Source organism: Macaca fascicularis, chromosome 11 (assembly GCF_037993035.2).
Source record: "Macaca fascicularis isolate 582-1 chromosome 11, T2T-MFA8v1.1".
Taxonomy (NCBI): Eukaryota; Metazoa; Chordata; class Mammalia; order Primates; family Cercopithecidae; genus Macaca; species Macaca fascicularis.
The window spans coordinates 112,942,967-113,078,635 of record NC_088385.1 but is presented as its reverse complement, the minus strand read 5'-3'; the positions used below and the strand labels follow the sequence as shown (position 1 = coordinate 113,078,635).

General features: G+C 44.4%; 1 protein-coding gene and 1 long non-coding RNA gene across 4 annotated transcripts; both read left to right on the top strand.

Moving 5' to 3' along the window:
- Positions 1–20,788: 20,788 nt before the first annotated feature.
- Positions 20,789–97,608, top strand: NUAK1 (NUAK family kinase 1). Of its 3 annotated transcripts, XM_015431474.3 has the most exons (7): positions 20,789–21,350; positions 53,334–53,454; positions 73,364–73,515; positions 76,336–76,401; positions 87,702–87,821; positions 89,981–90,113; positions 92,971–97,608. In XM_015431474.3, the coding sequence occupies exons 1-7, from the start codon at positions 21,093–21,095 to the stop codon at positions 94,122–94,124; spliced, it is 2,004 nt and encodes a 667-aa protein (XP_015286960.1). In that variant the 5' UTR covers positions 20,789–21,092; the 3' UTR covers positions 94,125–97,608. The 3 variants fall into 3 exon arrangements, with proteins under 3 accessions (XP_015286960.1, XP_073863773.1, XP_073863774.1); XM_074007672.1 differs by lacking the exon at positions 53,334–53,454; XM_074007673.1 differs by lacking the exons at positions 53,334–53,454; positions 89,981–90,113.
- Positions 97,609–102,525: 4,917 nt separating this feature from the next.
- Positions 102,526–126,602, top strand: LOC135966320 (uncharacterized). The gene is made up of 2 exons (XR_010579563.1): positions 102,526–102,861; positions 125,534–126,602. It is a non-coding gene; the product is annotated as an uncharacterized lncRNA (long non-coding RNA).
- The last annotated feature ends 9,067 nt before the right edge of the window (positions 126,603–135,669 follow it).

The following is a 135,669-nucleotide window of genomic DNA, read 5'->3' as shown; positions in this document are numbered from 1 at the left end:
CTGTGCCCCCTCTAGTCTCAGCTATTTGGGAGGCTGAGATGGAAAGATTGCTTGAGGCAGGAGTTCGAGGCTACAGTGAGCTATAATGATGCCCTGGCCTCCAGCATGTGTGACAGAGCTAGACCCTATCTCTTAAAAAAAAACAAACAAAAAAAAAAACAATGAAGTCTCAGAGCCAAAAGGAGAAGACAGACTCGTAAACAGATTACTCTGTAACAGTCGTCAGTGCTGTGATAGGAGTTTGTATGGTGCTTTGCAGACACCAATAAGAGAAGGACTCCACTCATCCAGCCTGGGAGACAGTGTGCAGGGGAGCTAGAGGCAGTAAAGCATAGTGTTCGGGGCCTGGTTTCCTACCATGTTGCCCACGTTGGAATCTGGCTCTGATACTAATTATGTGACCTGGGTCAAGTCCCTTGACTTCTCTGTGCCTCAGTTCATTCATCTTTGATTTGTGGATCTTAAAAATAGTAGTGTCTACCTTATAGTGTTTACATGAATTTAATTAATTAATTATTACTATTATGATTGAGACATGGTCTCACTCTGTTGTCCAGGCTGGAGTGCAGTGGCACAATCATAGCTCACTGTAGCCTCAAACTCCTGGGCTCAAGGGATCTTCCCTCCTCAGCCTCCTGAGTAGCTGGGACTACAGGCATGTGCCACTATGCCTGGCTAATTTTTTTTTTAGAGGTCTTGCTATGTTGGCCAGGCTGATCTTGAACTCCTGACTTCAAGCAGTTCTCCTGCCTCAGCCTCCCGAAGCACTGAGATTACAGACATAAGCCACCATGCCCAGGCTGCATGAGTTTTAAATTGATAAATATTTGAAAAACACTTATGACAGTGACTAACACATAGTAAGCATTACACGAGTGTTAGTTATTATTATTATTTTTTAATTACTATTGTTCAGGAATGAGTAGATGTTAGCCAGATAGAGCCTGACAGAGGTTAGTGCGTTCTAAGTATCGGGGGTTTGGTGAAACGTTAGTCAGTTCTCTTCTCCTTCATACTGTAACCCCTGAGAAATGGACACAGGAGTCAGATAGAGGTGAAAAGATCAGTTTTATGCTGGTAAAGGTGGATCTCAGCTTGGGTCTCTCTGAAGTTGGTATGGTCTTCCTGCTCCTTTGCCCTATTAATAGACTGACTTACCTTTTGTTGGGGGCTAAATCCTGCACTGGTGAACTTATCACAGGACACAAGGAAAGGAGAAAATAGGCAGGCAGGTTTCTAGGGAGAGACCTTATTTGGGACAGTTCCCTCTTCCATCTTCCCACTTGGATAGTGAGAGATTGTTGAGAGAGGAAGCAATCTCTTAATATTGTTCTCTCCTGAATGGTGATCCCGTGAAAACAGAAGTGCAGTAGATTGTGTTATTGCATTTCAGATATTCATTGTCCTTCCCACTTTGCAGTGTAAGGAGTACACACTCTTGCCTCATTGGCCTTTGGCCCCCTAATGTGACTTGCCCTTGGCAATGCAATGGAACAGAGCTGACATACACCAGATCTGGTCAGAAACTTGACATGTGCTCTTGTGGCTGGCTTGACCTCTTGAGCATCTGCCTCCATCATGAGATCAACGTGCCCCAGAGAGTGGCTTCTCTTCCAGTCCGGGTCCTCCAATTTGTAGACAAAAAGCTCACACTTGAACTGGAGCTAAACCCAGCTACACCCAGCAGAGCCACAGAAGACTGGTGAACCCACATTTGAGAAATAATTTCTTATCATAAACCCCTGAGATTTCGGACGTTGGTTGTTGCCACAGGAAAAGATAACTTCTAATGGCAAAGATTATTTTTAATGGCAAAAACTGCATTACTTTTGCACCAGCCTAATACTAAAGGTGAGTAATTGGCATGTTCCTTGATCGTTAAATGAGAAAAGGGCATGAACGAAGTCAGAGAGGCAAGGAGAGAAGGTGCAGGCTGTCAGGGCTGCTGGAGCATCACCATGGACTCGAAGATAGATGGAGAGTAGGCAGGGGACAGGCTAAGAAGGATGGGTCCCGCGGTCAAGGCCTGTGAACTTTAACACCAAAGAAATGGAAGACATTGAAGAGTTTTAAGCATGGAGGTGACTTGAATAAGATGTGAACTTTAACTCATCCAGGAGTTGTTGCAGTGCAATGCATTACTCACATATCTGTGGTGATGCTGGTGTAAACAAAGCACTGTGCTGCCAGTCATATAGCAGTCCGGCACATACAAGGATGCACAGTAGATAATGCTTAATAATGATAATAAATGACGATGTTATGGGTGCACGCATTTAGTATACTGTGCTTTTTGTTGTTATTTTAGAGTACATTCCTTCTACTTATAAAAAGAAGAAGTTAACTGTAAAACAGCTCCAGGGAGGTCATTCCAGAAGAAGGCACTGTTATCATAAGAGATGACTGCCCCATGTGTGTTATTACCACTGAAGTCCTTCCAGTGGGGCAAGATGTGGAGGTGGAAGGTGGTGATACTGATTATCCTGACTATGTAGGACTAGATCAATGTGTGTGTTTGCATAGTTTTTAGCAAAAAAAGTTTAAAAAATAAAAATAAAAAATTAAAAAAATGGAAAAGCTTATAGAATAAGGGTATAAAGAAAGAAAATATTTATATACAGTTGCACAATGTTTGTATTTTAAGCTAAGTGTTATTACATGAGTCATAAAGTTGAAAACGTTAAAAAGTCTATAAAGTAAAAAGGTTACAGTAAGCTTTATTATCAAGGTTCATTGATTGAAGAAAGAAAAACATTTTAAAAATAAATTTAGTGTAGCTTAAGTGTACAGTATTTCTAAAGTCTACAGTCATATCCAGTACTGTTCTCAACCTTCACCTTCACTCGCCACTCACTCAAAGTAACTTCCAGTTACATAGAACTTAGTTACATGTATAAGAGAACGTAATTACATATAAGGAAGGCTGGGAAATATAGTCTCTATTCTGGATGGCCATAATCTCTGTTAAAAATTGGGAGTTCTGCTACTACCAAAGAAAGGGAGAAGCAGATTAAATGGTGTGGCTAAGTGACTCACCCAAAGCAACTTCCAGTCCTGCTCCACTCATGGGAAGTGCCCAGTACAGGGGTACCATTTTCTAATCTTATATACTATATTTTTACTATATCTTCTTTATGTTTAGATATATTTAGATACAAGAATACTTCCCATTGTGTTACAATTGCCTACAGTATTCAGTACAGTTACGTGCTATACAGGTTTGTAATCTAGGAGCAATAGACTCTACACAAGCTTGTCAACTCATGGCCCACGGGCTGCATGTGGCCCAGGATGGCTTTGAACACCACCCAACAGAAATGTGTAAACTTTCTTAAAACATTATGAGATTTTGTTTTGCAATTTTTTTTTTTTTTTTTTGTAGCTCATCAGCTATCGTTAGTGTTAGTGTATTGTATTTTATGTGTGGCCAAAGACAATTTTTCCTCCAATGTGGCCTAGAGAAGCTGAAAGATTGAACACCCCTGCTCTACCATATAGCCTCGGTTTGGAGTAGCCAACACCATCTAGGTTTATGTAAGCATACTCTGATGTTCACACAAGGAAATTACCAAATGATGAATTTCCCAGAGTGTACCCCATCATTAGTTGATGCATGACTATAATTATAAAAGTTCCAGAGATACATTTGGGCTTTCTGAAAAGAAGTGAGATGGCGGAGACTCAACTCCTATTTCAAGTATTAGGTGGAACTTAGGGGACCTAGCCCAGACTGGAATTTAAGAGCTTGGTTTCCTAAATCCTGTCTTTCCCAGATGTGTCCATTGAAAAAGAAAAGAGAGGTGAGACCAGCTTTCCCCATTAAGCTGTGAAGTATGTCTACTGAGGGGAGAGCCGTGGACACAGAATGACAGAAGCTGAGCCTGTGGCTTGGTCCTGCCACTTGCTTGGCTTTACTGAGTCTCATGATATTATTTGCAACTCTGCTTGCAAGTGTAACAAACACCTATTTGAGCTAGGGAAGCTCAAAGTGGGGGGTTTACTGTAAAAATATAGAGATGGTTTGCAGAATTTAAGGAAAGAGATGCAGCTGAACCTTTGGCTAAGACTGGGATCAGCGTTGTAAAAGCCATCGGGGACCATACAGCTTCTCTCTGCTCACCTGCTTCAATCTCTGTTTATAGACTGACTTTTTCTGCTTCTTGGTCCACAGCTCTGGAGCTTACATCACCTCTACTCAAGTCATCAGCTCAGACCAAACTAGAATCACTTAATCCTCATTGCAAATAGATGTAGAAAAAGGCCTCTGACCCATTTTGGGTTAATTGTTCACTCTGGTGGCCATCAGGTCAAGGTCGGGGGCACATATTTAATTAGGGGAGCTCATACTTACTGGTGAAGTGGGAGGGCAAGGGCACTGCTGTAGCCTGGGTAGTTATCCCAAATTTTATCTGTAAGGAATCTTAGAACACAAGTTCACTGGTTTAACAGAGACTTCAAATACAGTGGTTTAAATAGGAAGTATATTCCTCTTGTAACAGTCCAGTGATAAGAAATGTAGGATTGAGAGATTAAAGCCACAATGCCAGCACACTGGGTTGTACTGATGGTGGAGTCTTACTTTGATGTCTACCATCCCTAGGCTTTCACCCTCATCTCTGATGTTCATTATGGTCCTCCATGGTTCTCCATCAGATTCACCTTCCAGGTAGCAACATAGGGGAAGGGGAAAAGAGAGGGAAGGCCATTCTCTTTAAGGGCATGACTCAGAAATTGGCCAGATCTTTTTGTTTATAATAGAACTTAGTTACATGTATAAGAGAACTTAGTTACATATAAGGAAGGTCTCTATTCTGGGTGGCCATAATCTCTGTTAAAAATTGGGAGTTCTGCTACTACCGAAGAAAGGGAGAAGCAGATTAAATGGTGTGGCTAAATGCTGCGGGCCAACTGAAAATCCTCCTGCAGTATAATATTTCCTACAAATTGTTCTGAGGATCAAATGACCTGGTTGGTGCAGGCGAAAATGGAAAGCACAATATAACTGTTCACCTCAGCCTCCCTCAGTTTTATGAGCCATAAAACCTTCTTATGAATAGTTTTCAGTCTAGTTTTAGAATTAAAAGCCTTATATTGGAGTTGGCAGGGCTTTGCCATTTGTTATTTGTGTGCCCTGGGGAGAGTAATTTCACCTTTCTGGTGTCAGTTTCCTCAATGATAAAATGGGGCTAACAATAGTGGCTACCTCAAGGGTGTTGGGAAGATTAAGACAACATACGCTGAGGACTTACTACTAATCTGGCGTATAGTTAGTGTTGAACATGTTATCATGATTTATGGTCCCACCTTGAGGTTAGAGCTCAGATTGCAACTGACTTTTGGCTTTTATCAGAAACCAAATCTCTGAGAACCCTTCTTGGTTGCCTCCCAGCAGCCGTCCTCCATCTTCCTTCTCTCCCTGCCTTTCGCTTCAGAGACTGAATGTGCCAGGTACTCAGCCTGCTTTGCAGCTAAGGGTAGCTAGGTGATGGGGTGTTTAGGGAGGCATTTCCATCTGTCATAAAAGGAGAGAAAGACACATGAAGGGAGCTACTCTTTTCTCCTGGCTGAGCCTCCACTTCATTCCTTCTTACTTCCTTCAAAAATAATAGTATGAGAGTCTGATATCTGGAACAAAAGCACCCATCTGTGATTATTGGGTCACAACCCAGTGGATTTTAGAAAGCTAAATGGTAGAGAAGAATAGAAAGAGCCTGGATCTTTGATGACTTTGTCAAGCTACTGAGCCAACCTTGGAACCATTAACCCCAGTCGTCTTGTGTGAGATAATAACATTTTCACTGTTTTTTTTTTTTTTTTTTTGTGACACAGTTTCACTCTGTCACCCAGGCTGGAGTGCAATGGCGTGATCTCAGCTCACTGCAACCTCTGCATCCTGGGTTCAAGCGATTCTCTTGCCTCAGCCTCCCGAGCAGCTGGGATTACAGGCGTGTGCCACCATGCCCAGCTACTTTTTGTATTTTTAGTAGAGATGGGGTTTCACCATGTTGACCAGGCTGGCCTTGAACTTCTGACCTCAGGAGATGCACCTCAGCCTCCCAAAGTGCTTGGATTACAGGCGTGAGCCACCGCGCCTGGCACATTTTCATTGTTTAAGGCACTTTTACTTAGCTGTTTTGTTTCTTGCCGCTAAAAGGATTCTCATATAAATCCTCCCATTAGGAGAGGAAAATGCACTCTCACTAAAGCTGTTCAAAAGAATGTGTCACCCACTAAAAAGGCTGTTTCCCCAACAGGGTACAGCAAGTGCACCCCTTCTTAAGGTGACTTCCCTGAAATGGACACCATTCATTTTGTATGTATGCATTCTGATATATTTATTTTTTAAAAAAACAGTCTCATTCCTTCATAGTTACAATTCTGGGCTTCCGCTCAGCTAAGTTCAATATTTACTTATCACCAGCAATATGAGGAACAGTAATAGTGCCAATGATGCACAATAAAAAGAGACCCCAACACTGCCTTCAAAGAGCTTGTAGTCTAGAGGGGAGAGCAAATAGATAAATAGAGGATCCCAATACACAATGGAAAGAGCCATGATGCTATGGAAGGACAAAGAAGAGGAACTCAGCCATAAGGCAGGGGGGAAAGTGGGGAGCAAAACAAACCAGGAAAGGGAATATTTATTGAACACCTACTATGGGTGTGTTAAGTGTATGAGTATGTGATTTTTAACTAGAAGTCTCACTTCTGGCACTAATATATCAGCACAAGAGGTCTGTCTCCCAGCAAGGACCATCATCAGCATTTTAAGGTAGCCTAATTTACACATCCATACAAAATAGAATGATAGGTGGGGGGGAAATAGAGTCAGCAGGCACTAATTAACATATCTAGGATCAACATATTTGGCCTTGCTTATTCACATATAGCCAATCAGAGCAAGAGGGTGAACAGCAACACCGCAAAGAAACCAATCACAAAAGGGAGTTCCTCAGGACAAAGCCCAAGGACACTGAGGGCAGATGGCTAGATGGCAGGGACTGTGCTGTGCTTCCTCATTCCATTTTCCCACTTCCTAAGTAACTTGTGGAGCTCTTTGTCTAGAGGCTCTGGGTCATGCTCTGATAAGAACTCTTCTCCTAGATCCAACCTGTGGTGAAGGCTGAGATGAAGGCTGAGGTGACACAGCATTCATTCCTACAGGTGAGTGATTCCTACGGGTACCTCCTTGGACATTCTGGCTTCCTAGTAATACCCAGGAGAATCATGATATCACATTCTTTGTGTCCAATTTACGGATGAACAATGTGAGTCCCAGCAGCCTATATTATCAATAGAAATTTGGAATTTGAGCCAAGAGATAAGGCCTTTTATCACAAAACAATCTATGTGTGTGCATTAATGGGAAGGTTTAGTCGAGACAGTTTAGATAATTTTATATTAGATGATTCTTTTATTATTAAATACTCCTAATTTTGTGTGTGTGTGTGTGTGTGTGTGTAATTTGAAAAGGCCTCCTCTGATGGGTTTCTACCTATGACAGAGCCAGTGGAGTGCACGAAGCATAGCTCACTGTAACCTTAGATCCCTGAAAGTTTGGTGGGTGCTCATAAATGGGAACTATGCCAGATGCTTCTGCTGAAGGAACAAGGATGGATTTGTGGAGTATGTCAGTGTCTTCTGCAGCTCTGTTGCCTGCAGGTTTCACTCAGGGGCCAGAGCCACAGTCGAGGCTGGACTCTACAAATTCAGGATAACACCTTCAGAGGACAAGGTCACTGACTCCTGGCCACACCGCCATATACCACTTATTTGCAAAGGTGATGGGAAGTTCCCATTTCATCTGCATTGACACTTGTCAAGCTCATGTGACTATGCCTCAAATTCCATAATTAGAATTTCATCCTTTCGGCTAAAGCCAAATAGGGAATCTGTGTCTTATTAAAGGACATTTCTACCTGGAGAGTGAGGTTTTATGCTTAATAGCCACAAATGTGATGTTCTCACATCCCCTCCTCTCCTTGGATGCCCTTGACAGCTCAGTAATATAGGTTTGACGATTTTACCTGTTTACCTGATGAGCAAACAGAGGCCCAAACGGAAACCAAAATGTAAACCCTTGACTCGAATTCCAGATTTCTATGGATAATGTAGGCTGTTGGGACTCACATTGTTCATTTGTAAATTGGACACAAGAATGTGACATCATGGTTCTCCTGGGCGTTATCAGGAAGCCAGAATGAGGCACCCTGCTCTTCTGCTTGTCAGTTCCTCTGTTCATTCACTCATTCACATGCAGCAAGTGGTTCTTTGCAGTCTTTGTAGACAAACAGCTACCAAGATGCCTAAGCAGAACTTGCTGCCCCAACTCCCCTTTAACTGAGCCCTTATTATTTTCCAGATACCAGGCATATTTTAATACAATCTTCCCCAAATAACTATATTTGTTAGGCATTCTTTCCATCTTGTGGATGCAGAAACTGAGACCCAGAGAAGTTAAGCAAGTTACCTAAAGTCACACAGCTAGAAATGGTGGGAGCTGGAGTTTGACCCAGATCAGACTACAATAGCTTTCATTCTCCATATTACACAGCCTCTCTCACATTGGAATTTCTCTGTGCTTTATTCCCTTCAACTTTGGCTGGACTTACTTTAGATGGATGTAGCTGGATACTAAGGGGCTACACTGGATACTAAAATCTGAGCCAGCAGGTAGGCCGATGATCCAAGTATTTTGGTGAGAGCTACTGGGACTTTTAGGTAAAGGTGTTTATTTAAATTTTCTCTGGAAAATTGCTGTATCTGTGCTGTGGCCAGGTGTGGACCGAGTGGGTTGCTCACCGGCTCCTGCCTCAGCAGTAGGTCTTTGCTTCTTTTCTAGAACTGCCCTAGGGACTACTCATCCACTCTTCTTTTTTAAATTTATTTTTATTATTTTTTAAATTTTTTTTGAGAGGGAGTCTCGGCTGTGTCTCTCAGGCTAGGCTGGAGTACAATGGCGCAATCTCAGCTCACTGCAACTTACACCTCCTGGGTTCAAGTGATTCTCATGACTCAGCCTCCCAAGTAGCTGGGATTACAGGCACAAGCCACCACGCCTGGCTAATGTTTTATATTTTTGGCAGAGATGGTGTTTCACCAAATTGGCCAGGCTGCTCTCGAACTCCTAACCTCAAGTGATCCACCAGCCTCGGCCTCCCACAAGTGCTGGGATTACAGGAGTGAGTCACCCCGCCTGGCCTCTCATTCACTCTGTCAGTACAGAGATTGGTCCCTATGGCCAGAGTCCACTCATCACCTGCTGTCTGTCTGCTATGAGTGGCTGGTACCACCTCTGAAGAGATCGCCAGCTGGTAACATGAGAAGCCAGGGGTGAGAGTGAAGTGCAAGGCTGGAGGGGACTGCTGGATAGCAATCCCCCAAGGACACATTAATTTCCCTAAATGCCCTTCCAGCATAATGAAGGTGCAGAGAATCCAATCAGTTGCCCTTTTGAAAGAACAGTGAGGCAGCTGCTCTTTTTGAAAAAGCAGGACTCCAAGCTGAAGCCACGCTGGATTTCTTTGTCCTGTCCTTTCTCTGGCTCACAAATATTCTACCTTGGAGGCTGAAAACTCATGGCATTCAGTTTCATTTTAAAAAGGAGATCGGGACCCTGAAACGAAGTATCTACAAATTATTTCAGAAGTGGCTTTCACAAACATGCTCTTTTTTTTTTTTTTCATTTTGATGATGTCTCTACGTAGGAGGGTATCATTATCTCCATTTTCTAGATGGGGAAACTAAGGCCAGGAGAGGTTGTGTGATGTGATGGGAAATGTTGGGAAATTGAGACTATAAGCTGGCTCCAGTCTGATAAATAACAATAGACACAACATGTAGAGCCCTTTGCAGCTGACAGAGTATTTGCATGTTTAAACTTTTTAATCCATCCATCCAACAAACCCAGGAGGACATGTGATTGTTATCCCTGGTCTTACAGGTCAGTCAGTGACAGGCCTGGCCTTCTAACTCCTTCCCATTCTTCTGATCTCTTTCCATTGTATCACTTCTTCTTGGGTTCCTTGACTTCTTTGAGCCTTTATTCTAGGAGCTGGTATCTTTTTCTGTAGACAGCCAGATAGTAAATATTTTAGGCTTTGATGGCCATATGATCTCTGTTGAAACTACTCAATTCTGCCCTTCTAGTTCAAAAGCAGCCATAGATGTACATAAAGAAATGGACGTTACTGTGTTCAAATAAATCTCATTTATGGCCCTGAAATCTGAATTTCATATAATTTTCATGAATCATGAAATATTATTCTTATTTGATTTTCAAAAGCAACTCAAAAGTGTGAAAACCATTCTTAGATTACGTCTGGCATAAAAACAGGCAGGGGGCCATAGCATGCTGGCCCTTGCCCTATCTTCGTCTGTAACATTGGGAAGTAGTAATACCTCCGCCTTAGACTCACATGGATTAAATAAGATCACAACAGTAACGTGTTTTGCACAGGATCCACCATTGCCCTTCTACCAGATGATGAGAGCATGAACGTCTCTGGGTTTCAGTTCTCTTATCTATTAGGAGGGAAGTGTTGGCTACTTCTAGCTCTGAGTCTATACATTTTTGCCAAATTACCTTTTGCTAAAGAGCTTCAACCGCCTTCCTTCTCCCTGCCCTGAGGACATCCATGCCTCCTGGTTTCCGTCTCTTCAGAATTTCTCCACCCCATTTTCATTTGGCCAACTTCTCTTTCTTGGCCCTAGTCGTTATTTTGTACCTTGGCTTGCACCGAAGCGAGTGAACTAGATTTCTTCTCCATTTCTTGGAGAAGTTTTCAGTGGGCAGACCCAGCCACTTGGTGGAGCTGTGGGAAGATGTTTTCCCTTATAAAGGTACCTGATGCTTCCCCTGGAGAACTTCAGGTTTAAAGATGGGGATGCTGGAAATGGTGCTTCTGGGGAAAAGAGGTGTTGTTCATACCTGTGTGCATGTTTCCAGCATCTGTCCACATCCAGTTCATTTGGGCAGTCAGGGTTTTGAGTTCAGATGTTTCAAGAGTCCCGAGTCGGGCATCTGTATGGGAGAGGCCAGGGACAGATAGATCCTAGATCTGGCGAGGTGCTCAATCCAAATTCTTGGAAGTTTCCCAGTTGTCCCTGGTTCTGTCATAGAGGAAATCAGTCTCCCGCCTCACCATGCAAAACATGCAATTTCTTTTTGGAGCCATTAGATATACAATCAAATAGACTTTATCTCTCAAGGAGCTTTTTGTGACTTTTATATAACAACTGTTGGTGAGATGTGATTTCTTCCCCCTTTCTTGGAGAAGTTTTTGTTGCTTAGATATTAGCTACTGTGTAGCCAAATTACCTGAGTTTGTAAGTTGTGAGACCACAGGGTAGTCTCTCGATCTCTTAGCATATCCCATGAAAAATGGGGGAAATAAAAATATCTAATCCTAAGTAAAGTATCATTTTGAGAATTAAAAAAGACCACTTGTGGGAAAGTGTTTTGTAAACTGTAAAGCATCATGCTGATGGGAGGTATTAGAAACTCCTTGAGGGCAGAGGACTAGTAATAAATGTATTACTCTTTGTCTGCAGAATGACTGCACCATCATAGATGCTCAATTAACATCTGTTGAATGAATGAGTGAACAGGTGAATTAAGACCATCATGAAGGGGTTGGCAGACTGGAAATGTGCCTATTAAATTAAGGGTTTCAAAGGATGAGACTGGGAGGAGCAGGAGAAGCAGGCCCTTGAGAGGAATCTAGGGCACGTGGCTTGTCTGCCAGGAAGGCAGCTAATGCATCACTTGCCAGTTAGCCAGCTGCTGGGCAGGCTGGCTCCACTGGGCAAGCTGCCAGGCCCCAGGCCATCTAAGGCTTGTGTGAGTGTCCCAGAGCAGGTAGGCCGGGAGCTTCTGTCGTCACGGGCGGGCTGGTGACCCGCCTGGAATGCCTTCCCTCTCGTGCCTGCTTTTAGAACCTTAGTCCCTGGTGACAGTAAACAGAACGGACGTAGGGCCTGACACTGAGCCACCCTGGGTCTTGGCAGGGTGGGTCTGATAGACCTGTTTCTCAGACTTAAAAGAATACACAGAAACACAGCACAGATAAATGTAGGCAGTTATATAGGAAATATTGGTCCCATGGCTATTTTTTCCTGACCTAGTTTTTTTATTTGTTTGTTTAAGACATAATTACTTGAGAAATGGTAATTGTTTTACATGCTTGCTATAGACCTGATAGAATAAATCTAATAATAATATTATTTAAACAACAATAATAGCAGCTACTATTTTGTCTGTGTTTACCACATGCCTATGTAGTACTATGTTAAACACTTCGCAGACATTTTCGTAGTTCTACAAGGTAAGCATTAACTCTGTAGGATTGTATCCTGTCAATCCTATGAACTAAGTATTATGACTCTACCTATTTTACGTATGGAGGGATTGAGGTTCAGTTACTTCCTGGGGTCACAGAGCTGAATGGTGGAAGAGCTGCTAGAACTCAAACCATTCATCCACCCATTCATTCATTACATAATGATGGAGCACCTACTAGATAGCAGGTACTAGGGATTCATGTGTGAATAATACCAATGAAAACTCCTGCTATGTGGGGACAAACACAACAAATAAGGAAATGTTATAATGTGTTACATGGTGGTAAATGCAATGGTGAAGAATAAAGCATCCAGGGAAGGAAAGCAGTGCCAGTAGCGGAATGGGAGGTGGAGAAGGTGGCCTGCAAAGGTAGACAGGATGGTCAGGAAAGGCCCCATGGAGAGGGTGACATCTGAGCAGAGTCGAAGGTACTGGGTTGCTGAACTGTGTGGATCGGAAAGTAGAATTTTGGTTTGTATGAACTTTGTCCAATGTGGCAAACAGGCAAATTGGAGTCCAAGGAAGATTTCTGTGAATTCACTTTTTTTCTTAAGTTCATTCTCACTTTCTTTTCTGGGTTATGCATTTCCCGAATAGGAAATTGAATGGCAAACTAGGGAGAAAGTAAAGGTATCAAATCAATTCATCCATCCATCCATCCATCCATCTACCCACCCACCCATCCATCCATAAATCTGTTCAACATTTCTAAGGCACCCACTACAAGCCAGATCTATGCTTCTGTTAGAAGAGTAAGATCTAGATCTATACTATTGGATATATAAAATATATATAAAATAAACATATATGTATAAAATAAAGATAAAAAACATATATAATAAATTTTATATAATTTTATATAATCAACTGTAAATATATTTTACACTGCTTCAGATTTTTTCAATTTAAATTTTCAAATGAAAGTTTTATGGAATACAACTATTGTTTTGCTAGAGTTGCATTTCAGTTTAATCATTGAAAATTTATCTCTGAATTGAGAATTACTCTAAGTATGAAATGCATAATGAATTTTGAAGATTGAGTGCAGAAAAAGGTAAAATATTTTATCAGTGAGTTGTTTATATTAATTACATATTGAAATGATACTATTCCAAATATTTTATTATTGCTATTTATTTTATAGTAATATAGTAATATATTTATTATTACTATTCCAAATATTATTAAAGTTAATTTCTCTTGCTTTTGACTGGTTTTTAACATGGCTGCCAGAAAAGCTAAAATTATTTATGTGGCTTGCATTATATTTGTATTGGATAGCGCCGTTCTAGACCTTGCCATTCCAGAGCTTCCAGGCAACTGCAGGGAGCTGGGCACACAATTGAGTAATTGTAATACCATGTGGTAAGTGCTATAATAGACCCAGGAACCGAGTGCTCTGGGGACACAGAACTGAGCCTTCAGTTCTGCCCAGCCCAGGATCAGGGGAGAGGTGACGTCCTCAGTCAGGTCTCTGAGATGGTAGAAGTTTGTCATCTGGAGGCCAGGAAATGAGGTGTCCCAGGAATTGGGTATAGTGTGTGCGAAGGCCAGGAGACATGAAACCCTGAGAATCACGAAGGGAAAGGAATGTGTGCATTATTCAGCAAGAGAAAGGACCCCAACCTGCCCAGAACCCTATTTAACCTCAGTGAAACCCTAAGCCTCTTCCATTGTAGCCAATTAGAGTTTTTCTGCCACCTGACCCCAGCACGTTCCTGCACGTTCCTGACATTTTTACTCTCGCGACTTTCTGGCAGCCACTCTTTCCAGGGTGGCAGGGTGTTGTTTCTGCTCTGGAGTCCTGCCAGTGCCTTCTCTGTTGATGGGGATTTATCACCGTTCAGTTTCTTTTTTTGATAACAGAAACTTCCAGCAAATCCCTGCTGTTTTATTCCCCAGGAAGAAGCTATCTTATTTTTCAGTACAGGGTTTAGAACAGAGAAAACAAGGCAAATGGGACTGCTGCCAGCTGTCCACGTGCTCCATCCTATTCACAAGTGCAGGAGGAAGGGAAGAAGGAATGTGCAAGGAACGTAAGCCTGACATCTCCAAAAGGAATCAAGAATGTCAGTGTGGGAGAGTGTCATCGGTCATCTCCTGCTCCATTGGTTACCCACTGAGGTGGCTCCCCAAACTGACACTCTTCCCAACAGGCTCAACGGGCCCTCTCAACCATCAAATGCATGAGATAAATTAAAACTAAAACTCCTTCTGGGCTATTTCTGTTGACCCTTGTAAATATCCACTGATTCTATTTATACTTCTGTTTCCTGATATCACTCGTCAACCCCCATGGAAAGGCCTTCTCTTATATCCTTTTACACACAGAATGGAATATCAGTGGGCAAGTTGCAAAAAAACAAAACAAAACAAAACAAACAAAACAGCCTACATTTATTGGGTGCGGCTACTTGTATCTTGCTGATCTTGTGCTTTCTTTAATTTTTTTTAAATTAACTCATCCAATCCTTAACAACAACAACAACAAAACCCTTTTGAGACAGGTATTACTAATGCCCCCATCTTAAAGCTGAGAAAACTGAGAAACAAAGAGGAAGTTGACCAAGATAACACAACTAGAAAGTGGGAGAGTCAGCATTTGTACTCCGGTTTTTCTGATTCTGGAGTCTCTGCCCTTAGTCATCATTCTTATTGTTTTTCTAGCCATTTGGCAGGGGGAAGAAACATAGCTTTCTGTTGGATTTGTAAGCTTTAGTTTTATTGTAGTTATCTAGTCCACATTCAAGTAGCCTGACTTCTCCCAAGAAGTCTGATGGCTGGAAGTCAGTTGAATGCTATCAACTGTACTTAATACTCGTAGACTGCAAGCCACATGGAGATGAGATCAGACCTGTCTTGTCCCAGCACATTCTCAGACCCAGGTGCCTGGCATGTACGGGAAAATACTGTAGAATGAATAAATTTGTTTCTTCCTGTTTTATGACTTTGAATACTCCTCTTTTTTAATCTCTGACACAAACAATGCAGGAAAAATAAAAGAAAAACTCAAGACCCCAAATAATCTGCTATCTCCTTGAATAAACAGATAGAGAGAAAATAAAAAAGGCATTTTGGGTTCCAACTATTCAGGTACTTGTTATAATCTTACATTTTGCTTTTTCTGTGTAAATACAGATTTGGTGTAAACTGTATATTAGTTAGGGTAGTACTAGCTGTCATGACATATAAACCATCAAATTGCAGGGGCTTAACACAATCAGTTAAGTTTATTATTCACTGATGCAGCAGTCCAATGTCCTGGTCAGACAGTGACTTTATTTCTCAAGGTGAAGTAGGGGCCCAGGTTTCTTTTATCTTGTGGCTTCACCATTCACTTAGGGCCTCCAAGTCCTCTGCTTCCAGCTAGGCAATGTGGAGAAGGCACACCCACTTTTTAAACACCCTGGATTGGAAGAAAAAAACATCACTTTTGCTTCTGTTCCATTAGAGAGACCTTGTCTCACGGCCGCACTTGGATGTATGGAGACTGGGCAACGTGTCCCTGGCTGAGCAGCCGTCTGTCAGCTCTATGGATGAAGAAGCATGAATTTTTGGTTGCAATTATCTTCCTTCCTCTACAGTGAAGACTAAGCGCTTATTGAGCTTGCTATTTAATGTAAATTGTCCACCAGACCACATATTTTAAGTTAGAAACGTCACAGTCTTAGGTAACTTTTCAAAACTTCATCTAGCAAAGTGGAAGAACAGTTATCAACCAAAGCACAGGCATTAATTGACATGAGCTCGGGATAGAGCTTGGAGCAAAGCCTTAGAGTCAGAAGCTCTAAATCCCAAATGCAGTTACTATTTGATCACAGGCAAATTAGCCTCTTTGAGACTCCGATTTCCCAGTAGTGAAATGGGCAATGTAACAGCCACCTTGCAGATGATTAGCAGAGCGATATGTATATGTAGGGGTCCTAGCAGGCAGGAGGTAGCAAATAAACAATGACTGCTATTACGATGTTTTCTGAACAAATGTTTCTTTTTTTCTTTTTATTTTTAATTGACACATCATGGTACATATTTACAGGGCACAGTGTGATATTTTGATACATGCATACGACATGTAATGATCAAATCAGTGTTATTCGCATAGCAAACATATTTCATTTTGTTGTGTTGGGAACATTCAAAATCTGCTCTTCTATCTATCTGAATATATATAATAAATTATTAATTTATACAATATTCTACTGTATGTTTTAAAATATACAATATAAATTATTAATTTATTGTATCCTTCCATCCTCCCAATTATTAATTATAGTCACCCTGCAGTGCTATCAAACATGAGCACTTATTTGTCTTACCTAGCTGTAATTTTGTACTTGTTAACCAACCTCTGGCTATCCCCATCCCCTCCCCCAACCTCTAGTAACCACAGTTCTACTCTCTATTTCAACGAGATTAACTTTTTCAGCTTCCACATATGAGTGAGAACATGTGGTATTTGTCTTGCTGGGCCTGGCTTATTTCTCTCAACACAATGCTCCTCCAAACTCATCTATGCTGCCTGAATGACAGGATTCCTGAATGATTTCTTGAGAAAGCGAACATACCTTCTTTCTTTTAAATTGCTTTGAAAATAGAAAGTGCAGTGAAGGCCCAGTAATGAGCTTTATGTAAATAAAAGATGTAGGAGAATGTGGATGTCACACTTTCAAATGCCACCGTTACTACATCTGTCCTGTATCCAGAACAAAACCAGAAATCAGAGTCTAACCAAGCAGTATGATTAAAGTGCTTAAAATTGTCCCAGGCCAGGCACGGTAGCTCATGCCTGTAATCTCAGCACTTTGGGAGGCCTAGGCGGGTGGGTCACCTGTGGTCAGGAGTTTGAGACCAGCCTGACCGACATGGTGAAACCTCGTCTCTACTAAAAATACAAAAAAATTAGCTGGGCGTGGTGGCACATGCCTGTAATTCCAGCTACTTGGGAGGCTGAGGCAGGGGAATCGCTTCAACCAGGGAGGCGGAGGTTGCAGGGAACCAAGATCGTGCCATGCACTCCAGCCTGCGTGACAAGAGTGAAATTCCATCTCAAAAAAAAAAAAAAAAAAAAAAAGACAAATTCTAGTAGGATCCATGGAAGATGAAAAGCATCATATTAATATCCACGATTTATTGAGTGTATATATTCTAGCCCTTAATCTTCATACCAACCCTGTGGGATGTATTACTGGTATAACTGCTAATACCACACACATTGTTACCATCACCACTTTGCAGATTAGAGAACTGAGGCATAGAGGGGGAAAGCAATTATCCAAGATGATCATAAGTGGTGGAACAGGGATTTGAACCCAGTCACTCTACCTCTAGATCTCAAGCTCTTCATCAAGGAGCCTGGGCTCTTGTTGGAGAAAATCCTTTAGCGATGTGAAAACATTCACACACAGTGCCTGATGGCATTGTGCTGAAGTGTGGTTCCAATTATAAATGTGGTAGGAATTCAGTCTGGAGAGGAACTCCCAGTGCCTGGGCATGACTGTGTGCTACGCATTGTACCGGGTGTTTTTCATCCTTCCCATTTAAGGAGATGGAGCATGGCATATATGGAAGGAGAAGAGGGGGAGCTTTGGAACTGGACAGGTAGGGTTTAAATCCTGGTGCTGCCATTTACAAACTGTGTAACCTCTGGGAAATTACTTAACCATTCTGATACGGTTTCTTCAATTGAAAACAGGGATTGTAAACAGCTACTTTACAGAGGAGGGTTCACTGTCATAAAACAGTACCAGCCTATGGTAGAGCAGATGCTGTTGATTCAATAGATACTGATGAAGTCCCACATATCTGGGAGTAACACTATCAGCCAGAATAAGCCAGGTTATGCTGCTTTAACAAATCCCACTGGCTTAACATAAATAAAGTTTAATATTTGCTGACGCTACTTTTCCAAAGCAGATTGGCTGGGATTTTCTGCCATCTTTACACAGAGACTCAGCTGGCTTGGGGAGGCTCCAACTTTGTACCACCATGATTGTCAAGACAGGAAAAAGAAGACATGGGGATTTGGTCACTGGCTCCTAAAGTTTCCATGTGAAAGCAACACAATCACTTCTGCTCTCATTCCATTGGCCTAAGCAAGTCCTATGGTCACATCTAACTTCAAGAGAATGGGGTAGTGGATTTCTACCACATCCCAGGGGAGAGGAAAAAGTAGAAAACATTTTAAAATACTACTGCAGACACAATGTGTTTCTCTCTACAATAGATCTGCTAATCCGTATCTTAAGAGGAAACCCAAGCTCTGAGAGGTTAAGTCATTTGACCAAGGTCACACAGCCAATCCTCTGTGAAAACAGGACTCAACACATGCCACTCACCCTGACTGTAGGATCTATAGGGACAACATCCACAAACTTTGTATAGAAAGCAGAACAGTTTCAGGATGGGGGGCAGGGAGGCCCTGCAGAATAGGAATTGAATAGGCATGATGGTGGACAGAATAGGAACTGAATAGGCATGATGGTGGACAGAATAGGAACTGAATAGGCATGATGGTGGACAGAATAGGAACTGAATAGGCATGATGGTGGACAGAATAGGAACTGAATAGGCATGATGGTGGACAGAATAGGAACTGAATAGGCATGATGGTGGACAGAATAGGAATTGAATAGGCATGATGGTGGACAGAATAGGAATTGAATAGGCATGATGGTGGACAGAATAGGAATTGAATAGGCATGATGGTGGACAGAATAGGAATTGAATAGGCATGATGGTGGACAGAATAGGAACTGAATAGGCATGATGCACCTTTGTGTTTGTGTTCTGTGATTGATCCTGGGAAAGGGAAGAAGGGGCAGGGGAGTTTGTGTCAAACTTCAGTAGAAGAAAAGTTTGGACAGGTAAGAATATCACGCGTCGGAGTACAGCAGAGACACATGTGTGGAGGATGAGGGCAGTGTTTCAGGCCATTACTCTGGCAGCAGTGAGGAGGCTCCCGGGGAGGGCGGGCTGTTGCAGGAGTCCGGGGTAAGGTGAGGAGGGGCAGACAGGAATGAAGGCGGCGGGAATGCAGAGGAAGGGCTGGACCTGAGAGCTGCAGAGGAGGCTCCAGTGAGGTCCACTGGTGGAAAAGAATCGCCATGCGATTTGCAGAACACCAGATATTCTTCAGCCTTCACTCTTCCCACCCCAGTCTGGTATATTGCACCATTTGTTTAAAAAAAAAAAAAATTCCCCAAGACCTTTTTCTCTAGCTTTCTTCCTTATTTTTCATGGTCTCTTCTTAGAAGGGGGGCAGTCACACCGCGGTGGGAGGCCCTTCCTGCCTGACCCTTACCGTGCGGGGTACCGTTCCTGTCACCATCGCCAGGATCAGGCTGGCCCTTACAGTGAAAGGAAATCTTCCAAGGCCTAAGGAGGCAAGAGGCCTTCAAGTCGCCTCCTGCTCAGCAAAGGGGTTGCTCAGCAGGCCGGGGTTCCTGGTCCACCCCAGGTCCCTGGTTTGCCCACCTCCGATGGCGGCCTTCGCTGGCAGTGTGGGCGCCTCTGGGGAGCCAGCTCCATCTCAGCGCCTTTAGAACCTCATCTCTTCCACGTCCCCGGCCTTCCTCCCCTTCCAGGCTGCTGTCCCTGCCGGGGTCCAGATAGTGTCCGAGGGCCGGCGGTTCGACGGCGGGCCCGGGGTTCAGCCTCCCGGCCTCCCTCGTCCCCGACTCTCCTTTCTTCCGAGAGGGCGCGGGGTCCGGGGCCAAAGCGCCGCTCTTGGGATTCTCCTGGACTCGGAGGTGCCCCAGGCGGGCGCAGCTCTGCCCCGCGGGGTGCCAGCCTCGGCGGGCAAGGTCCGTGAGTCACCGCCTGTAACCCAACACCAGGCCTCCCTGCCCCCTCCCCCAGCTCCGGCCGCCAGGCCGCGGCGACACCTACAAGAAAATGAAGGGGCGCCTGGGCCCGCGGCGCCCCCGGCCGGATGGCGAGCAGGTCCCGGCGGCCCCCGGCTCGCGGCGCTCTAGCTTCCCTGGCCCCGGGGCTCGGTCAGCCGCAACCGCCGTCCCGGCGCGAGCAGGAATCCAGGCCGAGCGGCCGGAGCCGGAGCCCCGAGGCGGCGGAGGGCCCGCGATAGCTGCGACTGGCGAGCCCTAGAGCGCCCGGGGAGGGGGCGCCCAGCTTGGAATTTCCCGGTCCCCTCCGGCCCAGCGAGGACCAAGCCCCCCTGGCCGCCGCCGCCGCCGCCGTGGCCTACGCCGCGCCGCACAAAGAGCGAGTCGCGACACGCTCCCATCCCCCTCCCAGCTCACGGCGGCCCCGGCCCGGGGTGGCTGCAGGGAGGTGGGGGAAGCCCTAGCTGCACCGCCCCTCGCTCCCCCTCCCCCGGGGCAGCGCGAGCGCCGTCCCCGCCCCCGCCCCCGCCCCGTCTGCGCGTCCTCCAGGGGAGGGGTTGGGGGGCGCGGCGCCCCACATAACACTCCCCCTCCTGCGCTCCGAGCCACCCTCTCCCCTCCTTCCTGCAAACACCACCGCCTCCCCTGCCACCGCCGCCACCTCGCCCGAAGCTCCACAGTTCGCCGCGGCCGGGGGGCGGTGCGCGGACCGTGCGCGCCGCGGGCGCCAGATGTGCAGTCCCCGCCGCCGCCAGTGACCGAGCCGCAGCCCGAGCAGTATCGGGCCGCCTCCCTGATGCTGCGGGGGCGACCTTGAGCGTACCGCGGCTTCCCTTAGTGGGGACCACGACAACCCAGCGCTGTGCCCGGTGTTGCCCTCTGCAGCCCGGCTCGCCCCGCGCTTGGACATGGAAGGGGCCGCCGCGCCCGTGGCGGGGGACCGCCCCGACTTGGGGCTGGGGGCGCCGGGCTCTCCTCGAGAGGCGGTGGCGGGGGCAACTGCTGCCCCCGCGGCGGCGGCCGCCCCGGAGCCCAGGAAGCCTCACGGGGTGAAGCGGCATCACCACAAGCACAACTTGAAGCACCGCTACGAGCTGCAGGAGACCCTGGGCAAAGGCACCTACGGCAAAGTCAAGAGGGCCACCGAGAGGTTTTCGGGCCGAGTGGTGAGTGGGTCAATCCTGGAGGGTGCGGGGGAAGCTGGCTGGACGGGCTGGGGACCGATGGCGTGGGAGGCGGGGATCTGTGCGCCCTAGGGCTCTCTTGACAGAGAGGGGGCTCATTGGGAAGCCCCGAGACAGACTCCTCACTCTTTCCCTAGCACCCCGTGACTCAGGCGTGTCTCTGTCCTGAAACACTTGTTACATCCTGTCTGCACATATTTTATTTTATTTTTTGGTTTGTTTTAAAAAATTTAATCCCAGCAGCAAAGGAATGTTTTAGATTTGCAAACATTTTGCAGCGTTGGGACGGCCGGGGTCTCCCTCGCAGGCACACATTCAGACCATGCCCCGAAATGCCTTATTTCCACAACTCTCCAAATAACCACATTCCCAGCTAGGAGCTAGCCCCTCAAGTCCCGTGTTTTTAGCCCCTCAAGTCCCGTGTTTTGTAGGTGTCCCTACCCCCTTGCACCCATCTGCCCGCAGCCCCTTGCTCTGCATCCTCCCACTCAGACTCTGCATTGCCCTGATGATGCTGTGGCTGCAAGGGAGGGCGACTCCTGCCTGTTTTTGAGACAAGGTTAGGGAGCAAAAATAAAGACTACTGCAAGTCTGAGGATTCTAACAGTTTGCATTGTGGCTTTGGGAGGAGTGAAATGTCCAAGGCATGTGTAGCTACACAGATAGCTGTGCTTAGTTGCAGCCGGCTCAATTGCGTTTCAGCTCCTGGTTGCAGGGCTACCAAACTGCTGAAGGGGTCTGGCCCCGCTGCTCTTGTGACAGCTGACACCCTGCCAGGGTCCTGGCACCATTTGCACAGCTACAAGAAGTGCTTTGAGTGCCTTGGGGTCTGTCTGCCTTGTCCCAGCCTTGGTTTGTTGTTATTTTCACTTCTGCAGAACAGGCCCTTGAAATCCACACTGCTTGTGGCTAGAGAGTTGGGTTCAAAGTGACTGACTGTTGCAGAAAGATTTTGTGTGGTGTGTGGCAGAAAATTAACATGGTTCTTTGATTTGAAACAGATCAGATGTATTTTAATCGATTTAGGGCCAAAGTCAGAAACTAGTTATGGGGCTTCTTGTGTGCACTTTTGGGAGTGTTTTGGGGGCTCAGGGTTGCTTATAAACAACAAATGACTGCAGGAAAAAAGGAAAATGAGCTGTCAAATAGCAGCTTAATATTGACATGTTTCTTTTGCATTTGGGCAGGGACAGTTCTGTGAAAAAAATGGGGGTGCCAAGTCAGCAAAGTTCAGTCCCCAAATTCTCAAATATCTGGATATCTGGATAATGTCCTCCCAACCCATTTCTCAGATTCGGTGTTTGAGTCTATATAACTTCATCCCATAACGTTATTTAAAAAAAAAAATCTGTTATCAATTAATTGGAAATTTGAGATGTACATTTCTTTTTAAAGCTAGCTCTGTAATAAATTCTACAGCAAGCAAGTAGTTGAGAATTCACTCTGGGCAGGTGCCATTTTTGTAGGATGAAATTGTTACAGGGGCGGGTTGTAGGGGTGGCCTCTGATGAAGGCATTTTCAGGTTTGTGGAAGAAGAGGCTGGGACATGTGCGCTTCATTCATGCTTTTCTTCTGAGGTGATATTCCCCAGGCTGGATGTTGAATAAGCAAAAACTAAGCTTAGCTCCCTGCTCATGTTGTCTTAATAGCTGCTGAAGAATCGCACTGGGAAGGTGGGAAGCAGAATAATGAAAAACAGACGCAGTTCGAGTTGCAGGTTGAGAATGTGAGACTATGAGGGGTTGTTGAAGTGGTAAGGGTGTGCCTGGGGTCTGTGAAGGGACCCCAAAGTCTAAATGCTGGGGCACTGCCTCAGACCCTTCTAAAGAACGAACCCTTGTCTTATGGCAGATGCCTTTCTGAGCGTCAGTGGGACTTCCTGTCAGGCGTTCTTCGAACTGCCTGATCCACAGACTAGGTTAGAGTGAAAGGCATTTGCATCAGTAGGCAGCAGTCCGCCTTTCTCTTTGGGGGATGTCTTTCTCTTATTTGCAGAAACTGAACATTCCGTCAGGATTTAGTCAAGAGGCCGCGAGGGGGCGCCCTGAGAACGAGAGAGGCTTCTTTACCAGCCACAGGTCTGAAGTCCCGCTGTGTTATTGTTCAACCCTAGTTCAGTTTCCCATTGTGCTATTAATTTCAGCTAAATCACTAGTTTTACCCCAAAATTATATAAAGATTTTAAATCTGGCATCAGACCCACGCCCAGAAACTGGCAGTCTCTAAAATGCTTCATTTATTCACGGGGCTGCTTTCTCCTTGATAGCTAAGCTTATAGAATGTTAGCCAGATCCCTGGGTGAAAACCTTGCATAAAACAGATGGGAAAACTGAGGTTTGGGGAAGGGAAGTCCTCCTTGGCCCCCCTGTCCTCCCCCTGCCGAGCACACTGCTCACGGATGGTGTTAAGAACTTAAGTGAGAAACAGGAATTGTCAAGTGGAGAATTTCCTGTGACTGGCTGAACAGAAAATAACACCAAACACACAAGAAATTGGTCAACGAGTTGTTCTTGCCCATACAGTGCCTGGTGACTCAGAACCTGTTAAGAGCAGCAAGAAATTTTCATCTAAAATATGAACTTGGAGTTTTCTTCTGGTACCGATGATGTGCTAAACATTCATAACTTGCTTTGAAGGTGCAGTTGAGGAGAACTGAAAGGGCGCTATCTTAATTTAGCCTTATGATCTTTGGGTAGAATTTTGAAGTGATGCTTTATTTTCATTTGCACCAGTGCCTTTTACAGCGTCTCTCAAGAGGAGCAGTGGTTCTAACGTATTTTACTAATGTGCGTGGCCCAAGACAGGTGCCGGGTACGGGGCTCTATGAAATGCTGTGAAATCAACATCCCTGTTGAAAGCAGGGGCTCTTTTCAGAGAGGAGAGAAGTTTCAAAAAAATGAGGATGTGGTGGTTTTTAATTGCATACCTGGAAGGACCTTCCGAATAAAACACAACACAACACAGCATCATTTTCTATGTGCCGCTAAAGGCAGTTCTGAAGAAAAGTGCAGAATGAGATGCTTGGAGTCAGCTGGTGCGACCGTGTGCGCCATCCAGGCATCCTCCTGCAGTCTTGCGGCCTCTGCTAAAGCATGTCCGTGAGACCAGGACTCAGAGTGGCTTGTTCCAGAGATGAACAAGCTCAAAAATGAGGCACTCTTGCAGAAAGGCTAAGAGCCCTGGCTTACATTCAAATCCTTGATCTATCCCCTACTAGCTTTGTGTCTTTTGGCAAGCTATGCGACTTTTTGAAACCTCAGCTTCTTCATCGGTAAAACGAGCTACTAAGAGTACCAACTTCATGGACTTGTGAGAACTGAATATAGTGATCTATATAAAACCTCAAAAGGGGACATTAATCAATTTAGTTCCTCCTTTGAGCAGATTTTTTTTTCTCATCTCATTTTAGGATTTCATTAGCTTTTAAGACCATGAGAGAGACACAATGCATTGTATCATGCAGAGAGAGATAGAAGAAATAATCAACTTTTCAGAGTAATAAAATAAATATCAAATTAATTAGGGAGGTGTGTCCATAGGAAGGTGAGATAATTAGCCAGATTCAGATAGGATCTGAATGCATTTCTCAAGTCTTGAATTTGGGCCTTGTTTATTGCACAACTTTTGTTTTGATACAGTTTTGGGCAGGCCTGTCGGGTGAGCCTCTGTGTCATAATTCAGCATGCATTTTCTTTGAGCTAAGCTCCCTGGACCTGCGGGCCACACAAAGCATTGCAAAAAAAAAAAACAAAAAAAAAAAAAACAAAAAAAACAAAACCACACAATTTTATGTCCTGTGATCACCTCTGTATCAAGGGGCCAAGTTCGACTTCCTCCCTGTACCAGGTTGTCTCTAGTGAGCAGTAGGTGGTATGGTGTGAGCTGGAGGCAGGGTCCCTGGCAGGGAGTATGGGATGGGAGTGGCAGGACTGGTGGTCAGTGTGTGCCCCTCCCCCACAGTCTGCCCTGCTGCCCCCGGCCACTAGAGCATTAGCTTGGGTGATGGGGCATCCTCACCTAGCAAGCCAAGTGTTTTGACCAAAAATGGGTGTTTTAAGCACTGGCCCAAAGCTATTCATAGCCCCCTGCTGGAAAACTGCAAATCAGGGAGGTAAATTAGCAAGCTGGCCTGCCAAGCCAGAGGGTGTGTTGACGTCACATGCATGGTGGCAGAAGTGCCATGTTGCAGCTAAGGCCCAAATCCAGTTTTAGAATGTAAGGGACCATGGCAAACATGTGGTTCAAACTTCTCATCTTCGAGGCGGGACCAATAAGGAGCAGAAGTGTTAAGTGACTTTGTCGAGGTTGCACAGCTGTTGAATGACTGAGCTTGATCTTAGAAACCTGATTCTTGGTTTGGTATTTTTCCATCACTCATTTAATAAATCTTTACTGGAGAAAGATATGGGCCTCACTCTTAAAGAACTTATAATCTAGTAGCAAAGATGAAATGTACTTACAAACATTGAACTAATTCTGTTCAGTTCAACGAAGATTTATTACCATCTGCCATATGCTACTCACCATGTTAAATGCTGAGACATAGAAATGAGTAAGATCCAGGGAGCTTCCAGCCTGGTGAAAGAGAAGGCGGAAGTAGTTACTAGGCATGAGTAACTCTTCCATAGAGGATTCGATTGTTTCAGGTGATTTTCAAGTTGGATGACAGCTCATTGAAGCTTAGCTCATCAAACTGAGTTTGATCCTGGACAGAATCATATTTCTGCTGCTACCATTATTTACTACCAGTTGATATTTTGAGAGCTTGTGGTACCTCGCACTGTGCTAAGTGCTTTAGAGACATTTTCCCTCACTTAACCTTCACAGCAACCCTGTGAGGTGTAAAGTAGTGAGACCCATTTTACAGATGGGGAAAATGACACATAGGGAGGTGAGGTAACTTGCCAAGGGTCAGACAGCTGGATGGTGTCTGACCAGTTTCCAAACGAGTTTGTTTGGAAACCCGTTGCTGCTAGAGGAATTGAGAACCTTCCTTAATGTTGCACAGCTGGTGACCTCTGGATTTGGGTGCGGTTCTTTGCTAATGGTGCCAGAAGAGCAGCCATGGAGTGATCCCCCACCCTTCCGGAAGGGGATCTAGAGGAGGGGCCAGGGCATACTGTGGGATTAGAAAGTGTTCTCCAGCTAATGGGAGGACAAGTGCTATTGAAAATAACCCTTGATTTGGGTTTCAGATGATTGAAATGTGAGGCTTTCCAAGGCATTCATTCACTTGTGTTTGGGGGAAGGTGAATATTCCAGGTGACTTGGAATGCAAGGTTTGTGCTGGGACACAATGGGAGGGCAGGATTAGTAAGGTAGGATGGGGGTAATAATAATAATTGATGCTAATGCAAATAATAGCAACTAATACTTCTTGAGTGCTTATAACATGCTAGGTGCATGTTAACTGATTTAATCCTCATAACAATTCTGCTATCATCCCATTTTCCAGATGAAGAACCTGAAGTCCCAGAGATGTTAACTAGCTTGCTCAAGGTCACAGGCAGCAGCAGAGCCAGGCCTGGACCCGGGCAATGTGAATGCAGAGACCTTGACCTTAACTCTCCCTCTAGAGGTGTCTGAGCTGGGTTCTGATCACAGTGGGCCTTGAGCCCATCAGTTTGGTGTGCTGGCTTGGAGCAGGGAGTTTTTGCAAGAGTTGAGTTGGGAAGATAAGAATCAGAGCCAAGTTAGGGAGATGAGATTTGCCTGCTTCTGGTGAGCCGTCTGTTTTTTGGTCTGTTTGTTGGACCTGGAGGAGCTTGTTTTAATGAATCAGGTCAGGGAGCTCTTCACCTGGACACACACAGAGTTCTTTGTTTCCCAAGCAGCCTCAGACCCTGGAGTCCCTAGGGGGCTTTGAGGGGTAAGCGGGTTCACTTCCCTGCCTGTAGACAAAAATGCCCCCACACCATGCCAGTATGTGTTGATCTTGCTTCCTCCTGGGAAGCAGCAGGAGATAAGGGTTTGAGTCAAGGTATCTTGTGTGTCGCTGTGTCCCGTGTGTCTTGAATCCATCCTGCATAGCTACTTATTGTCAATGCCTCGCGTGGTGCCAAGCACATAGTAGGTCCTCAACAGAGGGTTGTAGGATGGAACTGAAGTGAATACATTGAGTGAGAGAATATCTTGGGAGATGTAGAAGTTGTACGTTATCTTTCCAGACCTCAAGGAACTTCAGATTTGTAGGTAAGGAAAGACAATGGTTGGAAATGAATGGCAGGTTACAGAGTAAAGTCTGAAAAGACAGGCAGACCCTTCTCTGCACGAATTCCCCTTCTGTTACGTTTGCACATGCATTTGTTAGGGAGAGATGTATATCCAGGGTTTGTCAGGTTTCTGGCTGTGGCTTCCTGTCCTCAGTGGCTCCAGAGTCAGACAGCAGAAGTCTCATTTGTCTTTCCCACATGAAAGTCCTGGAGCATCTGTAAGTTATGATTTGTGAAGTATCTGCTTTAAAGCAGAATGCATTTATCATCGTACTGGCCCAGACGACATTGTAGAGTACAGGAATGAGAGGATCCCAGGCCTCAGAGTAGGAGGGGCCGGGCCAGATGACCCACCGTGAATGGAGTCTGGCTGAATTGATAAAATTCCCTGGAAACAGCCCAGGAGCAGCCAGATGTTGGCTTTACAGTGAAACTCTTCGGTAAACTTTTAACTGCATGTGAAAACCAGGGCTGGGCAGTTCCACTTCTAGGTTTACCCAGGAGAAATGCAAACATATGTCCACACAGAAACTTATACACAAACGTCCATAGAGCATTATTATTAATAAAAGCCCCAAAGTGGAAGGAACTGATGAATGGATAAATAAAATGTGGCACGTCCATTTCATTTGTGCAATATTATTTATGATCTATTCCATAATTTTATTTATGGAATATTTTTGGACTGTTATTCAGCAGTAAAAAGAAATGAAGTACTTAATACATGCGACAGCGTGGATGAGCCTTGAAAACATTATGCACAGTGAAGGAAGCCAGACACAAAAGGCCACAGATTCCATTTGTATGTAATGTCCACAAGAGACAGATCCATACAGACAGAGTGTAGATGAGTGGGCCTGGGGGTGGGGCTGGGAGTAAATGGGGAGTAGCTGCTAATGGGTATGGAGTTTTTTGGGGGATGCTGAAAATGTTCTAAAATTGTGATGATGGTTGCACCACTCTGAATGTACTAAAAAACCCTGAATTGTGCACTTTAAATGGGTGAATTATATAATATGTGAATTACATTTCAATAAAGCTGGTAATAACTTTAAAAAGGAGGGCACAGGATGGAGAGTGGGAAAGGGGTGGAAGCCTGTATCTCTCAGGCCTCTAAGATTGCAACCTCTGGTTCCACAGAAATCTCACACTCATTTTGTGAAAGAAGCGAAGACAATATCCTGCCAACCATGGTCAACATACAGAGCCCCAGGGCCAGGCTGCCTGTGTCCATATGCCAGCCCACCCCTTGATAGCTGTGTGACCTTGGGCTAGTTACTAATTTTTAACCTCTGGATTCTTTGCTGTGGCTCACGATAGTTCTTCTTTTATGGATTGTTGAGAGGAAGCGCCAAAGTGACATAGCTAAGCCTTTTGCCTGGTGCCTGGCATGCAGTAGGTGCACAATAGATGCAGCCAGGGCCATTGCTACTCTACAAGGCACCTTGACGCTAATTTTAAAAAGGCCTCCTCTAGGTGGATACATACGAAAAGGCTTCTGTCCTGGCCAGAAGCAGCCCCTCTCTGACTAGTGGCTCTGTGAGAACGACGTGGGCTGGGGCCCATTCACCTGTGCATTGGCTGGTGCCTTGTACGTGTGTGATCTGCACATCCCTGCTTGGCAGCCCTGGTGGTAGCTTGCTTTCTTCTTCTTCTTAGCTACCACTTGTCAATACTCTGTGGCTGAAGCTTCCCCATAAAAAAGATATAACATCCCCATATTGGGGCTCAACACACCTGCTCTTCTTTTCAATCTAGCAATAAACCAGATAGATGTATTTAATATGTGCTTATTTAATATGTCCAGCACCATAGGGACTTTCAGAGGAGGATATTACAAGTCCTGCCACTGAGATACCTCGAATTTAGTTGGGGCTATTAGATTCAGACATCTGGAATAATCTGAGAACAATGCAATAATCTGAGTATAGAAACGAGGTGTCGAGGCCGGGTGCGTTGGTTCACGCCTGCAATCCCCGGACTTGGGGAGGCCGAGGCGGGTGGATCACTGGAGGTCAGGAGTTTGAGACCAACCTGGCCAACATGGTGAAACCCCATCTCTACTAAAAGTATAAAAATGCGCCAGACATGGTGGCGCATGCCTGTAATCCCAGCTACGCGGGAGGCTGAGGCAGGAGAATCGCTTGCACCTGTGAGGCAGAGGTTACAGTGAGTCAAGATTGTGCCACTGCACTCCAGTCTGGGTGACAGAGGCAGACTCCATCTCAAAAAAAAAAAAAAAAAAAAAGAAAAAGAAAAAAGGAATGAGGTGTGGAAGAAGAAATCCCTGCTGTCAAATCAGACAGACTTGGGTTCAAATTCTGTCCTGCTAGCCAGGAGCTAGATGGTCCCAGGTAAGCTGCTCATTTTCTCTGGCTTCTGTTTACTCATCTGGAAAATGCAGCTATGAAATATCCTACCAAGTGTGAAATATCCTACCGAGTGAGATTGCCATCAGAAATAGGATTTGGAAGCTTCCAGCACAGAGCCTGGTGCATAGTAGGTTCTTGAAAACTAGAGCTAATATTACTGTTTCAGGGAGAAGTGCTAGGGTGGAGTACCCAGTGACCTTCTTATCTTGGCTCATGGCTCTTCATGCTTAAAATCCTCCCATGGGTTGCATGGGAACCAAAGTCTGAATTTACCATGTCCTTCGAGGCTCCTGCTTGGGTCTTCAGACCACCACTTCCTTACTCCTTTGTTTCAGCCCCGTGTCTTGTGTCCTTCTGAGCACATGGAGAGTGTGTGTTGGACTATGTGTAGGCTCCATTCTTCCTTGTCTATTAGAAAGGCAGCAGGGCTGCTGTCTGTCTCACTCGTCACTGCAGCCCAGCCTGTAGCCCAGTGCTAGGCATCTAGTGGGTGCTCAGTAAGAATGAATGAATGATCGAATGAACAATTGCGGGAAGAAGCACCAGCAATCCTGAGAAGGGAGAGTTCTGTGAAGGCAGGAGTCATCAGGGAAGGCCCTGGGGCTCCATCCTCCTCCTTGTCTGGATCACGCCTCCCCTTAGCATTGTGTGCACAGCATTGCCCGGTGCTTCTCAGTGACAGCTCTGCACCGCAGCTGGAGAGGCGGCTCAAGCCCATCCCAAACCCATTCCCCACCCTTGGAGGCTGCTCCAGGTGGGTAGTTTTTCAGCTCTCAGTAGCCTCCTTGGGCTACTCCCATACTGGCCTGGCTTCCTTCGGAGAGTCCAGCCCTCCATCTGAGAAGCCCGGGTAATCAGCTCTGCAGAGCCTGCAAGGTTTAGATGCAAAATGCGTCTGCAAGGTTTTCAAAACATTTCTTTCTGGATTGTAAATCAAGTACTTTAAGAATGGTAAACCGGCTGGGGTGCGGAGTTAATGTATGTCTTGAAAAAACACCATCATGATTTGCCTTTTAAATTTGAGAAAAGAATTCCACTTCGCTTAGTTTCATTAGAGATATTGAGATTTCCAGGGGGAAGTGCTAAGAGGAGGCTGTGGTAGGTGTTAGCTCCTTCCTTGGAAGGGCGGGGAATGGTGAATGGCTTAGGGCTCAACTTTCATCTATTTGGCTGAAGGGCAATTTCCGTGTTTAAAAAAGGTAGCCGCTGCTTCTCTTAGTATCTCCAGTGGGACCCCATTCACTTCTGCCTGTGTCAGGCTCCCATTATTCATGTGGCTCAAGGGCCACAAAGATGCTCGATTGCAGCAGGTTCAGACGAAGCCTTGCTGGGTGCTGCCATTTCACCATGAACTAGGCTCAGCTCATGTGCGGTTCACCTCAACTGCCAAAGGTCACTCCTATCCCAGTCTTCTACAGGATCATGGAAGGGAAGTGGACTGTCCAATCTACACATTGAAAAGGGAAGCGGGCGTGGTGGCTCATTCCTGTAATCCCAGCACTTTGAGAGGCCGAGGTGGGTGGATTACTTGAGGTCAGGAGTTTGAGACTAGCCTGACCAACATGGCGAAACCCCGTCTCTACTAAAAATACGAAATTAGCCAGGCACGGTGGCGCACACCAGTACTACTGGTGGCGCAACTACTCAGTAGGCTGAGGCAGGAGAATCACTTGAACCTGGGAGGCGGAGGTTGCAGTGAGCCGAGATCACACCACTGCACTCCAGCCTAGGCAACAGAATGAGTCTCTGCATAAAAAAAAAAAAAAAAAAAGAAAGAAGCAGAAGAAAAGAGAGAATCTGGAGAAGAAAAAGAAAAGAGATAATCTAGAGCTAGGCTTCCTGGATTTGAAAGAACGTGAACCTCCTGTGTAACCTTGAGATAGTCAGCTGTGACTCGATTTCTTCATCTGTGAAATGGGAGTTGCAGGGTTAACAAATTGTATGTCGAGTTCTTAGAAAAGTGTGTTGCCAACAGTGAATGGTCTGTAAATCTAAGTTTTGGAAGGAGGACTCTTTGGAAAGGCAGGATGGGGTCTCTGCCATGTCTGTCCCTGCAGCAGCCTGGGCACGGGGCATTGCACACAGTAGGTGCCGCTTTGTCGAGCACGCTTGCTTCACTTGTAAATTGAGGGGCTGAGACAAAAATGTCCTTAAGGGTTCCTTCCAGCCCATAGGAAGAGATCCTAGGATTCCCTGACAGCCTTCATTTCCTGTTGCTTGTTTTTTGGCAGAAGGACTCCTTGCTGGGGAAAGCGGAAGTATCTTCCATTCTCATACCCACTTTGCAAGTGTACGGAGACTCTCCCTATGTAGATTGTCAGTCTACGTTTAGGGAGGTCTGCTCACCTTCCCTGCTCTCTGGTTCTGTGGGATGTGAATGCATTCTGTTCAGCTCCAGGCAGCCAGGGCTTTCTTAAACACGTGTATGAGGTGGCTTCTGAACTAGACTCTATGTGAGACAGAAAATGTTCACCCATGCTGGGTGTGGTTGCTCCTGCCTGTAATCCCACACTTTGGGAGGCCAAGGCAGGGGGATCGCTTGAGGCCAGGAGCTCTAGACCAGCCTGGTCAACACAGTGAGACTCCTCTGTCTCTATGAAAAAATTAAAAAGTTAGCCGGGCATGGTGGCCTGCCCCTGTAGTCCTGGCTACTTGGGGGGCCAAGATGGGAGGATTGCTTGAGCCCAGGAGTTGGAGGCCACAGTAATCTATGATCATACCACCGCACTCCAGCCTGAGCGAGAAGTTGTCTCAAATAAAAGAAAAGAAAAGGAAAAAAAAAAAAAAGAAAGTGCTCATCCTCAAAGAACCTCTCCGTTTTGTCATCTGTAAAATGGGCTGGTAATAGAACTGAACTCCTAGGTCGTCACAAGGACTCATGGGCCACACACATGCTGAGAACAGTGCCTGACATGAAGCCAGTTGTCAAGCAGTGTTATTTGTTGTTATTTGTGATTCAGAGGAGGGTAAGCTCATGTTCTGCTGGGCTGCTCAGAAGAATCTTTGCTCATTCCTTAAATGTTTAGACTTTAAAGGGACTTTGCTTTTGGTCCCAGTGAGGCCAGAGGCTCGTGGCTGCCTCTGCTCTCAGGATCTCTCTGGGGACACCACTTAGTCTTCCCAAGGCTGTAGCAGTGATTGGGCACATTGAGCACGCGGGAGAGCTTGGCTTCTTGATCCTGGGTGACAGGTAGGCTAGAGGCAAGATTCCAGGGATGAGGAAAAGACTTAAGAGAGCCCTGTCCCCAGGGGAAGGGATGTTTTTGCAGTCTCACTTAAAGGGAAGACTTGACTCATATGTTTGCTACTCTTTCATCCTTGATGATGAACAAATAAAGCTAACCTTTACTGAGCACTTTATTTGCCAGGCCCTGTGCTGAGTGCATTGCCCGTGTCATCTCGCCGAACTCTTAGAACCATTCTATGAGATAGATGCTGTCACCTGACTTTGCCCAGAGGTAACTGAGGCCCAGGGCCCCACTGTTTGTAATTTGGGGATGATGGCAGGAAGGCAACCCATGTCTGTCTGAGCTTGAAATTATGAGCCTAGACTGCTTCCCAGGAAAGAGTAGAAATAACTGTTAATTTTTCTTGTGGCAGGTGTTCCCTTCTGCCTCTCTCAGGTAGCTGGTTTAAAAATATTTATTCGAATAGCACTGTGCTAGGCACAGGGGGAGGCAACAGAGAGTAAGATATTGCCCCAATGAGTTCACCCACCTCTTGCTTCTAGAGTGTACATCTAACCCTGGCATTTGAAGATCCTCAGTCTTTGTGGTCCACATTTATCCCTCCTTGCTGGTCCTTTTAAGGAGACTGATTTCTTGTTGTATTTTTTTTTTCTTCTTTAATCTCTCAGAATGTTATTACTTTCTATCAAACACATCCGTTAGGCAGCCTGGGCTTTCTCAGTATCAATTAAGACAGATACCAGCAAACCTTAGAAGCTCTCAGTGGTCCTTGAGGCAAGATAATTACCTTGTGTGATTCTTAGTAGATTTGGAAGTGAACGCTTTCTTTTATTAGCAGAAGCCATGCAGGGAGGAGGCTAATGGTCTGTTTCTCTGGTGAGCTCAAAGCCCAGCCGTGAACGTGTTTGCCTGGAGAGACAGGGCAGTGATATGCTTGCTGCCCTGAGGAGAACCTCATTTTGCATCTTCCTCATGGTTTGTGGGTATCTGTTTTTCAGGCAGGACCAAATGGAATACTGAGGGAGGAAGCGAATGAGTGTGTGGGCGTGAAGCAGGTGGTAGAGATCCTAGAGAGGAGAAAAATGAAGTGGAAGTCTCCACTTATTTGGTTGTGCAGGAAGGTCCAGGGCAGAGGGAGCATCCTTCCCCTAACAACCCTAATAGCAGGAATCATTGAGTGATCAGTGTGCACCAGGCACTATTCTAACTATTTCCCGCTTTTTCACCTTCAAACCTGTATTATTATCACATTCATTTTGTAGATGAGGAAGCAGAGGCTTAGAGGAAGTCCAACCGCTTGCCCAAAGTCTCAGAGCCGGGATCACAGGATGTAGGGCTGGACCATCTGACTTCAGCGTTCGCGATTACAGCCACTGTTGGAGCCGGACTTAAAGCACAGAGAAGTTGCCTCCGTGCTTGGGAAAATAGCAGTATGAAGAACTTAATTTCATGATCCCAGTCGCTCTATGTCTTACTCATTTATTTCCTCCCAGCGCCTAGTTCAGTGCCTGGCACGCAGTCAGAATGCAATAAATATTTGTCGAATGGCTGTGGACTGTTATGAGTCTGGGTATGTTGGGCGACTTGACTGCTGGTTCCATCACTGCCACAACTTAAGCTGTGTGACCTTGGGCAAGACATGTCCCTCCATGGCTTCAGCTAACTTATCTGTAAGATGAGCGCTCTGGGCCAGATTTTTGTTTTAGAATTTGTTATCCATTCAACAGATATTTATTTATTTATTTATTTATTGAGATGGAGTCTGGCTCTGTCGCCCAGGTGGGAGTGCAGTGGTGTGATCTTGGCTCATTGCAACCTCCACCTCCCGGGTTCAAGCAATTCTCCTGCCTCAGCCTCCCGAGTAGCTGGGACTACAGGTGTGCACCACCACACCTAGCTGACTTTTGTATTTTTTAGTAGAGACGGGGCACAGGCTGGTCTCGAACTCCTAACCTCAGGTGATCCACCTGCCTCAGCCTCCTAATGTGCTGGGGTTATGGTCACGAACCACCACACCTGGCCATTTAACAGATATTTATTGATTACGTTCTTTGTGTGAGATACCACTCTAGATGGTAGGGAGACAGCCATCGTGAGACAGATGACGTTTCTGCTCCCTTCCTTGCAGCTTACATTCAAGCCCCTTCTAGAAACTGCATTTTATGAATCTTCATGCCTTGCGCCAAAATTGTTTCAAAGTGGCAGTTGCTGGATTCTCTTCTGTTTGTCTTCCTCTACTAAAAGGCAAGCTCCACCAGGCCAGGGGTTTCCATCAGTTTTGCCTACTGATGTACCCCAAGTGCCTAGAACAGTGCTTGGCAAGTAAATATTGCTGATACGCATGCATGAATGATTGCAGTATCTCCTCTGCTAATGAGATCTCAGGATATAAAAATTCTAGGGCTGAAGCCTAAGAAAAAAATTAAGGAGCAAAAATCCAATTTTCCGGGAAAAAAAATCCCATTTTCCAGGAAAAACACTGCCTTTATAAAGGCAAGAACAGTTAAGATTGGGATGGTTTGTTATTATTCCTGCTAGTTGAGGGATCGGGGAGTCAGGCAGGATTCCTTACTTTTTCATCTGGTGATGCTTTTTGCAAACCGCAGAGAAAACAAAACAAAAACAAAAACTCTTCCTTTCCCCCAACCCCTCTGCTTCAAGCAGAAAAAGCACTTGCTTCTTCAAACAGCTCATGAAGGAAAAAATTATAATGAATATTTTGTATTTCTCTGGTGGCGGCACAGTCTGAATTCCATTCAGCCCCACAGTGAGTTCTAATTTTATGAAATGTTTGGATTAGCCACCAATTTTCCGGTGGAATTTAGGAGGCTTGTAATCGTGCTTACGCTTAAAGCGAAGAAATCTCATAAAATCCTTGCAGTGTCTCGGGCCCAGTGGGACGTTGTAGCCAAGGACAAAATGACCATCAGCAGAATGACGGGAGGAAAGAGATCCCTTTGGCAGCTGTGGCCTGGCTTTGCAGATGATGGTGTGATCCTGAGCTGCAGTCTCTGGGGCTTGGCTGGGCTGCATACCATTTTCAACTGCTCATGGGCTGTAAAAATTCCAGCCCAAGCACAATGCCTCGTACCTGACCTTGTTCTTTCAATTCCCAGAGCCAGAGAACATTAGGGCATCTGGTAATTGGGTGAGAGGCATTTGATATAGCACATGGTGCTCTGTCTTCCCCTCCTTATAGCTCATATTACCTTGTGTTGTAATTTCCAGCTCACATATCTGCCTCTTTGCCTCTTGACCTACACTGTCTGATAGGGTCACATATGGCTATTAAAGTTAAAATTAATTATAATTAAATTAAATAAAACATTCAGTTCCTCGGTGGCACCAGGCACATTTTAAGTGCCCAGTAGCCCCATGTGGCTAGTGGCTATCATGGGATGTTGCAGAATAGATCATTTCCGTTATCATAGAAAGTTCTGCTGGGCAGGACTAGTGCTGCTGTAGACACTGGGTTGAATGAGGATGTGGCACACACTTGGCCCCTTACCTTGCTTTATTAGCTCCACAGCACGCATTATGATCTATAAAGTATTATATTTCTGAGCAACCTCGTTCATCACATTTGTTGTATCTCCAGTGTCTAGAACAGTTTCTGGTATGCACTAAGCACCCAGTAACGATTTTTAGAATGAATGAAATTGCCTGAATCAGCATTGCTTTGCATGAGCCTAACACATAATGGGCCTGCAAACAAATGGAACACATACTTCTAGAGTTGAAACCATGGAGTGGATTCATCTGATATTTGTCAAGCATGGACTACAGGCTGGGTGCTATGCGAGGCTCCGGGTATATAGTGATGAGCAAACAGACATAGATGCTTTAGGTAAGGAGCTTATTCAATCCAGTGGCTCTTAAATTTTCAGGGATATGGGAGTCTCCTAGGTGCACCTGTTAAAATATGCCATCCTTGTCGCTGACCTCAGAGAGTCTGATTCTGATTCAACAGGGTTGGGGTGGGACTTAGGGACACCTGAGTATCTTCTGCATTTTAACGAAGCAACTCAAGTGAATGTGATGGGGGAAGTCCATATGTTATTTTGAGAACACAGCTCTGGACAACGGGAAGCTAGCTGCTATATTCATTTGGGGATACACCACACCATTTTCTGTAGTCTCTACCTTCTCTTGTGATAAATGGAGGGCTCCTATTTGGACCTGAAACTTGAGGTCTCTTTCTTGTTATCCAATCATGGAGTAATAATAGTGGCAAACAATTACATAGCAGCAATTACTTGCCAGGCAGTAGTCTAAGCATGTCAGTCACTGACCTGAATTCATCCCCATGGTAACCCTAAGAGGTGAACACCATTATCATCCCCATTTTTCAGATGGATAAACAGGCACAGAAAATTAAGTCACTTGCCCATGTTTATACTCCTTGTAAGATCTGAAAATCCTGAACTGCTGTGATACTGCTGCTCGTGGCCACTGGACTTGGGGCAGCTGCCTCCTGAATGCCCAGTGTGCCTTTTTATCCTTTTCTGCTAGTTGCTTGGAATCAAAGTTCTGGTATACTTATGAAATGCCTGTTTAGGGGATTACCACGTGTGGATGTTATGAGCACTGTTGGTCTACAGATGTCTACCTCTGCCCCCAAGGAGCTTAACTATTCAATGGCCATTCTCTTGGGCCTACTGTGCAGCAGCCCTGTGTCGTACACCCAGGCATAAGACTTCACCTGGTCTGATGGAGGAGGCAGAAGCACAGGCAAAGAGTTTCTGAGAAAGTGTCACACACAAGATAGATTTTCTTCTAGACGGGAAAAGCAAAGCAAATCTTTAAGATTGGATTTTCCTCTCTTTTGCTGCTTGTGACTCAGGTTTTACATAGTTTTGCTGTTTCACCCAATAGGGGTGTGTGTGTGTGTGTGTGTGTAGGGATCCACCACCCCATTCTGTCAGCAGTGTCGTTCATACCTGCTTTTCAGGAAGGATGTACCTCCCTCCCCACCCCCACTTTTTTTCCCCAAGACAGGGTCTCACTCTGTACCCCAGGCTGGAATGCAGTGGAAAATCTGGGCTCACTATAACCTCTGCCTCCCAGGTTCAAGTGATTCCAGTGCCTCAGCCACTCAAGTAGCTGGGATTACAGGCACCTGCCACCACGCCTGGCTAATATTTGTATTTTTAGTAGAGATGGGGTTTTACCATGTTGGCCAGGCTGGTCTTGAATGCCTGACCTCAAGTGATCTGCTGGCCTTGGCTTCCCAAAGTGCTGAGATTACAGGTGTGGGCTACCACGCCCAGCCTCCCACCCTTTTTGAACCACTTAGAAAGGCAAGAGACCCCTTAGAACTGAGAGCTGCTTAGAACTCCTATCCCACATGGGAATACCTTGAAAAGAGAAACATGAAATGAGGAGGGGTTAACATTTAGAAACCACCTTGTGTGTGCCTTCTGCAAGGTACACTAGATGAGGCAGTTTACATACGTTATCTTGTACGATTTTCACAGCAACACTGTGATGGGGAGTGATGATCATCCTCACTTTAGGGTTAAAAGAAACCGATGCTCAGACAGAGTGGCTGATCTGCTCAAGAAAGCAAGACGGCATTGGAGTTAAAAACTCGGGTCTACCTGACCCCACTGTGGGTTCTTTCCACTATGCAGCTACTAGTTCTCAGGCCCGGCTGAGCATGAGAATCACCTGGGATCTTTTCAAAACACTGACGTCTGGACTTTTCCCCAGGCTAACCAAAGGAGGCTGTCTGGGGAAGGAACCCGAGTATCAGTGACCTACCTGTAGGTCACTGTAATGCACTGCTAGGGCTGAGAGCCACTGGCTAGAGCGTGCTGACAGCAGAGGTTCAAGGGTCTGCTCTCCTGAAGGTGTCCCCATCCATGCCTGGTCAAGCTGGAACCTTGCTCACAGGAAGGTGAGCCCCCTCCTCCATCCTCGCCCCTGTGGGACTGGTGTGTCCGAAGCCATTGCACTGGACCTGGGCCGTGACCTCTTGCTATCTTGCATCATAGGCTGCCTGTAAATCAGCAGCTGGCTTGTTTTCTTTTAGGCCCCAGTTGTAGTGACCTTTGACTGTCTGTTTATTTCAGGGAAATAATTCCATCCTGCGAAATCAATTCCCTGGGGGCTACAGAAGTACATTTGGAGGGACTTCTGTTAGTGGGGTGACCTGAAATGGCTTCTCAGAAGAGACGACAGCTGCTGTTTTTCTCCCAGCCCCCTTCTCACTTTGCCCCCGACATTATTCTCTGAGTCTCAGATTTTGAAGTTCTCATTGTGGTGTTTGTATTTGAACACACCTCTGCATAAGGTCTGTTTGTTATTATTATACTAATAAAGATGATAAGAACAGCCAGTGTTTTTGGAGCATATACTGGATGTTGGGCACAATATTGGGCATTTTCTGTATGCCATCTCACATCACTTTGTCTTTTCTTGGCAATGATGAGGGCAAATCTAAGTCTGAAATTGGACTTCTTATCCTTAGCAGAGGGCCAGTTGCAGTGGTACTGTAAGTTTCTGGTCGTGTTGGAGGCCGTGGTCTGTAGAGACTGCCGTACTGGAAGCGGTAGACTTGGCTGAGATGAGGGTGGGTAGTTGGCTCATTGTGTGGACCGGTGTGGGAAGAGCGGAGAGTAGCCCAACAGCCCCTAGTGTTCAGCCTGCCGTGAGCCTCAGTCAATGGAATGGAGAACGCTGGTTAAATGGAATGGAGAACGCTGGTTAATTGGATGCTTTGGTTAAGTGGAAATACTAATAAGTTAAAATAGAGTGCTCTAAATATATATTTTTTCCAGACAATTGAAGCTCACCCATTTAAGAGCCAATCCTCTTAAACATTGCAGGCATTTCTTTAGGAACTCTTTCTCATCGGGATGCACACTTTCTTGCCTTCTTAAAACAAAGCTCCTTGAAGGTAATTAAAACCTTTTCTTGATGAGTTTGAGAAAATTCTCCTCGATGGTCCTCTGTACTGTGTTTTGGAGTTCTCATGTCTACTATTTATAGTTTGTGTCTGTCATCTCCCTCATTAACTTTCATTCCTCTTTGTGACCTTTTTAAAAAATAAAATTCTTCTTTTCCCTTAGCGAAAATAGTGCATGCTCAATACTGAAAACTCACCAGATACAGAAAAGTTAAAGATTAAGGGGAAAGTGAGTTGTCATGTCTTGCTTCTGTCAGTGAGGCTGTGTCTCTCAGCTTTCTAATTCCATTTTTTCCAGCTTCCCTACAGATTTTCTGTGACTAAGCTTTCCTCGTAATTGTGTTAGTGGGAAAGCTATGGGTGACCATCTGCAGGGGCTCTGTGCGTGGAATCCATGGCATTTCTTTGAGTGGCGTTTCTAAGGGCTTATTTCCCTTCCCCAAAGTCTTCAGGGCTGAATAGCACTCCAGGCATGAAGTTGTGTTTTCTGGGTAACAGGATGAGCTGCGTTGGGGTAAATAGGGCTGGTTGGGGTCACTCAGTTAGGTTGTGGCTGAACTGGGTCTCTTGACTCAAGGTCAAGTGCATTTCCTATTTTGCTACCTCTTGTGTTTTACACTACAGGTTAAGGGATAGTGGTTTTGGCATAAAGAAGCTATTGCTATATTTGGATAATTAAAACCAGGAAAAACCTACCTGTATCTCAATCATCTATGTTGCTCAGGTGACAGATTTTTAGATTTCTTTTTTGAGGCAGTAAGAAGTAGAATTTAGTCCCCTCGTTAGCATGCGAGACCCAGTCTCTGTTGGAACATCAGTCTTAGATTAATACTGAGATGGACTCAGAAACACACTTGAAAGCAACTTGCATTATTATCCTTACATAGCTTACATTTTATGACCTGCTTAAAGATGCAAGGAGCATAAATCTTGGGAAGGACGGTCTTATTTACTTGTTCGTCTTTTCCACAGATGGGATGCTCACATTAGACCCGGGCTGGCTTCAGATGTCTGCTCCAGGATATTTTAGCTGAACTGTATGAGTCCATTAAACAAATGTAAAAGTTTTTGGGAAAGAAGAGCAGTGTCTCAAACCAAATGTTTTACATGGAGAACATCTGGGGAATATTGGTATTTGTGTGTACAGTACATCAGAAAGCAGCTTGGCGGAGTTCCGCAGGGATGTTTCTGGCCTGTGGTTGCTGGATTTGACAGTTTTGTTGTAAGGGAATGGTTCTTATAAAGTATTGCCATCAAAGCAACGCTTGATCCAGGAAGGAGTGTCCTTGCTTAGCCGCACATTCAAATTGTTCTGATTAGCTCTCCGACCAGACCTTCCATGACATTTGAGCAATCCGCTATCTGAGCTAGTTTCCCCCCCCAAGGCTTTACACTCCAGAGAAAGAAAGCATCTCAATGCCAGGGCTAAGAGTGTTTTCTTCCTTAGCACACATTTCCATAGATTTGACAAATGTGGCAACAGGTGTGGTCCAGTGGAAGCAGCATTGGCCATCGGATCTAAGTACCTGGGTTGAAACTTGGGTGGGGCCTTCGTGACCTGTGGAAACTTGGGGAGTTCTTTTCGGTTTCTGTTTTCCTCTCCTGCAAAATTTCTAGCCTGTCTTGTGGGGTGGTGGTGGGGGGAATAAAAGAAAGTGGGATGACATCATATCTACAAGTGGGAGGTCATTCATGCAACATGGCATTGCCTCCGTGGATCTGTGGTCTTAGCCACAAGTACAGAGGCCACTTGGACCAGAGTGGAATCTGGGTAGATTGCCCGACTTCAGCAACTTGTAGATATTGGGCCAAGTTGGTGGTAGTGGGTGGATGTGTAAGAAAGGAATAATTCTTATACAAATTAAGACTTACGATAGTCATCGTTTTTGTTAAAATTAAGCTCAACAAATATTTATTGGAATTCTACTACTATAGAGCCAGATCCTTTCCTAGATATTGAGGACACAGAGGGGAACACGGCAGTTCCTGGCTTGCAGTCTCTGCTTGCTATGTCTGGGGCATTGACAATGAATGACCTTCCCTTTTGTTAGGCTGTCATTATATAGCATGGACAGTGACAGGTAAATATTTTGTAGGTGTGAACATTTTTTGGCAGAGAATGCGGCTGCACTTCCTGCACCTTTGTGCAAAGTAGGTCAGTGTTATCCTTAATGAATCCCTCCCCCGAAACGGGACAAAGCTCCACAATAATTTAATATTGCATTTTGTGGTGTTTGAGGAAGTTATTACAAAAAATGACGTCTACGTGGGTCCTGAAGACTGCATTTCAACTAGCACCGGTCAAGTGAAATAGGCCCACTTTATGGAGGAGATGACTGAGTGTAAGGCACGCAGTGTGAAAAAGAGGCAGCAGCGACAATGCCTTGGCTCTTTCTGGAAACAGGAAAATGAATAGCTGAGCAAAGTGAGACTCAGTTTTCTGGTTTGAATTGATTCTTATTTAGGAGCGTGAGAAAGACACAGGGATAGAAATGAGGGAGCCATGGAATGACTTCTCAGGAGGCCCCATCTCTGTGTATACACATCATGTGCCTGTGGGCTCCCAAAAGAACACTTTGCTGGGACGGTTCTTGAAACCTTAGAAAGGGCATCTCCAGGGCCAGCTCTAGAGTCGTATGCCTGCCTGTTGGCATGGGAGAGGGTGAAGTATCTTGGTCTCTTTCGAAAGGCATCTGGGAGGTAGGGATAGTCCTCACAGTGAAGTCAGGGTGTTCCTACCAAGAGAAGAGTGAATAGGGGCTGGGTGGGGAGGACCCCCTGTGACTACTGGCCTCTCCCATTGGATGGTAGGCAACTTGAAGGGTAGGTCTAGGTCATGTTCTCTAGGACTGGATCAATGCCTTATCCAGAACAGATTTTCCAAAATTGCTTGCTGTGGAGCTGACTCATTCCCACATCGTTTTAGGGACATGCCTCCCAGCCCCTCCCATACAATTCTGCCTTTTGCCCACCTGGTCCCACAGAAAGCAGCAGGAACACTGATTGATAGGTGTACTTTTGAAGATGGAAGTGGTTTAAATATTAGCTAACAAAAGGACTTCTGGTGGCGACAAGGCAGTGTGGCCTTGATGGGGCCTTCATGTCCAGAGGTTCTGATTCAGCTCGTATTTATGTAACCCCAGAGGGGTTGGGGATGATAGTAATGTGCCAGGCACTGTGCTGATTGCTTCGTCAGTGTGCTTCAGAGGTTAAGAGTATGGTCTTTCGGCATATGGAGACCCAGATCTCCTATTTATTTATGTGCCTTAGGGCATGTTACTTAACTTCCCTCAGACTCAGGTTATATTCATTGAGAAGGCAGAAATAATAATGTTTTTGTAAGAATTTAACGAGTGAGAGGTTGAGAGGCTTAACAGAAAGGTACTGAGGGCCTGGCACATAGTGAGGGCTTGATAACTGGTAGTTATTATGATTGCTAGCTGTGATTGTGAATCACCCCCAACCCCTCTGGAGTGGGCACTATTATTATCTCCATTTGGAAGATGAAGATGTTCAGGCTCAGTGATTTTGGGACAAGAAGGGATTCCACATTTGAAAGGTGAGCAAGTAAAAGAAGGCTCAGGGGCAGGTGGCTGGGGTTTAGGTTGACCAGAATGATCAGATGTCCCACTATGGTTTTCTGTTTGTCAAGGGTCCTTCTTAATACTTGGGTTCCAGCTTTTTTGAATATACCATACATTAGGTGCATACTCGGTACGGGAGATGCCATGGTGCATAAAACAGAAATGGTTTTCGTGCAAATGAAGCATGAAATGAGCAATGGTGAGCAAGGTTATAAAAGGGGACCCATATATGCAAAGGGGTCATTGCAGGGGATGGGCCATGTCTGCAGCAGATGGATGCAGAGGAGTTGGTCAACTGAATATGTTAATGGCAAGGACAGGGTGTGGAGGATCCTGGCAGAGAAAATGGCAGGTGCGTGTCTAGGGGCATGAGCACACTTCCCAACCCAGGGCACAACTTGGGTCTCTGAGATGACCACAGACCCCTGCCTCAGCCTCCTTGAGGGTAGGAACTGAGAGTTGAGTACTGGGCGAGGCTCATCCCCATGCTGGGACGGCAGGAAATGCTCGTCTGGGGTTGAGCACACGCCTCTGAGCTCAGCCTGCGGTTTCTTGGGGCTGTGCATTTGCAATGAGCAAGAGCATCCCAGCAGGCAGGCTTGTGGAGCACTAATGAGGGAGATGACAAGCCTCCCGACGGATCTTGCAATGGGCTAGGGAGCAGGGACCAGCCTGTTAACTCTAGGAATAATGGACAATGAGAGCTTCTCTTGGAAGAAAAAGATGCTTGTGAGGAGATAATGAGAGAGGCCTCAGGGGCTCCTGAGTGCTCTCCAGAGGCTTTAGGGGACAGACGGCAGCCTGCACCGTTGCTCCCACCCTATCCAATAGGTCTTATACATCCTGATTGCTCTAAATCAGTTTTCTATACAGAAGAGATTCTGTCTGGATAAAAATAACTTCTGCAGAATCTTCTCTTTCACTTTTTTATAAAACCATTCATGATTAAAGTATGAAATAAGATAGAAAATCATGCCTCTTTTTTGCTTGTTATATTTTACCATATTAAGAAATGAAGAAAAGTTTTTTTGGTTCTGCTCACCTGGATCCGCTGAACTCAACTGACTAATTTCCTTTCCCTTTGGAAAACTAATTTTGCTTCTTAGGTCTCTGTGTTCCTAGCTCATTGTCCCCAAGGTTAGTGATTCAGTAGTGGCCTGAAGTTATTTAAAAGCAATGTTTGCAATGAATTAAGAAATAATGGGATGGAAACTTCCCAAGTATGCGTGTTCATGGGTGATATTAAATCAGTCTTCAGAAATTGGAGGAAGGTTTGGATAGAACTGAACTGAAAACAGCGTCTCTGGAATAGCTATGTGAAGACAGACAATAGTTGGAGGTGAAATGCACCACGCTGCAACACAAGTCATGATTTGTCAGCACCCTGAAGAGTATCTGCCACTCCCATCTGGGTTTATTAATGATGCAACAGTTCTGGGGACTTGGCTGTGACTGGGGCCAGCCTCCCATGTAAATGTTGAATTTTGTTGTGGCAGTTTCAGCCCTGCTGCTCACTGTGGCTTAGTATTTGGTTAGGAAGGACCCCTTGCTCAGAGTGTTTATCCCTCCTGGAGTGGGAATCAGGACTCTCTTGTTGCAATTCCAGTGCTACCGATAACTTCATGAACTTGGGGCCTGTATGTACTTTAACCTCCCTGGGACTCAGTTTCCCAATCTGTAACATGAGGAGATTGGCGTAGAACATTCTAAGTCCTTACAGCTCTAACATCCACTGATGATAACAGTGCTCATTTTGGCTTCTGCCATAGGTACTATTTGCCTTCTCTGCCATTCATCATATACACAATCTGCCATGTTGCCATAGCAACCTTGTGAGGTTGGTACCATCATCGTCCTCATTTGCAGGTGAGGAAACTGAGCCGGTGGCGTAATCATCCGAGTCCCTCTGCTTATAGGAGTCGCCTTGGCTGAGTTGCTGTGACTGACGACGAGCCCAAGGTGCAGATGCTGGATTTCTTAGTAGTACTAGCTTGGGTTCTTCTGAGTTTGGAGGTTGATAAATAAAAGTTGCAGAACCTTAAGCTTATCTAAGCCTTGTTATAAACAGTGTCAGAGTGATCAGATGCTACTGGTTGAGGCTGTCCAAGTTGTAAGCAACCTCAGCCCTCTGGCCCAGCCCTTTCCCTCCCTCCCCAGGGCAATTGTAACCTGGAAGAAAAACAGTTGCACTTTAGAATTCTGATTTGGTGTTGCATTTGGCTTCAGAGATGTGAAAGTCCAAAAATAAACAGCTGCTTGGCAACTCCAGTCTCAGCTAAACAGCCTGGCATTTTCAGTCTTTCTTTGAATCTGATATTGCCTGTGTTAGCGTCTCTTGTGTTACCAGAGGCTTTCTCATGCTCTGGGTTGTATGTGTAGACTGTGAAGTAACCCATCCGCACCCAGCTTCCCTGGCCTCACTTCATCCACAGGCCCACCTTGGGCTGGGACTAGGGAGATACCCGTTGGAGGCAAACTTTCCATTTACCAGGGGTGAATTAATTCAAGTCACTGAGCCCCCTCAAGGAAGCCTGTGTTTAATTCCCCTCTGTATAAATGGAAGTTTCATTAATTTCATCAGTCATCTAGTGTGTAACATAACTGCTTCCTGTTTAAGCTACAGAATAATAGATATCGTCAGGGCCACATTTGCCCTGCTTTAAGGTGACTGCCCTCAAACCTCAGAGTGCAGCAGAATCACCTAGGAGGTTGTAAAGAATGCTGAGACCAGGTCTGCCCCCTACCCTGGACACCGCCATCTTCATTCACTAGCTCTGGGGTGGGCCCAGGAATCTGCATTTTAGCAATGTTTCCCCTTTCCCCCTAACCAGGGGATCAGAGGCAGGTGATCTGCTCACCACCCTTGGACAGATAGTGCTCTGGAGTCTCTGACTGTCCTTTTCAGGCTGATTTGTGGCTCACTTTTGGCACGCCCACTCAGCACGAACTTTACGGTGGCCTTTTTGCTATTTCTTTGGTTCTTGCCTGGTCAGCCACGGTTTGTATCTTATGTTTACATACCTCGACAGGGAGTGTAAATCTGCCTACTATTTCTTAGTCATTAATTCCACTTCCCTTGTGGCATCACCGCTTGCAATAATGACATTCTTAGCTCAGTCTTTGAAGGGGAGAGGTGTGGGGGTGAGCCTTAGAGACCAAGGAATGACTGTCCCTGTAGATAAAATTGTCCCAGCCCTCTGAGGCCCTCCTGAGCTGGCCCAGGCCCAGTCAAGCACCAATCTGCTTTGTTGTTTATGTTCTGAAAATAGAATGCGTTTTTCATGGCAGTAGAGAAATCTATATAATCACAGGAATCCTCATCTCTTTAATGGAGAATTTTGAGAAATAGAGGTTTGAGAACCAAGTTACAGAGGCTTAAATTTTCAGAACCTCCGATAAGATTGAAGGGCTGATGGGGGCTAGTGAGGGGATGCCACTCTTTAAAGGAAAAGCTCCTAGCTACACATGCCGTGCTCCCTGACTTCAGTGCCTCGCCTCAGAGCCTGCTGATACAACTCTTGGCTTCCAATCCATTTCCTTCTGAAATACATTCATGTAGGACATGAACCAACAGGCCAAAGAGGAAGGGAAGAAGAGGCCCATGGGCCCCAGGCAGAGCTGGCTTGGTTCCCATGGGGCCCGTTGCATCATGGCAACTTGCTGGGGGGTTGTTCTGAGTTGGCCAGGCCCCTCCGTAAAGAGCTGGGGGTCATTTAATTAGGGGCTTTGTTTGCAAGATGGGTGACATCACCGTGGTGACTGTCGTTGGGCAGAGCCTTTCTGAATGAAAGCCACTTGGTGATCCTGGGAGCTTTGGACCGGTGTGGCCTCGGTGGGGCCGTGCCTTGCCCCACACTCTGTCCATCTCCCAGGCAGGAGCAGGAGCCCTTTACCCTAGCTTCCAGCTGGGCTTGGCTGCCTGCTCCTGCTGCAGGTGGCCTTTGGGCTCCTAGGTAAGAAGAGATCCCCTGTGCTGCCTCTGACTTCGTGCCCTGCAGCTCCTGTGGAACGTGCCTGGGTATGAGATCACACCTTGTGAATGGCAGGGAAGTTGCCAGCTCGTGTTGCTGGGATTAGGATGCAAACTTGTTCTCACTAAGCGATGCTAATGCCATATTTATGACTGTGTTTCTTCCCTGCTGCTCAGCCCTCCAGTCCCTCCTTTTGGGACCTCACATATGACCCTGTAAAACTTCATCTGCTTGGAGGGGGGTCCATCTCACTAGGTTTAGGGACCCTTTCTGATCCTACAGGAGATTCTGTTCCCTGTGATGTTTTCTGTTCATCCCGACTTTATTCATAGCCTTAAAAGTCAGCAGCCTCTGGGCTCAAATTCTAGCTCCACTTTTTTTTTTTAAACAAACTATGTAACTTTGGGAAATATTTATCTTTCCTGGCTTCAATGTTCTCATCTGCAAAATGGGATTGTAGGTAGGCTTAAATGAGAAAGTCCACTGGCACGTGGTTAACACCTAAGAAATACTAGTTATTGTTATTATTAAGAATATTGCCATTGATTAAAAAATGTTGAGACATCAGGGTCAAAGACAAAGCACTAAGACCTGGCTTAGTGTGGTCCCTGGGGCTGGCATCACCTGGGACCTTGCTGGAAATGCAGAATCCCAGGCTGGATCCCCAGACCTATGGATTCAGAATCTGCACTTTTACAAGATGCACAGGTGACTCCTATTTGAGAGGCATTTCAAGAATACTCCTTGAAGGCCAGCTTATATCAATGAATGAGCATGCAGGGAGATGGCTGCAAAAGGAGGAGGGCAGGGATTCTCTTGGTTAGAGCCTCGACAACATACCACCTGCCCAGACTCTCTGCCACGCCCCCAAGGCTGGTCCTACACTACACAGGCATCCTCTCGATAAGACACCAGGATACCCTGGGGCTGGCCAGATATTAATTTTAACCTGCTTTTGCCACTGTGCAAATGTGGGGAGGGGGAGGATATGTATAGTGGTGGAGGGGAGCTGAGAGACCTATGATATGATTTGCTGTGGGCTCATTACCCCTTAAATGTGGTTTATAATCACTGCCATTCAGTGAATACTGTGCGCTGGGGCCTTTACTTACCTAGTTTCCACTCCTCACAACAACCCCAAGAAACAGGATTTTCTAACCCCATTTTACAGGTGAGGAAACTGTGACCTGGGAAGTTTGGGCTTGCCTGAGGTTACCCAGCCGATGACAGTCTGAGCATGTGCTCTTCCACTCTGCATCCCCCAGCCCTTCCTAGGTCACCAAGCTCTGAACACCCACAGCAGCGAATGTGGGAGAGGATGCCCAGCAGGCCGCAGAGCAGGTGGTTTTTGGTGATTATTCAAAAAAGGAAAAACCTCCAACCCTCAAGAGGAGGCTGTGCCTGAGTTTGCTTCTGAAACAGGCAGGCACCACAGGGCAGGATTCACAGGTTCTTCACCAAACCTGCTGCTGCAGAAGGTTTAAACATTAAACCATAGGGTGGCCTTATTTAAAAGCAGACCGTTTTATAAGGCACACGGTGCTGTCTAGACTTGAGAACATTTATGAACGTGGCTGTACTGTGAGTTGGGCTCAAACACCTGAGTTCCCTCCTCCTTGCAGGCTTTCTGACTTGTGCAGGAACAAATGGGATTTTTGGGGGTGAAGGGTGTGTGATTGCAGACGTTTGGTAATCTCTTCCTACTGGGCCCCTTCTTACCTCTGTGTTTCTTTGTAGATGTGAGAATTGAGGAAAACTGGAGAGGAGTTTTCCTCTGCAATGCCGGGCATGTCTGTGCATTTCTTTGGTAGCCCTGGCCATGAGGGTAATTATGTAATTACTGGTGTGAGTTTTGCTTATTGCCCGTACCCTCCCCACCCCACCTCCCACCTTGAGGGCTGGAGCAGTCGCGCTGGCTCCCTCCTGTGTAGCCTGGTACATGGTAGGTTTTCAAAAAGAACAAGTGGATGAACAGCCAAATTTCATATAGGCTGAAGTGTGAATATCTTGAGGCTGACTTTTGATTTTAAGTAGAAACATATTTGTGCCCTGTTCAGCTGAATGGTCAAAGGAGGCAGTGTGGGAGCGGGTAGAGAAATGGTCCTGGGATTGCTTTTTGGGTTCAAGGTGTTCATCCTCCTGTCTGGTTTGGACTCAGGAGCCCTGCTGATAATGGTGTGTGACCAGCTGATCTGATCTTCCTGATTTCAGGTGAGGTTGCAATGTGAAGACCCAGGATGGAGATGCTCTTGTTCTTTATGTACTTTGGAAACATGTCCCTAAGACCTCCAGTGACTGTCCCTTGAGGAGCCAGGAGAAATTCAAGTTTGCTCTGAAAAAGAAAGGAAGAAAGGAAGTTTGTACTTATAGAACACTCACTCTGGGTTAAAAAAGACTGACACTTATTGAGCAGTGACCCCCTGGCCCAGGCGTATTCTTGAGCACCTGACATGTAATCCTCACCAGGACCTCTGAGGCAGGTACTATTATTTCTCTACTAGATGAATGAGAAAACTGGTGCACAGAGAGGTTATGTAACCTGCCCAGGGTCACACAGCTAGAGAGTGGCTTTAGCCTGGACTTAGAGCCATGTTCCTAAGCATTATGCAGTACTGTCTGTGCACTGGCTCAGTGTATCCTTCAACTTCCTCAAGCAGACACTCTTACAGGAGCTGCATTTAGAGATTTTCTTTTTTTTCTTAACAACCCTCAAGCAATATGACAACCATTCTTAGCTCCCTGGGTCCTACAAAAACAGGCTAAATATGCAGCTAATAAAGCAGTTGGTGTGAGATGCTCCAGAGAAGATAAAATGGGAAGGGTATAGAGAGAGGGAGGTGGCCATAAGGGTGGCCTTATCAGCTAGAGGGGTCAGGAAGGGTCTCCCTAAGAGGTGCTGTGAAGCTGAGGCTTGAATGAGAAAGGTGCAAAGATCCCCGGTGTGTAAAGCATTCAGCATGGTGTCTGCTCCATCTATTAAGTGGCTAATGAATGCTGGCCATTATTATTAGTAGCAGTATTGTTTTTTTTGTCTTGTCATTAACTGGCTGTCAGGACCTTGGATGGGTCTGCCACCACTCTGGGAGTAGAGCTGAATGTCTTCCCTCCAGCCTTGGCAGGTGCACAGATGAAAGTGATTTCTAGCATTTGTCTCCTCCTGACTTCCTGTCACCCCTTTGAAATAGGGGAGCAGAATGCACCCTCTTTTACATTTTCATCAGTGGAAAACTCATTGTAGGAAAAGGGAACATTTTTGTGGAGAGACAGCCACAATGCTTATTAACATTTATGGAACCCTTTTAGTTTCCTCAGTGCTGAGCACGGCTTGATGAGAATGTGGGCACTTTCCTTTTCACACCCAGCTGAAAGCATCCCCTGGCGATTGCACCGTGGGACCCTCCGCCTCGCTGGACTGTTAGGGGGGAATCAGCAAGTGGGCTTATTTTCTTGCCCTTTAGAATGTTGCTACCCTCCTCTGACCCTGCGTGGTGAAGAATTTATGCCTATTGTAACTTGACAATAGAGCCTCCTTGAGGCCAAGTTCAGCTTGCTGCATAATCAAAGGGGTGGTTTCTACCCTTGACCATCTTTAGCTTATGGAGGAATGTAGGAGTTGTTCCAGCAGCCACCCACACCCTCCACAGCCTGTGTGTGTTCACTGTCTGCTTCCTCCCAGAACAAGGTCCCAGGATTACAGCCCTTCCTCAGATAAAATAAAGCCATCCAGTCATATCTTTACATTTGACGTAAGCGAAGGGAAGTTTTTCTTGCCATATACTGAATGGGGCTGTCGTGAGGACTTGGGGTAGCTCTGAGTCTGGCTCTCTGCTGAAAAGGGGCCTTTAAGCTGGGAGGCTCATTCATCTCCATGCAGCCTCCTTCTATCCAGCCATGGGTCCACCCACGGTCGAAGGGAGGTGGAGCCTGCCCCTGGGTTTACAGCAGGGCCTCCTGTGTTTTATATTTGTTTATCTATTTCTCTATTGCCTGTGTAGATAGATGTTAAAGAAATTCTGAATCTTCTTCCCATTATGCTTGTCTTGGCAGTATTATTTAACTGGGGTGGTTCCCACATTTTTTGCCCCAGTTCTGCTACCACTTCTCTGGTCTGAGCTTGCATCAGTTAATAACATCAACCCTCCCCTCCCTTTAGCTTCCCTCCTTTCCTTCATCTTTCCTTCCTTTTTTATCTACCTGCCTGCCTGTCTACACTAAATGTTTTCTCGAGTCTACCATATGCCAAGCATGGTGTTAAGGACTGGAGTTAAAAAAAAAAGCAGTGAATAAGATCCCTACCAGTGTAGAGTCAAGTAAAGACACAAATGCTGACTTAATCACAACTGGGATAAGGAGACTGCAAAGGAGAAATCCAGGGAGCTGCTAGTCAGACATAACCTGTCTTTTGGGAGGTCAGCACATAGCGAAAAGAGTCATAACAGCTACCCAGTTCTTGTTGAGTCATAGACGGACTGATGTATTTTAGAAATGTTTCCATTTGTAGTGCTTGGTGGAGAACTGGTGCAAGTCAGAAGTAGCACGTGCTCCCAGAAGTGAATATATCCCTGCTGAGGCTGGCTGGGGTTGACTGTGTGATAGGCAAGGTGTAGCCGTGGGTTGCTGATAACGAGGACTTTCTTTGCTCCAGATAACTCTATGCCCTTATAATCCAGAAGGATGGTTTAGCTGCCTTTCCCCTAGGAAAGTTTACCTGACCTCCACTGATGAGAGTCGAGGTCACAAGAGGACCAGCCTGGAAGGGAACTGGGCAGGCTTTCTGATCCGGCAGCACATTGATTGGTGGGCTTCTTTGTTACCCATGGATGCTCCTTCCTCAAGTAGTTTTTGGCCCGTTTAGAGCCAATCTGATTAAGTTACCAACCAGCTTGTTTATGAGCAAAGATGAATCCATTGGCAAACACGCTTTTCCTTATTAGGTTCCTGTTGTCATTCATTGCCTTTTTTTTGGTGTGTTTCTTTTGAGTAATTGCTCTGTGTGTTGGCCCTAGCAGGTCTCTGCAGTTTGGATTTGCAACTTTGGCACTGAGCTTTGGAAACTGACAGGGGTCGGGCAGGGAGATGAGCTGTCACTCGCTTTGTTTTACCCTGATTTGTCTCCAGAAGAGCCCTCTAGTCATACCATGTGCTATTGAAGGTGCCTTGAGCAAGAGGAAGGATGTAGGAAGGAATTCGCTTCTGAGCCCTTGCGTAAACACAGCATAGCCTGGAGTCTTAAAAACCAAGGCTTGAGGCAGAGCTGGCCTTGAGGTTGGCCAGGCAGTAATGATTCTTTATAGCCACCGCTGTGGCAGCTGCACAGTGGAGCTGAGTGGTAACCAGTTTCACCTAACCATGTTTAATCATCAATACCCTGTAAACTGAACTTGCCTTTTTTCTTTTTTCAAAGCATCAGGGTTCCTCGAGTAAATGACTCTGGCCGTGTTAAGCAGCCTCTGCTTTATGAAAAAAACAAAAACAAAACAAAACAAGAACAAAAACAAAAACCACCATCACAAATCCCAGGCTGTTAAAACCTGATGTTTTCTGTTGCCGGGAGAAGAATGTTTTTGCTATATATGAAAGACATGACAGGGGGCTTTTCCAAGCTTTGTTTTGGTTATTGTCGGTTCTGCCAACAAGTAACATCTGTATTTATTTTCCAAACTCCCCCAATGGCTGATTTGCATCTGTTTAGTTCTCTGAATAACATTTCATTTCCTGACTTTATAGGTTGCTATAAAATCCATTCGTAAGGACAAAATTAAGGATGAACAAGACATGGTTCACATCAGACGAGAGATTGAGATCATGTCATCTCTCAACCATCCTCATATCATCAGTATTTATGAAGGTCAGTGATTTTTTTTTTTTTTTCACCCCCGTATCAGTTACCATTTCTCATACCATGGGGCCTGCCAAGACTTTGAGATAATTGCCCTTCTGGGCAGAAGCCAAGTATTTTTCCTCATGATGCAAAAATAGTCCAGTGTTATCTCTTACTTGGTTACCTTGAACACAACCAGACACATGAGTGCAGCTCATTTTGGTCATAAAATATCTCTGGCAGATGCCTTATTCTGTCTTCTTAATTCCTTGGCAGTTGCTAAGCAACCCACCTTATTGAAAGGCAGTCTGTGAGACAGCCCTGGTTTCTGAAAAATGACAGTTTGCTGGGTGACCAAATAACAGTGGATACGTTGTAAATGTCATTCCCCAAAGTCAGTCGCTTTGCCGGTGGTATGGAGTTATTCAAAGTTAGGTTCTTTGAGTTAGAAATTAACCCTGAGCAGGTCCAGTAAGCACCAAGAAAGAGGGTTGGTGCAGCAGATGCCTTATAAATGGAGCCCAAATTGTGTTGGTGTTTGCCAAAGAGCAGGGTGGGGAAAAGCTTATACAAATGCTCAGGCTTCAATTCAACTCTTTGGTCCTTCATGAGAAGAAATGGAGAGAATAAACCGCCTACAGACTATCATTTATTTTTTAAGACCCTGTAAATAAATTACACAGCAGTATGTGTTTATTGTAGAAATGATTGAAATAGAAATGTTAAAATTAAAAAATAATTTTTGTCTTAACTCCCAATTTGGTAAATAGCTTTCTTTCCATAGCTCTGTTTTTATCTATTTCTCTATATCTATTTGTGGGTTTTGTCCAGTTAGATCATGCTATTTAAACTATTTTTTAGCTTGATTATTTTTTCATTTGTTGTCTCATGCATCTTTTCTGTATCAATAAATATTCCCCTGTAAAGACCTTTGAAAAGGTTTTATAGCATTCTTTTTATGGACATACCATAATTTATTGAATCTAATTTCTTTTGCCAAACACTTAAGTTGTTCCAAATTTCTGGTTATTGTAAACAGGTCTTCACAACTCTCCTTGTGCATCATTTTGACATTCATTTCTGATTATTTTCTTATGAAAATTTCCCAATTTTGGTTTTACTGAGTCAGAGTGTTTCCCTAGAATATTTAAAAATACATGACTGAGTCAGAAAAATAAACTTATTGCCAGGTGCGATGGCTTATGCCTGTGATCCTGGCACTTTGGGAGGCTGAGGCAGGCAGATGACTTGAGGTCAGGAATTTGAGACCCGCCTGGCCAACATGGCGAAACCTGTCTCTACTAAAAATGCAAAAAGTAACCAGGCATGGTGGCGCGTACCTGTAGTCCCAGCTACTCAGGAGGCTGAGGCACGAGAATCACTTGAGCTAGGGAGATAGAGGTGGCAGTGAGCTGAGACTGTGCCACTGCACTCCAGCCTGGGTAACAGAGTGAGACTCTGTTTAACAAAAAAAAAAAAAGGAAAAATGAACTTATTTTTAATTTCTGGTCTGATTGTAAAAAGTTATCAGGTAGGGCTAAAAGGAAACCAACAGTGGTGCTCCTAAAGTTTTTCTGACAGTTTTCATTTTTCATCTGGTTCCCTGATCTTTTGTTGCCATTCTTTTTTTCTGCTGCTTCTATTTTTGCCTCTTATCTAGAAGTAAATGTTGGTAATATATTTCTTTTATCCTGGTCATTTGAAGGCTCATTTTTGGAGCCCTTGGTGATAGGATTTTTAAGGGAAATTTTAATCCATTCCATCTTTTATTTATGCCACAAACACCTCTTACAGTGCTTCTCAAGCTTACAGTGCTTCCCTAGGCCAGTGGCATCAGTGTCACTTGAGATTATTAGAAGTACAGATTCTCAGGCTTCACCCAGGACCTGCTGAATCTGAAACTCTCTGGGTGGGGCTCAGCAATCTGTGTTTTAATAAGTTTGAGAACCACTAGTCTACTGAGTGTCTACTTCTTGTCAAGCACTCTGTTCAATGAGGTTAGAAATTTAAAAGCTGAATGTGATATGGACCACACACTCAAGAAGCAACATGGATCCCACACTCAGGAAGCAATACAGGTCGGACACAGTGGCTCACGCCTGTAATCCCAGCACTTTGAGAGGCCGAGGCAGGAGGATCACTTGAGGTCAGGAGTTTGAGACCAGCCTGGCCAACATGGTGAAACCCTATCTCTCCTAAAAATACAAAAATTACCTGAGTGTGGTGGCATGTGCCTGTAATCCCAGCTATTTGGAAGGCTGAGACAGGAGAATAACTTGAACCCCGGAGGCAGAGGTTGCAGTGAGCTGAGATTGTGCCATTGCATTCCAGCCTGGGTGACCAAGTGAGACTCTGTCAAAAAAAAAAAAAAAAAAAAAAAAGCAATACAAGACAGTGTGGAAAAAGTGCTATGTAGATGTAGTTTGTTCTCATGCTGCTGTAAAGAACTGTCCAAGAGTGGGTAATTTATAAAGGAAAGAGATTTAATTGACTCAACAGTTCTGCAAGGCTGGGGAGGCCTCAGGAAACTTACAATCATGGTGGAAGGGGAAGCAAACATGTCCTTCTTCACATGGACGGAGGAAGGATAAGTGCCAAGCAAAAGGGGGAAAAGCCCCTTATAGAATCATCAGATCTTGTGAGAACTTACTCACTATCACGAGAACAGCATGAGGGTAACTGCCCCCATGATTAAATTACCTCCCTTCGGGTCTCTCCCACAACACGTAGGGATTATGGAAACTGCAATTCAAGATGAGATTTGGGTGGGGAGACAGCCAAAGCATATCAGTAGACATGTAAGCAGTATATTTTGGTACCATGTTCTGGAAGCTTGGGGGCTGGAAGTTTTCATGGAGGTGTATGGCATTTGGGCTGGGCCTTGAAGGAATTTTTTGATGGGGGAAGAACTGGGGAAAATAGAATTCCAGGCTGATAAGATAAAATCTGAATATGCCTAGTGAATGAGGGGAAGTTTTAGAAGTTAGAAGTGAGTAGAGACACAGACACAACGTGGAAGTGAGTTTTGTTAAGCTCCATAGGCCATGGTGAAGGATTGACCTGTATGGTGTGGACCCATATGGTCCTGTGGCCTGTGAACACTATTGTGATTTGGGATTTCTTGGCCCAGAGTAGAAGGCAAAGAGAGTGCATTCCCAGCATGAAGGTTCCGGGTTCTTTATTTGAGAGGCAGTGTGTGGTCGCTGGCATCCCACATGGAGAAACCTGACTTCTTTACCAGCACCATGCCCTCTATGGCCTTGGGAATCAGACAGGACTAATGGAGAACAGGAAACCATCCCTCTGCCAAAGAGAAGATCAGAGACAAACCTTAATGGAAGAATACTCAGTTACCAACGTGAAGTTGGCCTCAGTAGAGCCCGGGCTGGAGGCTTTAAGGAGAAGAGAAGCCCCCAAAGCTCTTGCTTGTCACTTTAAAGATGCATAGCAGTGCGAATGGAAGTTCTTTAGGTTACTAGAAATAATTTCTATCAAGGCCTCAGGAGGGAACCGGGGCTTCAGTTGGTGAAACCCTTAGGACAGGTTTTAGAGAGTTGGGGAAGACTTGAGGTCTCACATCAGGAGGTCTTCAGTTTCAGTCCCCAGTCCTCCACTGTGATCTAGGTACAACACTTGGGGTAAGATGGTAGGCTTCTCAGTGCCTCAGTAATCACATCTATAAAATGGGGATGACCATTCTAGCTCTGTCATGGGGTTTTCAACAGGATTAAATGGCATGATACATGTATCCGGTAAGCTCAAAAAAAGAGATAATTATTATGAGAACACTGTAATCATCACAAATAGTTCATAACATGGGGTCCATTGACAAGGGTATTTCATGGATGAGCTGCAGGGATCTGTGAATCCCTTGGAATAGTATGTAACTATGTTGTCCAACACAAAAGCCACTAGCCACAGGTGGATATTTAAATGGAAAATAATTAAAACAAAATAATTTAAAATTCATTTCCCCAGTCACACTAGCCATGTTTCATGTGCTCAGTAGCCACAGGAGGCTAGTGGCGACCGTATGGGACAGCATAGCTACAGAACATTTTCATCCTCATAGAAAGTTCTGCTGGACAGTGCTGCTCTATAATGTTTTATGTGTTGTGTGCATGAGTTACTTTTTTCTGAGAGAGGGTATGTAGCTTTCATCAGACTCTCAAAGGCATTCCTGACCTCAAGTAGGTTAACGAGAACCCAGTGCCTCCAAGTGTTTTGTGACCTGCAGGGTATCATGCAAATAAAAGGTGTTGTTTTTATCCAGAAAACTCCCAGGGTCTTACATGTGTCCTTTTTCTTTCTTTTAATTTCTTAGAGCTCTCCAGTTTCTGCTCTGTTCCCTTTCCCTTCTCCCACGCAAGTTCTGTTTCTCCCACATCCACTAAATAACTGTGGAGGAGGGCAGCTCCCCTCCCTTCCCTGGGGGTTGGGAGCAGGAGATTGCCAAGGCTGTATTCCAGCTCCTGCACCTCTCACTGGGAACCACAGTCCCAGGATCCCATGCCTTTATCTGCTTTCTTGCCCAATAGGACCCAAAGATCCAGCTCTGAAAGTGAAGTTAGACATCCTGTCATCTGTAGAACTCTTCATAGTTTACAAACATCTCCCACATCTGGTCTCATTTTATCCCCACAGCAAACCTGTGAGGTGGGCAGGCCAGGGATTCCCATTTTGCAGTTGTGGAAACTGAGGCTCTAGAAGGTTTAATGACTTGCTGGGTGTGTTAGTTTGTTAGGGCTGTTATAAGAAAATACCATAGACTGGTGACTTAAGCAACAGAAATGTATTTTCTCACAATTCTGGAGGCTGGAAGTCTGAGATCAAAGTTAATTCTTTCTGAGGGTGGTGAGGGAAGGATCTGTTCCAGGCCTCCCTCCTTGACTTATAGATGGCCGACTTCTAACTATGTCTTCATACCTCTTACCACCACATGTGTCTGTGTCCAAATTTCCTCTTCTCATGAGAACACCAGTCATATTGGATTTGGGCCTGTGCTAAGGACCTCATTTTAACTTATCTCCGTAAAGACTCTGTGTCCAAATAGGGTCACATTCGGAAGTATTCGGTGTACTCAATGCCTGAGTTTTTGCGGGGATGCAATTCAGCTCTTCATGCTGGGTGTCACAGCTACGTGATGGGTCTCCTGGTCCCCTTTGTTTTCTTGCTCTGCCTTGTCTCATCCCTGTATTTCTGATCCTGTGTCTTCTTTTGCTGGCTCTGCAGGCCACCTCAGCCTGGCCTTTTCCATTCTGCCCCTGCCTGCCCCTGCTGCAACCTGGAGGTGTGGTAGGGGCAAGAAGGGTGGCAACAGTGGTGGTGGGACCCGAGTCTGTGAGCCCATCTGCTGGTCTCCCTGCTACTCACAGAATGAGAGGGGAACCTTCTCTCCGAAAGCCGATTGGTTGACAGGCCAATCAAGAGCCTTAGCTTGGTGCAGAAATGCATTAATTTGCTTAGAAAGAAATGGATGCTAAGGCACCAAGTGGCTATTCGGATACCAGCCAAAGGAGTAGAAGCTGTAAAAGAACTTGCCAATGTCTTCTTTAGCAAAGATCTTTATGATTAAAATAAAGAGCCAAATGTGCACACACATAGTGACAGCAGCAACAACAACATCTACAAAACAACAATAGCAACATGACAACGCAATGATGTGCCTAACCCTGTATGTTTAGAAAGTGTGGGTTTTCATGAAAGGGAGCCATCATCTTGAGCTGTACTCACCGGTGATATTGAAATACCAGTTCTAGAGAAAACGTGACTTATTCATTAGTAAAAATGCTAATAAAGTGCTTACTATGTGCCAGGCCCTATTCTAGGCACTAGGAATACAGGGGCCAACAAAACAAGCTCCTGTCCTTCTTGGAGCTGCCATTCAAGGAGAGGAGATGGAGAGTCAACAAAGTGAACAGACTAGGCGGTCCCTTTCGAACTGAGTCTTGAGCTGAAAGACTTTTGAGTAAGTGGTTATTGAGTGAAGACCTGAATGAAGCAGAGACTAAGCCCTTCAGAGTCCTGGGAATTCCATACAAAGGGAACAGCATGCGCAAATGCTCAGAGGAGAGAAGGCACTGGTATGGGTAGAAGGGACAAAGGATCTGGGAGGTTTGCAGGGGTGAGGAGGAGGGTAACAGGAGAAGGAGGTGGAGAAGGCTAGATCTGGACCACACTGGCCAGAGGAAGGAGTGTGGATTCTTTATAAGGAATGATGGGAAACTGCTAGAAAGGAGGAAGTAGTGTTTTTTGATTTACATTTTAAAATAATACTAAGGCCGGGCGTGGTGGCTCACGCCGGTAATCCCAGCACTCTGGGAGGTCATGTTGCTAGAGATGGGGTTTCATCATGTTGCCCAGGCTGGTCTCGAACTCTTGAGCTCAAGTGAGGTATTTTTGGTGGATCCTCTGGCCTCACTTGAGCTCAAGAGTTTGAGACCAGCCTGGGCAACATGGTAAAACCCCGTCTCTACCAAAAATACAAAAAATTAGCTGGATGTGGCGGCACATGCCTGTAGTCCCAGCTACTCAGGAGGTTAAGGTGGGAGAATCGCTTGAACCTGGGAGGCAGAGGTTTCAGTGAAGAGCCAAGTTTGTGCCACTGCATTCCAGCCTGGGTGACAGAATGAGACCCTATCTCACAAAAACAAATAAAATAAAATAGTACTAGTAATAGCAAGGAGTTATTGAGTGTTTACCTTGGGCTAGGAGGTGTGCATGTACTATCTCGTTTAACCCTTGTATCTGGGAAATATGAAATGTTAAGATCCCTATTTTTTGGTAAGGAAAATTCAGCTTTAGGGGCAAAGTCCATTTTCTAAGGTTACCAACTAATAAGTGGTGGATCCGAGAGTTGAACCCAGGCAGCGACACTCAGAACTCGGTGCTCCCCATACTAACCAGGTCATTTGGTGGTCTGCAGAGACCGCTAATTGGAAGGAAGTATTATTCTAGACCCTGTGATATGGAGAATTCCCAGTCTTCATAGAGGTTGCAGTCTTACATATCTGACAGCATTAAATCCTAGCTTTGTAGGCATTTTAGAAAATACTTCTGCCGGCATCTGAGGAAGAAGGTTGGGGTTCAATTATGTTAAACTCATAGGTCAAGTGTTTTCTAAACTGCAGAACACCATGAAAATTTGATTTTTATATAATCACAATACCCACAGGCCTGTGAAATCTGTGACTTCACTGAAGCAACTCTGCTGCTCACCAAATCTCAAAAATAATTCCTTTCAAATGTATCTTTCTTGAACCAAACCCTGGGGTTAACTCTCCTATTGACCCGTGGGTGAAGGTGATTAACCCTCAAATTTGTCAACTCTGTGTAAATACAAACATAACTGCCTTCTAATGCTAAGTAAATAAAAGAGGATAGACGTACGCTTTTCAGTGTGTGATACCGAGGGGAGCCTAATCAAGAGAAAAGAAAGAAATCTCTGGCACCATCTCAAAGAGGGACCCCTGTTTCCAGTCAAAGGAATTCCATTCTCTCAGCAGGGAGGTAATTGACAATATGGAAAAAACAGCTGAAAAGGAAGTACCCACTGGAGCTTTCAACTGGGTTGCCTAGGATGGAAGAGATAAAAACAGCTTTTGCCTGAGGTTCTGATTTCAGGACCGAAGTTCAAACATCAAAGGCATGCTGTCTCACCCCCACTTCCCCTTTGAAAGCCTAGGAGACCCGATCTGCAAAACCACTGAGAACAAACATCTTTAGCATCCCATCTGGTAACAGTCCGGTATATAAAATTGAAAAGGTGGGTGGAGGGGTGGGGGAGATTCGGCCTGTGACTTCCCTTTGACACCCTTGGTTTTGGTTTCTGGAAATCTCTCCTCTTGGCCATGCAAGATTGCATCTCTTTATGGGTTCTTTGCATTGTGATACGCTGGAACTGGCCAACCCTTTCATCACTTCTCCTATTTTAGGTAAGGGTGATCCTGGGTTTCTGGGACAAAGTTGGAAGCCTCTTTGGCATTTGTTAACTGTGATCTCTCATCCGTTGGAAGTGTTTCTCCAACTTGAAAAGAAACGAAATAGACAAACACGTCCTTTGATAAGCATTTGAATCTCATGCCCCCACCCTGTGAGCCTTAAGCATCCTGCCCATGAGAAGATAAGTTATAATAAGTCTGTATTCTCAAATATTCTCTGAATTCCCACCATGAACACACTTTGGATGAGTGCACTATCAGTTAAAAGCTCCTCTCATCTTACTAGAGAAATTGCACTACAATATGCTTTTGCAAGCTACCTGTGCTCCCTGAGGTTTGGATAGGTCTTTCTAGGGGGAGATATCACTCTTGGCGAAAATCACTGCTCTAAAAATCCAGAGAAGCAGAAGAGAAATCAAGAGACAGGGGCTGTGGAAAAGCCTGTATTCCTTATTGTACACGGCATTGCCCCCACCCCCCACTCTGACCTCCAGCTTGTGGCCAGGGGCAGTGGAGCTTGTGTAAGATGTTTCCGCAGACCCCAGCACAGGTCCTGGAATCAGAAAGTGTTGCTGCTCCATCCTGTGCCCCTGGAAAATCACCTCTTGAGAATGGCAGGACCCTGGTAAACTGCTTAATAATGCATTTAAGCAGCAGTTCTCAAAGGGCAGTCTCGGACCAGCTGGAGTCTGCCCCAGACCTGCTGAACTGGAAACGCTGAGGGTGGGTTCCAGCACCCAGAGTAATCATTAGCCCTCCAGGTGGCTCTGATGTACACCCAAATTTGACAACCCCACTGTGCTAGAAAAACCCCTCCATAGAAGGTTAGAAGCAAAACCTTCCAAATAATTGATTCTTGTTTCCTTAGAAACAAAAGCAGGGCTGTATTTCTAGCATCAGTTATTTGGAAATACTTACAAGCAGTTTATGTTTCTCTTCTCAGACACAACTGTGCTACTCCAGGGTTCTCAGCCAGGAAGATTTGCAAGCAGGTCCTGATTTAGTTTGTTTTGAAGGCAGAGTGTGGCTGAATTGATCTAACAAGATCAATGATGCTTAACATTACCCACTGTTCTCATTCATTCCTTTGCTTATTTAGTCTTTGAATCATTCATGTGTTTTACAAAAATGTATTGAGCACTTTTGTTCCAGGTACTGTTCTATTAACACTTTTGTTTCGGGTACCATTCATTAAAGTAATGGTGAAAACCGCAGTCACTTCTGCACCAACCTAATAGTAGGGCAAGAGTGTAAATTTGTCATCCACGTAGGCTGGGATTCGAATGAGCCAATTGCACTGCCAGTTACTGCTGTGTGACCTTGGGCTAGTGACTAAGCTTTCTGAGGCTGTTTCCCTGTCTATAAAATGGGACCAGTAGCTAGCTACTCTATAGATAATGTAGGATTAAATGAGCTAGTGAATAAAATTGCTAAGCACTGTGCCAGGGCCATGCTCAAGAAATGGAATTGATTATTCCTGATGTCATATCTAGGGATCAGTGAGATGTCCTTTCTGGCTGGGGTAGAAACTTCTGTTGGGAGGTTGGAGAAGAGAAGAAGATTGAGGCCAGCTTGCCTGTCAGTGATTCTGAACGATGGAGGCATATTAAAATCTCATGAGGAGTTTGTAAAAAATGCTGATGCCTGGGTCTCACCTGCAAATATTCCAGTGTAATTGACCAGGCTGAGAAATACAGGCTTACTCCTACAACAAAGAGAAAATGAGCCCTGCTCTGGAAACGTGTCTTGGTCTGATCACTTATCATCAGTGAATTCCAGGGAAGAACGTGTGTCTGGCGGCAGTCACCAGTGAGCAGTGAGTGATACGTTCGGGCTTGGGTGTACTTAGCTGTTGGGTTGCTGCCCTCATCAGAGACTCAGAGCCCCATGAAACGGTTTGTTGAACTTGGCAAAGTAGTGTATTATGCTTGTGTTTACTCTTTTGAACCCATGGCAAATCATTGAGCATTTTAACACACTCCCTCTGCTGCCAGATTCACAAGTTCCACATGAAGTCCCTGCAGACTGGATCCGAACTGAGGACTCGCCCCTGTTCGTAACACAGCCCCGGAGCGTTCTCTTCACGTGTAAACATGTGAACGAGCGCTTCAGCTGTGAGCCTGTCCAGCCATGTTTCTAATGAGTTTCCTATTAAGTTAGCTATTTGACCTTCAAGTTATTACTTTCATTGTTTTCTTTTGATTACACCCAAGTCATTTTTCTAGAGGCTGGAGATCAGAAACAAAACAGCTACAAACTAACGCTACTCCCAGGCTGTCCTGCCTCGCCCTCCTGGGTTTCCTGGAATTCAGTATTTTCCAGTGCCTTAAATAATGCCACTTATACCTGACACTAATGTTTAAAGAAAAAAAAAAAAAAAACAACTCTATTGCCCTTTACTATGGAGTCTTTCGGAATGAACTGGGATAGCTTTCTTAATTTGCACAGACAGTCACCAGCATGCATTTGGGAAGGCTCACAGAGCACAGAAGAGGGGCCTCCACAATGGCCATGTACAACAGCGGGGATTTGGATATTGAAAGGGGGGTCAGATTAGATGAACTGTAACTTTTAACCTACAGAGTCTGGGATTTTTTTTGATTTGGGGAATTTGTGCTCCCCGCCATGACTTCTGACAGCAGGTGCCTCTGGTAGGTATGGCTCAGAGATTGACACCCATGCTTGGAATGGCCCTAGGCACCAAAGAATGGAAGAGAGCTAGGTTTGCCTTCACCTCAGCTTTTACTGGGGGGCACTCGAATCCTCCGATGTCTTTAAGTGTTCATTCACTATTTCTGCCATTCCTCCACCTCCAGCCCATCACACACATACCTCAAGGGCACGAATGCAGCCTTGGGTGTGGACTCTGCCACTGCATACCCATAATTCTGGATTTGATGTCTTCCTTAGTTCCCATTTGCTGCTGAATCGGAACAGCTAACACTTCTGCTTACACTTGCTGCCGTGTGGTGTGATAATACTTACTATGAGGCATAAGGTAGAGGCTTCGTTTTAGCAGAGGAAGAGCCTGCGGTACAGAAAGGCTAAGTAACTTGCCAAGGTCACCCAACTGGGAAGTGGCTGGAGCCAGAGGTGTGATGACCACGGGCCTGGCCTTTCCACCTTGGTGAGGTGGTGAGGGTGAGATGAACCCCTGTATCAAAGCCCTCTGCCAGGGTTTCCAGGGGTGGAAGACTAAGGCTCTCTTCACAAAGGTATTTCTATCCCCATCACTGCCAGAACTGGGGAGCATGCTTTTTCAGAAGTTCACGGCATCAAGTACAAGAACCCTTGCTTCTTTCTGGGGGTAGTTGTGAGAGGTTCTGATCAATTGCCGGGGCTTTCTACGTTCAGGATTGTGTGAGTGAGTTGTGTTTTTTTTGAGAGAGAGAGAGAGTGGTGTGTGTGTGTTGTGTATGACACAAAGGCTGAGACAGAGCAATAGAGGGAATGATCAGGGAGGCTCTGGAGTGCGTGTGTGATATTGAGTGTGTATCATGAGCCTGTGGTGATGGCTGATAGAGCCCATTTCCACCTTAGGGTCTTTCTTGGTTTCTAGAAATGCTCCCCAGGGATGGTTGTGGAAGGAGGGTGGAGTCCAGTGGCTTGTCCAGCATGGTGTTGTCAAGTCCCCTCTCCCGCACAACTTCTCTCTCTATCCTGACCACGTCCCCTGCCTTCCTAGGATTGGATATTGGGCCCCATTGGCACTATTAATCCTAGCAGGCATGGATGGGTCTTGGCAAGGCTTCTACATCCCCTCTTCTGCAGGTGGCTTCTACACTTTCTTACCATTTCTTCTGCCTTCCGTGGAGTCCACGTCTGGCCGTGGGTGGCCTCGTTGGCTGTGGTTCTCTTTGGGCATGCCAGCCAACATCTAGAAAGAGTTTTGGTTCAAGAAAAGACAGTGAGTGAACAAAAAAGCCTTTTGTTATGCAAACCAGGAACTGCACTGAATCAACTCAGACCAATTTATTGACAGGGAGATGCCAGTTTACATTTCTCATCCTCACTGCTCTGGGCTTTCAGATTCAAGAGATCAGAGGACCATTTAGTGAAGCCGTGAGCCCACGAGGTGTTTGAAATTGACTTCTAGGGTGGAAAGTTTTGAAGAACGAATCTTGTATTGACTAAGTGACTCAGTTGGTTTGCAGACAGTCCTTTCAAAGAAAAGATCACTTCATTTTTGAAGTGAAAAATAAGCTACTTTCTGTGAGGATTGTCCTGACCTTTAATAAAAGAGCACCCATGAGGACTGGAAAGGTACTTTGGTCTGAGATTTTGGGAAAATGACAAAAACGCTGCTGCCTAGGGAGGCAGTGCCGTGGAAGAAATGGCAGCACCCTGGATGCCACCTAGGAGACGGAGCTGATAGAAGGCAAAGGTGTGAAGAGAATTCTCATGGGGCCACTCCTAGGCCCTAGGCCTTTTTTATTAAAATCAACAGATGGGCTGGGTGCAGAGACTCACACCTGTAATCCCAGCATTTTGGGAGGCCGAGGTGGGCCAATGGCTTGAGTTCAGATGTTTGAGAGCAGCCTGGGGAACATGGCAAAACCGAGTCTCCAGCAAAAAAAAAAAAAATAATAATAATAAATAAATAAATAATAAAAAAATTACAAAGATTAGCCAGGAGTGGTGGTGTGTGCCTGTGGTCTTAGCTACTTGGGAGACTGAGACAGGAGGATCACTTAAGCCTGGGAGGCGGAGGTTGCAGTGAGCCGAGATCTTGCCACTGCACTCCCGCCTGTGTGACAAAGCAAGACCCTGTCTCAACAAACAAACAAGAAAACCAACCAACCAACTAACCAAAAAACTCAACAAAGGACTCTTCCTCCCTGGAGGTTACAGAAAGAAATTCTCCCTTTCTAAAAGCCCACCCTTCCTGGCACATCCTGTAAATTGGTCCTCATTCTCTCTGCTTTCCAGGCCTCTTTCTTCCAAAACAGCCCAGTGTATTCTGCTGCCACGTGGCCAGTGGATGCTTAAAATCCCAGGATCTCCTCACTCATCAGCGTTTCCCTCAGACCAGAGCACTGTTTTTATAATACACATTTTCTCAAGTTCTACACGTTGTGTTATTAACCTCGAGAGCTGCAGGAGGCAATCTCTGGGAGCTGGGTCATTAGCCTGGTTGTGAAAGCCAAATGATCAGAGGACAGAACGGGACTGTCAAACCGAACATCTGATGAAATTCAGGATTAATGTGGAGAAGTAGCTGTTGCTATAGCAACCAATCCCTACTCTCCTTTGAAATGGAAAATAAACAGCAAACAAGAAAAATAATTTAAGTTGGTGTCTGGGAAGAAGGAAGGCCTGCTTGTGGAACAGTCGAAGAAAAAGGAGAGTTCGGGTATTTTAGGATATGTTGAAACAATGGTGAAACTATCTCAAAAGCAAAACCCGAGTCATTTTTGGGTGGTTCAGTTCCATGCCTGCTTTTTCTAGAAATCTTTTCAGGTTCCTTCTGGGTGACCTCACTGATCTTTCTGATTGTCCAGGTACTTAAAGTCTGTACTGTACAGGTTAGCTCTTTTTTTTTTTTTTTTTTTTTTTTTTTTGAGACGGAGTCTGGCTCTGTCGTCCAGGCTGGAGTACAGTGGCCAGATCTCAGCTCACTGCAAGCTCCGCCTCCCGGGTTTACGCCATTCTCCTGCCTCAGCCTCCCGAGTAGCTGGGACTACAGGCGCCCGCCACCTCGCCCGGCTAGTTTTTGTATTTTTTAGTAGAGACGGGGTTTCACCGTGTTAGCCAGGATGGTCTCGATCTCCTGACCTCGTGATTCGCCCGTCTCGGCCTCCCAAAGTGCTGGGATTACAGGCTTGAGCCACCGCGCCCGGCCTTCAGGTTAGCTCTTGAATTATTTTTTAAGTACTGGTCGTTTCCAACTTGAAAGCAACTCCTTAGGGGTAATGACTGTGCCTTCTCCTCTTTTATATTCCCTTTGACACGTAGCAAAGTACTCAGATTGATGCCTCAAATAGGCTGATAATAAAGCTGTTTCAGAAAAATCGGTGAGATTGGCTCCATTTAATGAAGGAGAACCTTTATTGGATGTAATGCGAAAAGCAGAACTGGATGATGGAGGCAGGGGGTGGAGAGTCGTGGCAGGAACATTTGCTTTTGAGTTGCACAAATTTGCCATCCAATCTTACTGGGTATCTACCCAACAAAAATGTATACAGATATGCATCAAAAGACATGCACAAGGATATCCATAGCAATACTATTCATAACAACCCTCAACTGGAAACAGCCCAAATGTCTATCAACAGCAGAATGGATAAACCACACGATACATTCACATAATGGAGTACTCTAGAGCAATGAGAATGAACAATCTTTGACGACATTGAGCAACATAGGTTATTCTCACAAACATATTGAATTAATGACAAAGGAAATACACTACATGATTCCTTTTTTTTTTTTTTTTTTGAGACAGAGTCTCACTGTGTCACCAGGCAGGCTCACTGCAACCTCCTCCTCTTGGGTTCAAGCGATTCTTGTCCCTCAACCTCCCGAGTAGCTGGGATTACAGGTGCCCACCACCACGCCCAGCTAATTTTTTGTGTATTTAGTAGAGATGGGTTTCACTATGTTGGCTAGGCTGGTCTCGGTCTCCTGACCTCGTGATCCACCCACCTCGGCATCCCAAAGTGCTGGGATCACAGCCTTGAGCCACCGCTCCTGGCTATGATTCCATTTTTTAGAACTTCAAAACTCATCTATGATTTTGGTTCATATTCCTTATATTCATGGTATTGGTATATCTGTATCTTTGGGGAGATGATTAATGACAGAAAGAGGACATGGCAGGAGTGCTTGCAGGGGGCTGGCAATATTGTTTCTTGATGTGAGTGCTGGTGCCCTATTTATTTATTTTATTTTATTTTATTTTTTGTTTTAGAGATGAGGTCTCACTATGTTGACCAGGTTGATCTCAAGCTCCCAGCCTCAAGCAATCCTCCCATCTCGGCCTCCCAAAGTGCTGAGATTACAGGTGTGAGCCACCATGCCTGGCTTGGTTCCCTATTTATAAAGTAGGGATAATATGGATCCCTATCTCATAAGATTGTTGTGAGGAATAAATGTTTTAATCCATGACAGGTAGTAACTGTTCAATAAATGTTAACTATTCTTATTACAAGCGTTCTAGGGAAGGAGAGATCCCTGTCTGGGAAGTCTCCTGGAAAAAATTGAGCCCTGAACAATTTCGTAGGTCCAGGATCCTGGATGCTGTCCTGTGCCTTGCTCCTGTCTCTTGGATTGTTCTCGGTGATGTTTGGTTGCCTGTGTGGCTCACCTGCAGCTCCCTCTGGGCCTTCAAGTTCTTGTGCTTTATTCATCGCCCTCTTCTTTCTCTCCTCCTAGTCCCTGGCCCTGCCAGTTGCTGGTGCTTCTGTTTCTGCTCTGTTCCCTTCCTCTTGCTGACCCTTCTACCTGGCCTGCCTTTCCTTCCCCTCCAAACTGGGAACAGTCTTCTTTCGGTATCCCCAGTGCCATCTGCATAGTAGGTGCTTTCTGCTGTGCTAAATCCAGGCTCTGCACCACCTGGCCATGGCCCCAGTGCTGTGGGCTGACTCAGGCTGAGCTAAGTTTCTATTCAGGGATTTAATTTTCCTGGTAGGCCTGGCATGTCAAGGGCCATAGTTTTCCTTACCATTCTGGAGCCACCAGGCTTCTGGGTAAAACTGTCTGGCCAAGAGACACAGGCTTTCATTTTTCAGAAAGGAAACCCTTCCCAACTGGTGGAAAATAAGCTTTTGCTTAGTGACTAATAACATAAACACAGACAAGATTTCTGGGCTTATAAATAACCAGTTGTAAAAGTGCCCAAGGGAAGCAGCCGTTTTTTGCTAGAAGAATGGCCAAGAGTATCCCTGTCACCTTGTAGATAGTGACCTTAAGCATGGGCAAAGGAGCGTTGGGCCAAGGGTGCGGAAGCTGCTCATTCTTCAGTATTAATTCCCAAGGCCTTGCTCTTATGCATTATAAAATCCTAGACTATTCTGAAAAAATAACACCCGCTCTCTAAGGTCCTTTCCTGCTCGAAAATGCTGTGATTCTGCGGCAGCCACAACATGTTTTAAAGAGCGATGCCAGCAGGGAGAGGAAAGTGTTAGGGTTTTGTTTTGCTAGAGCTGCCTAAGTGGCTGATGAAGTAATTGTGAGAACAGCTTCCATTTGTTGAGCACTGGCTGAGGCACGTGCTGAGGGCGAGAGACCTGTGAGGAAATTACTAGTCTCATTGGACTGATGAGGAGGCCGAGGGTCAGAGGGGTTGAGATAGATGAGTAGTAATGGAGTGGCTGAGAGCTTGGGGGCAGCAGTCAGACTGCTGGGCGCAGTGCTGGCTGTGCCTCGTACTCCTTGTAGTTACGGGAATTATTATTCACCTTGTCCCTGGGTGTTCTCATCTGTAAAACGGGGATCCTCATAGTACCAAATCCTTATGATGTAATTCATGCAGAATGCTTGTTAGCGTGGTGCCTGCACATGGTAAGCCTACAGCAAATTTTGCTGTTACTAAGAAAGCCTTCAAGAAGCTTCATCTGTAACACCCCCAGCCTGCTTGATGAAACACTGAGGCTTGAAGTCTAGGAATCTTGTTTGCTCTCAGTTAATTTAAAGTGGCAGACATGGGCTGCTTCCTATGAGGAACTGGGGGATGGTGTCCCAGAGCCAGGCCTGGCCGCCTGGACAGTTCTCTGACCACCTTGCTCACTGGCCCTGCCTAAGAACGAGGGGCCAGTTTTGTCCCTCGGATATCATCTCATTCATCCAGTGCTTTCCGAACTGGCTCCATATGAGTTCTTCTGGATGCCAATTGGAGGACTGAAATGGCCGAATCAACTGAGTTAAGGAAACCAGGTTCTCCGAGGACAATCAAGTATTAACGTTTGGCTTGTGTTTGACCATGGAATTCTTTTCTTCTTCAAGACAGCTTGCAGAATGAGTACCCCATGGGATATGCATTTGGAACTATTTCTTGACCCCTCCAAATGCAGTCAGCAGGGAGGCAAGTGTGAAAGGCTGGCAACCAGTAAGGATGGGGGTAAGGGGTGTCCTTGGAGGTGAGACAGGTAGACAGATCTGTGATATATTTTATTTTATTTTTGAGATGAAATCTCACTCAGTTGTCTAGGCTGGAGTGCAGTGGTGTGATCTCGGCTCACTACAACCTCCACCTCCTGGGTTCAAGCTATTCTCCTGCCTCAGCCTCCCCAGTAACTGGGATTACAGGCACCTGCCACCACACCTGGCTAATTTTTTATATTTTTTGTAGAGATGGGGTTTCACCATGTTGGCCAGTCTGGTAACTTCTGGCCTCAAGTGATCCACCTGCTTCAGCCTCCCAAAGTGCTGGGATTACAGGCGTGAGCCACCGTGCCTGGCTGGACTCGGGATATATTGTAGAGATAGGATCAGTAGGACTTGCTGATGGAAGCTGCTTAGTAAAATATTTGGTGTATTGGACTGTAGTGTGCCGAATTGTGTTTACGTCTCCTTGATACCAAATCAGTCAGTTGGAGAGGGAAGAATCCAGCCGTTGAAACAGCCCTTCTGCCTGTGTGAGGCGAGTGGTCCACACCTCCCGATAGTCACTGAAGGGCCAGAGGCTTTGGCTCCCTTAAAGATGCACCAGACTCTTTGGGGTATGAGGTTTCTTGTTTGTTTATCTGTCAAAGTACTTTCCTTCTTCCTACATCCCTTCTTTTTAAAATTAGAAAACCCGCTGCCCTCTCCAGGGCCTATCACTCTTTCGTTTTTGGGGCCTGAGCCATGCATCCCGAGGCAGTCGGGATGTTTCCAGTTTCCAGAGTTTATTGTTAATGAAAAGTGCACAACAGGCTGAAATCCCTGGCAGGAGCCAAAGCTGCAGGGTACACCGAGGCCAGCAGACGCTGGAGCAGCCAATTTTATCTGGATGTTCTCTCCTCCTCCTCCCTACCCTCCTCCTTCCCCTTCATTTTATCAGGGAGGTTTGGCTGGACTTGAAGGAGCCAAAAAGGAACTGGAGGGGTCTGAGCTTCTAGCAGCCAGCAACAAGGTATGGGAGGACAGGGAACCCAGGCCTAGGATAGGTTCCAGGTTAACTCAGTTCTTCATTGAATGTGTGTCTGCCTTGGTGCTAGGCTCTGGGGATGAATTAGTATTGATAGCAACAATACTAGCTAACATTATTGAGTGCTGTAAGGGGAAGGCCTTGTAAACATTGAACGTACCTGATATCAGGAAGTCCTCCCAGCAGTTCTAAATACTTGCTAATATTATTCATGTTTTATAGTTGACTAAACTGAGGCCCAGAGAGGGCAAGCAACATCCCTAGAATCACACAGCTCTAGGAGTATCTCATTCCAACACTATAGTTTTTAGCTCCGTCCATCTAGGCAGAGGACATGGATATGTAAACCAGGAAATAAACCATAGCACCGTTTGCATGTGCTATGAGGCAAGTATTGACTAGTGCAGTGGGAGGGGTGCTGTGGAAACCACGTATGAGCACATTCTTGGCTAATGAATTAGGGTGCTGGGCATAGGGGGCCTGATGGAAATGCTAGAAAAGTGGATGAGATGGAGGGAGGTAGGCAGGGACCTTCAGGGAGGGCCTTGGGTACCCTGCAAAGGTTTTTGTACTATTTCCCTTAAGAGTGATGATGGATTTCAAAACAAATATTGCTTATTTTATCCTTGCTCAAAGGACATCTTATGTGAAAGTCCAAAGTATGAAACAGGTGGCAATGGAGTGGCTTTGGACAGCCTGTCATTTGTGGCCTCCCTTCTCCCTGCCTCCATGCATGGGTCCCTGGCCATCTGCCTGGAACCCTGTCTTTGAACATCACAGCTAGAGAGCATCAGAGTTGGAGAGAAAGAAGCATTTACAAGCATTTGGGGAGACTGTTTCCTTGGTGGTGTGGAGGTTGAGTGAGAAGGGGCTGGACCTAGTGGCAGGGAGCCGGCTTGAGATGACAGTAGCAGCAGCCCTGCAGGCTGCGGCGTTAGTTCCCCATCCATGCTGGGGGCTGGAGCCTTGCTGATTCCAGCCAGCTCTTTGGGAGGCCGTCCATCTAATGGCTCTGCACTTGATCTTTGAAGCCAAACTGCTTGGTTGCAGGCTGTGCCAGATTCTTAACCTCTGTAGGACTCAGTGTCTTCATCTTTCAAACAGTAAAATTACAGATATTTCCCTGATCGTTTGTTGTAGGGTTTAAACGAGTCAGTACACGTGAGGTACTTAAAACCTTACACACAAATTTGGTGCATAGAAAGTGCTATATTGTTATTTATTATTAATGTTCAAAAATGCCTTTATGTAGTTTGAGTTTACTCATTTAATAAATATTAACTGAGCTCCTACTATGTTACTATGTGCCAAATACTGTTCTGGCTGCTGAGGATACACCAGTGAGTGAAACTGGATGACCCCCTTTTACATTTGACTGGGGGAGACAGAATAAACAAATACATGGAATGAATGTGTAGTAGGGCTGAGAGGGGCCCATGGTATCGTGCACAACTTGGTGGGCCACATTAAAAGCTTTGGGTTTTATTTGCCTGAGATGGGAAGTTATAAAGAGATGACAAGATTGAGCACCCATTTTGGGGTCAGAGTAGCTCTATCAGGACTGGGTACCTGGTCTATATCCAATGGTTAATAAATTATTAGTAGTGTTTATTGTTACCCATTATTCTGTCTACAGGAGAGCCGTTCTGGGAGAGGGTTGTGAGAATGATCTTACAAGGAGAGTGGGGTCCTCAGAAAAGAGAACCACATTTCCCTTAGCATGACAAAGGCGTGTCCAGGAACAATGGCGGTGACACACACCATTGCCCACCTGGCGGGACAGCACACCCAGTGCCTCGTGATGCTGAATTGACTGATTGGTCCTCTGCCTGGCGACGTCTCCGTTGTCCTCTCTCGCATTCTCTGTAGCATAAGTGAGCTTGTTGGCTAAACAGGGTGTTTGTGTATTGCTGTTTTCCCTCTGCAGTGTTTGAGAACAAAGATAAGATTGTGATCATCATGGAATATGCAAGCAAAGGGGAGCTGTACGATTACATCAGTGAGCGGCGGCGCCTCAGTGAGAGGGAGACCCGGCACTTCTTCCGGCAGATCGTCTCCGCCGTGCACTATTGTCACAAGGTATGGCTGTGACTGGCCCGCAGCTTTGGCCATAGATGGTTTTTATGGCACTGCATGATTTTTTTCCCTGTTATAAAAGTGATATCTGTTCATGGCAACGTGTATGGAGAATTTATGAACTAGAAACAAGAAAATTACCATCACCCACGATTCTGGAATCCAGGGATAACCCATTTTTGACATTTTCACTTGTTTCTTTTCAGTTTTCTTCCTCCTCCTTCTCACATTTTTTTTTTTAGGCAAACTTTTAATTTTGAATAATTTTAGATTTACAGGAAGGTTTCAAAGGTAGTACAGAGAGTTCCCATCTATGCCTCACTCAGTTTACTCTAATATTAACATCTTACATATCTGTGATACGTTTGTCAAAATGGAGACACCAATGACCTTTTTCTGTTCCAGCATCCAATCTAGGGTACCACACTGGATTCAATTTTACATCGTTTGTGTCATGCTTTTTTACTTAATACTTTGATCGAAATGTTTTCCTATATTATTAAAAATTCTTTGTGATTCTTGATTGTTGGACATTGAGGCTGTTTCTAATTTCTGGTTATTACAAATAGTGATCAATATATTTATATATGAATATTTTCCTCTCATGTGAATAATTTACTTAAGAGAGATTCCAGAAGTAGAATTACTGGGAGAAATGTTCTTGAAACCTTTCTATACTCTTGGGCCCTTTTCTTGCATAGGTTACCTGTATGCACATACGTCTTATTACAGCACACCTCGATGGGATGTGTTCAGAAGATAATCCAAGCTAGTTGGGAGGCTGAGTGGGGAGGATTGCTTGAACCCAGGAGTTCAAGACCAGCCAGGGCAACATAGCAAGATCCATCTTTGAAAAACTTTTTTTAAAGTAGCCAGGCATGAGGTTGCACACCTGTAGTCCCAGCTGTTTGGGAGGCTGAGGCAGGAGGATCCCTTGAGCACAGCAGTTTGGGGCTGTAGTGAGCTATGATGGTGCCACTGTTCTCCAGCCTGGGTGACAAAGTGAGACCCCATCTCCAAAATAATAACAATAATAATATAGCCACAGTAGAGCCACTCTTGGTTTCTGGAAAAGGCATGAAGAACACGGATAATTACAAGCCATGTCTCAGCCATTATTGTTATTACTCATTTTGACCATGATTTTCATCTCATTCAGACTTTCTCCAGATCTGTCACACCCTGAACAGTCATTTACTTTGAGGATAATGTGACTTGAGTCCAACAGGGCATCCAAAACAGAGTCAACTTGTTTATACAAATGATCGCAACATGGGGCCTCCTGGTTTGTTAAATATTGTGTTTAATTGAGAGTGGCTCTGTAAGTAATTAGAAGACAGTTACTCAAATCTAAAACCCTTAACCCGTGTGAACATTGTTTGACCTCTCTTTGTTGACTCAAAATGTGCTCATGATTTGAATCGTATAATATTTTGTATTGCATCATCAGGTATTATTGTAAATCACCATAGGGATGATAGTTTTGTGATTTGAAGTGTGTGAACACTTGGATTCTGTATGAATGAGGCTTTATTAGACTCATTCCATCTTATTACGAAAATCAAGAATGAAGCAATGTAAACCAAACTGCTCCTGATATTTAAAATTAATGGAATCAGGCGCCTTATAGTTGACATCTTTCTTCTAAGAGACTTGGCTTTGTGCATTTCTGAATTCAGAAGGCCTCCTTGCAGGCTTGAATTAGAAAAAGATTAGTGGAAATACATGTTTTCATTCCTCCCTCAGAGCAGTGCTTTTGGAGATATTAAGAATGGTCAAATGAAAAGGAAAATAAACAAGAAAGAACCACCCATCAACATGCCTGTTGGTTTGCTCAAAAGAGCAGCTTTGATTGCAGATGTCCTTTATGCTGAATGATGTTCAGAATCATTCAGTGCCCCCCGCTACTTGTCCACGCACCCCTAAATAGCCAGTTCTTTCAGGCCCACTGCTCTTCCCATGCTCACCCACCCCCTAAAAAGATAATAAAAAAGATAGTCTTAAAAAAGAATGAAGAAGGCTAATGGTTACTGCTGTGTAGACCGACAGCCTATTGGCTGATGACTGCTTTTCACATTTCAGCTGGCTGGCTGCTGGTCATTGAAGTTCAGCCTCCAGCCTTGCCAGAGTTTGCCTGAATGGAAAGGTCAGGCAGGACGGCAGCCACCTGCTTCGGTCAGGCCAGTGGTCCCGGTCTCACTGGTCTGCGCTCACGCTTCACCTTTCACCCAGCCCTGAGTCCTGAGCAGAGAGGGACTTTCTTAGCCTTCTCTCCAGGCTGCTTAGGAAATGTTATCCTCAGGACAGATCAAAATGGGTCGCAATAGATTGAGCCAGATGTCTTTCCAGCATTGGGGAGGCAGGCAGGCACACAGACAGACAGACAGACAGACAGATGAGGAGTGCCTGTGAGCCCCACAAGTCTTGAGTCCCCAGCAGAGAAATCTGTTCTTCCCTGGGAATCCCATCCCAGACAGACATTGTTTGCCGCTGCCTGGGATTATATTGCTTTCACACAGTGGAATTACATTCCGACAAAGAATCCCCCTGCTGTTTTACAGGCTCTGGGGGAAAACAGATTCCAGTCATTTTTCCCTTAACCACACAGCAAGTGACTAATGCTCTCCTGTCGCTGGTCGGTCGCTGGCGGGGGAGCGTCAAGACAGTGAGAGCAGCCTGAAGGATGGAGGCGAAGACCACCGGGCTGGCGCATTTCTTTAATCTGTCAGACATTTCCCTTTGCGCACCCTCCTTCTTCCTCTTTCTCTCTTGTTCTCATCCCAGCCGCTCCCATTCAATTCCCTCTTTGTCTTCTCATTTCAGAACGGTGTGGTCCACCGGGACTTGAAGCTGGAAAATATACTGCTCGATGACAACTGCAATATTAAGGTAAAGCTCTTGTCTCGTTGATGGATGTGCAGGGCCTGGGTCTTGCAGCCTTGTGGAGGCTTAACCTGCTCCAAGCCGCAGCCTGGAAATAAGGCAGCCACTTCCTACCTGGCAGGCTGGTGGGGAAGAGTCTCTTTGCTTGAGCTCAAAGTCCAGTTCAAACAATTAAATTCGACAAGCAGTTATTGATCTCCTACTGCATGCTGGGCATTGTTCTTCCTCCCTGGGTAAGATGAGATGACTGAGATACACTGTCTCTCCTCAGGAAGCTTGTAGTCTAAAATCACCACCATAACAATACTTTTAGCAACCAATAGATACATATGTATTTTATATTTTTGCCTGATATCACTTAAATTCAATCTTTATGACAACTCTACAAGGTAGGTACTGTTATTTACATAATTTCACGGATAGGGCAACCGAGGCACAGGAAAACTAAGTAATTTGCCCAAGGTAATCCAATGGTAAAGAGTGGAGTTGGGATTTGAACCCATGTTTGTCTGATTCATGAGCCCAAATTCAAGTTGCTTTGCTTGATTTTCTAGCAGGGCCCTAAATTATTTTAGAGCTGGAACTCTTTTCCTGGCCATTTCTTTGTCACTCTCCACCCTGTCTCCTACTTCTCCCTCTCCACCTTCCCACTCCTGAAACCAGCCATGGACTTGGGAAGCTGACCAAAATGGGGATGGTGCTTGCTGTTGGGAAATAGCAAGTTCTGGAGTTTACTCACACAGAGAGTATTATTGCTGGCTGCTGCTGGAGCTGGAGAAAGCTCTCCTGGCCCACAGGGTTCAAGTGCCTCCCGGGGAGCCCTCTGAATGTCCTTTTGACCACGTCTACAAAATAAGCAAATAAGGTTTCAAAATAAACGGAGCTCGCTGCATGGGTTTCATTATGAAACGGCCTGAGTACTCCCGGCACCAGCAGGAGCCCTCCAATTGGCCGCTGGTGACGTTAGTGGCTTATCCCTGGTCCCTGGACAAAGCATGGGAATGATTTTTTGTTGTCGCTGCTATCAGTGGAGGAGCGTGTGATGAGACTTGTTTCTTTGCTTGGAAGGATGGAGTCGCTTTGGTGTTGGGATTCTCTGTACAGATCATGGCGGCAACCATTAGTCACCATCATCCTTTGAGAGGCCTCTGGAAGCCATGACCCAGTGACCTCTTGCTCTTGAAGAGTGGTTGACCGTAGTCACATGCAGTCCATAGAATAAGGAGGAAATAGTTGGTCGAAGTAGTTCTCCATGGCAATAGGAACTGGAATCTCAGGGTCTATTTCTGGCAAAGTGGTTGGATTATTCTAGAAGGAGCACTGGTTATAGAGTTAGGAAATTCCGGGCTGTGTGGCTTACTAGCTTCTTGACACTGGGAAAACCACTTAACCCTGTTTCCTCAACTGTAAAATAGGGTAACAGTACTACCCACAGGCCTGCTTAGAGTAGTGAATGAGACATTCTGTGTTTAGTTTTGTAAACTACTAAGCACTTGTGTCCGAATGAGTCAAAGTTAAAAGCAGTGGCTTTGGAGTTAGATATTGCAACCCTGCCCCTTAGTAATGGCAGTATTGGGGGTAAGTTTCATGATGATTTAGGCTTTAGTTTCCTCATCTGTCAAGTAGGGATGCCATTTCCTATCTCTGCAGATTATTGTTTATTTGTTCTTTTTTTTTTTTTATGAATATTTTCTGAACAGTTACTGTGTGCAATGTCCTGTACCCAGTCCTGGGGAGTCAATAACAAACGTGAAGATTTTAGACAATACTACAATCAAAGCAATTCACGCTTAACTGTTACTATACTGGGAGCCTGCTTAAGTGGCTGGCCACTGGAGAGGGAATTGAACCAGAAGTCAGCTGCTCTGAAGATGCCTAGGTCCTGGGGAGTGGTGATCAGGTCATGGCTGAAAAATTGGTCCTGGCTTGAGGGCCACATTTTTCTAAGGGTTTGTGTCATCAACCTTATTGACTTCCTCTCCAGATTCTTCCTGCCACCTGCCCCCTGAGCGCTCAAAACTAAATGTCATCTTTACAAGGCCTGGAATGTGAGCCTCTTGCCTAGGGATTGGGTTCTATGGTGCAGTGTGACCCCTTGGTCCCATGATGTATTCCCAGAAGTGATAAGACACATAGCTTTCTATGCAATCATAGAATTCCCTAATGGAGGAAAAGAATGATTAGAATTCTGAAAGCAGTTGTGCAGGGAAACAGTGAGGCAGGAGCCCAGAAGAATGGCTTCGTTTGTGTAAGCAAAAGGGCAATGATGTTGGGCCTGACAGTTCCCCTGCACCAAGTTCTTCAACCTGGGGTCCCTGTGCATGACGGAGGGAAAGAGCACACACACAAAACAGTATTAACAATGAAGGCTTAGGCATACACTTTTCCTTAAGAATTTCTAATCCTGGCATTTCCCATGGTAAAGCATGGGTATGCATGCACACATACATCCCAAAGAGAAACCAGATCTTCCCATTATCAACACTTTTTAATTCCTTTCCTCCTTGTTCAAGGAATCCTACTCAGATCTGAGAATCTACATCTTCAAAGAACTTTGGGGGTCATTTTCCAACCCCTTGTTTTAATGATTAGACCCAGAGAGTCTAGATGATAATGCCCATGACCACACAGTGACTCAGTCTAGACTAAATTATTGTGTCTTTGCTTCCCCAGAGTGTGGACTAGTGCTTGGCACACAGTAGGTACTTCAAAATGGTTTGACTTTGGAATAAAGGAATGACGAGCTGGGATTAGAACTCATGTGTTTGACTTCCGGGCAAATTATCTTTTCATCATCTCGCATCCACTTCCAAGGTTTTAGAAAATGTGATTCAGCTGGTCTTGATTTGACTTCTGGTGGTATATGCTCAACTCTTCCTGACTCAGCATTTTGCTGAAACATATTTAGAAAGGACCCTTGCTGACAAAGGCAGGCAGACACATGGCCACAAGCTGGCCTCCATGCTCAAGAGAGCCCCTGCCATCCGCGTCTGGACCTGGGGGACCACGGACACATGAGCCACCAACCAACAGGACATGAGCAGCAAGGTCCTCTCTTGGAGCTCCCTCTGGTGCCTCTCTAAGTGTGGATCCATTTTCCACGTTTCAAATGTGGAGGACTTTGGCCTAGGAAGCCTATATAAATGCTACTGGTTTAAACTTGTCACATGTCGCTGCAGTGGTGGGGAGAGCCATGTAGCTCATTCCTCTCCCCTTCCCTGCCTGATGTGGATTTGCAGAGAGCACATCTGGCCTTGGAAATTATCTGGCCACTGCGAGAGGGTGTGGCTTCTAAAAATATTCACACAGTCGGTCAGCAGAAAGAATGAGAGCAATGTGCTGCTTTGGGCTGCATTCCGCACTCTGGAAGCATGTCTACTAAAATAGACACCCAGCACAGCATTAATTTGCAATTAATAAAAAACGGGCCAAATACACAGCCCACTCTCTGAGAGAATGGAATGCTGACAATTCCCATAGAAGGCTCCTGTAAAAATGTCTTACAATGAGAAGAGGTCCAGGCACCAGGGTCAGCCGACCTCTTCCAAGAGGGCTGGGAATCTGGTGAGCTCCCAGGGCTCAGAACAGAGGGGCTTAAGGGAAATGGCCTGCTGCCCCTTATGACAATGGAAACGCAGCTGCTGTGGATAAGAAAAGAAGCTTTGAATGGCCAGGGCCAAGATGAGATAGAAACCTCTGAAGCTTAACAAGACCAAGTGGGGCAGCTCAGAGTCAGCCTCTGGGCTTTGATGATATGAATGTGAGAGCTGTATTCATGCATGAATTAATCAATTCATGTGTTGTGTGTATATATCCATGCCTACCTGCATTCACTCATCCATTCCTGCATTCACTGAGGAGTTGAATATCTCTTCTGGGCAATATTTATTTGATCAGAAATATTCATTAAGGTCCTACTGTGTCTTGGCCCTGTGCTGGGGATGTAATAGAGAATTAGATAGCCAAATTTCTGTCTTGGAACTCAGGATCTAGCAGTTGTTAAACTAGCAGTGATAATGAGCCATGAGGAGGATACAGAAGTCATTGAAGAAGAGAAGGTACCTGCTCTAGTGAGCTTAAAATTCCAGTTGGAGACACAGCAATCAACAAATAAACACATAATGTGATTGGCTGGTAGTGAAGAAAATCCATGCGGGGTGACAATGAAGAATAGAGTTGGTCTTTTAGCTAGAGTGGTCAGGGAAGGCCCCTGGTATAGGACTTGAATTCCTCTCATCCCCCAAGCTATGTCTGGCTTCTTGACCTTGGCACACATGGTTCACACTGTCTGGAATGCTCTGCTCGTTCCTTTTTGCCTGCTCCTTCTTTGAGGTCTCTGCTTGAATGTCTCTTCTTCCAGGAGGCCTTCCCTGATCCTCCTCCCTTGGCAGGGCCAAATGGCCCTGTGTAATGTATTCTGGAAGTTGTGAGCAGGAAGTAGTGGGTCTGTCTGGCTGGATGGACCAGAAAGCTTTCATGTAGGAAGAGGAATTGAATTGGGTTTTGAGGGATGGGTAGGAGTTTGATAGTAAGGAACATGATAATGGCTTTTCAAGAGGAAGAAACAGCAAGCACAGGAACACAGCATGGAGACTAGAAAAGGAAAGTAATGCTTTCTGAGCCCCTGCTGGAGGCTAGAGCCCCATGTCAGACCTTCCACACCTTATTTCATTTGGTCCTCAGAATGTCTCTACTGGGGTGGGTGTGGTTACATGATTTTACAGACGACGAGGCTCTTGCAGCAAATAAGTGATAGGACTGGCTACAAACCTATGGCTATTTGACTCTAAAGACCAGACACCTGATGAATTCTACCCTCTACTCTCACTATCCAAATTTGCCCCACATCTAAGAGCACATCACACAAGGGCACTGTTTGGTCTGTGCTTTAGTCAGCCTTACCTTGTCTGCAGGCAGGCTTGCAGACAGCTGTCCCTGCGAGAGACTCTCCAAGTGCTAATGGTGGCTGATGGCCAGGCTGAGTCATGGTGGCCAGAGTAGCCATGCAGGGATGCCAGGGCTGTGTGCTATGAGCTGGCACTGGCTGCTCATTAGCATCCATGGAAGCTGCTGCTTGGACGCGCCCTCTTTTAAGAGCCTCCTCACATTGTTCGTGGTGGGAATTTCTTTTCTTTTAAGAGAGGCAGCATGAGCTTAGATCCTCCGAAGATGGAAGCTGGCCCCACTCACTTCGGCTCCTTGTTCCACTCCGCGCCTTCACTTCCTGGCAACTCAGGAGTGAGGCTGTGGTGGGTGAAGCCACAACGATCAACTCCAAGGCCGGAAAGGAGTTATGGAGTGTATCTTCCTGGATGGAATTGCTGATTTCCCGAAGAATTACGCAGAAAGTGCATTTCCTCGTCAGCCACCTGACAGCAATAACTCGCCTTTATGTAGCAGTTTACAGCCAAGGCACCTGTTCACCGATGTCTGAGGCAAGCCACTTTACCACCCTGTGCCTCAGTTTTCTTATCTGCAAAATAAGGATAATTTTAGAATTCACTATCCGCAGTCCTCCAGATAGGATTGTTGTGAGAATTTACTACATTAATATATGTAGCACTCATAGAACCGTGCCTGGCACATAGCAATGCTGCTACTGTTACTTTTATTTTTAGAGACAGGGTCTTGCTCTCTCACATAGACTGGAGTGCGGGGACACCATCATAGCTCACAGCAGCCTTGAACTCCTGGCCTCAAGCAGTCCCCCTGCCTTAACCTTGAAAAATGCTGGCATTGCAGGCATGAGCCACCACACCCGGCCTATTTTAATTCTTTTCTTGTTTAATCTGGCTTTGATGTTCACAGCACCAAGCGATTGGTGGTATTGCAATTCCATTTTCCAGCAAAGGAATGTGAGACTCAGAGAGGTTAAATAAAGTAGTCATAGCTAACATTTATTGAAGGCCTACTGTGTGCTAGGTAGGCATGGTGTAAGCACTTCCACGGATCAGTTTATTTGGTTTGGTACCAGCACTTCCAGGTAGGTGACATTATTATCATCAACTCCATTTTACAGATGAAGAAATGCAGGCTCAGAATGGCTAATGTGCAAGTGTGTATTATACACTGGGGCTCTTGTTAAAATGCAGTTTTAGTGGATCTGGGGTGGGGCCTGAGTGTCTCAGGTTCTGAAATGTTCCCAGGTGATGCTAATGCTGCTGGTCCGTGGGCCAGATTGGAGTGGGGTGGGATTAACTAAAGTGCCTTCCGTTAGATGCTGGTAAGAGGTGAGGCTGAGATTTGAACTCAAGTACTCAAACCCTGAATCTTTTCCTTTTCCCATCCTACGATGCAGCTTCTCACCCTGGACATGCCTCTGTTATGAATGAGTGATAAGATCTCCTGGCTGTTTAATGGGCAGTGGCTTTAATGCTTTCGGTTCCCCGTTTGCCTGGTCTAACAAACAATTGTTAGGTTGGCCAAACCATCAGTCTACCATAATGGCTGTAATTTATAGCGTCAGCTGGTCCCAGGACTGTTCTAGGAGCTTTACATACATTTTCTCTACTCTTCTTACCTATGTGAGGTGGGTTCTAGTCTGAGTCCCATTTTGCAGATAAGGAACTCAAGTAACTTGGCAGGTCCCACCCATCACCTAGTAACGACAAAGCCATGGTTAGCCCCAAGTTCTCCTGGCCCCAAAACATCTGATCTGTGGAGTGCACCACACTTCCTCTTAAACACTGCAGATGACTGTTAGACCATCACTAATTATTATCATTGCCATCAGCATCCTTTCCTATCAGTTAATGTCAGCAAGGTGACACTGAGTTTTCACCAGATAAGCTCATTATTAACAGTGTTCTGGAGTTAATCCTTTTATGGTGGTAAAATATGTATAACATGAAACTTACCAGTTTTAGGCATACAGTTCAGTGGCATTAAGTATACTCATATTGTTGTATAAGCATTACCATCATCCATCTCTAAAATGTTTTCACCTTTCCCAGCTGAAACTCTGTCCCCACTAAACAGTAACTCTCCTTTCCCCCTCCTCCCAGCCACTGGCAATCTCCATTCTATTTTCCATCTCTATGAATTCGACTACTCTAGGGACCTCATGTACATGGAATCATATAATATGTGTCCTTTTGTGTCTGGCTTATTTCACTTAGCATAACGTCTTCAGGGTTCATCTGTGTTGTAGTGAGGTTAATCGTTTTGAAATATGAATGAATAATCCTTCCTCATTTATCTTTCTAACCCCAATTCTCATGCAGCAGGGAACACCTCCGGAAAGGCTTGATAACAATAAAAAACTCCAAATATTAAGGACCCAAGCCTTGAGTTCCACGGCTCCTTTTCAGAATCGAGGCTGAACTGAAGCACAGGGCAGGGGCAGAAGGTGGTTCTGAACCAGTATAGAGCAGGGGAACAGTCAAAACAACAAGTGAAAATGCCAGCTAGGTACCTTCCTCCAAGGCTTACTTGCTAGTGTGTCAGCAAAATACTACAGCCCAGTCGCCTCGTCGCTGGAAAGTCATCCTCTCCTTTTACAGCTGATGTTCTGTTGGAGAAACTGTACGGCTTGGGAAGATCCATGCGCTCCTTCATGTACTTGCTGCCCTTTTTTGCAACCTTCAGCAAAACTTCTTATGCCCTGGAACCTTCAGCTGCTTCACTTTTAGAGCGAGGGGCAGGATTAACATCTCTCAGGGCTCTTTCAGGTCAAAGTAATTCTGAGATGCGATTATTTTTGTTTTATGATGTTTAAAATCAATATTTCTCAAATTTCAGTTTTTCATCCTTTTCATGGATTTTACCTTTCCGCAGTATCCTCACTGCTATTTTACTTAATATTTTTGTTGCGTTCAGGTCACTCTTTAAAGTTCTGTCTATTTGAAAAAGAAGCCCTAAATAATTACCTAAAGTGGAAAACCAGAAACACTTACCAAGAATAGAAGATAAGCTCAAAACTAAGTATAATGGAAACCAAATAGCATTATGAAGTTCCAACTTCGTGTTGGTTGCTGCTGCAGGCTAGGCCCGAGGCCTGGTCTCTTTAATAAATACTAAAGAGATGCTGAAGACACACCAGTGCCCAACCGAGACTTTCTCCTTGACTTAATCCAAAGAACTGAAGGTGAATCCAGAAAGGAATGAATTTTTCATTTTATTATTCAACGTTGTTTAATTCCATTATTATTTGGCATCTAAAATGTCTGTATTTCTTCACTGTCAAGAGTCCCTGGCATTGGGGTAAACTCTGCTTCTAGTATAATGAAGGTAATTAACTCTCTGGATTTAAAGTTGGGAAGCAAATATATATTGAGCTCCAACTCTGGGCCAATTACTGTTGTAAGGACTTTACATACTTTTTGTCATTTAATCTCCACCATGGCACAGTAGGGATAGACACTCTTCCTAACACTGTTTTACAGATGAGAAAACTGAAGCTTCAGAGAGATTTCATAACCAGTGGCCGTTTCCCCTCCTATCAATAGTTGATATAAGTTCCATATGGCATTAAATCTTAGAGCCGAAGCCTAAGTTTCAATGGCTCAAGGTTTGAGAACGCTCTGTGTGTGTGTGTGTGTGTGTGTGTGTGTGTGTGTGTGTTGATTAATACTGCTTTCCCTTCGAAGTGCCAAGAACACAGGCTAATCTGGATTTCTATTAATCTTGTGTCAGTGGCAATGACAGTTTTACTGGGAGAGGCTGATAAACATCAGTCTGCGAGGATGGGAGTGGGCCATAACATAAACACACTTCTCCAGAACGGCTACAGAGCAAAAGAGGCTGCCCAGATTCGGAGTGAAAACTCCCAGCGTGAGTGTGCACATGTGCAGTGGGTGCCTCTCACACGCACGTGAAGCTCATTTGGTGCCCCAGGCACTGCTGCCAGGCGGGAAGAGAATGCGTTTTCCTGCGTGTAGCCATTCCATGCCTCTTCTGATTGACAGGGCACACTTCATAAAGCTTCCAACCAACTTCCTGCAAGCAAGTCTGGGGCCTTGATAAGAAAGTGGAATTCAGGGCAATTAAGTGCAGTCTGAGCCCAGAGAATGCATTTTCTGAGGATGGTTGTACACAGCTGCTTTCAATGACATTCCGTTCATTCAGGGATGACTTTTACAAAATAGGCTGCTTCTAGGGGCTGTGACCACAACAGAGCCTCGGTGGTATTCAGGCTGGGCTGTCTCTGGGCATGTGAATCATGCAGCTCTTTTCCAAGCCTCAAATGGAAATCAGCTTGGAGAATGATGGAAACCTACAGGGGCTCAGCTTGCAAGGTTGACTTAGAGTGGAGTGAAATATGCTGGTGACCCAGGGGAAGGTGGCACTGTGGTTTGAAGCTTTAGAGACCCGGGGGTTTATATTGCTGCATATTAGTTACTCGTCTCCTTAAATGAGTAACCTCATCTCCTTAAGCCTCAATTTCCTCATCTGTTAAATGAATTTTTCAAAAAATTTGCGGTAAAGTGGACATAACATAAAACTGACTATTTTAACCTTTTTTAGGCATAAAATGCATTCACATTGCTGTGTAAACCAGGTTTTTGTTAAGATTAGATTAAAGAATTTAAAGTGTTTGGAGCAGTACCTGATAACTGGAAGTTGTTCAAAAAGTGGCAATTAAGTTTATCATTATTATTATTATTTTGCATTATGTATTAATCATCTTGTGCTTTTCAAAATATAATGCCTGTTCCAGTGACAAGTGTTTCTTGGGTATGGGCGGGTGCTAAGGAGTAGATGATACAAAGTTAAGGGGAGGATGTGGAACCTGCCAACTGCCTCAGGAAACTCAGAGTCTGGTAGGGAAAGCAAATATATATATGTATGTATATATGCATATATATGTGTGCATATATATACACATATATATGTAAAAATGCTGTCATGAATAACACATAAAACATTTCAAGAAACCAAAGGAGAAGAGAATGATTCCAAGGAGCGTGGAGTACAATGGAAACAAGGCTAGGTGAAACATTTGCATGAAACTTGAAGGTTATGAAGCACTTTTACACTCACAGTCTCATCTTTTTTTTTTTTTTTTTTTGGAGATTGAGTCTCCCTCTGTGGCCCAGGCTGGAGTGCAGTGGTGCGATCTTGGCTCACTGCAACCTCTGCCTCTCGGGTTCAAGTGATTCTCATGCCTCAGGCTCCAGAGTAGCTGAGATTACAGGCATGCACCACCATGCCTGGCTAATTTTTATATTTTTAGTAGAGACGGAGTTTCTCCGTGTTGGCCAGGCTGATCTCGAATTCTTTTTTTTTTTTTTTTTTTTTTTTGAGACAGAGTCTTGCCCTGTGTCCCAGGCTGGAGTGCAGTGGCGCGATCTCGGCTCACTGCAAGCTCCACCCACTGGGTTCACGCCATTCTCCTGCCTCAGCCTCCCGAGTAGCTGGGACTACAGGCGCCCGCCACCACGCCCGGCTAATTTTCTTGTATTTTTAGTAGAGACGGGTTTTCACCATGTTAGCCAGGATGGTCTCGATCTCCTGACCTCGTGATCCGCCCACCTCGGCCTCCCAAAGTGCTGGGATTACAGGCTTGAGCCACCGCGCCTGGCCTGATCTCGAATTCTTGACCTCAAATGATCTGCTCGGCCAAGGTCTCATCTCGATTGATTTATTTTTCTTCTTATTCTTATGATAATCCTGTGAGCTAGAACAGGGAAGGGATCATGGATTCCCATTTTCTGGTGGGTAAACTGAGGCTCAAGGTCACTGAGTGACAGATGGATAGGTGCAGAGTTGGGCTGAAATATGATGACTCAAAACCCAATGCTGTGAGTCAATTAGTCCACTTCATCTCAGGTCACAAGACAGTCAAAATACAGTTCTGATCAGGGTGTGAGTGGATACAGAGGTGGTATCACCAGTTGCGTAGGTCAGGGGTTTTCCACAGTGTGATATGCACGCCACTGCAGATGCAGTATGATTGGGTAGACCACAGAGGGAGAATTCCTAAATTAATAGTTACACGCTTTAAAGTTCATCAGAAACATCAAGCCAGTGATTTTGTGAATGTTATTTCTCAGAGCAAGTCTAAATTAAAGTTTAAATAGAGCATCCATTTAAAGAGTAATTTCTAAGTAAGTCGCAAAGCTTGTAGTCTGCAGATTTGGTAGAACTTGTGATGGTTGCCAAGGACTGCAGCTAGGAAACACGGACCTGCTTGGGCTGAGTGGTCCTTTATGAAGACTCAGGGCTGGAGAGAAAATGGCGATCCAGCCAGCAGACCAACCCAGGTGCTGTTCATCCACTCTGTGTGCTGTGTGGTGTGAACTGATTCAACACAGACATAATCTGGAATGCTAACAAGTCTCCCTGGGTCTTGCTTCTCTTTGTAGATTGCTGACTTTGGGCTTTCCAACCTGTACCAGAAGGATAAGTTCTTACAAACGTTTTGTGGGAGTCCACTCTATGCATCTCCTGAGATTGTCAATGGGAGACCTTACCGAGGGCCAGAGGTGAGCAGCTTGCCCGATGCATATGGGGCGGGGGAGGGGAGGGAGAAGAGGGAGGAAGGGCAAAAATTGGATTTGAGAAATGCTTAAAAAAACAGAGCCTAAAAAAGCAAGCAAGGAAAACTTTTCCTTATATGATTATAAAAGCAATAATATATACTCCTGGGAGGAAATTTGGAAAACCCAGAAAAGCCTAAAGGAGAAAATAAAGGTACCTGCCATCCCCCCACAAAAGAGAATCACTTAATACTTTTGTGACTTTTAAACTTTTCCCAATGTAGATCTCTGCATTTCAAAACTAATTGAGATTAAGTTAATAAAAGGCAAGATATACATATGTATATGACACACATATGTATATCTTGCCCTTTACTATCAAAACTATCTTGTGACACTTTCCAAATTCATTATTAAAAACATGATTTTCAGCCAGGCATGGTGGCTCATGCCTGTGATCCCAGCATTTTGGGAGGCCGAGGCGGGCAGATCACGAGGTCAGGAGATCGAGACCATTCTGGCTACCATGGTGAAACCCCGTCTCTACTAAAAAAGACAAAAAAATTAGCCGGGCGTGGTGGCAGGCACTTGTAGTCCCAGCTACTCGGGAGGCTGAGGCAAGAGAATGGCGTGAACCCGGGAGGCGGAGCTTGCAGTGAGCGGAGATCGTGCCATTGCACTCCAGCCTGGGCGACAGAGCGAGACTCTGTCTCAAAAAAAAAAAAACAAAAAAAACAAAAAACCCACATGATTTTAATGACATTTTATTGATGAATATAGCATAATTTATTTAGTAATGTCTAGATGTGAACATTTAGTTTTTTCCCTATTATATCAAAACAGACACAAAAAACAAAAAATTGCCTCACGCTGGAGTAAATATCTTTTTTTTGTATATATTTTTGGCAGCATGCATATCTGACTAAGGAAATACATTTTAATGACATCTTCTAATTCATGAGAAATACATTTCCCTACATGCTAGTGTTTCAAGGGCCACTGTAAGATATGGGTATGTGGAAATTTTATTTTGAAAATGAGTGAGTTGTGCGTGATGATTCTCTTTTTGAAAGATGGTTCTCTTTTCAGAGAAGTTCATCCACTCAGTATCCTTTAAATAGCCGCTGCTCAGTGTGTTGAAATGTTTTCTTTTAAATATTTATCTGTTTGAGAGTGTTTTGGGGCAGGGCTGAAGGGTAAAGAGAAGGATGCCAAGACCATCTATCAACTGCAATGAAGAGAAAGTCTTTCTAAAATAAGAATGCGAGGGAGGAGCATAGAACTCAATTTACAAACTTGTACAAACTCAACACTAAATTTCTCGTAGATAATGAATATTTTGGTCTTTGATGACCTGTTTTTTGAGGTTACAGGCTGGCAGCCTGTGATCTGGTCAGCAAACTCCTTTATTTGGCCACCTTAGTTTTTATTTTTAAAAATTGAGCAAACATGTAATAATTAGGAGATTTCATATAAAAGTTTGGTTTCTGACTTCTCTTGAAAAACCAAAGAATCTAGTAGTGCTGGGCCCACATTACTACATGGCAGCAATTAGCTAAACAGAGGTTGTCTGCCTAAGACGGGTGAATGTACTGTACAGTTTGTCTCCATCCCCAACACTCTATGTCGTAACCCCAATTCTTTCTTGCTTTGTGTATATCTGTTGTTTGCTTGGCTCTTACAAGATTTCAGTTTGTAATTCCTGATTCATTTGAAGAGAGTGCAGGAAGGAATTGATTCCTGGATTAGGAATGAAGAGCCCCACATCCCAGTTTTACCTCCATCACTGGGGCAGGGCCTCTGGAGAAACCATTTAGGTTCTTCCTGCCTCAGTATTCTCATCTGTCAAATGGGGCTGAAAATAGTCCTGGCCCTAACTGCTTCACAAAATTGTAGTGAGGATTAAATAAGATAATCTGTTTAAGAAAGTACTTTACCAATTGGGACCACTGGCCTCTGTTCAGAATGGAAAGGTCAGGCTCTGTAGCAGGTCCCAGCTGCATTGCTGTCAGATGTCAGGCTGTACTGGGAACCTGTCTTCCAGGTGCTAAATTTAGTTCCTGGGGGCATTGGGGGTGGCTGCTCACAGGCTGTGATGCTAATGGTTTGGAAGGCACCTTGGGATCTGTTTCCCAGCTCCTATATGTGCTGTCTCTCTGCTTCAGGTGGACAGCTGGGCCCTGGGCGTGTTGCTTTACACCCTTGTTTATGGAACAATGCCCTTCGATGGTTTCGATCACAAAAACCTCATTCGGCAGATCAGCAGTGGAGAGTACCGGGAGCCCACGCAGCCCTCAGGTGCGTGCCCTGTGGAGGGAGGGCCAGAGGTGGAGGGGAGAGAGACCTGTTTACCCACTCTCATTTTCTGCGTTTGTTTTAGTATGTCTGTCTGGAGTCTCCTGGTTTTCCTCTTTCTTCTTCCCAGAAGCATCATCCTTGGCAAAGCTTGCTTGTTAGGCTGCTTTCCCCAAACCTTCCCAAAGGAACTTTTCAGAGCGCACATTCTAGGAGTCCTGTTTGCTTGCTGTGTGGATCTGGGCAAGTCACTTAAGCTCTTTGGATTCAGATTCTCCACCATAAATACAAATTTTGGAAAAGGTATTAGACGAGGTCTCTCCCAGTCTGAGTAGACATAGAAACCACCCACCTCAGAATGTAAATACTGTGAGGGTGGCCACTGCTCTGTCTCTCACTCCTGTGCCACTGGCATAGGGTATGGCTCATGGGCACTGTCTCGCTATTAATTTCTGCATAACAACTCTACCCCATCTGCCCCCACAAAACAAACTCAGTGGTTTACACAACCTTGAAATCATCTCTTTCACTCCTGTGGGTTGGGAGGTGCTCTTCTGGCCTTCCTTGGGGTTTTCCCTACAGTTGTAAGCAGATGGCAGCTGGGGCTGCTGCTGGGGCTGAACAGTGGACCTTCCTCGGTGCCCTCTGAGGTGCCACCCCACAGTGGCAGCAAGGGGTTCTAAGAAAGAGGAATAAAAAGTTGCTGAGCCTTCTTTCTTTTTTTAAAATTTGTTTTTCTTGAGACAGTGTCTTGCTCTGTTGCCCAGGCTGGAGTGCCAGTGCTATGTCCACGCTTGTACCCAGATTGTGTCATATCTGCTGTGTTCTGTTGGTCAAGACAACCACAGTCATGAGCTCCATCTCTTGATGGGAAGTATCATGCCTGTACAGGGAGTGTGTACAGCTGGTCATCATTGGTCATTTTTGTTAAAAAATGAAGTTAACATTGGCACTTCATTTATATACATACTATACACATGCATATATATACACACACATATATATGTATATCTGTATATCTGCACATACACAGTTGATTCTCATTATTCATAGTAGTTATGTTCTACAAAGTTGCTAGAAACACTGAATTTGTGAATACTGAACTATTGCTCCTAGGGGAAATAGAGGGTTAGATTCCTGAGAGCCTCTGCTCACAATATTTTTGTCAACTGATTGATATATAACCTTGTTTTATGTGTGTCTCTGTTTAAAGACACCTTATTTAATCTATATTATTAGTTCATTAACATCAAACTCAACAGCCAACAGCACTGTAACTCATGCCTGAACAAAGCTGATCTAACACACTTATCTTCTCCATAAGGCACATCACAGCCTTCTTGTGCTAGGAACACTAAACAGTGCTTCAGCACTGTTTTGGGGGGTCATTTAAAATGGAGGAATCGCCAATAAAAATTCCAAAAAGTGTGAGAAACACAGCACTAAATAGACTGAGAAAAAGACACTTTGTATAATAGTATGAGATCTGAAATAAGAAGGCAGAGTGTTGCCTTGTTTGACCTTAGCTGTGAATACATACGTGTGTTGGGTGGGGTGACTCTAATTGTTTGCTGCTCTGTGCATATGCAAAAATGACTGCAAAAGAGCTGTGAATATTGATTTTGAGGTTACAAATAAATTTTAGCGAGTAGACAAATTTGCAAATACAGACCCTATGGATACTGAGGCTAGACTGTTGTATGTGTATATATATAGATATGCATTCTCTCTATCTCTCTCTATATATATATATAATTTTTTCAACAAGCCAGCCTATTCTTTTTGGAAAAATTCAGAGTGACCTCTAAAGTGGTCTTCTTTGCCTCACCAGCTAACTGATGTCAATGCGGTTCCTGGCACATTGTAGGGGTTCAAGAAATACTTATTGAATGACTGAGGATGATCATCTTGGTACTTTTCAGAGGTGTTTCTTGCCCCAGTCCCTTTTACCAGGCCTTTGCCAGCTTCTCATTCGCCTACATAAGCAGCTGAGGGGAGGTGGCAGCTTCCCAGAATATAATTCACCCCAATTGGGGGAACACAGTTTGAAACTAAAAGTCAGTTTATAAGCTGTGAGAGTCAGTTGGTTCCTGTGGCCTTCTCAGCATCCCTTTAGGGGTTTTCCCTAATTGTCTGGCAGCAGAAATTTGCAAGTAGAATTTTCAGACAGGCTGTGAATGGGTAGCAGATATAGATCACTTCTCTGATCTGACAGCTCAGTAGGAGAAGGCTTATGTCAGAGAGGGAAAGAAGGCGAGCTCACTGAGTATTGGTCTCAGAACCTGGCCAGGACCTTGGGGGGAGGCCAGTTTCGGAGACAGCTGCTCTTACTGCCCAGGTGTGTCAGGTAAGTGCCTCTGAGCCACACTCCATGTTCTGTCTCTGGCATGCTTGCCCAGTGACTGCAGGTGCTGTGTGTTTATACAAGCCCACCTGTGGAGGAATAAAGAAAGCAATGGTGATCTACACCTGTTTTTCCTTTGGTAAAATGATATTCGCCAAAGGAATGGTGGGGCACCTCTCGGGGTCAAGTCTGGATTCTTTCTTGGTTACCTGACCTTCCACATTTTCTAAAGATTCAAGATGATGAAAAGCTTCATAGCTCTATGACATTTCCTCACTTATAGGGAAAACATGCCACCATGTGATGGCACCCCGGCCTGTTCCAAGTCTTGATTACGCTTTTGATGGATGGTCTGAAAGGCTGGGGCATCCTGCTCCGTAATGTGACTGGACCAGGTCTCCAAATGGATTTTTCCTAGAGGGAGTGTGTGTCTTTCATCACTGCTGGAGGGTCCCACTATCACAAAGCTAGAAGCTCCCACGTAATGCCCGATTCTTTTTGTCCCTTGTCCCTTAGATGCTCGAGGACTCATACGGTGGATGCTGATGGTGAACCCCGATCGCCGGGCCACTATTGAGGACATTGCCAACCACTGGTGGGTGAACTGGGGCTATAAGAGCAGCGTGTGTGACTGCGATGCCCTCCATGACTCTGAGTCCCCACTCCTGGCTCGGATCATTGACTGGCACCACCGTTCCACGGGGCTGCAGGCTGACACCGAAGCCAAAATGAAGGGCCTGGTCAAACCCACGACCTCTGAGGTCATGCTAGAGCGGCAGCGGTCGCTGAAGAAATCCAAGAAAGAGAATGACTTTGCTCAGTCTGGTCTGGATGCAGTGCCTGAAAGCCCATCCAAGTTGAGTTCTAAGAGGCCCAAGGGGATCCTGAAGAAGCGAAGCAACAGTGAGCATCGCTCTCACAGCACTGGCTTCATTGAAGGTGTAGTTGGTCCTGCCTTACCCTCTACTTTCAAGATGGAGCAGGACTTATGCAGGACTGGTGTGCTCCTCCCAAGCTCACCAGAGGCAGAGGTGCCGGGAAAACTCAGCCCCAAGCAGTCGGCCACGATGCCCAAGAAAGGCATCTTGAAAAAGACCCAGCAGAGAGAATCAGGTTACTACTCTTCCCCAGAGCGCAGCGAGTCTTCGGAGCTGTTGGACAGTAATGATGTGATGGGCAGCAGCGTCCCCTCCCCCAGCCCCCCAGACCCAGCCAGGGTGACCTCCCACAGCCTCTCCTGCCGGAGGAAGGGCATCTTGAAACACAGCAGCAAATACTCAGCGGGCGCCATGGACCCGGCCCTGGTCAGCCCTGAAATGCCCACACTGGAATCCCTGTCAGAGCCTGGTGTCCCTGCCGAGGGCCTTTCCCGGAGCTACAGCCGTCCTTCCAGTGTCATCAGCGATGACAGCGTGCTGTCCAGCGACTCTTTCGACTTGCTGGATTTGCAGGAGAATCGCCCTGCCCGCCAGCGCATCCGCAGCTGCGTCTCTGCAGAAAACTTCCTCCAGATCCAGGACTTTGAGGGGCTCCAGAACCGGCCCCGGCCCCAGTACCTGAAGCGGTACCGGAACCGGTTGGCAGACAGCAGCTTCTCCCTCCTCGCAGACATGGATGATGTGACTCAGGTCTACAAGCAAGCGCTAGAGATCTGCAGCAAGCTCAACTAGCACTCCAGGGTGCCGGGGGCAGGTGGGGGTACGAGGGAGGAAGGGGAGCAAGACTTGGGCTCATAGGCTGGTTACCTCTTTGCTGGCCATGACAACAGACTGAAAAAGGATTGGCACTGTCTCACTTGGCCAAGTTTGCAGCCTTGAGCCAACACTTAAAAGGGAGGGGTGGGCTCTTCTGCCAGTTCTGACAACTGTCAGTCAGAATTTGGGCCCTATTTGGCATTTGCTTTATGGCACCTCCTAGAGGACCAGCTGTCCAGGAGAGGTGGTGTTGACTGGCACTCAGTGGGTAGAGAGGAAGCATATGGGGAGGGAGCATTTCCTTAGAAGTTATCCAAATGCTTCTGGAGGAGGGGCAGGAGACACTTGGGCTGTTTGCCTTGGGTGAGCCTGAAGAACTTGCCCCTTTTCTCCTTGCATTAGCAAGCTAGGTCTGGCTGCATGGACCTGGCAAGTAGATTTCAGCAACTTGAGCTTGAGTTGATGATCAATTAATAGTGGCTGCCGGTTGTGCTGGTGTGAGTGGCCCACATCATGGGGAAGGAGGGCTGTGATTGACTAGTAATGGCTACCACGGGAAAGGGAAGGGAAGCAGTAGCACTAATGCTATGTAGTTGTTATCTTTGATCTGGCTGGGCCCTCGGAATTGGGTTTAGTCATCCTGTGGGATCTATGTTAACTCTTTCATCCACTGGTGAGGCATTTGTTAATTTGCTACTCAACTTTGAGGAAAGACAGGGCCTTGGTCAGAGAGAGAACACTCTGAACTCTGCTAAGGACATAGAGTCAGCCCATGGTGATTTAGCTCCTTGCTGTTCACCTCCTCTTTCCTGATGTCTGCCTTGCTCTACAGCACAACCTCTTGAGTGTGGACAGGGAGAAAGATGATGGTGTCAGAGGTAAAAACTATTGTATATGACAGGGCACAAGATGGTCTGTGATCTTTGCACAGATGAATGGAAGTTGATGTGCACCAATAAGAGGCAACTTGTCACTTTCTTTCTCAATATTAACTGGAATGCTGCCTCTTGGGTTCTCACATGCATGGATGCTTTGAGTTGGACGTGCTACTGTCCATAGTTTCCAGAGGATTACCTGGCTCAACCATTGGCTCTGTTCACCAATGACAAATGGTTTGTTTCCCCATCCACTGAGTGTAGCATCCTCAGAGGTAGATAAGTTTGCTTCTAGGGAGTTAGATGTAGGTGGGATATTGGGATGAGGAAAGGAAAATCAGGTAGATGGTGCTTTTTTCCCCCAAATCTAAGTATTCTATGTCATGGTTTTAAACTTTGACATGAACTCCTGGGCTTTGGGGGAAAAGAAAGTTCCATTCATTTAAATGAATAAGGTGTTGAAAGAGTGCAGGGGGTTGGGAGGAAGCATGTAAGAGAGTGAACATTTCCTTAGATGTCACCCAGATGGTTCTGGGGGAGGTAGAAAAGAGGTGCGGCAGGACTCTTATCTTAAAAAGTAAAAAAAAGAAAAAGAAAAAAAAAAGAAAAAAACATTAGATATGTAATTTCTAAACACCCGGATCACAATGACAAGATGCCACTCCAACCATGGGACACCTTCAGGATTCTAGGTTTGGACTTCCTGGTCTCTTTGGGATGACTTCAGATTCTGCTGGCCAGGGCAAATTGAACTCATTTCAAGATGGCCACCACTGGTAGCCATGTAGATAGACAGGAAGACCGGTCTTGGGAACATCTTTGGAAAAACCAACAAAAAATAGTTCGTAGAGAGAGAAGAAAAAATTCACCTTACAGTGCTAAGAAAGTGCATCAGAATAGAATTGCCCTTTCCTTAAGGAGACAGTTTGGTTTCTCCCCTTGCCACCGGCTCTGGTGTTTTGGCTTGTGCATTCCTTCAGGTTGAGCTGAGCAGTGTGTTATGGGAAGCTGCTCAGTTTCCTTTCATTCAATTCCACCTCCTTCCTGAACTCTAATAGAGGTTAAAAGGGAAAAAAAAAAAATCTGTAGATAGCAAATTGTGCGTGTGTGGGGGGCGGGGGGGATGGGGGTGTGGGTGCATGGAGGGCAACCTGCAACTCTGAGCTCCCTACTTCTTGCCTCATTTCATTCTGGCTTTTCTAAATAGCCTATGCTGCTGCCCTGCTGGCCCCTTGCGCACGGCAGCTGGCCGTGTCCTTAGCTGTCAGTATGACTTAGATCTAGCACCAACCTACTGGTTGATGTCCTTTTTCCTTTTGCCAAGTGATTGAGTCTGTTTAGTATTTTCCATCATTCTAGTGTTTAAATAAAAATGACACTATTGAGGAAAGTCAGTCTACTCCCTTCTTCCTCCCCCCAAACACGTGTTCTCTTTCGTCAGGAAACTCAGCCAGTGGACTGTGGCAGAGAAAATCCTCCACTCAGAGGCAGAGACTCTGAGTTAAGTCATAGGTGGCCTTAGGCATCTGCATTGTTTGTGGTGGTTAAGTTTTCCTTCCAGTGAGGGCTGGAAGGATGAATTAGCTGGTCCCTGAAGCCCTGCTTAGCTCTGACACTGCCAACATCCTCTGATTCTAGGTGTGATGTTGACTGTCTTTTCAAGGAAAAACTTGCAATAGAGGGAAAAGCCGTTAAAGCAGCTCCCTGCTTCATCATTAAGTCCTGTCATCCCTACCAGCCAATCCCAGTCAAAGAAGTTATGCTTTATTCACTTCCGTGGAATTACAAGTGAGAGACACTTTTAGGACCTGATGGACAAAGCAGGAGATTCGCTGTCAGCTTTCCTGGTCCTCTCCTTGCTTCTGTGGGCCTTGCACCGTCTTAGTTTACACATCTGCCAAAGGGGTAGAATTACACTTCTTTTTACAGGTAAATTTCAAGGCACGATCAGTTTTCAGGAAGTGCTTCAAGACCCCAGGTGAAATGAAAATGCTAAGTACCCTCTGAATTGCCATCCCTGTTACCAGGTGCTGCTTCTTCAGATGATGGGGAGCACTTTTCAGGGTGAAATTCAGGCGAGTTTTGCCCAGGCCTGCTGTCTTGAGTACAAATGTGAATGATCGACTGACTGCTTGTTGCCAAACTGGAAATGTTCTGTAGGGATTTACTGGCATGGTATCATTCCTAGAAGAAAAAAAGAGAGAAACTTGACTGCACATTAAAAAAAAAAAAAAAAAAATCCACGTTGTGACTTTTATTTAATTTCTATTTTTTTTTTTTTTGGTAATAAAAAGTTGACTTTTTTTATTTGAATTTGTCTTTTTTATTTATTGGTCTGAAAGGCATTTCAAAGGTATTATAATAATATATTGGTGTAATTTAATTGGTGCAACATGCTTTATGGCTCCTGTCAAAATTGGTTTTCACTCATTTGATTGGTTTGAGCCCAGAACAGCCTACAGGGGAAAAAAAAAGCTGGATAACTACCCAAAGTGTTTGTATTTTTATTGGAAACTGATTTTTGTTTCATTTCGGTTTTTGTTTCTGTTTTTATTTTTAAATTAAATAAATTGCAATGAACTGAACCAGAGAGCTTGCTTCTTTATTTGGTGGTTTTTCTTAGTCAAGTAAGTGACAGAATCAATGTAAGTAACAGACACCTACCCAAATGAGCTTAAGCACAAAAGGGAATTTATTCGAAGTTCTCAGAAGAGGAAATGCAGCTTGCAGTGCAGCTGGAATTAAGAATTGGAGTGGTGGATTGAAGAGGACAGTATACCCTCTATTCTGCTTCTCTTTGCGTATCAGCTTTCTTCTCCTTTTATACTCTGGCTTTCTCCTCCCTGATTATGGAACCTACCTTGGCTTATCCCATAGCTTCCAAATTTACATGTTCTCAGTCTTGGTTTCCAACAGAGACTACTCACCAGGTTCCTTAGTTCTGAACTCTAGACGTCATCAAAGGCTAACACTCAGCCACGCTTTTCCCCCACATTGCAGTTTCCTGTGCCTGCCCTTTCCCTAGGCACTCCCTTCTATCCCAAGGGCAGGAAGTTGCTAATCTGATTGGGATTAATCAGAGTCCAAGATCAGTGGGTCATGATTTCCTAATGGGGAAGGCCACTCGCGCGGCTCTGCCTAGAATGACATAGTATCTTAAGTCCCATTTTGCCACTGTTTCTTGTGCAAATAGACCCTCCACAAAGCTCTTGGAAGGAGAGGTGCATCATAGAACAAGATTGAAGAGTTCCTGGATCCTGGCCATAATATCAAGTGACATCAAACCCTACCCTAGTATCAAATATTAGAGAGTGATGCTGTGCACAGAATAGTAGTGTTATAGGATCCATGCCAGAAAAGTCTGACTTTCCAAATAAATTACAACTTGCACCCCTTTTCTAGTTTACTGGAAGAACATCTGATGTAGCATTGCCATATTTAGCAAATAAAACTATAGAATGCCTAGTTACCTTTGAACTACACATATACTATGAATAATTTTTCAGTATAAGTGTGTTCCAGACAATATTTGGGTCATGCTTATACTAAAAAAAAGAAAAATTTGTCTGAAATTCAAATTTAGCTGGGCATACTGTATACTATCTGGTAACCTAACCTGATAGGGCTTAGTTGTTCAAATTGACCAGGTGCTGGGTATGGTAGGAGGTTGGGGAATGGATGCTTATAATTGTGGCTTGCCAAATTAGAACATGTTGGTGCCTCTCAGGTTGGGCCGAGGTGGGAAGAATTCCAAGTTCAGTCTGGACTTGATAATTGCAATTGAGTTAAGTTGCTACACCTTTTTGGAACTCAGCTTTCTCATCTGTCTAATGGGTGTATTCATTGCCCTCTTACCCAACTCTAACAGGGGTACGAAAAAGAAGGAATGAGAGAAATTCTATGAAGTTACCTTGAATATAAAACTCAATATGAATGAGAAACAATAGTCCTTTCTTGGCAGGGCAATATTCACTGACTTAAAATAGGACATTTAAAGACCTGTGGGCTTTTAATTCTTACTATAGCCCCTGCCCCCACTAGCAAATGGGCAGTCATTTGCAGGTAGAGGCGCTGTAGGTCATTTGTGGAGTATATTTGCTTAGAAGTGTGGACCTTGGAAAAGACATAATTCTCTATCCAGGCAGAAAGAACAGCCTGTGCGTGGCCTAGAGGCTGGACCAAATGTGACATAGTAAGCATAGTGAAAAAATAGGGTTGCTTGTAGTGGCAGCAGCTGACATGTTGTCAACTGTTGTGGGGTTAATGGGCAGTGGTCACTTTAAGGAGGAAAAGTTGAGAGAACGAATGTGTATTTAACTTCTACATAATGCTCTCTCCATCTTTGTTCAGTAGCAAATGACAGAAATCCACTCAGACCATGCTAAGTAATGACTAATTTACTGCTTCATGGAACCGAGAAGCCCAGGTGTGTTTCTCAGGCACAGTTGGATCCAGGAGTTCAAGGGATCTCACTGGCCTCCTTTTCACTCACTCTCCTTGGATGAGGCTTTATTCTTAGCATGCCCTCTCCACATGGCAGCAAGATAGCTCCTGGCCAAAGCAGGGTTATGACGTTATTTGAGAGTGTGATCCCCCAACCAGATAGGTCTTAATGTCCTAGCATTTATGTAACAAGGAAGGACTGTGATTGTCTTTGTTTGGGTCATGTGTCTCCTTCTGGCCCATCACAGAGTCTGGGTGGAGAAGTGCTCTTATTGGCCAGCCTGGATCATATACCCACCTTGCAGTATATTTGAATGACATGGAATCACACAGAATGTGGGAGGACAGTTCACCAAAGGAAGGAATTCAGAGCCAACGATGTTAATTACACATTTTGGGCTTCAATTTCCTCACTCATATGGTAGCATTAAATAATTGCTAATTTTCAGAGTTATTGTGAAGATTAAATGAAATAAAGTACCTAACGCAGTGCCTGGCACATAGTGGATTTTTAATTTATACAGATAATCTCAGGGAAGATAATAGTAGTAATACTATAAAGAGGAGAAATATTTGTTAGGAAGATTTTAGCTGTAAAATCAGCTATAATATCAGAAAATTCAGCTGAAATTGGCTTAAACACTACAGGGGCTTTATCAGTTCATATACTCAGAATTCTAGAGGTTGGGGAGTTTCCCAGTTACTTGGGTCTAGTGAAATAAGTTACATATACAACCCCCCTCCCCAAATTACATATAGTAAGTTCTATGGAAGAAATGGATGTGGTGCAGAGATAGAGAAGTAAGGGTGGGAGCTACCTCCTGTAGAAAGAGCATTCAGGGAAGGCATCTCTGAAGAGGTGAATTTTGGGCAGAGATCTGAAGATGAAGACTAGCCATATGTAAAGTAAGCATTCTGGGCAGAGAGAACAGTATCTGCAAAGGCCCTTGGGTCTTCACATTAGAGCTTTACAGGATTCATTTCTGGTTCCATTGGCATAGGACAGCCATGATCCAGGGAGCATGATGTTTTGTTAAACATGTATGGCCATGTTTTAACATGGACTGAATGTGATCATTTATGACTTTGTGTACAGATGGCTGCTTCCTTCAACAGGTGGTCCCCAGACAAAGATACATGCCATGATGTGCAGTTTTAAATGAGAATATGTTTCTGCTGCAGAAATTCACTGCCAATTTATTGAAATTTATGGAGAGGATGTTCTTAATCTACAGAATCATGCAAAGTTTGGGGTATGGAAGTGGAACAGCAGTGTTGCTATATGAAGACCAGAAAGTGCAAACAAAGGGGTTTTCATGTCACAAGACTTGTCTCCTCCTGGCACAACTGTCTGGTTCCAGTGGGAGGTTACATGGGAAATTTGCAATCAACTTTGTTGTAAAATAGTGAGTTATTTTCATCCTAATGAAAAATTTACACTTCTCTACCTGACTGGGAATATCCATTGAATCTTGACCATTTGGTTCCCCATCCACTCCATGTACTAGTGTTTGTTTGTGAATTAGTCTGGACAGACTATGTTATGCTGAAGTAACAAATAAACCCTGAAATGTCAATGTCTCAATATAATAACAATTTCTCACTCCCACTAAGTCCAGTACAGGGCTGTTCTCTTGTCATGTCACCTCCCAGCAGGTACTCAAACACCTGAGCTGCTTCTATCCTGTGGTTCTGACATCTCCGGGTTCTTCATTTCTAGCTGTGCAAATGAAGGAGAGAGCAGCAGTCGGAACCTTTTAAAGATCAGGCCTAGATGTGGTGTGCATCATTTGTGTCCACCTCCCAGTGGTCAAAACTCAGCCATCTGACCTCGACCTAATCATAGACAGTCCTCAAGTCTACAGTACTTAAAAAGCAAAAAGTAAAATGGAATCAGATGAACACTTAGCAATGTTTCGGCCACAGCTTATTTTTGCTTCCTGGTGGGAACTCTCACCATTAAGAAAAATAGTTATTGTTAGTATTAACCAAGTGCTTACCGGGCTGCAGTCCGTGTGCCTACCCTTTGCGTTTATTCTCTCTTTGAAGTTTCCTCATGTCCCTTTATCTCCATTTTTACAGATAAGGAAACACTTTTGGAAAAGCGCAGTAACTTGCCCAAGTCAACCAACTGTTAAATGTGCATCTGGATTCAAATATGGGCCTGGATGACTGACTTTCAAGCCCAAGCTCTTAGTTGCTCTGTTGGGAATCAGGGATGATCATTCTGCAACTCAGTCTCCTTGACAGTAAGCCCAGCCTGTTGCCATCTCTGTTGATATAAACAACATTTCCTGCAGGAGCTGAGCAGATATCAGGAACAAAGACAGTTGCCCAAATCAATGCACTCTCCAAACAAACATGGAGCAGAGAGCAACTGTCCCCAGTACCCCACTGATGTGAAGTTCTAGAAGCTCCCGTCTCAGCAGATGGGATTAACAGAATGATTCATGTTTCTTAACTACTCTACTGTGGGATGGGATGGAGGTCACTCCATCCTGAGCACCTGCAATGGCTCAGAATTCAGTAAAGGAGACAGCAGGTCTCCAGTGGCTGTCCAAAGCTGTGCATGCACATATTCCAACAGGGCTCTATATGGCCTTTTCTATGTTGTGGTGCCTCAGGGGACCCTACTTCTAGAGGACTGAGAGCTCAAAGCAACCTGGTTGGGGCCATATGGAAACACAGGATGCCAGGCTGGGTTGCATGGACCTGCATGGGGTCAGGCACCGCAACAGCAACTTCATCACATAAAAATCAGTGGGTCATCATGACTTCAAAGCCCAGTACAGGGCGATGACAATGGCATGGCCCTCAACCAGACTTCCCCAGAAACACCTCACAGTCAGTGAAATTCAGGGCCGGGGACAGTTCATTTTGGAGGCAGCTGGAGAAAAGGGACTCCAAAAAATAGCTAGCTTGAGAATGTTCTGCAAATTGGAAGTTGTGAATCACCGAAGCTGAAAAACATCTGATTCAGCAGTGCCTAGGGCGTTCCAGAAGTTTCAGCTGTCAGGCCTTGGAGTCCAGACAAAAGCATGTGTGCAGAGCAGAAAGCCAGATGCAGACTTCTTACCCAGTCCTGCTGGTCATCTCCAAAGGCATGGATGTGGATTCAATTGCTAGGAAGTACAGATGGTCACTGGAAATGGGCTCTGCTTAGACTGGCTTCTTACAAACACGTGTAGCAAAGCACTATTTTGATGAAGGAGAGAGACATGGGTGGCTGGGGAAAAGTTGCCTCCCATTTTAGAGAAACAACTTATAATCACATGCTCAGGTCCTTTGGGGATCTAGAGTGGTGGGATCGTGTTGCCCATGAAGCTACGTTGGAGCTAATAGGAGTGCTCCCTGTTGAGAAGGGGATTTCAAAGTGAAGAAACAGATTGAAAGAGGTGAGTTATCCTTCAAGTTTGCAGTGCAGTCATGGCATGTCAGTGCTTTGACTAGTTTCATCTGAGATTTTTCCTATTCTTGCACCAGAAGAGTGAGAAATACATTTATTTTTATTGTAAGTTACCCAGTCTCAGATATTCAATTATAGCAATAGAAAATGGACTAAGATAGTCATCTTCATGTTATTGAGTTATAACAGTTTTTTATATATACCAGACACAAGGATTTTGTGGGATACATTTTTATAAATATTTCCCCAGTTGTTGAATCTGTCTTTTATTTTTGATTCATAGAGTGATTTGAAAAGCAGAGGCTTTGAATTTTGATAAAGTCAATTTTATAAATTTTCTAATGATTGAGCTTTTTGTGTCCTATCTCAGAAATTTTTGCCTACATTGATGTTGCAAATATATTCTTTACATTATCTTTTAAAAGCTTTATATTTAAGTTTTTGCATTTAGGTGTATGATCCATTTTAAGGTAAGTTTTATTTACTATGTGGGGAATGATTAAATTTTACTTATTTTTTTCTGTATGAGATGTTAGTTTTTGGAATGCTATTTATTGAAATGACCATTCTTTCTCTGTTAAATTGACATAGCACCCTTGTAAAATAATTAACTATGGATGTGTGGGTCTATTTCTGACCCTGTATTCTTTCCCATTAATTGGTCAATCATTTTGCCAAAATCATAGCGCCTTGATTATTGTAGCTTTTAGTAACTTTTGAAATCATATAACTTTGTTTCTATTTTTAAAATTATTTTGGATATTTTGGGTCCTTTGCATTTCCAAATAAATTTTAGAATCAGTTGTCCATTTTGACAAAGCAGACTGCTAAGATTTTGATTGCAATTATAATAAATCTATAAATCATCTGGGGAGAATTGACATGTTAACAATACTAAGTCTCCCAACTCATGGACAGGGTGTATGTATTTATTTAGGTCTTCTTTTATTTCTGTCAGCACTATTTTTTATTTTCAGTATGCAGAAATTACACAGTTTTTGTTAAATTTATTCCTATGTATGTTATAGTTTTGAACTATTATAAACAGAATTCTTTACAAATTTATTTCCCAAGTTTTTTTGTGGCTAGTATGTAGAAATAGAGTTGAATTATATGAATTGGCTAAATTCACTTAGTAGTCCTACCTAGTAGCTTTTTTTTAAAGATCCAGTAGGATTTTCCATGTGCGTGGATTTTTCCATTTTAGGTTCTTTGTGTATAAAATTTGTTCTACTTCTTCCTTTTTAATTTGTATGTTTGTATTTCTTTTCCTTGCCTCATTACAATACAACAAAGCACACCTAGTACTAGGATTTCCAGTATGATGTTGAATGGACATAGACTGAGCAAGTGTCTTTCCTCATTCTGAACTTAGTGAAAAATATTCAGTCTTTCACGATTATGTATAATGTTAGTTATAAATGTCTTCTACCAAGTTAAGGAAGTTTCTTTTCTTTTTCTTTTTTCTTTTTGAAACCAAGTCTGGGTCTGTTGCCTAGGCTAGAGTGCAGTGGAGAGATCTCGGCTCACTGCAACCTCCACCTCCCGGGTTCAGGCGATTCTCCTGCCTCAGCCTCCCAAGCAGCTGGGATTACAGGCGCCCACCAATATGCCCAGCTAATTTTTGTATTTTTAGTAGAGATGGGGTTTCACCATGTTGGCCAGGCTGGTCTTGAACTCCTGACCTCAGGTGATCCACCCGCCTCTCGGCCTCCTAAGGTGCTGGGATTATAGGCATGGGTCACTGTGCCTGGCCAGAAGTTTCTTTACATTCCTACTTTGCTGAGAGATTTCTTTAAATTATAAATGGGTAAAGAAATTTGTTAAATACTTTTCTTAAATTTATTAAGATAATTATGTTTTTTCTTCTTTAGTATGTTAATATGGTGATTGTATTGGATGAGTTTTGAATATTAAACCAACCTTGCCTTCCTGAGATAATTTTCACTTCATGTTGTATTGTTCTTTAAATATATTGCCAAACTCGTTTTGCTGATATTTTGCAAAATATGTTCTTTTCACGCAAGACGTTGGTTTATAGTTTTTCTCTCTCTCTTTAATGTCTTTGTCTGGTTTTGTCTCAGGACAATGGTGACCTTAAACTGTGTTAGAAAATCTTGTCTTCCTTTCTATTGTCTGGAAGCGTTTGTGTACAGTTGGCATTATTTCTTCATTAAATATTTGATTTAGTATACCAGTGAAGGTATTTCGACCTGGAATTTCCTTTGTGGAAAGCTTTAATGTCATTATTTTTGATCTTTTCTTCTTTTCAAATATAAGCATTGAAAGCTGTCTGGTTTTGTTTAATAATTGCTGAAGCATTCCACAAATATTGACATGGTTTGTTTTCATTTTCATTTGGTTCAAAATATTTTCTGATTTCCTTGTTGATTTATTCTTTTCATATTTACTCATAATCTTATGGTTGCTGTGTTTTCACTCTTTTATGTTCCAAGTCTCCCTCTGGTATCAGTTTTCTTCTTTGTGAAGAACTTCCATGAACATTTCTTCTTGTGAAAATCAGTTAGTGACAACTTCTCTCACCTTTTGTTTGTCTGAAAAAAAAAAATCTTTATTTCAACTCTACTTTTGAAAGATATTTTTTCTGGTTATCAAAATTTACATGACATTTTACATCTTTATCCCTCAAAGATATCAGTCCTCTGTCTTCTGGTTTGCATAGTTTCTGATGAGACATCTGAGATAATTTTTCTCTTTGTTCTCTGGGTTTATCATGTCTGTTTTTCTGTGCAGCTTTTCATATTTTTCATTTAGTAGTTATTTCTTTAGCAATTGACTGTGATTTCTCTTGGTATGGTTTTCTATGTGTTTATCTTTCCTTGAGTTCATTGACCTTCTTGCATCTGTAAGTTTATAGATGTCATCAAAAATTTAGATTTTAAAATTGCCATTATAAATTCAATTTTTTTTTTCTGTTCATCTTTCTCCTTTTGGAACTCCAGCAACATTTATTTTATACCATCTGATGTTGACCTACAGCTCAGTGAGGCTCTGCTTATATTTTTCAGTCTTTTTCTTTTTCTCTGTGGTTCCTCTTGAATTTTTTTCTTTCCTGAAAGTTCCATTTGGCATGTTTTCATATGTGTGTATATAGTGTGTGTCACACACACACACACACTATATACACTATAGATAGATCTATCTATATATGCATACACTACATATATATAGTGTATGTATGTGTTCCTTTGTATATACATATATTCTTTCATTATACTCATGTTTTTCTTTAAACACTTGAGCTTGCATACCTGAAAGATTTTAAAGTCCTTGGTTGATAATTCATTCATCTCTAAAATGTATAGATGTTTCTATTGATTTATTTTCCTTCTTTTACAAATCATATGCTTTCATCATAATTACTAATTTTTTAACTAGAGGTTGGGCATTGTGTATTTTATATTGGTTATTGGTGGATTTTGTTATATCCCTTTGAAGAGTGTTATGCTTTGTATTGGTGGGTCGAGTGACTAGGATGCAATTCAGCTTGATTCTTTTGAGGCTCAATTTTTATATTTTTAAATGGTTAATTTAATCCCTTTACTGAAGGGCTTATTTAGCCCCACTACCAAGGCATAAAACTTCCATGGCGTTACTACGTTTCCCATGTATTTAGCATTGTCTCTGTGCTCTGGCTGGTGGGAAGTTGAATATTTTCAGCCCTGGGTGAGCTCTGAGAATTGTTTGGCTTGCAGCTCTCTAGTGATTTTTTTTCTGTTAATTTTCCTTGCCCAGCCTTATTTGCATGTGGAGATTAATGTTTAGCTAAAGATCAAGAGTGCCCCTATGCAGATTTCTGGAGCTCTTTCTTTGTATAGTTTCCTTCACTCCAGTACTCTGTGCTTTCCAAATCTATCTACCCTGGCCTCCCTGATCTCTGTGACTTTCTCTGTTTGGGTTCATCCTCCTGGTGACTCAGTCCAAAAATTACTTCCAGGTTAAGATGGTGCAATTGTCTGGTTTACTTTAGTTTTTCATTTTATTGGTGGTTATGGTCCTGTGTTACTTGCTGTTTAATGTCTGAAAACACTTCTTGAATCTATTTTGTTCTGTTTGTAGATTGTTTTTTCAGTGGGTCAGGGTATATCCCATAGGAGTTTCTCCTTCATGGGTAGAAGCAAAAGTTGAGATTAAGTCTTTTGCCCAGTCACAAATAGATGTTAGCAGAACTGGGTCTAAAACCCAAATATGATAGACTTCAAAGCCTGTGCCCTTCATCATGATCAAGATCCCATTCTCCCCTTTTTTGGACCACATTCCAGAAAGAAGGCAGGTAAGAACCCAGTCAGTAAAAAGCAAACTGGCTATTCTTAGTGTTACAATTCCAGTAAGAAGGATTAGGCAGGGAATTTGCTGTTATAGTTGGCGACTTCTCAGAAGTGCCCTGCCAAAGTTAGCTTTTATTTATTTTCTTCCTTGTGAGTGAATGGAGAAAGTATGGGGCAGTTCTTCATTTATTTGTTCGCTGGTTCATTAATTCTATCATTTATTCCTCCATTTAAGATTATTAATGGAACACCTGCTGTGTACCAGGCACTAGGTTTTTTTGTTGTTGTTTTGGGAGGGAAATGCAGCTCCCAGTGGGTTTTGCTTTGCTTTCTTCCTCTTCATTCTTTTGCTGTCTCCCAAACTTTCAATATGATCATGTGGGAAAGTCCTAGATGGTGACATTTTAGGGATGACTCCCTGGACCCTCGTGTAGTTTCTGGGTTGTTAGGAGAGAAGTTAGGGTCTCCTTCCAAATTAAAATAAACGCCAACACCCCCGGGGAGGTATCATACATTAAGCCATTGTCAGCCAAATCTTGGCCAGCTATTAATGTTTCAGGAAAGATTTATTAAGTGTTAATTAAGAGTAAGCATGAAGAACAACATTGGCCTCTTGGGAAATGGGACAGGATGAGAAAGCAAAGGAATTCTCACAGAAAATGTGGCAAGGATAAATTCTGAAATTTTGTCCCAAGCTGAGACGTATATGTCCTTTGTCTTCTTTGGTCTGGGTGTCATAATAATAACAAAGTTGAGTGACACTTTGTAGGTTACAGTTCCCCCCACCCACTCATTTGTTTTTCTTGAAGCCACCTCTCAACAGCCTTTGGAGAACATTAGTACTGCTGATGAAATGGAAATTGGAAGAAGGAAAGTCACTAGCTCAAGTTGCCCAGCTGATAAGTGTTATGGTCTGAATTTGAACCGAGGCCATCTAACTCCGGTGCTTCTGGTCCTAATTCTGCTTTGCCATCTAAACTTGCAAAGCTGCTTGCTATGACCAAATCATCTCTGTCTTCATTACTGGTTCTATCAGTTCAGGATTTTCCTGTGCAACTCTTTCACAGAGCACCAAGTTTGGTGTCCAAGGTGATTTGGGCTTTTTGCATGCATCCAGATATTTGTTGCCAACCTCAGGAACCATTTCTTCCTCTTTGTGGCTGGTTGATTGGAATGGTAGCAAAAAAGCAAGTCTGGCCAGCTACTTCGTGGAAGACCAGGAAATGACAAAGGACACAGGATGTTCTTTAAAGTTCTGAACAACATGAGGCCAACTAAATGGGAATGAAAGGGCTTTTGAGGAGAAATAGGAATTAAACAATAGTCTATCATCAGGTTTACTGCTGCTGGAAAACAGAATGCAAATGTATTTGCAGGGTGAGATTCTAAGGCTATTTTTAAGAGAGGCACCAGCAGGCATTCAGTGAAGGCTAGATGGGTTAATGAAGTAAACGCATTTCCCGCTTCTCCATGATTTATATTTCTAAGGCTGCACTACATAGTAATTCAATAAAGCTGAAATGGCAGGAATGTCTGGCAGATTTTTTGGAATATGATACTTGGCTCATTATGGTGGTCCAGTTTCAGTATCTGGATAAGGGTGAGATACAACGGGACATCAGGAGCAATCTTTTCTTCTCTCTTTCAGCCTCTACCACTTCAGCATAGCCTGCTCTATCTCAACCTTACTCATGTCAATATAATACGTTATTATTAAAGGCTTCCTGAAGCTTATTTTCTATTTGAGAATGATGAGGTATTCACTGCCTGCCAATCATGGTCTTCACAATTAGGAAGTTTATGCCTCAGTTAATGGTTTTTCTTTTCCTCTTGATGTAACAAGAGAATTTATCCTGTGAGTAATACTGGAATTCATCCTCATGGTCATTTTCCTCTGTTAGTGCCCCAGGGACTATTTGAAACTACTTCTTTGTATGTGTATGTGAATATATGAGACAGAGAGACTCGGGGGAGAGGGAGAAAGAGATAGGAGTGAGAGGGCAGAGAGAGGAGAAAGTATTAATCTCATAGAACTCTTAGTTTCCATTCTGATAGCATTTATTGAATATATAGTCTGTGCCCCTAATGGTCCTATAGTGGAAATCTATATGGTCCTATATGGAAATCTGCTTTGTGTCAGTTCTACATCACTTATTTTGGGATTCTGTTTCTGGCAAGGCAATGTGATTCAGTGGGACCTCACCGGGCTGTAATTACCTTTCACACTATAGGGACAAGCTCTTCACTCACTCTGACTAGTTCAATTTTTTTCTTCTGGACCTAATAATTAGTTCAGTGTTCATTCTAAAGCCCAAACAGGACCAATCAATGCCACTTGGGTGATCAAGTATGGATGTTGAGTGGTGGCGGGGGTGGGGGTGGGGGGATTTGTGATGATTGTTGTCATCATCTTCTCTTTCTTTCTTTCTGTCTTTCTTTCTTTTTATTCTTGACTCGCCATTAGGATGATGTAAATCTAGAGATACTACTGGTGGCCAATTTTTATCACAAAATGATAACAGAGATGGCCTAAGAATGAAGCCAAGAAAGAGCACCACAGAACTAAGAGAGTAAGTGAAATGTGTATTGTAGCATCATTTGATCTCCTGAGCCAGGCTACCCTCAAAGCAAACACTAACCTGAGACTTCATAGTGATGAGAGTTATTCTCCTTTTTTGGGCTGAATTAGTTTGATTTGGGTTTCTGTCACTTGCAATGGAAGAACAGCTTCTGGATACCTGAACACATGGAGGTTCCTGGAGGGTGGTGCACCCAGGAACCTTCAGATGTTCCAAGCAAGAGAAAGCATGGAAACTGTGCACTCCTTCCCCCCATTTCTCACCCTATGCATCTCTTCATCTGTATCCTTTGCAATATCCTCTATAATAAACCAGTCAACTTAAGTTGTTTCCCTGAGTTCTGGGAGCTGCCTGAACAAATTAATTAAACCCAAAATGGGGGTCATAGGAACCCCAACCTGAAGCTAGTTGGTCAGAAGTTCTAGAGGTCCAGACTTGTGACTGGTGTCTTGGTACAGGAGAGAAAGAGAGTCTTGGGGACTGACCCTATCTCCAGGTAGCTAGTGTTGGCATTGAATTGGAGGATGCCCAACTGGGGTCTACTGCTTGGTGTGTGGTGACAAATCTCCACATCTTTGTTACAAAAGTCTTCTGTGTTGATGATTGTTGTGGTGGTGTGAAAGCAGAAGAAAAGCAAGGTTTGGGAGAGTTTTTCCCTACACAGATCGTGACGACAGTGTGAGGAGGGGAGGAGTTGCTGGACTCTGGAAGGAGAGAGCTCTGTCAAGAGGGCTTCCTTGACAGGAGCTGTCACTAGGGAAAGCAGCCAGCCAGAGGTGACCTTGCCGGAAGGGAGCCTGGGAAATGACTGCTGAACCTCTGCTGAAGTCAGAGGGCAGATATCCCTTCCTGTAGTTGACACGGGTCAGCTTCCAAGGCTCAGAGCAGGTGGAGAAGGGTGGAGAATGCACCGAAAGGGGCATTATATGGTTTGGTTGTGTCTCCACCCAGATCTCATCTTGATTTGTAGCTTCCATAATTTTCACATGTCTGGGAGGAACTTGGTGGAAGGTAATTGAATAATGGGGACAGGTATTTCCCATGCTGTTCTGGTGACAGTGAATGAGTCTCACAAGATCTGATGGTTTTATAAAGGGGAGTTCCCCTGCATACGCTCTCTTCTTGCCTGCCACCATGTGAGACAAGACCTTACTCCTCCTTGTTTTCTGCCATGATTGTGAGACCTCCCCGGCCATATGGAACTGTAAGTCAATTAAACCTCTTTCCTTTATGAATTAAACAGTCATAGGTATGTCTTTATTAGCAGCATGAGAACAGACTAATACAAGGCAAATAAGAGATCCTCAGTGGAGGTGCATGCTGTCACTGTCCCTATCTTATAGATGAGGAAATCAGAGCTCAGAGAGCGTACAGTGATAACGGGCCAAAGATTATATCAATCAGTGGTAAAGACAGATGACAACTCAGTCCCCCTGACCATAAAGCTGTGCTCACTGCAGTCATCCTGGCCCTGGGGCTTTTGGCTGGACCTGTTTGCCTCTGAAAAGAGACCCACAGGCCTGTGTGCCAGGCTGGAGGATGGGGATGGAGATTGATTGGGCTTCTCCTTCTTGCCAGGCACTGTGCTAGGCATTTAACCCACAACAGGCCTATTGAGATAGGTGTTGCTGATTCCGTTCCATACGTGAATAATCTGAGCCTCAGAGAGGCTATGTAACTTGCTCAAGGGTACACAGCTGGTGGATACTGACCTAGGTTCCAGAGGTCAGATTCCAGAATCCATGATCTTTCCACTATGTCCCGGGGCAGGGACCTAAGGAGCAGAAAGGGGAAAGGAGAGGGAGAGAGGGAGAGGCCGTTGTGCGCATTGTTTTGAGACGGTGGGCAGGAACTGGGGAGAATTCGGGTGGCAGCATCTTTCTTGGGCCCAGGAAGCATAAGGCATGTAGGCAGGAATCCCAGAGTGCCATCTGGAGTTCCAGAACATCCCTAAGCAGCCTTTATATCTGCAGGCCTGTGCCGGGCCGCAGACTCACATGAAAGCATAAAAACGCTCTGTGGCAGATGGGAATTTGAAATCACGTGTTGTGAGCAGCCAGAGCCAGGAGCTGTGACTCCCATGTGGCGCTGTCAGCATGTCTGAGACACCGCTTCTCATCCTTCCTCCCCTGCCTGTCCTTTCCACTCTGAGTTTCTCCCCCCTCTCTCTCCTTTGCTTTCACTATTAAAATTTTATTTTATATGTTTTTTATTTTATCTTAGCTTGAGTTTTCTCAAGTTTCCTCTGCCTCCTCCCTGGACGTGGAGACACATCTTCACTTTGTTCTTCAGGCCTCTCAAATTCAACGTGTTCAAATAAAAATCCCATTCTTCTCACTTAGCAAATCTGCCTCTCCTCCTTGTTGGTTTTGCATTTTGCCTTCTGGCACCGGATAAGGGCCGGTTTTGCTTCCTGCCTCACCTCTCCTTTCCCTCCTTCTATCTCCAGTTGGTTTCCCCATCGCTCTTGGTGCCCCTTCTGCTTCCTCTGGCTGGTTTCCGCACTCTTCATCTTTCACTGAAGCTCTTTAGGTATTTTTGGAGCTGAGTCCCTGACTGCTTGGTCTCTTCTCTGCTTCCTCCAGCACATTGCCACAGATGTCACTTGAAAACATTGTCCAGGTGATACCAACAGTTTTAGCAAGAAGAGAAAATGGAGGCATTGTCTACGTGCCTTTGGGAAGGAGGGTGTAGAGGGCAGGCTCACAGCCCCCACAAGACTCCAGCCCTAATTCTGGAGGCATTGAATGTTAGTTATTTCCATGGCAAAAGGGACTTTGCAGAGGAAATCTAGGTTAGCAATGAGTTGACTTAAGATAGGGACATTATCCTAGATTAGCCAGGTAGGCTCAGTGTAATCACACAAGCCCTTAATTGCAGAAGGGGAATGCAGAAGGGAAAGTCAGAGAGATTTTAAGAATGGGAAGGATTCAAAGCTCTGTTACTGGCTTGAAGATGGAGGGGGTCCCATGTCAAGGAAATGGGAACCTCAGTCCTACAGCTGGAAGGAGCTGAATTCTTTCAGCAACTTGAGTGAGCTTGGAAGGGGCTTCAGTCTGGAGCCTCTGGAAGAGAATGCAGCTCTGCAGGCACCTTTTCAGCACTTGTTAGATCCTGAGCAGAATTCAACCATGCCATGCCAGACGTCTGAGCTACTGAACTCTGATGTAATGAATGGTTTTTGTTTGTAAGCCCCTACGTTTGTGGTACTTTGTTATGGCAGCCCCAATACAAACTAACACAAGTAGAAAACTAATACACACAACAAAAGCCAGAAAGATAAATCAGAAACCAATAATAATGATTATGTTTATGGTTATGAGGGGACAGAAATAGGGAAACATCTCTGACACACAGGGAAATTAGCATACACTGAATGTTTGCTGTAGACCAGACACCATGTCAAGTCCTTTGACTGCTATACCAGACCAGGATCTGAGTTGTAAGCAATAGAAAGGGTCTTTGGCTAATCTAAGCCAGAAAGAAATTTATAAAAGAATATAAGGCATCTCCCAGAAACTCCAAGAAGGCTGGAAAACAAGGCTTGGGAAATAGTTGGGAATATGAAGGAAGCAAGGTGGCCAGAACTCAGCCAAAATTGGACCATAGAGTCAGGGTGTTGGGTAGACTACAGCTACCCTGGCTGCCCCTGGCACTGTGGCTGCTGTGCTACCACAGCCAGCTCTGGCCTTTGGCCATTGGGCATTGCTAGGGGTACCATTGCTCTAGAAAATGGGATGGTTCTGGTAAGTACAGTATTGCCAAAATGGATCCTGCCTCATCCCTGTGTCTGTGGACCGTTACTTTGAGATTTAAAACTTTGAGCAGGTATGTCTGGTTGGGTCACAGGCCCAGAAGTTTCAACTGCTGTGCAGCCAAAAAAATGACTCGCAGAAAATGGCAAATCATCCTGCACATCTCATTTAATCCGCATAACAACCCAGCAGGGAACTACTATTATCCCCACTTAATAGATAAGGAAACCAAGACTGCCAGGAAGGTGAAGCTCCTTTCCCAAGATCCTGAGCTTGTATAGGGCAGAGCTAAAATTTGAACTCAAGTCATCTAAGCCTTATATGCACATCCTGTGGCCTCTTCTTGCAGTGACAGTCAAGGTTCAGATCCTTTCTGAGGAAAGAAGAGGCAGGTGGATTTTATCTGGTGTGTGGTTCAGAGAACTCTGGGGAGACAGGTTGAATGGGAGCAGTAGCTGGCCAGACAGCTCTGACCCATTTGCTTTTGAGGCTTGGGCATGGAAGAACTTTAAATTTTTTCCCTGTTTAGTGAAATATACCTTCAGACATCTGTTCTGAGTTGATGCCCTATTGTTAGTATATATTGCGTGGCATGGCATACTCTCTCTCAACTTGAAATTTAAACAAGGGACGTTGAGGCTCTGCTGATGAGACCACCACTGGGGAACTTCATCTTCTGTCTTGCCTCTCTTTGCCCCCTTTACTGTCCTTCTCCACCAAGCATTGCAAAGGAAATGAGATGGAATCCCAGGTGGGTGGGATTCAGGATTCAAGGATCCCAAGGTGGGCATCCTTGACACAGCTCTCTTCTCCTGCTCCATTATCCTCCCAGCCCCGAGCCAGGCCAATGACAGAAAGAACAAAAAGAAGGCCTCGTTTGTAATCTATTTCCTGATTTGAGATATCTGGAGCAGGTCCAGTCATAGGCCACTGATTAAAAGCGGTTTAGTTACTGTCACTGGTGTGAGGACCAGGCTAAATGGAAACAGGCCAAGCTCAGGCTCCACAGAGAGGAAACCCCAATTCAAAAGTTCCCTGGGATGACCTCCAATAAAAACTATCTGTGAGGGTGACTTATGAGTACTGACAAGAATTGGTTCATTTAGGCATTATTTATGATAAATATGCAGTATATACATATACTCAATATAGATATACATTCAATATTCAAATATAGAAAACAAATATTCACTAGTTTTGCACACATGTAGGCCTATGCAGTAGAGTTTAGGAATTAAGCACGTGAACTCTTGATCACCTACTGTGTGCTAGGCATCCGACACACATCATCTCACTTAATATTCACATCACTCTCTGAAGAGGATATCATTGTGAATATCACTGATATTTTACAGGTAGCAAAATGGAAAATGATAGCAGACATAATGTAAGGGAGATCGTTTTCATACATTGGAAAGTACAGTGGGATGGTTGACCATAATTACTGCCATTATGATTAATCATCATCATTAGTTTTAATAATGACTGAAATAGAGAGGGTTGATGTTAGCCCACATTACTAGGCCACAGCCAACCAGGATGTCAGTCAGGAGGGACTGAAAGTTGAAGGACAGGGTCATTCCTATCCAAGTGAGTCCAAAACTCACTCCCTGTATCTATTTAGGCACACTCAGTCCTAGGTATTTTTCTCACATAACTCATCTGATCCTACAACTGCCATAAGAGATAGAAACAATTATTCCTCTTTTACAGTGGAAGAAGTTGACATGGAGAAAAAGACTAGGCAATTGTTCGCACCCTGGCCAACTCCGGAGCCTACTGGCTTTACCACTAAGCCAGTGAGCTCATTGCTCTACCACCAGCCTTAGTCACATTTCAGCAAGTGTGTAGGATTGCTAGACTTCACTCATAAAAGTATAGAATGCCTAATTAAACTTGAATTTACATAAGTGACGAGTAATTTTTTTAGTATAAGTGTCTCCCATGAGACATGGTCATGTGATAATGCGTGTAGAGTCTGTTAAACACCAGGCACATAGTTGGTGTTCAAAAAGTCTCATTTCCTTCTCTTATGTCAGACTGCTAATTCCTACCCAACTCTGATATCTATGACTCTTCAGTATCAAATCCTAAATTCCAGCCGGGTACATCCTTTGATTATGTTCACCAGCCTCCCTTATTGCTTCCTTCTAACTAGGTGCAGTCAAGTGACTAAGTTATTTTAGATGAAATGCAATCACAAGTGTGACTTAGAGTTTTAGAAAGTTTAGAAAGCTTTTGGAAAGTTTCCTTCAAAGGGAGGGGACAAACTCGTCTTCATTCTTTTGGTTTTTCCATTTCTCCCTTTATCTGGCCTATAATGTACATGGAATGACTGGCATCTGGCCAGTCATCTTGGACAATAAGGTGACCTTGAGGATGAAGCCATTGCATGAGGTCAGTGAAGCAGAAAGACAGATGCCTGTATCCCTTCCTAATGACCATGGATCCACTATCCCTGCCAGGGACTGCCTATCTCTAGACATCTTTTGTGCATGACAGAAACAGGCTTCTTCTTATGAAGTCTGATCTCTGTTAGTAGCAGTCAAATGTAATTCATAACTGATATGCATTATCCAGTATATATTTCATGTGTACCTATTATAAGCCAGACATTGTGCTGGATTCTGGAAGTAAAAGAATGCCATTATGTAGCTCAAGGTCTTTTCAAACTTTCTTTATTTAAAATTTAGATCAGAGTCAGGAGCAACCTCAGCAACTTCTCAAATCAATGCATTCATTTTATTTATTTGATATCTGTACTGCTTTTTGCCTCAGAAAATTTTGTAAGTCATTTTTCTCAGCTCATAGCACAGAGTCATCATTAGTCCTTGTAAAGGCTCTCTCTTGTTTTATTTTTTCCCTTTTTTCTGACTTCTATGTCCCTCTCTCCCTACAATAAGTAATAGCCCTAAAGTGTGTATATATACACATATATGTATATATGCGCGCGTATATATACACATATATGTATATATGCGCACGTATATATACACATATATGTATATATGTGCGTGTATATATACACATATATGTATATATGTGCGTGTATATACACATATATGTATATATGTGCGTGCATATATGCACATATATACATACACATATATATATACACGAGTGTGTATATATACACATATATGTAATATATATTTGTATATATGTATGTAATACATTTGTATATATGTAATATATTTGTATATATGTATGTAATATATGTACACATACACACATAAACCATTAAATAAGACTGTGTTCTTGTAAAATATTACCAGTCTATGAGTCTGTAATTTTCCCAAATGATGATATGCTATAAACCTAATTCTTTTTAATTTTTTTCACTTAATACTATTTTTCTAATACAAATATATTACTAACAATAAAACTACTGAATGAAGTTTAAGATTTCTCTGCAAAAATTTTTGTTGTGGTGGTTCGTAGAGTATATCCCACTAAGGATGAATAGTTAGGATATTGTGTTCAAACATTTGTTTTTAATTTTGGAGTTAGTCTTTTCTCCCCTCTTTTTGGTTTAATGTACTTTTGAATGTGTAAAACACATAGTTCCAAACACAAAACTAAATTAAAAATTCTACTCAGAGATGGCTTCTTCCCATCCTTACCCCTCCTTCCTGTTTATTTACCCCCATAACCAGAAACATAATCACGATTATTGGTTTCTGGTTTATCTTTCTGGCTTTTTTTTGAGCAAAAGTAAATACATACATATATATTCTCATTTCTCTTTCTTATTTCATGAAATATAGTGCACATATAAACAGTGTTCTATACCTGGGCATATATATGCTGGAGTTATTCCAAACATATATGCTGGAATTATTACCAAGAACATATGCTGAAGTTATTCCAAATCAGTAAACAGAAATTTTTAAAATACTTTTTACATTTGCATTTGCATAGTACTCGATTGTGACAATGTACAATAGTTTCTTCAACTAATTTCCTATTGTTTGAAATTTAAGTTGCTTGCATTCTTTTATTACAGACAATACCACTGTGGATAACCCTGGATGCATGTTGTAATTGTGGAGATGCATTTCCAGGGTGGATTCCTGGTAATGGACTTGCAGGGTCAAAGCACAAATGCTACATCACTTTATGAAATTAATATGGTTTTGCTGTGTCCCCATTCAATCTCATCTTGAATATTAATCCCTGTAATCCCTATGTGTTGTGGGAGGGACATGGTAGGAGACAACTGAATCATGGGGATATTTCCCCTATGCTGCTCTCATGATAGTGAGTGAGTTCTCACAAGATCTGATGGTCTTATAAGCATCTGGCATTTCCCCTGCTGGCACTCATCCTGCTGCCCTGTGAAGAGGTACCTTCCGCCATGACTGTAAGTTTCCTGAGGCCTCCCCAGCCATGTGGAACTGTGAGTCAATTAAACCTCTTTTCTTTATAAATGACCCAGTCTTGGATATTTCTTCATAGCAACATGAGAATGGACTAATACAGAGATATTTTCAAATTCCCCTCTATAGGGGATGTGTCATTTGCATCTCCTCAGCAATGTGTAAGATGCCTGTTAATCCACAGTCCTGCCAACAGTGAAGTTGAACTTTTATATTTTTAACAATCGAATAGGTGAGAAATAGTATTTCAGTACAGATTTAACTTGTATTTTTTTTCTTGTTATGAGGGAGGTTGTACATCTTTTCATGTGTGTCTGGATTGCTTGCTTGTTTTGCATAATACTGCACCTTTGTAATCTATCCACATTGCTCTGTGGATATATGGTTTGTTGTACCTTTTTGCTCCATTGCATTCTGTAGACTACATTCATTACATATAAGTTTAACTTGTTTTTTTTTCCTAGCATCTTCCATTACCATAAGCCATTACCATGAACATGGGGAGAGATAATTTCTCTGGGATATGTATCTAGGAGGACATATGCACATTTAATTTCACTCAGGGCTGCCAGATTTTTCTGAAATGTCTGTAACCATCTACCTTTCCACTAACATGGCATAAGAATTTTTACTTCAAATTTACTCATGTTACAGATAAGGCAGTGTGGCCTAGATGGATCATAAATTTAGCCAGTAAGAGCCAGGATTTGAACCTTGGTCCTTCAGTCTACATTAATCATTGTTGACTAATGCCACAGTCAATAAAAATGAATTAATTCAACAGACATTTATGGAGTGTTCACTGCATGGCAAAGGTTCTGGGTACTGGAGATATAAGGAGGAGATTATTGTCTTAAGGTGTAGCGGGGGAGATCAGTAAATAATCAAATAGCGATAGTCAAGATTTGTATATCTCCATCTGTGCATATGTCACGTGGGTGGTCTGTGTGAAGTGGCCAAGCCAGCCTTTCTTCTGACTCTTGACCAAGTCTGCACAGGATGAAGGAGGCTGATAATTTTGCTCTTTTGCTTCACCAGATTCCTCTGCTGGTCACAGGCTCATTTTATAAGGCTTTGTGGGAACGTTTCCACATCTAGAAATGTTGGCCAACTAGTCTGCCATATTAATAAGTTCTTTGGAAAGCTCAATCCACATACAGTTAGAAAAAAAGAAATACATTTGGATGGGTACATCATCCTCTGGTTTTGTCCTCAGGACTATGAATTTCTGATGAGAATTTAGAGAAAACAAGTTTCTCCTTTTGTAGTTTTATCTGATTTGGCTCCCATCGTTTTCCACCTGCGTTAAAAGCAACTAGTTTGGACTGGAGCAGTGTCCCACAGTTTTCAATGCCTGGGCCTTTTTCTTGAGACAGAGTCTTGCTCTGCTGTCTAGGCTGAGTGCAGTGATATAGTCATAGCTCACCGCAACCTCAGACTCCTGGGCTCAAGCAATCCTCCCACCTCGGCCTTAAAGTAGGCAGGACTACAGGCATGCACCACCATGCTGGGCTAATTTTAAAATTTTAATCTTTCATTTTTAGTAGAGATGAGATTTTGCTATGTTGCCCAGGCTGGTCTCAAACTCCTGGCCTCAAGTGATCCTCCTGCCTTCGTCTCCCAAAGTGCTGGTATTACAAGCATGAGCCAGCATGCCTGACCTCTTATTCCTTTTCTATCCATGTTTTCAAAGACATTATCTTCTGAATAAATCATTTACTAGATAATGACTACTGTTATTTTTCTATGTATGATTCAGATATGTTTGATTATGTAATAAAATCACATTTTAGAATTTCTTATGATGGCCCTGATAGCCAATCAGAGCTTCTAATTGCCACCTGATCATATGGTTTGGCTCTGTGCCTCCACCCAAAGCTCATCTCAAATTGTAATACCCATGTGTCAAAGGAGGGACCAGGTGGGAGGTAATTGGATCATGAGGGTGGTTTCCTCCATGCTGTTCTCATGATAGTGAGGGAGTTCTCATGAGATCTGATGCTTTTTAAAGGGGCAGTTTCCCCTGCATGCTCTCTCTCTCTTGCTGCCTTGTGAAGAAGGTGCTTGCTTCTCCTTCACCTTCCACCACGATTATAAATTTTCTGAGGCCTCCCCAGCCTTGTGAAACTGTGAGTCAATTAAACCTCTTCTTTTTATAAATTACCCAGTTTTGGGTAATTCTTTATGACAGTGTGAAAGTGGACAGCTACAGACTTCAATAATATTTAACACATTTTGGGCTCCATATCTCTGATTATCTCTCTCTATATATATATGTGTTTGTGTGAGTGTGTATACATATGGAGACAGGGAGAGAATTGCATCTCAGGAATTCCTCTGATGTCACCTATGATTATCATCCAATGAATTCGGCACTCAATTGATGGAGTCTCAGAAAAAAATCTTACATTGTGTTAAACATATGGGCTGTGAGGTCAGACTGGTTATGTTCGATCCCTGATATGGCTCTTGCTTTCAGGTATCGAGTAACTACTGTGTGCCAGGCATGGCTCTAAAGTGATGGCAGCAGTGGCCTATCTGTAGTGGCTGCTGCGAAGACACCAGTTGCAGCGGGGTAGGTACAACTGGGGCTGTGCCCTCTGTGTGAAAGAGTCGTGCAAAAAGAGCCAGCAGGAGCCTGGAACTGGTGGGAGCCTTGTCCCCTGCTGAGCACCCATGCTTCCTGGGTGCATGCTGCAGACCTGGGCATCCCGGGCATCCCTGTGCTCTTGGGGGCCCAGGAAGCTTCTTGCCTCCACAGGCTTGAAAGTGCCTGCTCCCACTGCCTGGCCTTTCCCTGCTCCTGGTGCCCACCTGGGGTGAAGCAAAGTTGTGGCCAAGCCCGAGTGCTGTCACAACCCTGCCGGGTGTGTGCACACCTGGGGTGGTGCTGATACACCAGCCCCCTCCTGCCTTGGCCCTTTGTGGACTTTGGGCACTGATGAGCATGGGAGGGAGGCTGAGGTAGGTGACTGAGGGCAGCTCTGTGTGGGCCTGCAGGTGCCCCTTGGCAGGAACAGCCTGGGTGCCTTGGACAGTATGTTGATGGCAGGAGGCAGACAGGTTCCTGGGCAGAAAGGGGCGGGTCCTTGGTGAAACACCTTCATGCCAGGGAGGGCCTGAAGTCTGTGGGCTGGGCTGCCAGTTCTGGGTGGAGTCTGTGGCTGGAGTGAGAACTTATGATGTTTTTTCTGCGCTTGCCCTTGGCTGCCCATGGGCCAATCAGCATGCACTTCCTCCCTTCTGAGCCCATAAAACCCCCAGATTCAGCCAGACTAGCACAGATGTTGGGATGACCTGCCTGCAGATAGGAGCTACCCACTTTGGACCTCCAGAGAGCTGTACTGTTGCTCAATAAAGCACTTCTTTGCCTTGTTCACTCTCTAGTTGTCTGCATACCTCATCCTTCCTGGATGTGGGACAAGAACTCAGGACCTGCTGAATGGTGGGACTGAAAGACCTGTAACACAAACAGGGCTGAAACACATCCCCTTGCTTGCCACATTGCAGGTGACAAGAAGGAGAGTAGAGCTGTGGCCCTTCAGGGACCCTAGACCTAGGGGCTCCCCTAGTCAGAGCTGTAACACCCTCTTTGGGGCTCTGAGGTTTCTGGCATCTTTGAGCTTTCAGGCACTATCATGTTCCCCCTGCCCAGACACTGGTGCCTGCAACAGAAGCCACTTGTGGTATGTCTGGTCCAGCTGCAGCCTTGCACGGAGCCGGTATCTGTGCCAGTGCCTGGAGTTGCCTGCCCCACTGCAGCAGCTGGTGTGCCTGGCTGTGTGCAGTGGCCAGACCCTGTGCTTGCTTGCTTGCTCACATACCCCTTGCTGCTCCATGCCTGGCTCGCTCTTGGCAGGTGTGGAATCTGGGCCAGTAGTGCAAGCCAAGTGCAGCCTGCTGGGCCAAGTGGGTGGAATTGAGTCCAGCGGGCACAAACAATACTCAGGCAGAAGGCACTGCTGGCCACAGAGGTTTCCGGCTGGTGAAGTGACACCCCAAGGATCCCGTGATATAAGCACTTGGAATTTATTATTAAATTAAATGCTCTATTACTTTTGTTTACAGGTGGCACCTTAACTTGGCTTCATCAAAATTAAAGTAACTTATTTATTTATATCCAAAAAGTCTACAACTTTAGGTATGGCTGGATCCAGGGTTCAGAAGCTATCAAGTCCTAGTCCTGCCTTCTTGCATTTCCTCCTCAATCAGGCTGCTTGTTGTGGCAACTTTTCTCATGACAGCTCCAGTTTTACAATTTACCCACTGCACAATCTGAATAGAAGAGATTCTCTCTTCCTGAGAGTTTCAGCAGAAGTGTCAGAATGAGAGGACAGATTTATCTGTCCGTTTCAGAACAACCCACCGTGGCTATGGGAGTTTGATGCTCCAACTGCACAGATATATGTCAAATGCCCTTGCTGGACCTGGGGGAGGGGGTCTGCTTCACAACATCACCTGAGAGTGGGGGAAGGCAGCTCCTCAAGGAAAACTGGGAGGCTGTGGTCAGAAGAGGGGCATGGATGCTGGCACGCAGAAGAGCAGATGCCCCATCCGTTTCACAGATGGGGAAACTGAGGTGAACTTAGGCCCAAAAGCTGGGAACTGGCTCACGTCACAGCCAGTAAATGGGGCTGCCAAGATTCTGACCCAGTTCTCTCTAACTCCACGGCCCTCACCTCTTCTGCTGTGTACTGCTGCGGGCAGGCTGTGCCTCATGTCCCTTTCTGTGCCCTCACACTCTCTGGTTATTCCTGGTTCTGAGATCCTACTTGTACTCTCAGGGTGTGTAGATCTCTGTCTTAATCATGTCCTCTACCCTCCATTCTAATTCACAGGGTTCTTTGGTTTTGAACCACCTTGTCTTTCACTGCCTTATCTCAGCTGGTTCTCATAGTAATCTAGGGTGGTACACTGGGCTAAGACTATTGTCTGTTAGTAACATAAAAACCACAGCTTTATGGTGGTATGCAGTGGGTGCCTAATAATGGTGACACACTCTTGAACATAAATTGTTCCCCTACAAGTGTTTCTCCCACTGTTAGTTTCTCAAAAAACAGCAGGAGGTGAGTTAGCTGTGGATCAGATTGTGGGCTGGTGGATGTGTTAAGAACAGAGCATGTGGGCAGCAAAGTGCCAAGAGGAAGAAAAAGGAAAGAAAGGGGAAGGGAGGGAAAGCAAGAGAAGAAAAAGGGAGGGGAGTGGAGGAGGAGAAAGAGAAGGAGAGAGGAGGGGAGGGGAGAAGAGGGTAGGAAAGGGAAAAGATAGGAGGGGAGAGGAGGGAAAGGAAGAGAAGGGAAGGGGCGAGGAGGGGAAGGGAGGTGAGGAGAAAGAAGGGGAGGGGAGGAGAAGGAAGAGAAGGTGAGGGGAGGAAAACAAAGAGATAGGAGGTTAAACGAGGGAAAGAAAGAGAAGGGAAGGGGGGAAGGGAGGGGAGAAAAGGAAGAGAAAGAGAGGGGAGGGGAGGACAGAGGAGGGGAGAAGAGAGAAAGGAAGATAAAGAGAGGGGAGTGGGGGAGGGAAAGGAAGAGAAGGAGAGAGGAAGGAAAGGAAGTGAAGGGAAAGGGAGAGAAGGGGAAGGGAGGGGAGGCAAAGAAAGGGGAAGGGAGGCGAGGCAAAGAAAGAGAAAGAGCGGGGAGAGGAGAGGAGGGGAGAGGAGGCAAAGAAAGAGAAGTAGAGGGGAGGAAAGGGAGGGGAGAGGACAGGAGGGGAGGAAAAGAAAGAAAGAGAAAGCAAAAGGAGGGGAGGGGAGGGAAAGAAAGAGGATGGGACAGGAGGGGAGGGGAGGGAAAGAAAGAGGATGGGACAGGAGGGGTGGGGAGGAGAGGGGACAGGAAGTAAGGGAAGGCAAAAGAACTTGCTTTTCAACTTCACCAATCAGGTTAAGTCTCCCCTGTTCCCTGGGGGATGATGTGGGTAGGCTTTGTGTCCTTACCTAAATCTCTTGTTGAATTGTAATCCCCATAATCCCTATGTGTCAAAGGAGAGACCAGGTGGAGGTAATCGAATCATGGGGCGGTTTCCCCCCGTGCTGTTCTCGTGCTAGTGAGTGAGTCCTCACAAGATCTGATGGTTTTATAAGGGGCTCTTCCCCCTTCGCTTGGCACTTCTTCCTGCTGCTTTGTGAAAAAGGTTCCTTCCTTCCTTCCCTTCACATTCCACCGTGACCGCAAGTTTCCTGAGGCCTCCCCAGCTATGCTGATCTGAGTTCATTAAAAACCTCTTATAAATTACCCAGTCTTGGGCAATTCTTTAACCTCTTTTTTTTTTTTTTTTTTTGAGACGGAGTCTCGCTCTGTCGCCCAGGCTGGAGTGCAGTGGCCGGATCTCAGCTCACTGCAAGCTCCGCCTCCCGGGTTAACGCCATTCTCCTGCCTCAGCCTCCCGAGTAGCTGGGACCACAGGAGCCCGCCACCTCGCCTGGCTAATTTTTTGTATTTTTAGTAGAGACGGGGTTTCACCGAGTTAGCCAGGATGGGGCAATTCTTTATAGCAGCATGAAAATGGACTAATAAAGGGGGTGAGAAAGGGGGCAGAAAGAAGCTAAGAGTGTCACCCCAGGAGAGATCTTGCTACTGCGTGGAAAGACACAGCAAGAGGAGAACAAAGGTTTCCCTTCCAACATTGCTTGCTGACACAGTCCCGGGCTCTGAGACTCATGTAAGGTTCTAGGGAGGCTGTCTTGCCCTGGCCCTCAGATTGTTCACATACCACAGGTGTTTGAGAGAAAGAGCAGAGCAAATGAGGAGGCACAAGCAGTTGGGGGTATGCAGAGGAAGGAGGAGAGGGGAGCATGCAGAGGCACCATAATTACTAAACTCCTAACCTTTCACCAAGCATGCTGTCGTGGTGAGGTGCATGGCTTTGGAGTTGGATGAATATGGCTGTAAATTCCAGCTCTGCCATTTACTGTGGGACATAAACACATCCTGGATCCTCTCTATGTGTTACTATACTTATGCATAAAATGGCAGTCATTATATCAACCTTGTGTGGTTATCAAGATAATTTAAAGAGTGTCTGTAAAATGCCTGGAGCATAATAGGTCCTCAATAAATAATAGCTATGAGCAAAACCTACCTCCTCCTTAAGGTTTACAAGCCCCTCCTTTCTCTCCCACCCTCTCGCTGCTGTTCATTGCACACAGCACAAACGCACTAACCTTCTTTCAGCCCCTCAAACACGCCAAGTCCATTCCCATGTCAGGACCTTGGCCTGTGCTGTTCCCTTTGCCTGGAGAACTCTCCTCATGAATGTCCAGCCTCACAGCTCTTCCTTATCCCCCCTGCAGTGGTGCTTACTCTCATTTCCTTATCTTACCTCCTTAATTCATCCAAGTTCCTCCCTACCACACCACCCTGTTGCATCTCTTACAACATGTATCATTGTCTGAAATGACTTGGAGTTTTTTGATGGTCTGTCTTCCACTAGGATGGAACTTCCAGGAGGACAGAAACTTCCACTGTGTTTCTCATGCTGTATTTCCAGTATCGGGGCCTAGTAAATGCTCAATAAACTCTTCTGAAGGAGACAATGACCATGGTGATGGTGATAGTGACATTGACTATGTGGACTCAATAATCTCCTCTTTCGCAACCTTCAGAAATTTTTTCTTTTCTAACCTGCCTCAGCTTCAGAGCTTCTCCCTGTGTCTTTCAGGAGTTTTATGGGTCACAGGCAGTGCCGGATGTAAAGAACACAGCCCATGGGATGAGGAGATGACACACACAGCCTTTGGGAGGAAGACAGGGACCGTGAAAGAGAGCAACGTGAAACAGCGGAGTTTTCTTGGCCTGAGGTCTGAGACGCTGCAGTGAGTTTATAGAATGCTAGCCAGTTGTGATTGTTTGTTATGGAACATTTACATATCATTCAATGTTGGCCAGGATCTTTTACAATCCTCTAATCAAATTTGCAAAGAACTTTACAAACTTTAAAAAAATTAGCTATTAGTTTTAAACTGGCAGGAGTATACCTGCACCAAAAAAGGGGACGCTTGAATTTTGTGGGACTGGAATTCCTTTTCATCCTCAGATGCCTGGCTTCATCTCAGCTAGTTGTACTGAGGGTTAGCCCTTTAACATAATTTCTTTTGAGGGAGGACACAAGTCAAACCATAACAGTTCGTAATCATGACCAAAAAGACATTAGGAATCTCCACACTAAATTAGAAATACCATTTGATCCAGCAAACCCACTACTGGGTATCTACCCAGAGGAAAAAAAGTTATTATATGGAAAATATACTTGCACACACATGTTTATAGCAGCACAATTCACAATTACAAAAATATAGAACCAGCCCAAATGCCCATCAATCAATGAGTGGATAAAGAAATTCTGGTGTATACGTTTACCATGGAATACTACTCAGCCATAAAAAGGAATGAATTAATGGCATTTGCCACAACCTGGATGGAACTGGAGACTATTATTCTAAGTGAAGTAATTCAGGCATGGAAAACCAAACATCACATGTTCTCACTCGTAAGTGGGAGCTACGCTATGAAGATGCAAAGGCATAAGAATGATACAATGGACTTTGGGGACTTGGGGGAAAGTGTGGGAGGGGGTAAGGGATAAAAGACTACAAATTTGGTTCAGTATATACTGCTCAGGTGATGGGTACACCAAAATCTCACAAATCACCACTGAAGAACTTACTCATAAAACCAAATACCACCTGTTCCACCAAAACCTATGGAAATAAAACATTTTTAAAAAAGAAGACATTAGTCTACATGATTTTTTTTTTATTTTTATTTTTTTTTGTGTGTGTGTGTTTGTGTTTGTGTTTTGTTTTGTTTTTGAGACGGTCTCACTCTGTCACTCCAGCTGGAATGCAATGGGTCGATCTTGGCTCTCTGCTACCTCTGCCTCCTGGGTTCAAATGATTCTCATGCCTCAGCCACCTAAATAGCTGGGATTATAGGCACAGGTCACTACACCCTGGTAATTTTTGTATTTTTTGTAGAGATGGGGTTTCACCATTTGCCCAGGCTGTTTTGAAATCCCTGAGCTCAAAGTAATCTACCTGCCTTGGCCTCCCAAAGTGTTAAGATTATGGGAGTGAGCCATTACACCTGGCTTGTTATTTGTTTTGATGGAAGAAATGATGTTTTGCAATTGTAGCCTGCTCTACAAAAAAATAATGATGTATGTTAGGAACTTACAAAATTAGCTAATGTATCAGAAAGTCATATACGGTGGAATTTCTAGGCCAAAAAATAAGAATATTTTTAAGGATTTTGGTTTTCATCACCTAATTTCCTCCAGAAAGACTGAGCTGTAATGCTTTCAGTTAGAGCAATGGTAGGTGTTCCTCTGACATCAGGCTTTATTATCTTTGTTTACTGGGCCATACCTGGCATCTATTAGGTGTGCAATACATATTTCAATGTAAAACACAATTTCTTCATTGTATTTCATTTCTTCATGCTTCATTTTAAAGCATTAGCATGTGTCAAATATTGCATGGGATATACTTGAGCTGAAAGATTATCTATGGTTTGAAATTCAAATTTAAGTAGGCATTTTGTGTTTTTATTTGCTCAATTTGGCAAAATCCATTTGTACAATGGGAATAAAAGCAACCCCCTCTCATGACCAGAATATGATCACCACAATCACTCAAGGCTGTCCCTAGCCCAGTGGCTGGCATGGAGTAGGCCCTCATCAAAAGACACTAAACAGAGACTAAACAGAGAACATTTGTTTCTCTATGCACTACTTGCCTTTGCAAGCAGCTGCCATTTCTTTAAGCACTTAAGAAATCTCAGGCATTTTAGGGACATTATCTTAATCTTGTCGTTGCTCACTTAGCTCCAGTCATACTGGTCTCCTTTCTGTTACTCAGACACAAGCCAGCCTGTCCTGGCCTTGGGCTCTTTGCACAAAGTTCCCTCTGCCTGGACTGCTCTTGCCTCAACCCCTTTGCATGGCTGCCTCTTCTCACTGTTCAGGTCTTAGCTCGAATCTTACTCCTCAGGGAAGACATCATGCTCAGCCCACCAAAGCTTCCCTCTTCTTGTCCTCAAGCCACATGCATGTCATCTCCGTGTCTCGTCATCTGCCTAACACTGCTTATTGTCCAAGGCAGAGCCCCAGACAGAGGCCATGGTCACAAAGTAGGCAGGAAAGTCAAGGGAACACTGTCAGTGACTCTTGTCAGACCCTGGTGGCTCCAGGTGGCTCAGCTCTGTAGCATTTCAGAGGGGCTCGAATGAAGAATAAGTCAAGCCGTGGGCTGACCCAACCTGGGCACAATGTGAGGAGGGCAGGAGATGTCACCGCTGGCACAGGAGAGAAAAGCAGCAGCGGCTGCTGCCTGTTGGCTGGGAGGGGACATTGGTGAGCATAGTTGAGCCCCTGCCACCCCCAACTCCTCAAACTCATTAGAAGGAATGTGATGGGAGTTGGAGCTTCTCACTGTGTGAGGATGAAGCCAGATAAATTCTGTTTGTTAAGGCACTAGGTAGTGGGGAAAATTGTGGCTAAAATTATGACTCTTCTTCTTTAAGGGAGGAGGGGCATGGCTATCTGGACTAAGGCAGAGAGAAGTAAAGAATGCTGATTTCACTTAGCCCTCCACAGCAGCCCCATGCAACATTTTTGTGGGCTAAGGGTGATCTTAGCCAGTGAAAACCTTTTGGTCTTATCAGTCTTCGGGCTGCGTCAGTCCTGAGAGCATTTGGTGGTGGTGGTGGCAGGGTGGGGGTGTTGGGTATGTGGTGTAGAGAGGAATCTTCCCTCCAGCCAAGCAGCCAAGTAGTAGCTGGGTGCTTTGATCCAGACAATTCTTTAGGAGAAATTTCTTCCCCTATTCTCATGTTTTCATGAGGAAATTCTCCCCCTCATTCCAGGAGGTAAAGAATTTGGAAGTAATGCACTTCCTACTTTTTTCTTGCTGAATCTTCCCTCAAGGGTTGAGGAGAGCTTAATCTGATTGATGTTCACCTCTTCCTCTCTCCCTCCTTTCATAATGGCCTGTCTGCAGGATGCAGGCTTTCTTCCAGAGCTCCCATAGACAGCTGCTCGGGTGGTGCACTGCAAAACTCCATGAGTTGCCATTAGCAGACAGGGAGCAAATGGCACCCTCTAGAGTGCAGAGTGCAGGCCCTGTACTCTCCTGCAATTCCAGCCTTCTACCAAGGTGTAAATACCTTGGGATCAGATATGGGACATTTTCATCATCACAGAAATTTCCACTGAAGAACTTTGGGCTAGATTTAGGGGAAAGTTGCAAGAACCTATTTAACCAGGGAAAATCGGCCGTGTTCTCTAATTAGGCGGTACCAAGATTATAGGTGATAGTTTATCCTCCATCGGACTTCTGTATTTATAATTCTAGATTATTTTGCCCTAGGGGCAGTGAGGCAGAGGTGAGATTAATCCCTTTGACTCCTAACACAACCAAGTAAGGACAAAGGGATAATAGAACTGAGCCCTAAAAGCGGCACTGAAAGGGAGGGACCCAGCTGCCAAGGGACTTGAGGATGCCACACCCAGCACACATTAGGACTGACCACCAAGGGAGATCTGAGGGAGGGAAAGTGGCAAAGTCTTTCAGAAACATAATCCAGACAACAGCTCCAGAACCCTTGAGATCCAGATCAGATTGTCTTGAAACCTCATTCCATCCCCTCAGCAGTTCGACTCTCTTCTCCAGATTCCTTTTTTTTGAGATGGCGTCTTGCTCTGTCACCCATGCTGGAGTGCAGTGGTGGTATCCCAGCTCACTGCAACCTCCGCCTCCAGGGTTCAAGTGATTCTCCTGCCTCAGCCTCTCAAGTAGCTGGGACTACAGGTGCATGCCATCTGCCCAGCTAATTTTTGTATTTTTTTAGTAGAGCCAGGGTTTTACCTTTTTGGCCAGGTTGGTCTCGAACTTATGACCTCAGGTGATCCACCTGCCTTGGCCTCCCAAAGTGCTGGGATTACAGGTGTGAGTGACTGCGCCTGACCTCTTCTCCAGATTTCTGAGTATTCTTGACATTCTCAGAGTCCTTTTCTGCTTGAGACTAACCTATCTGTGCTGTGTCAACCCAGAGCTGACTTTCAGCCCCTTCTTTGGTTTTGATGCACCCCCCTGCTATCCCCATGCCAAATATTTGAGAGGAAATATGGAATGATGGTGAACAGTTAGGACTCTGAAGTCACACTGCCTGGGCCTGTCACTTGCTACTAGCTTTGGGACCTTGGGCAACTTACCAAACTTCTCTGTGCCTCAGTTTCCTCATCTGGGAAATTGGAATAATAATTGAGTTATTGTAAGAATTAGATGGATTAATTTGTGGAAAGTCCTAGAACAGTTCCTAGCACATAATAACCCTTTAAAAAGGGTTAGTCCCTTTTTGTAGGTATATCGGATTTCACTGAAGATTTGGAGTGGACAGAGAAATCAGACTATGTATGCTGCTGTAAACAATTCGAAATATGCAGTTAGCCATTCCTGGTGTTAAATGTCTGTTCAGCTTCCGGCAAAGAAGTCCTGATTAGCCTCCTACTGTATGTGGTACTGATCTCCCCTCTGTCCCCCTTTTTTCTTCTTCTCCCTTCTTTGGCTGGGCGTCTCTAGAGTGGGGGTCCCAGCTGGCCAGAGCAGGGTATGGGGTTTTATCATCCAAATCCCTGACTGCTATTTTCCAATGAGTTTTTATCATTCCAGATTTACGACTTTTCATGCTTTTATGCCAGTGGCATTTCAGGCTAAAATAGCGGTTGTTATCTATTTCAGAGGAAGTGGGAGATGGGAGCTTGCATACGTCGTCTGTGAGTAATCGGCTGTGGCTTTGAGTCAGTAATTCCTGGTCCCCTTTCTGCAGGGTCTAGGCTGGGGGCTGTAGTGCAGCTGATCTGAGGTTTATTCTGGGGTGTTGCCTAAGCCCAGTCAGTGTAAGCACCACTCCTCTTAGAAAAAAAAAAAAAAGACCTGGAGTGGTGAACCTGGGATGAACTGGCATTGGTCTTAGAGCAGAAAAGACCCAGGTCTCATGCCAGCTCTGTTACTTACCAGCCCTGCGATCTTGGGCAATTTCTTTCACTTCTCTGGGTCTCGGTTTCCTGACATGCAAAATGCTATAGCAACCTTACGAAGCTTTTACTACACTGTAGTTCGGTAGGATAGTGTATTTAAAAGGCAATAGTGCATTTTAAAAACCTGGTATACAGTGGGTGCTCAATAAGCAGTTGTTTTAACTTACTTAATTCGTTGCTCATACAGTGTTTATGAGGTGGGTGTTCTTGCCTTATTTTGACAGGCAAATTGCTGCAGGTTAGGAAGCTGGTAAACACTTGAGCTGGGATGGCAACTGAACTGCCTAATTCCAAATGTTATGGTTTTGCCTTTTATATATCATACAAACAAATCCATGAATACATTCTCTTTGTCAAAACTCAACAATTCATAAGCATATAGAGTGAAAAGTTAAATTCATCCTTCATCTGTTGACCCCATTCTCCTCCTTAAAGATAATCACCATTAACAGTTCATTATGAGTATAGTTCATTTATTATGAAGCTTCATAATTTTTAAACACTTTAAAAAAATGAATGGGATCTATATCTATCGTTTCTCTCTCTCTTTCTCTGTCTACATATCTATCTATCTACCTATCTAATCTATCTATCTACCTATCTTTTTAACCAGTTTTGTGATTCATTTTTGACACGTAGCTCTATGTCGTGGAGACATTTTCATACCAGTACATGTAACTTCGCATCATTCTTTGTAACCACTATTTAAGAGTCTGTAAAATGATTGTATGATAAATTATGTAATCAAGTTTAATTATTGCAATCAAGTGTTAATGTAATCAAGTATTAACGATTTATCTATTGAAAAATGTTTGGATTGTGTTCAGTGTTTTGCTTTTTAACGTCACTTTGCTTTTTACATCACTTGATTCTGATGTAGTTCGCATCTGTCAATCTTTCTTGTTACAGCTACTACATTTTGTGTCTTGCTTAGGAAGATCTTCTACCCATCTCAAGGTTGTAAAAGCATTATCCTATGTTTTCTTCTAGAATGCTAAAAATCACACCATAACACTAGAAGTGAAACCCAAGACATGCTTTGTCACTTACAGTGTGGGGTCAGTGTTATCAAGCTGTTGAGGATAAGAACTAATTGCCAGCCACTGGTCATGTTGTGTCTGCATTCATTTGTTATGGAGCATACTTCGTAGTTTTGGTTTCTATGTTGAACTCTAGTGCATCTGGGATTTATTGTTTTGAATGGTGTGGAGTAGGATCTAATTTTATTTTTTCTTTTTTAAGAGGGCAGTTTTGTCAATACCATGTATTGGATAGTCTTCCCTTTCTCTTCTAATTTAAATGGTCACCATTATTATAATTATGGGTCTATTTCTGAAATCTCCTCTTCCATTTATGTATATATATTATCCAATTACATATATGTGTGTGTATATATATATATATAGGCTTAGTTATATTAATCATTTATTCTGTTCCTTTGCTCTATACTTGAGCCAATACTATGTTGGCAAAAAGTAAGTGTTCAAATAATGCTAAATATTTTTGACTGAATTAATGTAGTGAATTAAATAGATGCCTTACTTCATGATTCTGGTATTTCTTTGATTATGTTCCTAAATCTGATCTGTTAATTTATTTGGAATTTTCATTAGTTTGGTGAAGATGGACTATGGTTTCTGAAATCTTACCTGCAAATATTTATTTGGAATTTTGCATTAGTTTGATAAAGATGGACTATAGTTTTCTAAATCTGACCTGTCAATATTTATTTGGAGTTCTGTATTAGTTTGGTGAAGATGGACTATGGTTTTCTAAATCTGACCTGTCAATATTTATTTGGAATTTTGCGTTAGTTTGGTGAAGATGGACTATGGTTTTCTAAATCTTATCTGTTAATATGTATTTGGAATTTTGCATTAGTTTGGTAAAGATGGACTGTAATTTTCTAAATCTAACCTGTCAATATTTATTTGGAATTTTGCATTGGTTTGGTAGCATTGGACGATAGTTTTCTAATCTGACCTGTCAATATTTATTTGGAGTTTTGCATTGGTTTTGTAACTTTGGACTATTTTGCGTTGGTTTGGTGAAGCTGGATTTTTATTTTTTATTTGCATGCTCTCCTTGTCTGGCTTTGGTAGCAGCGAACAAGTCCCATGGTCTTTCATCGGATCACACCTTCTCTTTATTGAATTTCTACATATGTTAGTGACAGATTTTATTTTGGCTATTGTGACAGTACTAGAGCTCTGGAGCATCCGTGAGAGAATATAACTAAAGAAAAACTCAGATCTTGATCTTGGATGAGATTGCTGGAATCTGGGGGCTGTTGCAGACTGGATGGCTTGGCTCAATGGAGGAATGCAGGCATCAGTTCTAGGAGTATTGTGAACTTGCCTAAGGAGGGTGGCAGGGTATTAACTCCACCGCGTGTGTGTGTGTGTGTGTGTGTGTGTGTGTGTATGTGCATGTGTGTCTTCATGCTGTGCATATGCGTATTTGCATATGTGTTTGTGTTAAGCCTATATGCATGAATGTATAGCATATACATGCAGGTATAATATGTGAACACGTGAATGAGTCTACATGCCTGTGAGTAGATGTATATGTGTATGAATACATGTGTGTTGGGGTGGCTTGCTTGTGTGTGTACTGATGAAATTCCTGCCTCATTCCAGGGCTGGCAAGATAATGCAGGGATTGCTTTGGCCTTCATGGATTTTGGGAGTGGGTGGATCAGATGGTCAAGGTGAGATACAACTGGGAAAAGCCAAAGCAGGGGAAGTAAGGCCTAGGGCTGCCAATGTGGCTTTGCAAAAGTGATTTAATTTCTCTCAACCTCAGTCTCCTCACATAAAACATGAGAGAGACTCATCCCTGCCCTGTCCCCTCCTTCTGTCCTCATGCTCGGTGTGAGACTCAGATGAGTTGACATCTGTGAAAGCCCCTCACAGGTCAAAGTGGAAGGAAATGCCATCAAGGTCTGTTTTTTTTGTTTCCCAGATGTGCTGTCACTAACAAGGCTGGGGCGGTGACATGGGGGCCCTAGCGCTGGGCTGTCAAACAAACATGTAGGAATGCGCATTCCCCCAGGAGCTGGTACCCTCAGTGGCATGTCACAGGGCTTGGATACTTCAAATGCAAGCCACTTCACTTCTCTTTGTCTGTGGATATCAGTGCTTACTCCTCCTTCCCAACCCTCCCGTTGACACACAGATGAGCCAAGACAGACAAGCTGCATCTCTCTCTGGAGCAAATGCTGGACATGCAGAGCCAGATTTGGAAGCTGCCTGTCAGGGCAACAGGAAAACTTCAACCACTCCCTCTTGCTGAACCTGCCCTGCACTGTCCACTCACTTTCCCTTAGATAACTGTATTTGCCAGTTTAAAGGTGCCTGGGCTAGACTTCGGCAAAGTGGCCCCAACTATGCTTCTCCTGCTTTAAACACTATGGCATGGTCATTGTGCTCTGCAGGAGTCTGCAGGAGTGAGGTCACCCATGCTGTTTGGCAGCCAGAAGATGAGGGCAGTAAGGAAGACCTGCCACTTGTGAGTGTGGGTTAATGTGGGAGAGTGCTGCCTGACAGGGGCCCACCTGAATAAATGGTACCAAAACATCCAGTCAGATCCTATTTCATGGGGAGTGTATTAGCACTCTTTCTGATATAAATGACAGAAAAGCAAAACAAAACACCTATACCAAATTAACATAAGGAAAAAGCAAAATTTATTGGCTTAAGTAACTGGGAAGTCAAAATGTAAGTTTCAGGCATAGCTGGATCCAGGCATCAACCAGTCTTCAGAGTATATTCTCTCTCTCTCCATCTCTTTGCTCTTTTCCCCTCCGCATTTGACTGCATTCCCTTCTCCTACAGACACGTTAACTCTCTGTGATGGACGAAGATGGCCACTAGAAGTTCTGACTTCACATCTTCCCAAGACCCCCCAAAACAGATCATCTTCCCAGACTGCTTTAGCAGAAGTCTCAGGGAAGACTAATTTGCCTGACTTGGGTCATATGTCTATTGTGGTCCAATCACTGTGGTTGGAGAGACAAAATCTGACTGGCCATTGTGGATCACTGGCTCACCCCTGTAGCTAGAGTAGGAGAATTCACAGTTCCACGACAGCACTTGGAGTGGGGGATCCATGCATCCCCAAACTGAAGGGATGCTGGACAATCAAAATTTTCTTTCCTACAGAAAGAACAAATGCTGGCTCAATTGAGAGAAGATGGGTTCCTTGACCTAAGTTACTTCCTGAGTCTTTGTAGGCAACATTTTCCATAGCTTTGACCATCTGATAGTAAAAGGAATAGCATGGGGTTATTGTCCTTACTGTTTATTAAGAGTATGGTGATTTCCCCCCAACACCTTACATTTTCAAGACTGCTTGCAGTGTCATCATTGGAAATTATTTATGCATGTCTATCTCTTTCTTGAAATCTCGAGAACCCAGACTGGAAAGACGAGCCTAAAGATTCTGTGGATGTCATTTTCCTTCTGCTCAGATCATATTTGGGAAGAGGAAGTTCAATGTTTGGTGAAAATGCCTGAGAGGATCATTGATACAGTTTATAAATCTAGTAGAGCCTATCTATTTCATTAGATTCTGGAGAGATCCACCCAGCTGGTAAAAGTCCTAGACATTTTATTCTTATGAAGAATCACTAAGAAAACTGGAGGTATTATTTATCTTGAAAAACAGAAGACATACTGTTACTAAAATTGCCTGAAATTATCACAAGTTTTGAGTCAGTGATGTTAAAACGAGTCTGTGTCATGGGTCAATGTTTAGGA

Excerpts from the sequence above, each read along its gene's own strand:
- NUAK1 (XM_015431474.3), top strand. The coding sequence starts at position 21,093 with ATGGAAGGGGCCGCCGCGCCCGTGGCGGGGGACCGCCCCGACTTGGGG. Across the intron at positions 21,351-53,333 it reads AGAGGTTTTCGGGCCGAGTG|GTTGCTATAAAATCCATTCG; the intron begins GTGAGTGGGTCA and ends CTGACTTTATAG. Across the intron at positions 73,516-76,335 it reads CCGTGCACTATTGTCACAAG|AACGGTGTGGTCCACCGGGA; the intron begins GTATGGCTGTGA and ends TTCTCATTTCAG.